Source organism: Rhizophagus irregularis, chromosome 6 (assembly GCF_026210795.1).
Source record: "Rhizophagus irregularis chromosome 6, complete sequence".
Classification (NCBI taxonomy): domain Eukaryota; kingdom Fungi; phylum Glomeromycota; class Glomeromycetes; order Glomerales; family Glomeraceae; genus Rhizophagus; species Rhizophagus irregularis.
Genome location: NC_089434.1, coordinates 5296696 through 5440874, shown reverse-complemented (window position 1 = coordinate 5440874; position 144179 = coordinate 5296696). Strand labels below are relative to the sequence as shown.

At 26.7% G+C, this 144179-nt stretch overlaps 19 protein-coding genes across 19 annotated transcripts; 5 read left to right on the top strand and 14 right to left on the bottom strand.

Annotated features, from left to right (window-relative positions):
- Nucleotides 1-4586: 4586 nt before the first annotated feature.
- Nucleotides 4587-6873, bottom strand: OCT59_026805 (uncharacterized protein; the record flags this gene model as incomplete). The annotated part of the gene is made up of 10 exons (XM_025318797.2): nt 4587-4874; nt 4940-5029; nt 5107-5309; nt 5587-5596; nt 6013-6018; nt 6102-6196; nt 6266-6281; nt 6375-6467; nt 6691-6774; nt 6865-6873. The coding sequence occupies 10 exons, from the start codon at nt 6871-6873 to the stop codon at nt 4587-4589; spliced, it is 894 nt and encodes a 297-aa protein (XP_025175274.2).
- Nucleotides 6874-22851: 15978 nt separating this feature from the next.
- On the bottom strand, nt 22852-25079 carry OCT59_026804 (uncharacterized protein; the record flags this gene model as incomplete). The annotated part of the gene is made up of 8 exons (XM_025326620.2): nt 22852-23567; nt 23644-24051; nt 24141-24293; nt 24388-24408; nt 24500-24625; nt 24702-24773; nt 24865-24957; nt 25047-25079. 8 exons carry the CDS (start codon nt 25077-25079, stop codon nt 22944-22946), a joined length of 1530 nt encoding a protein of 509 aa, XP_025175276.1. The 3' UTR covers nt 22852-22943.
- A 16744-nt stretch (nt 25080-41823) lies between these two features.
- OCT59_026803 (uncharacterized protein) lies at nt 41824-42105 on the bottom strand (the record flags this gene model as incomplete). The annotated part of the gene is made up of 1 exon (XM_025326621.2): nt 41824-42105. One exon carries the CDS (start codon nt 42103-42105, stop codon nt 41824-41826), a length of 282 nt encoding a protein of 93 aa, XP_025175277.2.
- Nucleotides 42106-50436: 8331 nt separating this feature from the next.
- OCT59_026802 (uncharacterized protein) lies at nt 50437-50742 on the bottom strand (the record flags this gene model as incomplete). Its single annotated transcript, XM_025318798.2, has 1 exon — nt 50437-50742. One exon carries the CDS (start codon nt 50740-50742, stop codon nt 50437-50439), a length of 306 nt encoding a protein of 101 aa, XP_025175278.2.
- A 2008-nt stretch (nt 50743-52750) lies between these two features.
- On the bottom strand, nt 52751-53261 carry OCT59_026801 (uncharacterized protein; the record flags this gene model as incomplete). Its single annotated transcript, XM_066143459.1, has 4 exons — nt 52751-52843; nt 52921-52990; nt 53058-53100; nt 53222-53261. The coding sequence occupies 4 exons, from the start codon at nt 53259-53261 to the stop codon at nt 52751-52753; spliced, it is 246 nt and encodes an 81-aa protein (XP_065992977.1).
- A 6386-nt stretch (nt 53262-59647) lies between these two features.
- OCT59_026800 (uncharacterized protein) lies at nt 59648-60723 on the bottom strand (the record flags this gene model as incomplete). Its single annotated transcript, XM_066143458.1, has 6 exons — nt 59648-59655; nt 59743-59781; nt 59882-59933; nt 60016-60045; nt 60442-60630; nt 60703-60723. 6 exons carry the CDS (start codon nt 60721-60723, stop codon nt 59648-59650), a joined length of 339 nt encoding a protein of 112 aa, XP_065992976.1.
- An 11938-nt stretch (nt 60724-72661) lies between these two features.
- OCT59_026799 (uncharacterized protein) lies at nt 72662-75432 on the top strand. Its single transcript, XM_025326622.2, has 8 exons — nt 72662-72852; nt 72937-73217; nt 73299-73442; nt 73532-73611; nt 73686-73818; nt 73900-74196; nt 74273-74901; nt 75014-75432. The coding sequence occupies exons 1-7, from the start codon at nt 72744-72746 to the stop codon at nt 74552-74554; spliced, it is 1326 nt and encodes a 441-aa protein (XP_025175280.1). The 5' UTR covers nt 72662-72743; the 3' UTR covers nt 74555-74901; nt 75014-75432.
- A 206-nt stretch (nt 75433-75638) lies between these two features.
- Nucleotides 75639-77284, top strand: OCT59_026798 (uncharacterized protein; the record flags this gene model as incomplete). The annotated part of the gene is made up of 9 exons (XM_066143457.1): nt 75639-75642; nt 75789-75799; nt 75882-75940; nt 76009-76146; nt 76221-76238; nt 76326-76337; nt 76432-76554; nt 76635-76655; nt 76908-77284. 9 exons carry the CDS (start codon nt 75639-75641, stop codon nt 77029-77031), a joined length of 510 nt encoding a protein of 169 aa, XP_065992975.1. The 3' UTR covers nt 77032-77284.
- Nucleotides 77285-79152: 1868 nt separating this feature from the next.
- OCT59_026797 (uncharacterized protein) lies at nt 79153-80318 on the bottom strand. The gene is made up of 2 exons (XM_025318801.2): nt 80218-80318; nt 79153-80114 (listed from the first exon to the last, which is right to left on the bottom strand). Exon 2 carries the CDS (start codon nt 80104-80106, stop codon nt 79768-79770), a length of 339 nt encoding a protein of 112 aa, XP_025175282.1. The 5' UTR covers nt 80107-80114; nt 80218-80318; the 3' UTR covers nt 79153-79767.
- Nucleotides 80319-81001: 683 nt separating this feature from the next.
- OCT59_026796 (uncharacterized protein) lies at nt 81002-81642 on the bottom strand (the record flags this gene model as incomplete). Its single annotated transcript, XM_066143456.1, has 2 exons — nt 81002-81389; nt 81614-81642. The coding sequence occupies 2 exons, from the start codon at nt 81640-81642 to the stop codon at nt 81002-81004; spliced, it is 417 nt and encodes a 138-aa protein (XP_065992974.1).
- A 578-nt stretch (nt 81643-82220) lies between these two features.
- On the bottom strand, nt 82221-83196 carry OCT59_026795 (uncharacterized protein; the record flags this gene model as incomplete). The annotated part of the gene is made up of 3 exons (XM_066143455.1): nt 82221-82247; nt 82322-82345; nt 82984-83196. 3 exons carry the CDS (start codon nt 83194-83196, stop codon nt 82221-82223), a joined length of 264 nt encoding a protein of 87 aa, XP_065992973.1.
- A 12777-nt stretch (nt 83197-95973) lies between these two features.
- On the bottom strand, nt 95974-96908 carry OCT59_026794 (uncharacterized protein). The gene is made up of 4 exons (XM_025326624.2): nt 96866-96908; nt 96644-96770; nt 96414-96527; nt 95974-96340 (listed from the first exon to the last, which is right to left on the bottom strand). Exons 2-4 carry the CDS (start codon nt 96728-96730, stop codon nt 96314-96316), a joined length of 228 nt encoding a protein of 75 aa, XP_025175286.1. The 5' UTR covers nt 96731-96770; nt 96866-96908; the 3' UTR covers nt 95974-96313.
- Nucleotides 96909-97731: 823 nt separating this feature from the next.
- Nucleotides 97732-98532, bottom strand: OCT59_026793 (uncharacterized protein; the record flags this gene model as incomplete). Its single annotated transcript, XM_066143453.1, has 3 exons — nt 97732-98129; nt 98262-98284; nt 98517-98532. The coding sequence occupies 3 exons, from the start codon at nt 98530-98532 to the stop codon at nt 97911-97913; spliced, it is 258 nt and encodes an 85-aa protein (XP_065992972.1). The 3' UTR covers nt 97732-97910.
- A 3608-nt stretch (nt 98533-102140) lies between these two features.
- OCT59_026792 (uncharacterized protein) lies at nt 102141-103002 on the top strand (the record flags this gene model as incomplete). Its single annotated transcript, XM_066143452.1, has 5 exons — nt 102141-102191; nt 102267-102358; nt 102722-102766; nt 102840-102882; nt 102970-103002. 5 exons carry the CDS (start codon nt 102141-102143, stop codon nt 103000-103002), a joined length of 264 nt encoding a protein of 87 aa, XP_065992971.1.
- A 10483-nt stretch (nt 103003-113485) lies between these two features.
- OCT59_026791 (uncharacterized protein) lies at nt 113486-114077 on the top strand (the record flags this gene model as incomplete). Its single annotated transcript, XM_066143451.1, has 3 exons — nt 113486-113546; nt 113840-113964; nt 114057-114077. The coding sequence occupies 3 exons, from the start codon at nt 113486-113488 to the stop codon at nt 114075-114077; spliced, it is 207 nt and encodes a 68-aa protein (XP_065992970.1).
- Nucleotides 114078-120396: 6319 nt separating this feature from the next.
- Nucleotides 120397-121540, top strand: OCT59_026790 (uncharacterized protein; the record flags this gene model as incomplete). The annotated part of the gene is made up of 7 exons (XM_066143450.1): nt 120397-120399; nt 120507-120641; nt 120963-120994; nt 121062-121109; nt 121193-121247; nt 121384-121426; nt 121512-121540. The coding sequence occupies 7 exons, from the start codon at nt 120397-120399 to the stop codon at nt 121538-121540; spliced, it is 345 nt and encodes a 114-aa protein (XP_065992969.1).
- Nucleotides 121541-123084: 1544 nt separating this feature from the next.
- Nucleotides 123085-124046, bottom strand: OCT59_026789 (uncharacterized protein; the record flags this gene model as incomplete). Its single annotated transcript, XM_066143449.1, has 6 exons — nt 123085-123188; nt 123310-123383; nt 123449-123516; nt 123603-123724; nt 123822-123876; nt 123948-124046. The coding sequence occupies 6 exons, from the start codon at nt 124044-124046 to the stop codon at nt 123085-123087; spliced, it is 522 nt and encodes a 173-aa protein (XP_065992968.1).
- Nucleotides 124047-134198: 10152 nt separating this feature from the next.
- On the bottom strand, nt 134199-137128 carry OCT59_026788 (uncharacterized protein; the record flags this gene model as incomplete). Its single annotated transcript, XM_066143448.1, has 13 exons — nt 134199-134486; nt 134568-134710; nt 134777-135117; nt 135191-135261; nt 135320-135434; nt 135509-135618; nt 135681-135872; nt 135942-135968; nt 136068-136166; nt 136249-136413; nt 136474-136578; nt 136862-137059; nt 137126-137128. 13 exons carry the CDS (start codon nt 137126-137128, stop codon nt 134358-134360), a joined length of 1698 nt encoding a protein of 565 aa, XP_065992967.1. The 3' UTR covers nt 134199-134357.
- A 4307-nt stretch (nt 137129-141435) lies between these two features.
- OCT59_026787 (uncharacterized protein) lies at nt 141436-143102 on the bottom strand (the record flags this gene model as incomplete). Its single annotated transcript, XM_066143447.1, has 5 exons — nt 141436-141548; nt 141635-141998; nt 142082-142255; nt 142366-142538; nt 142613-143102. The coding sequence occupies 5 exons, from the start codon at nt 143100-143102 to the stop codon at nt 141436-141438; spliced, it is 1314 nt and encodes a 437-aa protein (XP_065992966.1).
- Between the last annotated feature and the right edge of the window lie 1077 nt (nt 143103-144179).

The window sequence follows — 144179 nt, the reverse complement described above, 5'->3', positions numbered from 1 at the left end:
TATACTAAATCAAAATTTTAAAAATTTTAATTTTGGGAACCCTATAAAAAATTTTTATCCAAATATTTCCATTATTTCTCCGTGTCTTCCGTAAAAATTCCGTGAAAATGATACATTCACGGAAAAAGCATGGAAAGATAAAACACGGATCAGATTTTTTACAGGGGAATGTTTCAATAAGTTTATTTACTTAATATTATTTGATATTATGTATATATTTTTATTTTTTTTTAACTATACTATTCAAATATTATATAAAATTATTTGAACGCTATTGAAAAGGATTGTATCATTTATTAAAAAAAGTGATAAAAATATTTTGAATTTATATTAGAATCTTTAAGCAGATAGTTAATAGTATTTTTTAATACTCTTTTTTATTTTATCTCAATCTAAAGTTTCCTCAAAAATCTTGATGATAATGATATTGAAATGATCAATAGCGATCACGATCGAAATTTTTTCTACAAAGCTGGTTAGTTTCAGAAAAAAGTGGATTCTTTATATACAATTAACTTGTGGTTTAATACAGTTTAACTAAATAGTAGATTCCATGACTTCGGCTATTGTATCTATGCTGAAAAAAAAATAATGCAGCTCGTTAGCCTTACGTGATCGTCTATCATTTGAGAGTTGGCAATAATTAGCTGATGATAATTAGGGATGGGGATCGGTTCGTCGGCTTTATTTCGGTTCTTCGTCGGTTCCCGCTTCGGTTCTCATTAAGTAAAATATGAGCTACATGCGTCAAATTTAAGACGCAGGTAGACCATGCAATGAAGATCGATTAGGAAAATTTTGATTGGTCATCAAACGATGGTTGGTCCGTGATCGTCATAATTTTGATGACAACCCGATTTGGAGCGGTTCCTTCGAACCGGTTCGGAGCCGATTCCGGTTCGATTTTTAGAACAGTTCCCAGAGTGTTTCAAGTTCAGAATCTGCTAAAATTAGAATCAGTTCCAGAACCGGTTCGGAACCGCTCTGTTTGGAACTTCCCCATCTCTAATGATAATTCGTTAAGATATGTCAAGTTTCCAATATAATTTTGAATTTTGATTCCCTGTAAAATTTTCCGTGAATGTATCATTTTAATGGAATTTATAGTATGGTCAGGTCGGCGTGATGAGGTATGGCGATATTTAGCGGTGAGTGCGTAACATAAATGGTGACCACGAATAGCATTTCGGCGACTTAGCTCATTCTGAATCACGTGTTTGGCCAATCGTGTTATTTATCACTTGAGTAAACTGTCACATAGGGTCCATACTCTACTTAGTACTTATCACGCTGACCCGACCATACTCCTTTCCGTAGCACTCCAGTTACATATATTGTTCGAAACTTTTCTAAAGAGTGAATTATAAAATAAAGAACATCTTCGAATGAAATTCTGTAAAGATGACTAATTGGGTGCGCAATTGGATCGAATTCATATTTACAAATTTACAAAAATTGATTTGAGTTGGATTGATCAACAAAATCCATTTGGATTGGATTCGCCAATCCATTTAGATTGAATCCATGTCCAATAATTGTAAATAGTGTAGTAGTACAGTATAGGCATACTGGACTAATTGACCCGGTTGGTCAATTTTGTATTCTTTGAATATGAATGGGATTTGGCGTTAATAGAGACACAATAAACGCATACACTAATGTACTACGTTACAATCCGATTACGATCTCCACAATTGTAGATGATGTAGTACAGTGTATACCCTGAATTGGATACAAGTGGATCCCGTTGATCAATTTTGTAATTTGTGAATGCAATCCTGCAATCCAATCCAATTGAATTTGGATATGCCGATCCTATTAGATTTAGATTAGATTCTCACATAAGTGAATTGACAAGTGATAGTAGTGGTAAATGGACTAAACCATGACCAAATGGATGCTCATTTTGTAATTTGTATCATAGGATTGAGGGCGTCAACTCAATCCAATCCAATTGAATTTGCACCCTAAGACTATGAGGAACCAATCCAATCCAAATAGTTTTGGCGTTTTTTAATGGTTACTGTGAAATATAATAATAATAAAAAAAAAATAAAGAATAAATTTTTTTCTATCCAAACTGATTTCTACTGTAGTGTTACACAACACAATGTACACAATGTACACCTGTAGTGTTACACAACACAATGTATACAATTGTACACAATGTACGTTGTAAATCTTTTCATTAACGTATGCGGTATGCGATCTGCACAATTTAAAATAATTAGATCAAGTGATTATTTACATTTTACGGTAACACAGATTAAAAAGAATTTATTTAATAAGGCCCGGCATGGAGATAACTAATCAACACAAAATTTAAACACTATAAATTTTAGTTAAATGAAAATATAAATATAAAAAATTTTTTGTAAATCAGAATGTTTCCGAAGTAATGATTGTGTAGTTTCATCACAACGTAATGTTGAATCAATTGACATTGTAACTTCGTCTTCGATTAGAGTATATACATTTCCATGATAAAATGATTCTGAAATGGTGTTTTGCATAAAAGTATTACTGAAGGTATTAAAGATAGTTTTGTAAAGTCATGATCACTCTCTGCAAAAACTGTACTATCAGGTATTAATGGTTTCCTATTACGAATACCAGTTGAAGTGGCAACTTCTTCACCAATTGCTAATTTATGTTTATCATCAGCACAGATAAACCGTATACTTCCGATACTTAATAGCAAATTCACGTAAATTACGAAAAATGATTATCTGGATGATCTTTTCTTAACCAACGTGCTTGAAGCCTTTAACTTTGTATTTAATATTAAATTTTCTGGTATAATTAATTGCTGAATACGCTAAAGTATTTTTTGTTGTAAACTGAACACAAATCCATTCATCACTAGGAAATTAATTTCCGAAGGAAAAGGATTCCCAATTCTATTTTGCAATCGGGATAATATTAACTCTCGTAAATCTTTAATTGACACTTTATCACGTGTACATGTATAAATAAATGTCGATCCTATTCTATATGCACTAACATGTGATCGTTTTACAATTGTGTTACATTAGAAAGTGTGTTTGAATGCGGCATACAAAGAGTAGAACCACAGTCCACAGGTGTATTCTACATATTAAAATATTAGAAAAATTAAATTAATATATTGAATAAATATTTAAATGGTTTTATTGGTTATCTCATTAAAGTAAGATTAGTAAGATTCAACTTCTTCCCAAAAATTCAAAATGATGCCCTTGAATCCATTATTAATTCGTAAATCTACTGTGATATTAGGATCCTAGAGTGATAACCCAATTCTTTTGTGATGTTATTTGATGCTATAGTTGCATCTCCAGTTAAATCATAATATAAGTTACGCAATAAAGCTGGAGTAAACTTTAGCAATCAACGAATACTTAAATGAAAAAAAAATTTATTTAAATTTAATTAAAAAAATGAAATATAGTAAAAATTTTAAATAAAACCTACTTTTTAAAGCATACTTTTTGCATTTGGCGTGTAAAAAAAAATGAGGTACAAGAGTTTGTGCATTTTATGTTTCTGAACGGTCATCAATTCTAAATTTTTAATAAAACAATATCTTTACATTCCTGATTTTGGAAGATAAAATATACCCATGAAGCCATGATCATTCAAATCCAAAATTGCATTGTTTAATTCATTATAGATAGAATCCAATCGATTACAAGCTTCAATAATTTTAACAATAATATTATTAATTCCATTCCGTGCAGGTTCTAATGATTTACGTATTTTATTCATTGAATTATTGACGTGTTTAAAATATATTATATATTTGTAACCATTTCTATTAGCTTATAGAAATATTCTATCTAGGCTGTACCAGTTTTTCATATGTAACTTCTTTGTGTAACAGAATAGTGCGAGATGTGGATCAATTATATCACCTATTGATAAATGTAATCCACCAATTATATAGCAGATCTTTACGTGTAACTTCTGACACATCCCTTCTAGATAAAATAGGTAATTTATTGCTAAATTAATCACGAACTTCAATTCCGATTTACTTGAGTCCATGATTTACCCGAGCATAATTCCTTTGTCTATATGCGTCAAGTGCAACATTATGTTTCAACACTGTAAAAAAATTTCATATCAATAGAGCTGTTGTTAATAGATGGATTTTTTTTCTAAATTTGAAAGGGGTTATGTTAAACACGTAGTTAAATTGGATTGGCCCAAGTTAATATACAGCGGTATATTCAGTTAAATATTAGGTATATACAAATAAAATTTTTTAATATACATCAAACATCTTTAGACCGGCCAGCATTACAGCCTGCGAGGCAACAAGTTACAACTAGTACAAATATAATATTAATATAATATTATGGTTTCCATTCCAGACGTATTCTTTATTTGTATTAATTTTAATTAAATTTTAATTAAATGTTTAAATTTTCGTTTTCAAATACAAATAATAAAAAAATCAATCAAAAATGTATAATTGTCTTTGAATATATATCGTACCAATCCTACTGTAAACTGTATAAATAAATTTCACGTGATAGTATAAAACCGCGCCCTGCGAATTATATAGTAAAATTTGTCAGAAAAAATTTTAAACTACAGTAATTCTAATTTATATCTTCGCCTTTTCCTTTAAAGGAAACCGGACGAGGGAAGGTACTAGAAGTACTAGAAGAAGACCATAAATCTATCTTATAATCATTGTCTTTTCCTTCGGAGGAAACCGGATATGGAATGGTACCAGAAGATCGTAATTTTAATTTATTATCTTTGCCTTTTCCTTTGTGGGGAACCGGATAGGGAAAGGTATCAAAGGACCGTAAATATACTTTATTCTCCTTGCTTTTTCTCTCTGATTTATTATCCTCGGGCTCTTGAAATTCTTCTAAAATTTTCTATTTAGATAAAATCATTATATTAGAGTAAATAATTAAAGTGTTCGGTTCCCAATTTGACTCACCAGTAAAGCTTCTTTCCTTTCAGCTGCTTTTTTTTTGTCTACTTTTACGTATACTGGTTTTGGATGAAAGAACTTGCGGTGAAGATAAACCTAATTCAATTTGAAGAAAGATAAACTAATAAAGATAAGGCGATAAATTGGCTTAAAAAAGGAAAAAATACACGTACTAATACTTCATTCTTTCTGGCACTTATTTTTTTTCTTTTATTTTTGTTAGATTGACTAGATTGGCCAGATTGGCCCGATTGATTAGATTCTTCATCAGATTGGCCGGGATTAACGAGCTTTCTAAGTGCATTGCGTTGACGAAGAGTAGACATAATTGTATTTCTTTCGTAGCGGTAAAAAGGAAAAACTGCCGAGAGAATTTCTTTTTGATTGGTAAAAAGAGAAAAATAACTGTTAAAGGCAAGTTGTGAATTTCTTTTTGAGTGGTAAAAAAGAAAAATAACCGCCAAAAACAAGTTGCGAATTTCTTTTGGAACATGTATATATATAATATATATGATAAAAGGAGAAAAATAACTACCGGAAACAAATTATGAATTTCTTTTGTAGTAGTAAAAAGATATGAAACAAGTTGCGAGACTGCCAAAAAAGTGGTGGGGGAAAAGGGGTAAAAAAGAAAAAACGAATTGTTTAAATACCTGATAAAGGCTTGATCACGCGCCAATAAACGCGTAAAAACGCATCAACGCGTCATGACACGACAAACATGACTATAGTAAATAATAATAAGTTGTCAAAATAACAACTTAATATAGTATCTCAATTTTTACCACTGATAACTAGTATGAGCAGCTATAATTACACTAATTATAAAAAAAAATAATTAAAAAATTTATGTTCTTTTTATTTACTACTTGCTATTTCAAAGGTTGTTACTATCAATAATACTCTAAAACGTTAATAAGTCTTATTAAAGGGAGATCAAACTAAAAACTAAAAAAAAAATTTGAACCATTAAAACCAATTAAGGCGCTAAAATTACGCTATAAAATTTGTGTTGAAAAAATTTTGCCACCTAAATCATCGTTGCATATTTGTGATTCGTGAAGAATTCTTCACCCAACATAATACTGAAATAAATCAATTATTACTTTAGTGATGTTTTTAAAATACCTATATGTTTTTCTTTGGAAAAAAAAAGAATTTTACTTACACAGATACAGTTCAATTCTTTGAATCTTGTATTTAAATAATGAATTGATGTTTTTTTCGTGTGTGATCGAATATTATAATTCAAATATTCATCAACTTTAAATCAGAATTTCGATGAACACGTAATTTCAAACCTATCGGTTATAATACTTCTCGCCCATCAACCCCTCTTGATTTCGTACTGATATTATGTAAATGATGATATTATGTAAATGATGCAAGTGATAATGTCAATTCGATTGTAAAACATCAAGAAAAAGAACAAATACTCTACCGTTATTACCGAATAAGATAATGATGATGATAGAAATGTAATGAATGGGTAATTGTAATAAATAGTTAATTTTATCGATGAATGGAAATTCTGCTATGTTGATTGACCATCATAATCACTGTTAAGCCTGAGTTTCTATTTTATGAAAAATTATTAATAAAATTCAACAAATAAAAATAAATTATTCACCTAATAATTAACATTTACATGATAGTTCAGACAATCTCAGCAGCTCTATTTAACACGGACAAGACACTCATCCGCGTCTTATGCAGCGATATCCATTATATCATGGCAATAATCATACAAATATTACTTTAGCGGGAGTGATCTTAAAAGTACGAATCCAGAATTTAAAATTTCGGATTGATCTCCAACTCCTTCTAATAGAATTCAGTATCTGAACAAATTTTTTTTTAATTATCTTTCATTAATTATACTCTAAAAGTAAATATTGAAATTCAATGAATAATATTCTATAAAAAATTACCTGTGTCATATTATATTTTTGCACTGCATTATATCTTTATGGTTACCTTCTGATAACTTTGTCGTAACTTTTAAAGATGGTATAAACAAATCACCGAAATTTAACATAATTAAAGTTCGAAGATCAATGTACATATTTTCTGAGAGTGAATGTTCCGATCCCTCGATCTCTTCTTTTAACATTAATACTTTAGTACTTTGTTCATTGAAAACAGCGATAATAAAAGCATAACCGATACTGACAAAAATAGTGGTAATTTTTAATGCTTGTAGTAAGTTGTATGAAGCATGAAATTTCATATCTTTACGAATAGACAATCTACCAACATACCTGCTGTCAAAATCACGTGATTATAATTTAATTGGCCGACAATGTCGTCATAATGACATCATATGGTCTGTGAAATTTTTTTACAAACAAAAAATGTAAAATGGAATAACAGTTTGGATTTTTGGATTTTTGGAACGGACTTTTAGGTAAATAGGGGAGGAGATATATTTAAGAATGACAATACTGATTAATATATTTTTTTTTGCTTTTAGAAACTGGAGGCATTAGTTTTGTTAATATTTAGTGAAATATTTGATAATCTGATATTGTGAGGAGAACGATAATATAAAATGACCATATGCGCACGAAAGACCCTTACATAAGGGTCATTACCAACTTCAATAGTGAATAATACGTGTTATCTGTATTACCGTTCTATACATGAAAATATGGATACAAAAATATCCGTCAGTTTTTTCTTTAAACAGACTTAATTTTTGCATGGATTGCGGATATTGAATTTAGATTATGGATACATGTCTATGGATAACTCATACGGATCTAAACTCTACTATTTTAAGACATTCATCTTAGAGAATGGTGGCATATTGGGGACTTCCGCAAATGACTAAGAAAAAAGAACAATCCTTTATTTCAGATGTAGAGATATATGATAACAGGTTTCTGGTAGACATCAACAATCGAGATCGAAACTGGTAAGGGCTGTAGAAAAGGGGGGGAGGGAAATAATTCACAACATAATCATAGAAAATGCAAACCCTCAAGAACGCTCAATTATGACGCGTACTTTCTCAACATCAAAAGAGACAATAGAGAATATGAAGAGCTAAAACACAGGCTTTAGATACACAACATGGAGTATAGGAGAAACCGACGCGCAATTGTTAAGTTGAGTTGAGTTTATGTCGAGAATTCAAGACGTGAAATTTTTTTTCAAAAAAAAAAAAAACGGATGAAATATTTTGAAGTCAGCCACCGCATCGCTCAGTGAGAAATGGAACTAACATTTAAAAATGATGTATATTATTTTTATTTAATTAATTTATTTATTTACTTAAAAAGTACATTATTAATAAACATGTTTTTGTTCTTTTTCTTGTAGACTGATGTAATTATTTTTAATCCAATGAACCGCCAGATCGTAACAATTGAGTACTTGAGTATTCGACCTTCAGAAAGATGGTCATGGCGCTTAAGGAGGATAAAGCCAACGAAGCTATTGAACTGATCTGCAATTATGGGATTTTTCGATTTACGACATCAAAAAAAAAAGAACTAGTAGGATTTTTAACAGCAGAGTGTGCTAAACGACACGATCTAACAGAATATGCTTTAACTTGAAAATTTTCTACAAAAGACCAATATTGTTTATGTAGAATTTGTTTAATTGCATGCAGCGTAATCACTTGCGTAATAATAATGTAAAGTACAGGAATATCAAGGGTACGCAATTAAATAAAAGAAATAAATCCTAGAAGCAAATGTTTATACGCGCTGAGAAAGGAAGCAGTTCTCTCGGGAACAGTAATTAAGATACTCTTAAATAATAGATGAATTATCGATTCAAGAATACTTCGAATCTAAAGTCATGAAACAAACAATGCCATCAGAGCAACTGGATAATTGTCAACCGATCAATTAAGTAAATGAATTAGAAAACATATGGTGCAACAGCATTCTAAAGAAAAGGATAAAGATATAACAACGGGGATGATCTCAGATTTATGCAAAAAAAAGGCATCCTACTCAATGTTGAGAGTACTTGCCTTTTGAAAAAAAATACGGATTTTTTTTTGATTAATTAATAGGACTAATAGAATTATTTTAGAACTGATATTTCGAGAAATTTTTTACTAAAGTAGTCAAAAATAATATTAATGTACAGCCCGTTTATATAAAATTTTTTTAAACTCGGTGGGGAATTAATACGGGAGTTGAAGAAAGTTCTTTAATTATATAAAGGACCGTGTAAGAAGAGGACGAGTGTTAAAAGTAATCAGATATGGAAAAAGAAGAGAAGAATGACAAAGACTTATCTTAAGATTACTTTTGAACAGGATAGATCGCATGGCACTGCTAATAAAGGGAAAGTTGAAGAAGTTCCCTAAAATAACAACCGCATGTTATGTCAAGTTTGCATTAAGTAGTAGATATAGGAATAGCACTAGATGAAATAATTCAAGAAAGGGTAAATATCCAAGACAAGAATACCAATGTTTGACTACATGAATTTTTTTACTCATATCACCAGTTTGGACTAAAAGATATGGCACAACTTTTAATCGAAAGAAAAGTTATGAATTCTAGGCACAAGGGGGAAAATATTGGAAAAAGAAATTAACAATTTAATTTTTAGTAAATATAAGAATGTAAAATCATAGATGTGAAAAAAAGAATAATCCCTGTTTGCGAAAAAATTATATAGACTAGATTCTCAAAAAAATTGAATTTTACACTTTATCATTCTACATTTTTGTATACATTTTATTTAGAATATTTTTATAGAGTTCTTTTTTATTAATGTGAAACCAATTTCATTTAACAATTTATGTAATAATAAATGTATGATCGTCTCTGAATGGTTTAAACATAACTTTTATGTTGGTATTATTATATAGTTACTAGAAAAATAGACATATTGAAAATTGCAATAACTTAATGACCGTGCAACTACAGCTATTTGAGTATCTGCTAAATTGTAAAAGAGGAAATATATCGAATAGTCTATAAATGATTTCCTAATTTATGTCTTTTTTTGTGCCGTTCATTTTAGATTTAGTACTAAGTAACATTTATTGACATTCATAGATCGATGTTTCTATTATAATACACATCAATGATATAATAAAGTGGAGTAAAAAAATATGATGTAAATGAAAATTTTATAGGAAAAGTTTAAATAAAGCGTAGATAAAACTAAAAGTTGAAATTCGTTGGATGACGTTCATGTGAGAAATTCACGTGGACGTTCAATTTTCATAATATTGCGTACACTCGGTCACAGGGCCCTTTATTGATTGGTGAAAATGGCCACTACGTAAGCCCATTTTCATCCAATCATTTGAACGATATAGCTAACTTTAGAATAGTGAAAATACTAAGATTCAAGATACTCAATATACTCAATATAACACTTTATAGATGATACGTTATTATCTAATTATGATTTCTAAAGTATTAGATGGAGGTAAATTCCATTTTGTTTAAATCAAAATATTTTAATCAGAATAGTAAATAAAGGTATTAGATAAAAGTGAATTTGTTAGCTATGATCTAGTAAATATAATATACTAGATATTATATAGATAAATTTTTGTTTATAGTTAGGTATCATCATTCATAAAAAATAAAACTAATGGTATCATCATTTCATAAAAAATAAAAGTATCATCATTTCATAAAAAATAAAAGTATCATCATTTCATAAAAAATAAAACTAATAGTATCATCATTTCATAAAAAATAAATATATTTTAAATATTTGTTCAAATGTTATTCTATAAAAGCATGAGACAGACTGTTCCCATTCGTATAGGTCATACTTTTTGCTTCTCTTTCCTACATCTGTAATAAAGATTTAAAATCTTCTCATGGTTATCTTTTATTACAAATGAGCGATCTTTGCAATATAGCAAGCATAAAGGAGTTAAGAGGTCTGTTTGTTCTAGAAATTCATCAAGAGAAAATTTAATGATTTCTTCGATCATTTTATTTAAATTTTCGTCGATAGAACTCTTTTAATTCTACAGATTGAGACATCTGTAAATCAATAAAGATTTTTATAAGGGTATTTATTTAAGAATCAATATAAATAATAATGGTATATTTATTTGAGAAAAATTAATCAATGTAAATAATTAATAGAAAGGATATTTTGATATTTAATCATCTAGTAGAAATAAATTCAAGAAAAAAGCTCCAAATCATAGTCATTTTATAGATGTTTTCGAATTAGTCGACCTAAACTGGAAAAAGTAAAGTCTCGACGTTAAGTATTTTAAAATTAGAAATTTAATCTACAATTTTTTTGTAACGCATTGATTTGATGTTTCAATTGTACATCCGAATCCGATTTTCGTTAGATCCATTTGGATGGCGGTAGAACAATATTTGCTTATAAATTTTCAATTATTCAGCTTTGAAAAGAATGGTTAGAGCGATGAAACACCATTTGAACTTTTTTTTTAAAAACAATAAACTTCTTCGGTTACGGTATAATTGATCCAAGTTTCTTTTGATTTTCGTTTATATTGAATTATCATTGTGATTTGATTGGACCAGATTTTCTATAAACATTAATAAAATTAAATCCATAACAGGTCAAAATGGAATAATTTGAAACAATTGGAATAAATGATTTACAAATTTAGATACAATGATGTGTAACATGATCATAATTAGGAACGCGTTACGACTTTAAAACTAAGATATATTTGAGCAAATATATTGTGACTAATAAATAGGTAAGAACAATATTAAATAGTTATAGATTATTTGAATATGACTGGATTGGTGTTAAATCCGTTACAAATGATTAAAGTTCATTTAAGCTAAAAAGGATTATATTGGATTAGGTTCTTATGCGCCATTGCCCATTGTCATCTCAGTGGGACGCATTTAGTGTTTCATGATAAAAATAAAATTTTTAATCAATCCATTTTGTTAAAATTCTTATCTTTTGTTTTACTTTTTCAGACACAATTTATAAAATTCATTATATTTTCTGAGCGCCAATATTATTATAGTGTACACGTTCAATGTATCTTTAGTTGGAGGTTTAACATTTGTGATACATTGGTGATACAGTAATAAACCTAAAGAACTTTAAACGTTTTTGGATACAATTAAAAAATTTTTCTAGGAATCAATTAATATGTAATGTATCAGTATCACAAAGTCAATCATACGTAAATCATAAGATAAACGAAGAAAAATTTTAAATAGCATTTACGTAAATATTGAAATAAAAATTAAAATTATAAATATCTTTAATTTCATTTAATTGCCGATCTGCCTATAATGGGAAGTAAAAGGTGAAGATCAATGAAATCTGACATAGGCAAGTTTATAAATTTTTCAAATTTCTTGAAGAAACTTTAACATTGGTTCTATTTATCTATATATTTAATATATTAATATAATATTACAAAGCTTAAAATTTTACAAATTTGCTTATAACTCAAAAAATATGGAAAATTATATAAAATTTGTCATTTTTTAAAATTAACTTGAAATGTTTATTAAAAAAATTTTGACATTAGGTCAAATATTTAATATGATTCTTATAAGATTTAAAATATGGAAAATTATATAAAATCTGTCATCTTTTTTATAAATAAGTTTATTAATTTTTAGTCAAATTAGCTTAAAATTTTTATTAAAAAAACTTTAACTTTTATTTAAATATTTAATATGCTTCTTATAAAATTTAAAATATGGAAAATTAAAATTTATTTATATGATTTATATAAAAATCATATATAAAATTCTTTACAGATCTTACTATAAAAAGAAATTTTATATTATATTATGATCTTTCCTTTTTAATTAATTAACCTATAGAATTTAAAAAAAAAGTAAGATAAAAATTATTAATATTTAAATTTTACAATTTTTTTTATTAAACTGTATTAAATCATCATTTTATGATCATTTAGTTTGTATAAAGATTATTATAATTAAAAATTGAAAAGTAAAAAATTAGTATTGATATATATAGAATTAGAAATTAAAAAATTAGCAATTAATAAAATTGATAACTGAAGTAATTAGAATAATAATATTTTTAATGACAAAATAAAGTATTTATTTCATTAATTTTAATGATAGAATTAAAGAAATTTTTATTTTTTAACTGTAAAAAGTAATAAAATTAATTTTTACTAATAATTTTAATACATTTTGTATTTTTAATTTATATTAAAATTTGTTTAATATAAATATATAATATTAAGTTTTTTAAAAATATAAATCAAATCATTAAAAAAAACATTAAAAATTATAAAATTAATTTTTACTAATAATTTTAATATATTTTATATTTTTAATTTATACTAAAATTTATTAAATTTTTTAAGAATATAAATCAAAACATTAAAAAAATATTAAGAAATTTTTATTTTTTAAAATTTTTAACTAATAATTTTATTTTAAAATTTATTCAATATAAAGTAATATAATATTAAAACATTGGTTCAAAAAATTTATAAAAAAATTTTGTTAATATTAATAATTGGAATATATTTTTTTCCACAACTGCGATATGTTATATTTCATTTTTTTATTAGTACTAATTTTTATATATTAATTATATCAATCATTTTAATTATATGACTTTGTTAAGATTTTTTATTTTTTAAAAAATACTGGCATGAGACTTTATTATGCATTTACTACACAGTCAACCCTTGTTATAACGAACCTTAGGATCCAGATCTCAACTTCACTATAAGACTATAGTAAAGATTTTAAGAGATTTGATTGGTTAATTCGTTATAGCAAAGGGAAATTTATTATAGTTGTCTGAAAAATTCACTATATCAAGGGTTAGGTTTGACTGTATATTATAAAAAATCTTATATTATATATATTTTTGACTGTTTATAAGTTTCTTAATATACCAAAAAGGATTTAGAATATCATTTTTGACTCTTATATGTAACATATTATAGAAGTGCAATATAATGCAAGTGTAATAAAAAACAAACCCCTTAATAATTAACTGATTATTTAAAAAAAAAAAATTTCAAAAATTGGAATTACTATTTTACTTTACAAATATATAAAATTATTAAATAAAAATACTGGCTATTAATTCTAAAATTTTAAATTTATGAAACAAACAAAAATCAATTTTAAATTTTTTAAGAATATAAATGAGTATTTGCAATAAAACTTTTTTGTGTTCAAGAAATTATTATTTTTTAAATAAATTTTTCTGTAAAAGTTATAAAGATAATTTTTCACTAATAATTTTAATATATAAATATGGATTTTGAAATAATGTTATTGTGAAAGTTGTTTATATTGTAAAGGTATTTTTAGATATTATATTCAATATTAAAAAAATTATCTAATAAGATGTTTTATTGTAAAAAACAAATAAAATCCTTGTTAACTTGTTAATAATAAGTTTATTTTTCCATTTTTATTGATAAGGTTTATTAACTACTTAGGAGAAATATATTTTGGAAGAAAATAAAAATTAATAAAATAAAAAGTTAATTAAAGAAAATTAATAAAATAAAGAAGTTTATTAAAAGAAAAAATAAAATATTTTTCAAAAAAGTTTTTGGATATGAATAAAGAAAGTTCTTTTTTTTTTAGAAATAATTACAATTAAATAGTCACATAAAAGATAATTGGATTATGTAATTGTACATGACTGGCACGTGATAAATTCATTACTCCAATTAGAATTAGATGATTGGGTATATATCACGTGACAAACGGAGTTTCTGACGTTTTAATTTCAAAATTTTAATAGAAAATCCTTTCGGCCATTTTTTAAAAAATTTATATATTGAAAATATTGACAATTTGATATATCAATTATCAAACTTAGCCAAATTATACCAAAAAAAGTATTAAATTGACCATTCTTTTACGACATTATATGAATTTACGCTATTGGTTGATTTAAAATTTTTAAATGCCCTTTAGAACCACCTTGGGACGGAGGCCGTGATAATATCAATTTAATTAAATATTATTATTAATAAATTATACTTGGATACAATAGACAAAAAAAATTATCGTTATTACATAATTAACGTAAAGATTATATTTAGTACAACAACGATTAAGGTTGTTAAATTTTTTTAGTGTCGATGCAAAAATTTACAAGCTGCAACATTCTTGAATTAAGCATATAACATTGCAAACATTTATGAAAAAAGAATTCCGGGAAATGTCCCTGAAAATACAATTTTTTCCTAAAAAAAAATGTTTATGTTAGTATATTAGGTACTTTTCACGTGAAACTGGAAGATGTACGTAGCCCAATAAAAAATTTATTTAATACGATGGAATAGATGATGGATGAAAATAATAAATAAAAAAGAAAAAGTTAAAATTTGGAAATAACAAAATATGAAAATAGAAGGAAAGAAAGAAATAAAAAAAAAAAGGATCGGTTAATAAAGGGAAAAAAAACATAAAGATTTAGATTATCCATTAATTAAAAACAAATAAACGGGGAACATTATAACGAAAAGGAAGGTGAGTGTAGTAGTTGTATAACAAGAAAAAATTAATAGATTAAGAAAAAAAAAATAATTAAGATCGCGAGAATGTCTTCAAGTAAGCTTTTCGAACAATCATATTCGTTTTCGACGAAATTTCTATTTTGCACAAAAAAATAAAATAAAATAAAATAAAATAAAATAAAAAAGATTAATATGTGATATTTTTTATTTTCATGAGTTATAAATTTAAAAACTAACCGATTTCAAATAAGTTTTTTTTTTTTGGTTTTTATTTATCATTTCATGTTTTTCACTTCAATTCATTCAAATAATTTTTTTTTTTTTTTTTGTATTTTTTTTTAAATAAAGAAGGGAAAAAGCATATTATATCATAAATATATGTAACAATCTTAAACGAATGACGAATTTAATGAATTTTCGTTTTTTTAGTGAAATCTCATAATAATAAAGAATTTCTCGAGACTTAAATGACAGCTTTTTATAATAACTGAAATTTGCGCAGTAACAAAAAAGTTGTATGAAACGAATAAGGAGATAAGGAGATAAGGAGATACATACATATAACAAAGTCAAGGGATAAAGAAGAACAAACGCGTGCATGAGTTCATTGAAGATGCGGTAATACCTACAAACTTTTTTTAAAAAAAGGTAAAGTAAATACGAAAATAAAATTTCTACTTAAACAAATAGAGAAATCGCGCACTGGTGGCGTTAATTATGATATAAAACAACATGACGGCGTAATATATTATGAATAATACAGGTTTGGTACAGAAGAAGACTTTTATTATTAAATGAAAATTAATAAAGAGGTAATTATTAAATACTGTATATGCATGAAACATTCGCGAAAGTAAAACAAGTTGAAAACTAGATATCTAAGTACCCATTCAAAAATCAAAAGAAAATAAGGTTGTTCACATATGCGAGTATCATATGAACTTTTATGTTAATAAATTTTTAATAAATACCGTAAACACAACAACTCATTATAGATACTGTGCCACGGAATACAATGAATGATATTATCTTACGATTTTAAGATTTTAAAAAGAAAATCAAATATTAGTGGCTGATAAATTCTTTTTTTCTTTTTACAAAGAATTTACTAAACCATATCAAGATCCTTTGCAGATCATAGTAAATCATAATAAAATTTTCCGATTTTAAGATTTCAAGTTGCAGGGGAACCAATATAGTATCTTATATTCCTGATATCTTGTGTAATGTCACTCTGTGACAAAACCCTGTATCAATCTATCATATTTGGTTATTCAATGAATGTCTATAATTCAAATTTAAATAAACACCACATGAACAATATGCATGTGTTGAGAGAATTTTCTTTATCGAATAAGTCAGCCAGCAACAAGGTAAGTTAGCCAACGCCAAGGTAAGTATTAACAAATTAACAAATACATCTTATTATTAATAAATTTATTCTTTTCGCTAAATATCGGCCGACCATCGTATCATGATCTTGATCCTTTGGTAAATATTTCACCAAATTGTATTTACTAATAATAATTATTAAATGGATAAATTAAAAATTACAAAAATAAACAAATAAATAAATAATTTAAATAATTTTACAAAGAATTACTCGTACAAGTCAATTGTAATTATAGAGCGAACATATTTGCTTAACAAAGAAAAAAAACAAAAAAAAAATTAAATTAATTTATTAAATGCAGTATTAATAATAAATAATTAATATTGTTTTCTTTTTCAACAAAAAAAATCAAACTTAACGCCAGAATCGGTTAAATTTAAAAAAAATTATAGTTTTATTATAAATAATATTTTATTAAATTTAAAAATAAAATAGACTTTTTTTTAAAAAAAAAATAAAAAATAAATTTGGGGTCATTGCGAAAAATTTATTATTATTTTTTTTTTAAAAAAAAAATTCTTGAAATCATTCTTGTTTTTATTTTTCTCTGATTGTTAAAAAAAAAATTATTTTTTTTTTAGTACTTCGTTACAAGATGCACCAAAATCGTAATACAGTATAATTAAAGTTTAAGTTTCTTTATAGTTTCGGGTTATGTGATACACTGGCTAAATTACAGGTTTATTAAATAAATAAATTGTGTAATAATCGAAACAATTGATATACAATTTTTTTGGTTTGAATGTTATAAAAAAAGATGTAGCATTAAAAGGTGATTAGTTATAATTAATAACTCTTCTTTGGTTTCAAAAAAGTCCATTGTCAACTTTTATTGCATCCCTCTGCATTAGGGTTAGTTTATCGTCTATTATGGGAGAAGTTTTTTTTTTTCAAAAAAATATTGGAAAAAAAAATTGTCATTAGGGTTAGTTTATCGTCTTTCAAAAAAATATTGGAAAAAAAAAATATTGGAAATTTTTATCTAGTTTGATAAGAGAATACGTATAAATTAATCATCTGTTAAAAACTCATTTTCTTTAAGAGTTTCCGAAGCAATAAAATGGTACTGTACAACCTTCCTGTATATATGTATGATAATATGTATGCTATAGTATTATATACTTTTTCTTTAATGCGGTACTTTTATCCATGTCCATGTAGTATCACATTTTTTCGGTAATACAGTTTGGCTTTCCGAAATGCTTTCCGAAATATACAGGTATATAGCTTAAAATTCCCATCACAGTCGATCAATTTATTAATGCAAAGTTGCTTTTTACGGCTTAATTCGCTTTAACTCAGTCCGTTGATTGATAAAAATAAAATTATTGATTTAATATCAAGTATTAACAAGACCAAACAAGATTTAATAGCATATACATATGCCAAGCATGATTGACCCGGCAAAATTGTTATCGATCATTATCAAAATTACTAAATGTAGAAATATTAAAGGTTCCTAGTCACCTAGTACGGATAAAACCATATGGTCATTACAGCCATATTCACGTTTAATATGTTCCTTTTAAATTTTTTAAATTTCGCGACAAAATCTGTTTACTTTTTTAAATATGCCCATTTAAATGCCCACTTTTCACTTTTTTCAAATTTCAAAAATTACTCTATACCTCAAAATCAGAATCACCGTTTTAAAATGCGAAGGAAAAATGCTTTTAAAACAAATTGGTTTTAAAACATCGTTATTTTATAAACTTCAAATCAATCAAGTACCACAAATCAATTCTTTTGGTTTAAATTATAACCAAATTTGGTTTGTTAAAAAATCAAAATGTCAAAATGATTACACCATCTCACTGCAAGACTACAAATATAAGTGGGCTTTCGGAAACCCCGCGAGCCACTGCAAGACTACAAATATATTAGGTGGACGTTCGAAAACTCGCGAGTCACGAAAGATACCTAATGGATAACTCGCGAGTTACGTTATACCGTAAAACTCGCGTCCCGAGCCTTATAGGGTCACAACGAGGGATGGTTGTTGAACACAACACAACAAGATTGTCTTCAAGATATTGCCGGGAGGTTTATTGATCTTGAAGGCGATAGTATTTAATATGAATAACATGATAGGATTTATTCTATTTCTTTTTTATATTATTTTTTTCTTTTCTTTTCCTTTCTTTTATTAGAGCAAGAAATTTCTTATTATTAGATTAATTGATATATATATTCATGCATTTTGGAAAAGTCATGAATTCTGATCAAATCATGGTTGTTTTATCTCTCGTGTGTCCATTAAAATCATAGTTGTTTTATCTTTTGTGTATTCATTTATTTTGACAGAATCATGAATTTTTAATATATTGTTATTTCATTTTATTTCGTGTATTCATTTATTTTATAGATTTCTTTTTTTTTTTAATAAAAATTTGTTTAATCTTCAAATATCGTACGAACTGAAAATTCTTAATTACGCTGGTATTGTCCCGTCCAAATTTTACGTGATAATGTAAAAAATGTAATAAAATATGCCGTTAGAAAATGTAGTTACATACAGGTTTTAGTTTCAAAATTCGTTATGGTGTTAATAAAACTATTTTATTTATTTATTTATTTATTATGTAAGGAGAATTACAATGAAAATCACATAACGAATAAAAGTATCGGAAACCATTATAAAACTTCGTCCAAACCAACAATATAAAATCCCTGGAGCGGACCTTTAAAGGAAATAAAAAGAAAATCATCCTTGGACTCCGACCAAGCCAGGACAGACGATTTAATAAAAATTAATTTTCTAATTTTTTTTTCCTTAGTATAAAAATTATCACATGATATTTAATTGAACATGAAAAATTAGACGAGATTTTTTTAAAATTAAAAAAAAAAAATTATCGCATGATGTTCGTGATATTAAACATGAAAAATTATTGTCCAAAAATAGATGCACGGGATAAGTCAGATACATACACCTCTAAAAAAAAATTACGTTTTATTTTTTTAATTAAATTCCTTTTCCTGTTGACGATCGCTTAATAATCTAATAAACATGAAAAAATTCGTTTATATAAATTATTTGTCTCAAGGATAAATTTATTTTTAATTTCTTTAAATAAATAGACAATAAATAAATTAAATGAATTGGTTGGTGCTTTTCAGCCTTTCAAACTTCAAACTGTAAATCCATAAATAATATTATTTAATAAGCCGGCCCTATTATTGTGCCTTTTTGCCTTTTTGCCTTTTTGCTTTTTTACTTTTTTAATAAATAAAAAATAAATAAAATAAATAAAAAATAAATAAAATAAATAAAAAATAAATAAAATAAATAAAAAATAAATAAAATAAATAAAAAATAAATAAAATAAATAAAAAATAAATAAAATAAATAAAAAATAAATAAAATAAATAATAAATAAATAAATAAATATAAATAAATATAAATAAATATAAATAAATATAAATAATTATTAATAAAAAATTATTAATTGTAATCAAATTTAATTGTAATCAAATTTTTTTAAAAAAAATGTAATAAAATTCAGCCTAAATTCTTAATTTTGTCTCAAATTTTTTTATCGATTAAACGTTATTTTGAGACTTTACAACATTAAATTAACTTTTTATATGGAACTAATATTAAAAAAATCAAGAAAAAGTCATCTTTAAGTTAAAGATAAAAAATCGTAGAGAACTAATTCTCATATATTAAAATAATATTTACAATGCGCAAAAATTGTTTGTTTATTTTACTAATTTTTATTTGTTTGTTTACACGTGCGAAAAAAAGAATAATATATAAGAAAAAAAAATATTTTTTTTGAAAAAAAAACAAAGAAAAGTAAAATTGGATAAATGAAATGACGATTTTGGTTTAGTGTCACTACGCAATGCATTTTTTTCAATAGTTTAGACTTTATAAGTATTAAATTTTTTTTCATCTACATTTTTCTCAAAAACTCTATTCAAAAAAAAAAAAAATTACTCTCAATTATTTTATCTACTTTTCTCTCAAAACTCTCGAAAATTTATTCAAAAAAATTATTCTCAATTATTTCATTTACATTTTTCTTAAACTCTTTCGAAAAAAATAACTATTTAAATTATTATTTAAATTATTTCTTGACTCTACAAAGTACAAACCTTCATTAATTAACCTTTACAATCCTTAACAACTCTTTCAATTATCTCATAACCATAACAAAACCTCCCGAAATTCATAAGAACAAACTCTCGAACTTCACGAACCTCTCAAAATCCTCGCAACTCTCGCAAAACCTCACAATCCTCAATCCTTGCAACTCTCGCAACCTTGTCGCAACCTTGCAAACCTCACAATCCTCACAACAAATTCATGAACATCCAAAACTTCCTTAAACTTAACCTCATATCAATCTCACAAAATCTCGTCCTATTAAATCGCCAACCAACTTATCCGCAGTCATTAACCCATTATTGTCTTACGTTCATTATTTTATTTGTTTCATACATAATAGTTCAACTTCAGATCCTTGACCAATGTTCATTGGGCAAAAGATCTTGTAGATCCTTGACCAACTTTCCCAATAACATGAAAACTGTCTATTCCCCATTAGTAATTCGTATTATTCGCATTAATGCTGAATTAATGCAATAGGGGATACTTTTAAAAAGTATGATAACAAACTTAAAATGTATATAGAAGTTGAAGAATTTTACAGTATCAACAACTTCAACAAGCTCCTTTACGGTTGTAGCTGAGAGCAATTCTCATAACTACAATATTTTTCCTTCTTTCTTTAGCCGTCGTCAACAGGCTATTGAAATACCTTATCTTACACATTGACTAATATTAACCCTTCTCAATCTACTGAGACATTCCTGGGTTTAAAATTATTATTTTAACTTTAAACAGTAATAGGTTTAAATTCTATTCATTTATTTCTTTTATTTCTTTTATTTCTTTTATTTCTTTTATTTCTTTTATTTCTTTTTATTTCTTTATTTATGTATTTTTTTTTTTTTATCGTATTGCAATTCTTCAATAATTTACCTTTACCCCTTTAATTTTCAATAATAATTATTCTCGTCTACATTTTAAACTATAATTGCACTAAATATAAAATAAATCATACCTTCACAATCAAAAGAAACATATTTTTTACTTATATTTTATGAATTGAAAGAATTTTATGAATTGGAAGATAAATTTCATAATTTATTCACGTCTTTTGGTTAACATATCATAATGTAAAATAACTGTTACAAAGTTCACTATTCTCACCTTTGATGTTTTGATATCGTAAGTTAAACCGTTCTAGGGATATTGTATTTTCTTTGATATGCTATGACTTATTCCCTCTCTTTTCGCTCTGATAAATTTATTGGAAAAGCGTCGATGATAGCTGACATGCACCATCTATGCATAGTGTTGTGTCCAAAATAAAGGATTGCTTTTTGTTCTTAATGTTATCTAAGGAAACCTCCAGCGATCCTCTAAGACGAATGGGACTAAAAATTGAGAACTGCCAATCAGATCTTTATGTATCCATTATCTAAATTCAATTTCTCGTGTACATGTAAAAATTAAGTCTGGTTAAAAAATTTGAACGGATAGTCTCCATCATGTTATCCAGTTCTTATAAGCAAAAAAAAATTATTATTAAATAAATATGAAAATTACTAAACATCGTCTGGGAGATTATCACCTTTACCAGCATTAGGATGGAACTAGGGGCAGAATTAAGAATATGAATATAACTCCACCCAAAATGCCATCCTAATGCTGGTAAAGGCGATGTTTAGCAATACCCCGGTATTCATATCAAAATTGAGAGTAAATAAATTATGTTGCACTATCTGTTATGCAAACCTCGTTTTAGTCCAAATACTATTAAATTCTGTACTAACATAACAACATAACAAGTAGTTTATGATTATACTCGGTAGATTCAGATTATCGTCGGTATATCGGCAGACTTTATACAAATAAATTGACATTATATAGAGAACAGACGAGTGTGATTGAGTGAGTATAAAGCAAATGTTTACAAAATCAAAAAAATGCTTAATTTAGTTAAAGAACATTTCTGAATAATCTGATATGTTTTTATTATTTATAAAGGAAAGTTTATGGTTTTTATAAAAATACTCTTTAATAATAGATGATAAAGATGATTTATTTTTTTTTTTATACTTTTAAATGAACAACTAACTATAATACAGGATTTAAATTTACATGCTAATTTTCAAACACGCAATTTTTCAAACATGCTAAGGTTTTCTTCAAGTTTAATGGCTGTTTGTTGAATTGTGCTATTATCATGAGTTACGCTATTATCATGAATTACGCTATTATCATTAATTACGCTACTACCAACACCTTTACTACCAGCTTTCCAACACCAAAAGGAACCATTGTCACAAACCGCTGCAATCCATTGTTTATCCCTTGAAAAATTAACTTGTCGAATTGTGCTGTCACATGCTGAACTAAGGATAATAGGTTCCTTGCGTAAACCACTTCCATTTGCTGATACATAACTACTTGCCCTATCATCATTAGTTTTATCATTATTCTTATTATTAATCTTATTATTGGCTTTTTTATTCGTCTTCTTATTAGTCTTTTTGTTACTTTTTTTATTTTTTACAGAAGCTTTTTCCTTTTTTATCACTTGATTTTCTAATCTTTTCTTTTCGACATAGTAGTCACTGTAATCGAAGACATCCTTCATATCCCATAAATAAATTTTTCCTGCTTGATTCCCTGTTGCAAGCGTTTGACAGTCATACGACATTCCAAAGCGAAGGAACCAAAGATCACAATGAATAAATTCGAATTCACAAATTATTTTGAAATTTGATTGTCTCTAGAAAGTTGAATCCAAAGAAAGAAATATTATTAATTTTATTAGATAAAATTAAAGTTATATCACTTATTCTTACCTTACTAACGGCAGCTGGTCCACCTACGACCACTGTTGTGACATTAGAATTATCGGAAGGCTCTAATTTTACATCAGGCTTCCAAAGCAGAATCTTCGCATCATTGGCACATCTCGTCAGTAAGAGATCGCCGTACCATCTTATACAATCCACAAAGTTGCCGTGTACTCCGGCTGTTGAAAATATGGGATAGTGCACGGTCACTGCCTTTAACAGCGCGCTGTTCGACGAACAACATGAGGAGGCACGAGACGACGTAGACGACGTAGACGCCGATGAAAGTCTTGAATTTGTAGTTGAAGGTGAAGAATTTATTGCGTTCTTCATTATTGGTGTACACAACGACCAGATTTTTATCGTGTGATCCATTCCGGAAGACGCAAAAAAGTCTCCCGATAGATGCATATCCTAAAGAATTAAGATTTTAAAAATAGTTTAGTAAAGAATACATCTAAAAAGAAATGATCTTGATGATAAAGAAACGTTACAATGCTTACGATACTTAGCGGCGCCTCACGGTGGCCGCCCTCACCGGCGAAATTAGCGACGGCCTGCATAGTGCGAAGATTCCACAAACGTATAGATAGATCTTTACTAACCGAGAAAAGTAAAGATGGGTCCCTGGGGTGGACCTTCATTTCATGTATCTCCTATATTATATTATTAAACAATTTAAAAAATTTAAACTTTATAAAGATTCATTATAATGTTTAATCAGATAAAGTCAAATTATATTGAACTTACGCCTCCATGCCCTTGAAGGGTCTATGAGTATAAAAAATTTAACGAAATATTTGGTTATACAAGCAGTTTATCTTTAATTAAATCAATTCGTAATATAAAAATTTTATTATACCTTCGTGACGGACCCAACCGACGTATTTATAATTTTAATAACGGCAGTGAATCCTGCCACGGCGAGAAGCGGTGCACCAAATATTGGGTCGATAGTCCATGCACAGCAATATAAATCTTCCTTTTCCTGCATTATAAATGAAAAGTTATACTAAAAACCACAAAAAAAAAAAAAATTACACAAGGAAGTTTAAACAATTTACATTTTCGTCAAAGTATTTTTGTGTAACGTTTAAAGCTACCGACTTTTCGCTATCGAGGCGAGCAACTAAAACCTAAAAAATAAAAAAATTATAATATAGAAAGCTATTAAGATTAATAAGGACAAAATACACGTTACAATTTTTATCAAAATGATATACTTACATAACGACCTCCGACAACGGCAAAAGCTGTATTGACAGTATCATAATTATTGAAACAAACACTATAAAAACGGGTGGCTTGTTTTGTGGGTAACTTTAGTGAAATGAAATACACGTTTCAATAGTGTGAAAATAACGCGAATAAAATATAATTTCATAAACGATAAAATATTTTGTCCATACCGATACGACGTGCTTGAGAGTGTATGCAGACATTTTTTCTTGACGGATACGTGGTAGAGTTGAAAAAACTTGAAAAAGACAAAAGACAACAACGAGAAATTGGCAAAAATCAATTACGAGGTTACAATCAGTGAGAATCAATTCCCATCAGAAAATCGCGAAAATCATTATTTAAATAAAAACATGTTCCACAAGATTATCGCGTGTCGAAACTCGAAAGTGATGGAGGTAAAACGTGTGAAAAGTATTGATACGACTAGTCTTCTTAGATGCATACCCCAAACCTATCAAGGTCGATATTTTTGCTAGTGTGAGAATATTTGAATATTTGTGTAATCCTAAAAAAAATTTGAATTTCTTTTTTTAGAAATTTAGCGAGTGAAATTGTATTGCCAGTCGCGTATCGTAATATCTACAATATATTTTTTGTTTTGTTTAATTACTAGAATCAGAAATGAAGATTTCCATTGGGCAAATAAGAAAGAGAGACATTATTTTTGATGGGAAACTATGCTTAGACGGTTAAACGATATTAAATATGATATATACCTCCAATGCAGGGACGATAATTTTATGATGTGATAAAACACAAATTATTTATGTGCTAAAACAAAATTATGCGATTTAATTTTTTTCAAAAAAACTTCACATTATGTGATATTATTTGACGAAATGTGCATATTATTCGAAAAAATGCTTCATCCGTTCATAAAAATGTGAATTTATTTTTGTAATCACGTGGAAATTACAACCATGACATCACAAAATAATTCTGATAACGGCGGAAGAAAAAACTGGTATTTTACTGCGGAATATGCGTTTTTAATATAGGAGGTATAAATTATGCGATATTATGCTGTGATAAAACTAAATTATGCATTATCGCATATATTATTCGTTTTATGTGAAATTATGCAATCACATAAAATCATCGTCCCTGCTCCAATGTTGTATTATTTTTTATCATACAGTTTTGAGCGGATCTAACATCAAACTAGCAACTGGCTGCAGATAGTATCCGTATGATAGAGGTAAGAGTAGTTGTGATTGGTAATGGTTGTGGTAATGATGATGGTGATAAAAGAAATTGCATTTAAACCGACGATTTTCCTCAATTGCTAAGATTTTGTTTGTTTTATTTCACCAAACTCATTGCTCAAATCGAGCATAACAGATAAGGATTATTATTATAAATATTTAGTAGATCTCTCATAGATAATATGTAACTTTCATTATTTTTTAAAAAATAAAAAATTAAAATAGGGTTGCTTTTTCCAACTATTGTTTTAATACTACAGTATAATTATATGTAATTGCAAGATATACTGTACGTATCTAAATTTTGGTTGGTTTATTTTTAAAAACCAATTATTTTAGGAGCACGAGAGCATGGGAGTACGGGGACTAGGTAACATATTGCAAGATAATCACTTCAAAATATTAATAAAGTAATTTCAGTCTTTTCTATCATCTCCTTCCTGACATCTCCTTCCCGATTAAAATAAATTATATAAAAATATATACATTTATCTTCATCGATAATATAAATTACAGTGTACATAACTGCGGATTTGCTCACATGTCATAAATTTATTATAGAAATGGTTCTCTAATTAATTTACTATGTTCGGTTGACATGCGCCGATATGACAAAAAAAGAGATATCCCAGTCCAGGATAATCTTTCTTTCTTATCATAATTTGACCAATTGACCAAAACATATGCGCTATCTAATAAATCTGCGTATAAAAAAAAATTTTCATAAACAACATATTTACGGTTGAGTATGATATATTTGTATAGTTGACGAAAATCTATACAGTATAATTTTTTACTATACAGTACAATTTTTTATCTATACAGTATAATTTTTATCTATACAATACAATATAGTTTTTTTATACAGTATAGCATTTATCCATACAGTATAGCATTTATCTATACAATATAGTTTTTATTTATACAATTATACAGTATAGCATTTATCTATACAGAATGGTTTTTTTACACTATACTATACAACATCGGAGGTATATAAAGAAATATATAGTACTGTATATATAGTATTTTAAAAACAATATATGCCGGAAATCTTTTTATATTGATTTTATAAAAAGATAATTCTTTTAATTCTTTTATTAGAATAAATGGAATAAAATATTTTTTTACAGTTAAGCCTCCTTTTTGATCTTGAAAATCCGCTGTAATGCTTCAATAAATCGTGATCAATAAAAATAATTTTCTTTTTAGAAAGTCAAATGGATACATTGAGTAATTTGAAATATAATAAAATAACAATACTATTAATCATGTATTATCTTCAATGAGAAGAGTATTTTCGGAATCCGGATTTCGGAAAAACGAAAATAGAATAAATATTATTAATTAGGAATACTGTATGCGGGATTTTAATGACCAATATATTTATGAGACATCCAATTATTAGTAACATTAATTCCTAATGGTCAATGCAGTATTCCTAATGACTGAACTATAACTCAGTTATTGGATGGTCGAAGACCGATATCTCTTATTCTCTTTTCCCATCCAATAATTATTTATTATTTTTTTTTTTCATAAACCAAACAAATCGTTAATATACGGGGTAATGATAAATAGCAATTACGTTTACAGTAATTAATTGAGATCCTGAATGATAAACCAAACTTGGAATTTTCCGGAATTCCGGAGGAAAAAAGAACTATAAAATTTTATAATTTGCCGTATATTGTGCATAATCAATCATAATCAATATAATCAATAAACTCATATTTGTTAAATTTAAAGTAGTTCCTGATCTAAATCAATAACATCCTTTCCTTTTAGATTATACAAATAGGGATCGCGTAGAGTCCATATTAAAAAGTTTGATCATCAATCAACCAATCACGTACAACTAATTATGCACTATCATCAATCAACCAATCACGTATTACTAATTATGCACTGCGCAAAAATAATGAAAGCGTAGAGTCTCAATTTGAAATCAATAAATATCCATTCTTGGATTGTTTTTCATTGCATTCTCCCATTTTTGAATTATAGATTCACCAAATTCGTTTGATTCATTAGCCTCAATCCTTTAATCAGTGAATAGCCTTTCTAGTTTAGCTAAAATTATACAAGTTTTCAATTACTTTGCGAGTTTATTATAATAACTTTAGGAATAATGGACACGTACGTACATATCAAATACAAAGACAAAGAAATATTTTCTTTTTTTGGATTCATCTGGTCCCCTTTTTCGTTTTTTTGATTAAGAATTCGGAATATAAGCTCCGATAATCAAAAAAAGAAAACAAGAAAAAATTCACCAAAAATGTTTTTTATATTAATCATATAGATAAAAATCAAAATAAATAGGTGGATTTTTTATGAAATTTTTTTTAAAAAAAAATAACGAATCAAATATTTTATTAAAAAAAAAAAGATATTAACATAACGATATACAATACCTTTTATTTATCAATTTCTTTTCAAAAAAAAATAAATTATTAAAAAACATGTTTTGGTTTTTCTCTTGTAAATTGATGCAATTATTGTTAATTTCGATAAAGAAATCATGACACCAGTCTGAACTGTTTTGACATACTTCCAATAAGATAAATGATCGGTAAGTTTAATTTAATAAATAAAGTCGTTAAAAAAAAGGCAATTTAACTTTAATACTCTTTTTAATTTAGCTGGAGGAATGTTCTCGATCCACGTCGTAAGTAAATTACATCTTTTAGTATATATTTAAAAAGAGAGAGGAAAATAATTATGTTTCTTCATTTTTACTAATGTGTCGCGAACAGTTAAGTCTACGAGAGAGATGTTGGGAAGAGAGCTCGGAAAACATCACGGCGATCGTACCTACTGGCATAAAGTGCAGCAAGAAATCACCGAGATCGCCAAGGAACCTCCATTTGTTCCAACCTTTAACATATGCATCCGATCTAATAAGGGCAGTGGGGTGGGTAGGAGGGCTTACAGTACTTGAACATTGCTGTACTGTATATCACTGTCCTTTCGAAATACATCAAATTTTTATTTTTATATTCGATTTTCGTATTTTTTTTTCGATTACCCGTTTACGTAAAAGATTATCGTTATGTGTTAAGTAATAATTCTATTTTTATTATGTATTTATCGAATGTCTATAATTATACATTTATTTTTTCTTTTTTGAATTCGTGATTTCTTAAGAATTTCGACTTAGTTTTTTATGCTTTAATCTTTTCTTTCATATGATTTTTTCTTTATACTTATTTTTTTTTTATGTGTTTGTGAAATAAAATTTGCGTAATAATTAAAAAATTATTGTTTGATATAAAGCATTTTAAAATGTTTATTACAGATAATGTGTGATGTAAAAACTTACTATTCCTGTACCCGTGCGACAGCCTGACAGATCTGTTGTATATACAAAACTTCAAAATTATTAATTGCATTTAATTTTGACAAGTATTTATAATTTTGTCAATTGCTTTGGTCGCTAGAAAGTCGAGTCCTCAGATGAAATATAAACAGTGATGAATAAAATGTATGTCGATTTCACCAACAAAATTTTGCACTCACGTGATCCATTAAGAGTGGCAAGCAGGCTACACCATTTTTGGAAATGATATCGCAATATGCTCCAGACATTTTCTACAAAAAATGTTTTCCCGTTCTACAAGTATTTGATAAATGCTATTTTTGCAAAAATGTACTACAGACATTAACTCATTTCATGCTGAAACTGTAATAAGTGAAACTATTTTATAATTGTTAAATAATAATAATAATAAAGAAATTGTAAATATAATAAAATCAAATAAAATAAACCTTGTAAAAGAAGAAATAATTTTACAACCAAAAATATTTACTTTTAAAAGTATTTAGTATTATTAAATAAAGTATTGTTTTCTTAATAATTTACTTATTATATAAAACTCAATATCAGAAATTTATTGTTCTTTTTGATAAAAATAGTAGAATTTAATAGAAAATACCAGCAAACCAACATATTGCATATGAACGGATTCCAACTCAGTAAGTAGAAGGTGATACATATGATTTAAAGGGAAGGAGAATTCTCAAACATAATGAACAATGGTCAATTGCTTTTGAAAAAACAAGGCAATATGTAAATCAGTTTATTAGAGAAGGAAACAGGGTAATTTGGAAGGTATATAATAATATCAAGATGTACAAATACAGATATAATCCTTTTTCTTTTGTTTAGAGGGTAGTGAAAGCACATACTGAAGCCATATGATAATAATAATCCTATATAATCTAATAGCTACTATAGGAGAATATAGGTGAATTTCATATTGGTGATGGTAGGGCACAGGAGCAATCTATAGGATGGGAAACTGGTTCAGAGTTTTAATAGATTAGTTATGTATATATCAGAAATTTCTGTACTACTATTATGTAACTAATAAACTCATGAATTGCACTACCTTGCAAAAAAAAAAAAATAGTAGAATTTAATTAATTTTAAGTATTTAATAAATTATATATATAGTATATATAACAAATGGATATAATAGAATCCCAAATAATACTTAAAAAAATTTAAGTTATATTTTATATAAATCTTATAATTAATTTTAGTTTTATAAATACAAAGTTATATTAATTTTTTGCAATAAAGATTAAAATTAATTTCAAAAATTTAGGCACAATACTTAACTAATTTAAAAAATTTTTCCTTTGAATTTTTAAGATATCTTAAGATCTAGTAATTATAGAAAGATAAAATTAGATTTACTAAATTCATTCTTTTTATTATTAAAATATATTTATTAATGGTAATAAAATCATATCTCTAAAATTGATAAATAGAAAGTTATATTAATTTATAAATTTTTAGATTTTATAAAATATTCTATCATATAATATTTGTAAAAGAACAATTTTTATTTTATCAGATTTTTCTTATTATTAAGGTGTAATCCACCTAAAACTACAGAAAATTACTATATAAATTCAGAAAAAAAAAAATTAAAACCAAAAAAAAGCATTATCTTATGATCCAGTAATTGGATTTTGATAATTTTTTTTTGAGTTTATAACTTTTAATGTACTCTTTAAAACAAAAAAAAAAATAATTAAATTGGATTAGTATATCACAATATAATTATAAAAAAGGATTTTTTCCAGGTAAATTTTCTGAAGTTTCAGATAAATCTTTTACTATTCAAAAAAATTATGAGTTGCAATTATCTTGTGATATATCAGTCCAATTTTAAATATCTTTTTTTTTATTTTGAAGAGGGTATTGCTAGTTACTAATTAGTAGAAGAATTATTAAAATCTAATCACTAGATTATGAAATAATACCTTTTTTTGATTTTATTTTTTTTCTCTGAATTACGTCTTAAGATGCATCAAATAGCAGTAATTTTATATTTCTAAAATTAATAAATAAAAAAACATTTTAAATTAAAAAATTAAGTTACTATTTGTTATAATTATCAATTATTTACTTTTAAAAAATTATTAATCAAATTGAATTTATTTAATCACTGAATCACATTTGCAAATATCACATTCCCATATAAAAGTCAAAAATGGTATTTTAAATCCTTTTCGATATACTAAATAAAATTGTAAAGCAAGTAAAAATACACATATTATATAATTTTTAAAGTTTTACAATAGGTATATAAAGAAAAATTAAAAATTAAAAAATTTAGTAAAGATCAGAAAATTATATATAAAATAAAGGAATTTAAGTACATTTTCTTAAAATTAAATATTAATATGTACTTATAGTAAAACAATCATACCAATTATAAGACTAAATAATTAGATTTTATTTTTTTTGTATAATGCTTAAATTTAATAAAAAAAAAATATATATATATACTTTTCAAAAATTGTATAATATGTGTATTTTTGTCTACTTAAAATAAATGTTGAGAAAAGAGATTAAATCGACAAAAAATTTTTTCAAAAATAATAAATATTCTGAATCAGATGATTAAATCTACATTTATTTTACTTATAACCTTTTTTTTGAAAAAAATTTCAATTTTGGTCTTTTTTTTCCAGCACTCACTTTACTTTATAAGTTTATTGAATTATGTAATATATTTGATCTTAATTAGAATTAACTGAAATAATCATCAGTATAAATAAATTTTTTTTTTTAGAATAAAAGTGAGATTTAAACAGGACCCCGAACATTACTAAAACGTTAAAATTATACTTAAAAAGACGAATTACATATAAAAATGTTCGTTTTGATGAGACGAATTTAACAAGCTAAAGATTATTAAAATCCAATCACTGGATTCTGAGATAGCAAAATTTAAGGCTAAAATCTACATATAACTTTATACATTTGAAACAGAAATTAATTATAAGGTTTATACAAATTCAGATCTGAGTTTTTTTAGTAATGTTCAGAATCCTATTTAAACATTATATATAATGCTAATAATATTTATTATATAATATTTAGAATTTAGAGTAAAGAAAAATTTTAATATATTTGGTATAATATAAAATTTTATATATTATATAAAAGTAAAAAGTTAAGACTTATAATAAATGAATATTACATAATAAATATTACTATAGAGCTCTACAGAATTCTGCTTACTTTTAATAGAAGTTACTGTAAAATTTTTAAGATTTATATATAAATTTACTTTACTTTAAATTTTCTTTTTACTAATTAATTTTATTACCTTTCCAGTTACATTTTTAAATCATATACTGTATATTTATACTTTACAAATTCAGTAATATTTATAATCAATCAGAACTTATAAATTATATATAAAACATAATTTATTTTATATATTTGGTATTTTTTATTTCTGCCTAATTTTTAGATATAATTATTTTAAAAAAAAGTAAAAAAGTTCCTATTTAAAATAAGTTTAAAATTGATCAATAGTTACAAATATATATATTATTTTTTGACAAAAAAAAATACTAATTTTTTCTACCTTCCACCTCCAATCATTTATTCTTTCGATCTTTATTTTATTTTATAATTTTTTATATTATATAGATATTCTTAAAAAATTCTTTTTTACATATTTACAGTCTACCTTTGATATAACAAAGTAGCCATTTTGCACCTTAAATTCGTTATAGCAAATTAACAAAGAATTTGAAAAATTTGATTGATTACTTCATTATAGTGAAAGAAAATTGACATACTAAGCATTATATGATTTATTATATCAAAATTTGCTATAGAAAGGGTAAATTGTATTAAAAATGTTAACTGTAATTCAAAAAAGTGGCATAACACAAAATTTTTATTTTTCATAATTAATTAAGGCTATAAAAATCTTATATTTGTAATTCAAAATTTTTTAAAAAATAATTAAGGCTAACATCTTTAAATTATATACCTGAATTTATTTTATTATAAAATTTATAAACAAAAAAAAGTAGATTAAATTATAAGAAAATAAATTTTATTAAAAAAAAAAAATTACCGTAACTTGAAAATTTTTTTTTTTAAAAAAAAATACTTTTACATTTGCCCCTAAAAATTGATCAACTCTACGCATCTATACTCCTAGTCTGAATTAGTATAAATCTATGCAAATCCAAATTAAAATTTTATGTAAATTATTTATATTATATAAAATAATAAGTGTTATTCAAAAAATTAAAAATTTATTTATATATTATTAAAATATTTTATTTAAACACACTTTTAAATATGATTTATAATGAACAATATGTTGTAAGGATAAACTAATAACATTCAATTAATAAAAAAAAGTTAGTAAACAAAAAAAGAAAAATTCGAAAGTTAATACTATTATAAAAAATATGACGTTCTCCACAAGTACTATACTTACACTTATGAAAATTAATATGTAAGTAGTTTTGACCTTGCTGAACAATTTTCAATTAATTTAGAAAGTCGATTTCATTTGACTAAAGTGGTGTAATTACGCTCTAAAGTTATAAACGGAAAAATAAAAAATTCGGAAGTTAGTACCATTGTGAAAAACGTAACGTTCTCCATAAGTATTATACTTATACTTATGAAAATTAATATGTAAGTAGTTTCGACCTTGCTGAACAATTTTCAATTAATTTAGAAAGTCGATTTCATTTGACTAAAGTAGTATAATTACGCTCTAAAGTTATAAACGGAAAAATAAAAAATTCGGAAGTTAGTACTATTGTGAAAAATGTGACGTTCTTTATAAGTATTATATTTACTCTTATGAAAATTAATATATAGGTAGTTTCGACCTTGCTGAACAATTTTTAATTAATTTAGAAAGTCGATTTCATTTGACCAAAGTGGTGCAATTACGCTCTAAAGTTAGAAAACAAAAAAACGAAAAATTTATAAGTTAGTACTGATAAAATGTACTTTTCTTTACATGTAATATACCTACATCATAGAAATTGAAATACAGGTAGGTTCAATTTGCTAAACACTTTGCTTAAATATAAAAAGTAATTTTATATGACCAAAATATAAAATAAACATAAATTTTTAATAAAACTTTTAATAAAATTTTTTTTATAAATATAACTTAGTGAAATGAACAATTTTTGCTAAGCTTAAAATGGTAATTATTAAGTCAGATTTTTTGTTATTTTAAATTTTTTTAATTAAATACTAATAAAAAAAATTTCTTTTTTATTAGAATATATAATATTATTAAATCTGTTTGAATGTTATAAACTTAAAAATTTTTAAAAAAAGAAAATTAAAAAAGTTTTCTTAATACTTTATTAGTTTATTATATTAAAATAATTATATAATTAACAATTTTTTTTTGCTTAATTGCTAATTCGGTTAAGATCAGCAGTGTCCTACTATATAAAATTGGGGAAATTGGTGCAAATAATAAAAATAATTATCATATGATCTAATAATCCAATTTTGATGAACTTTTTTTTGTTCTGTAAGTCTGGATTACCTTTATAAAATAAAAATAATTTCATTGAAATTGGACCATTAGGTTGTGAGATAATCACAAAAACATATTTTACTGACAACGATCAGATTCCATTAATAACAAAGCAGACAATTATCTTCTGATTCAGTGATCCAATTTCGATAAACTTTTTTTTGTTATTTAGATCTCAATAATCTCTACATAATAAAAAAATTTTGTCAAAATTGGGCCTCTAGATCGTGAGATAATTGCGAAAACATATTTTGCCAACGATTTTTAGATTCAGCGATATGGCAAAATATATCTTGTGATTATCTTCCGATCTAGCAGTCCAATATTAACAAACTTTTTTTTATTGTGAAGAAGAGGTTAAGACCTAAAAGACAAAAAAAAATTATTGAAATTGGATCACTGAATTAGGAATCAATTCTTTTTTTATGATTTACTAAAATTTAGTTATAATAATAATATGAAATACTTTTTCACGATTTTCTTATAATTTAGTATTTCAATTTCAATAAATTTTTTATTTTATTGAGGAAATCAAGATCTATAAAACAAAAAAAAGTTCATTGAAATTGGATCATTGGATGCAGATAATTATTTTCTTTTTTTGCCCCGATTTTACATAGTAAGACACTGCTGATCTTAACCGAATTAGCAATTAATGTAACTGAATAAATGAAGTTTTTAATTTTTAAAGTTTATAAAAATATTTTTGAAAACTAGATGAATATAATTTATAATTGTTAAAAATAATATTACATTGCATTAATGTAATATTACATATAATTTGAAATTTTGATTTTAAAATTTAATCAGAATTTAAAAAATTTTAGCCAGAATTATGATATGAAAATTGTTAATTTTAACTATTTATATCAATTTTAACCAACTTTAAGTTTACATATATATTATATATTATAAAAATCTATATTATATATTATACTAACAATTTATATTGTAATATTATAATATAAAAAATCTTTTTCTAATTTTTGTAATATTTTCACTAACTAATATATAGTAATTAATTTATTAATAAATCAATATAATATTATAAAAAATATTAAAAATAATATTTATAAACCTTTTTTACAAGTTGGATACCTTTATAAAGAAATACATATGTGAGGATTGGATTCCAATAAAGAAGAAGTTTAATAAGGTTACATTATACATAAGCAAAAAATTATTGGAGTAAGACTTTTTTTTTAAAAAAAAAAAATAATAATAATGATAATAATTTTACTTTTTATTTTTAATTTTATTTTATTTTACTTTTATTTCTCTTTTTAGTTTAATTTTGGTTTATAGTATAGTATTTTGGTTTAATTATTTGGTTTACTTTTACTATTTAATTTTGTTCTTAATTTATTAGTGATATAATAGTTAATGTTTGATCGGACTGGCCAGGAGCTGGAAGTATTATTTACAGAATAGTTGTGATTATTATGTAATCCAAATATATTCTAATAAAATGATACATGATTCAACATTTAAAAAAAAAAAAAAAAAAATCTTTTTTACAAGTATTAAATAAATTTGTAAAACAAGCAAAATTATTTATAAATTAAAATTTTAAAGGTTATTATATAAAGTTTATATTAAATTTTATTTTAAAATTTTTTTTCAAAAAAAATTATATTATTCTTTTTTTGGAAATAATCGGCAAAATGATCATCATGACGTCATTTTATAGTTTTTATTAAAGAGTATTATAATAAAAATTATTTATAAAACAATTTTTTATTTATCAAAATTACATTATTCCTTTTTTGGAAATGATCAGCAAAATGATCATCATGGTGTTATTTTTAATCATTTAATAGTTTTATAAATAAAATATATATTAATTTATTAAGTAAATATTAATAATTCTTTTAATGTATTAAATAAACTTGTAAAGTGGGTAAAATTACCTATAAATTATAACTTTTGAAAGTTATATAAAATTAATATTAAATTTTATTTTAAAAAACACTTTTTTTTGTGTTAAAAATTACATTATTTTTTTTTTTTAGAAATAATTAACAAAATAATTATCATAGCGTCATTGATAAAATTATTTTTTAAAAAAAAAATTCTTGTAAAATATAAATATTATAAATATTATATATAATTTGAATTATAAATAAAATATATATTAATTTATTAAATAAATATTAATAATTCTTTTATATTTTTAAATAATTAATATAAAAATAATTGTATTTAACTATTCCTTTTGACTATAATAATATTAATAATAAAAAAAGATAATTGTATTTAAAAAAATATGAATTATTTAACTTTTAATTTATATTTAAAATAAAAATTTTTATTTAATAAATTTTTTTATAATAGTATATTAATTGAAATATAAATATTTAAAAATATTATATATAATTAAAGAATGGATATATTTCAGGTAAAATTTAATATTCTTTATCTTTATAAAATTATATTATTTCTTTTTTGAAAATAATTAGCAAATGGTTAACACGACTATAAGGAGAATAAGAAATCATTTAGGTGAAAAATAAGTCTTTTTATAATTAAAATATTTAAATAAATAGTAATAATAAAATAATTTTAATTAAAAAAACAATATATATTAATAATATTAGATTTAAATTGCATAAACTGATGTATTGTAAATTTTATAATAATCTGATTTATTATAATTTACTTTTAATATTAAAATTGTAAATAGTTTTTAAAATTGATCAGATTATATAAAATTTAATAGGACTATTAAAATCTAAAATATTTGTAAATTATTTTTTTTTAAATTTATTTAATTTTAACTTTTTTTTCAAATTGAAAGTATAAAAGTATAATAAATTTCATTATAATTAATTAAAAATTAATAATTCAAATTTTATTATTTGTTTAAATAATTACTTAAATCAATTAAATTTATAATTTTTATAAAGTAATTCTTAATATAATAGAATATTAGGATAATTAATTTGATTAGATAGAAAAAGAATTAAATTTATAAAAATAAATTTATAATTAGTATATTAATATTGGTTGTAATTTCTTAAATTTATCTTATTATATTATTATATTACTATAGATTATATGAATTATTTACAAAAGATAATTCAAGAAAGCAAGTAAAAACCAAAGAAAATTTTATAAAATTACATAATTATATAACATTCTTATATTACTTATTTTAGCATAAATATAAATTGGATTGATATAAATATAAATTAGATCGACATAAATATAAATTATTCGGTAACGTAATTTTATTGGTCAAATTTTTTTGTACAACATTTATCTTTTTGAAAAATTTTCGCGTTTAATAAAATATATATACAAAGAAGCGTTTATTTAAATAATTCTTATGATCCTTTTGACTTTATAAAATCTATGTTGATTTTTTTAACTGAACAAATTATTGTTATTTTAGAAATTTAAAAAAACGCAGTTTTTTATTTTTTACAATCGAAATAAATAGAATAAATAATTATGAATAAAAATATTTTAAGATAAAATTACAAGAAAAAACCATTGATATGAAACATTGACGCATAATTTTTTTTTTAAAAAAAGATATTTTCATATCTTTTTTTTATTTAATTTTATTAACAAACGATCTTAAAATTTTACATAATGATTTCCCTATAAAATCTTTTGAATCTTAATTGAAAGAAAGAAATATTTTAAGAAAAATAAATAAAATAAGAAAAAATAAAAAAGAAAATTTATAAATAAAACAAATACAAATTCTCAAATAAAAATAAAAATAAAAATAAAAATAAAATAAAAAAATAAAATCAAACAAATAAAAATATTCATTTTTAATCAAAAAACGGAATACAGTAAAGTTTCTTTGATATGATTTTTACATTATATATATTATATATAAAAAAAATGTAAAAAAAAAAAATAAAAAAATAAAATTTAAAAAAATAATACAGATTTTTCCATTACCGAGCTTTAAATAGCCGGATTCCCAAACAGTGTCGGGACATGGATATTCTGAATTTATAAAAAGCTGAATTCGACAATCCCAATAATTGCCTAATTTTATATTAAAAAAAAGATAAAAGGTTAATTGTTGATATTTTTCACGAGTTATAATTTAACTGATTTGTTTAAACTTTTGTTTTACTAACCGATTTCCTTTTTATTAAGGACAAAAGGGCAAAAGAAGGACAGAGTGGGTGGGGCGGATTTTTGGGAGTGTTTTTTTGTTTCCACGGGATTTTTTCTTGGGAGAGACTTTGGTGATACTTTAAGAAAAGGGGAGTACCGGTTTTTTTTTTTGTTTTTTTTTGTTTTTGGTTTTTTTTTGGTTTTTTTTTCTTTTTTTTCAGAACTAACTTATAAAAATCATATTTTAAGTATCTTATATTTTCATAATTTCTTAAATTGTAAAGAACGATCTCGACACTGAATTATGGATGCTTTTATAATTAATATCTGAGTCTTGCGCAGCGCCATGTGTATCATATTTGAAACGTAAAGGGGGGTAAGTACATTGTACGAAATCATTATAATAAACTTTAATTACCAACAACGCGTTTATTTCAATATCTTGGCGTAGATATCATTGACCTAAATGAAATGATGCATTTGAGTGTATTACATGTTGATAACACCTTTTTGAGAAATCTTTTCTTTCAAAAAAAGCTAAATAATCGCGGAAATAAGTTTTTACCTTAGACAAATAGTCAACTTGGCGTAAATTATGAGATGAAAGAATCATTAACCTGTGATCTAAACAATAACACCAATAACGCAATCATTTATTAATAAAGGAAAGAATAGAAAGAGATGGAAAAAAATTAAAAATAGATACGGATTAAAAGATTTGATAACGCGTCAGCATAACGCAATCATTTATTATTAATAAAGGAATGAATAGAATGAGATGGAAGCAATTGCTCTTTAAATCAAAAGGATTTGTGTTCAGCATATATTAATAAAAAAGGGATGAATAGAATAAAATAAAAATAGATATGGATTAATAAAAGGAAGCAATTGCTCCTCAAATCGATGACGCGTGCGTTCGGTATAACGCAATCATTTATTAATAAAGGGATGAATGAATAGAATGAGATGGAAAAAAAAGTAAAAAATAGAAATGAATTAATAAAAGAAGCAATTGCTCTTCAAATCAACAAGATTTGATAAAGTATGACTCAATCTTTTATTAATAAAGGGATGAATAGATGAGATGGAAAAAAGTAAATAAAGATAAATATGGAATAATAAAAGAAACTCTTACTCTTTAAATCAAAAAGATTTGATAACGCGTGTGTTCCGAAGTATTTTGTTGCATAATAAATAATGTTCATATGATATAGTAATGTTCATATGATATAATTAATGTAAGAAACAATTATAATTCTTATATAATAAATATAATAATATTTTTATTTTTATTAAAATAATTTAATATAATGTAGCATATATATATATATATATATATGCACATATATATTGTATATTGTATATATTGTATGAAACCTTTTTATATCAACAAATACGTGTATAAAACAAATATACTAAATATATTGAACAAGAATTGTTTTTAAGATAAAATAATAATATATCGGTCCAAATAATATATCCGGTCCGGAATAAGTATTTCGTGTAAAAAAATCTTTTTAGAGAAAGGGTTAGAAGGTCAAAATTATATTTAGGTATATTGACGGATAGATATTTTAGATTATAACGTAATTTATGATTGATTTGGAATAAAATGAAAATAAATAAAATACCAAATTAGATAATTTGTGGACGTTCAAAAGAATCTTTTTAAGAAGAAAAAAAATCTATTAGAACTTCCCTTGTAAAAAATAAAAAAAAAGGATTTATTAGAGTTTATCCGCGTAAAAATATATATAAAAAAAGTATTGGGGTTTCATTATACAAAAATCAACTAATCATATTTAGATAAATTGGCATGGGATGAACATTTTTGATTATGGTGATTAAGTGATTAGGTATATAAAATAAAATACATAAATTATTTGTGAGAAGAATTTTTCGCTTAAAGGAATCTTCTTTTTTTGTGTTAATTTGAGTTTTTATTAAAAAAAAAATAAAAAAAAAAAATAAATATTAATAAATAATATATATAATAATATATATTTATATTAACTTATTAAAAAAATAAAATAATACAGTATTATTAATAATATATCAGATATATATGTATTATCTAATAAAAATAATTATGCAATATAAAAATAAAATTAAATGTATTTTGATACTTATAATCATTTTTCAAGTGTTCTTAATCAATGCTGTCCAAAAATATATAATAAAAATTATAAAAATTACGTTTTAAGTTAATTTGAAAACAATTAAAAAAAGTTTCAATGATTGATATCATATAGATCCTTTGCAGATCTTGCATCAAATTACAAAAAATTCTCCGATTGAGCTTTTGACTTGCAGAAAAATTTTTTCACTTTTCTGCGCATCAAATGTCGAAAAACAAATAAGTAAAAGAGGTCGATCAGCGATCATTTTGGCCATCTCAAAGAATTTCTTAATTAAAATTAAATAACATTTTGAACAAAGGACACGAATAAAAGCCATTCAAGAGAAATGCATCATATGCATGTATTATGAGTTTTAAACATATGAAAAAATTTGTTAACCAATAATAAATAAAGTATTGTCAATTTTTTTTTTTCTTTCTGCGGTCCCGTCAGCAGAGTGTACATGAATGGTATGAATGGTACATGCATATTATTGAAATGTAGAAAAGTAGAAAAGTTAGCACATTTTTTTTTGTATTACGTATAAGATGATGTTTAATTATATTATAATTATAATTATTATATTATTTATTTATTATTTGTATAAAATATAAAATACAAATTATTTTTATAAATTATGTTTACTTAATATCAAATACCATATTAAATGAAATCAAATGAAATAAAACCATATTATACAGATATCTCGATATTATCGATATTATTATCATTATCATTATCTTCGATTCTTGCAATTATTTTAACAATTTTTTTGTCATTTGTTATTAAAAGGGAGAATAAAATATTATTAAGAGTTTGAAAAATTCTGATCGTTAAAATACTACCAAATTTTAACGAAGGAATTATCTCTACAATCGCTAAACTATTGAATATTAAAGTTGATCCCAATTGTAGATAACCCCAGTAATTAGCCGCCTTAAATAAATTATTCATATTTGGTGACCTTTCGGTCATTTGATTTAAGTCTTTCGAATTTCTGATACCTTTTGTTAAAATTTGGATCAACCTAATCGTTACGAAAATATTGATAATTAAATCAATGCCGATGTACCCCCACTTTGCGAATTTCGCTTTATCTTCAAAATCACACGTACTACCAACGTCAAGTCTGAATAATACAATATGAGTTATCTATTTGAAAATATGAACGAATCAATTAATTAAGATTTTAAATTTTATTCAACAGTAATACCGTAATATAAAATAAAAAATAATTACTTGGAGTAAAGTCCTGATCGTAAAAAATGAAATGCAAAAGATTTTGTCCCATTTACAATTCGATACGCCAATTAACCTCTTTAATAAAAAGAGAATAATCGATTGCCTATATATAAAATCCGCGGTTTCACATATGTAGCTTATTGTTTGGCATGATAGTTGGTAGACTAGAAAGACGGAGAGAATAGACACGACCGCTCCACTTAAATTTATCGTTATTTTCCATATTGAAAAATTGGAAATGTCATATCGGTAATTAAATGCCGATACAATGAAATTATGAACGTAAATCTAACAAAGTAAAAAACAAATTATAAATATTATTATACAAATATACTATTAAATTAGGATAAGTAAATAAATAATCGATTACTAACTGTAAAAGTGCAGCCAAAGAGAAAAGAAAAAATTACGGAATCCATTTTTTTACGTTAAAATTGCGCGTTAAATGAGAATATTAGAGTTTAATTTTTTTTTTTATTGAAAGCATTCACTCACCATATATATAATATTTTATGATATTAACAACCTTTGAAAAAACCTGGCGTTGAAAATTTTGTAAAATTATCTCATTAATCACGTTTTAACCAATTATAATTCTTTTAAGTTGTTACTAACAAATTAATTATGATGATCTGTAGCACAATTTTTTTTAGCTTAATAGCTGTAATGCTTTTACATTTACATCCTGCAAAAACTGCAAAAAAAAAAATAATAATTAAAATAAAAAAAAAAGGATAAACAGGTTCGATTCGAGAATTAAAGCGCGTGATGTAAAGAAAAGAAACTTTTCGGAATCAACTCCGTAAAAAATTAAATATATTTTTTGACAAATACATGGAAACACAGTTAACTGTTAACATAAATATTTATTTTTTTTTTTATTTATTTATTTATTTATTTATAATAAAATTAGGTTATCGCAAAAATCTTTTGTAATTCTTGTTTATAATTTCATTTAAAATTAAATAAACCTGTAAAATTTGGAATAATCTAAAACCGGATTTAAGGTTTTTTCATCACATCACACGGTATTGTTTTTTTTTTAAATGACCCTTACCTTATATAGATGTGATAGTCCCTTGAATAAATTATAAGTAATTGGTATATTGAAGTTCGATCAACAAGTTGTTGGCACAGCAACTTTATTAAAAGGTGATTGGTTATTTTTAATACAAACTATTCACGTCGCTTGTGATATATTTTTTGGGAATAAGCTTTAAATTTAAAGAAATAATTTTCTTCAATTTTTAATAATCTATTATAAAAAATCTTTTCGTAATTTTATAATTCGAATATTAAGGTTGCGTACATACATTTTCTTTTTTCCCTACAATGTTTCGATATTAATTTCCCTAGAGTCTTAAAAATAGTAACACAAATAGTCCACCCAGTCACGTGACAGTTTACAATGTGATCGTTAGATGTAAATTTGTTAATTGCTATTATTAATATAAGGGCTCCGCGCTCGACGGTTCGGTTTCCGAAGGATTAGTAGAAAATATATTTCTCCCTTGAATTGTGTATTTTGTAAATACTAATATATTTGATAGATCAAACTAACCAATATATTTGATGGATCAAACTACTAAATTGCTGATTCAATGAAGAAGATTCATGATGAAGAGCAATCTAATTCGATGGAAATCTAATGATAGTTTATATTTCATTTTAGGTTGTATAAAAACACATGCCAATACTTTTGGGTGGGCTTTTGAAATGTTTTAGTCTGGGCGTCAATCATAGTCAATAGTGTCATTATATGCGGATCAAATAATCATATATTTTGTAAAAACTCATAATGAAAGATATAAGGAAACAGAAGGTAGATTTCCTGTTGAAATACAAAGTATTTCGGTTATTGATTAAGTTCTAAAGATTAAGTAGATTAAGTTAATAATATAAATTGTCACAAATATCTTAAGGTAATAAAGAGATTTATCTGCTTCAGCAATTGATCCATTATCCTCACGCGCTTGTTTTGGCTGAATAAATTGACCAAATAATTTCTTAATGAATAAATTACTTCCAGGTAAAGTTTTGTTGGATTAACAAAAGAAGATTTGCAATAGAAGTTGAAAATGACACAACCAGAAGATACCAAAATTTATTGGAAAACAAAAAAAAAGAGAAATTAACAAGTCGAAAAGAAAATTAAAGAGATAAATAAACACAGCTAGGAATAATGAAACTATCAATAATTATTTAGAAATTATCAAGATCAAACGAAATGTTACGAACAGGAATTAATAGAAGTAATCGAATAAAACAAGAAAAAAGAATAAAAGGGATTATAATTCAAAGGGAATTACGTTTAAGATCACAATTGATTCCATCCTAACTAATAAAATTTCATTTGAATTCATACACATTATCTCCAAAGAAATTTCCCCTTTTGCAACTTCCTAAATTCTACTATTGTTTTTACATTCTTTTGCTTTATCGAAAATCCCTAATTATTGTGAACAGACTAGAATTATAATACACCACCCTTCAATCATACCTTTATCTCCCTCGCCTACACAAAATAAGAAAAAAATAATAAAATAATAATTCTAAACACTCCTGATCAACTTCAATAAAGAATTTAACGTTCACCTTCCTCATCTCCTTTAATTACAAATACAAATAATAATTCTCGTGTCACACCAAACTTAACTTCATCAATAAAGAATTTCACATTCCATCCATATTACACATATTACGTGATCAAGAAATAACTGATATCCTTGAATAGTTAAAATCAGAATAAAAAAAACAATAATCCATTTAACATAACACCTATTCATACAAGTTTCCTTCACTTCTTCAAAATGCCAATCGTTTTCTCCTTAAGAATTTTATGATTTTGGCAGGCATTTGGATTATTTCAGCGAAATCGTAATCTGGATTTATTTGTCCAGTCATTCCAAAAGTGTTCACGACATCCTTTCCAAGGAAATAAAGAATAATATTCACAATAGGCTTTTCAATGACAATACTATCAACTCTTCCTGCGAGAAAATATCAATAAAATCAGAATAATTTCTGGCTAATGTTGATATGAAATCATCATAAATGCAAAAAAAGTATTCATTACCATACGAATCCATTAAGCTGGGATAATATATATATAGTTTTACTAAATAATTATCATCATTTGCCTATTAAATCAATTATAATATTATTATAAATTAAACCTATTTGGTCTAGATCAAATAATTAAATGATATCTAAAAAAAATGGATATAAAAATTACCTTAAATTTGATGTAAAAAGTTCTATATGATGCAGCATAATTTTAATGATCCATCATTGCGAGTAATTTCTTTTAGAAAATTACCAGATTGAACTGATGTCGTGCCAAATGTTAAGAAATGAGCGATAGTCACTGCAATGTTTAGGATCCCGAACAAGTACCATTGAACAAAGATTGATTATAGATCGTTTAAAAGTATTTGTTGCTAAAGTTGGAATTCAATAATAGTACTATCTGATTCTGTAGTTCGAACTGTGAAGTAACTTTCTACAAAGATTGTGAGATTTTTGATATAAATAATTTAAATTATTTGAATCAATTATCAATAAATTTAGGAATATTCTTACTTATCGATGCTTCATACTCTCGTCCAACTAAATAATAGTTTTCACAATAGGATTTGTGACAACGTATAGAATTTATAGGAGAAGTTAAATAAAAAAAAAGTCCCATTCTGGCAATGGATTCCGACTTAGAGGCGTTCAGCCACTATTCAAATCGAAGATGAAGAAGTTGAGACTTGAGAACATATACTAGATCGAGTAGTACAGGTGATGTGGTGATGTTTATGTTACTTGGTCTCGTGATGGTTGAGTTCGCGCTGTTTATATATATTTCAGGGACCCTGATCTCCCTGATCTCTATTTGTCATCTGCATATATGCAGTTGTGCTACCCGAAGTGGTGCTCTAATGTAATTAGAATCCCAAAGCATCTTAACAATCTTTAAAGTCTAAAATTTAAAGGATTTAAGAAAATGATATACATTATGTACGTAACAAAAGTTTTAAATACATAATTAATTATATATTGCAATAAATAAGTTCTTAGTTGTAATAGTTAATCCTAAATCAGCCGGTATTCAGATGAGAGAACTCGCTGATTACAATGCTCCAAAGTTTCTACTTTACAGAAATCTCTGCTTCAAAGATCTACTCTATATCGCTCTCTTAATCGAAGAAAACCACCTAATTTGAATACGAACCAATGTTAACAACCAATGTTAACAACTAAGGAAAGAACACAAGCGCTCTAATACAACAAGATCTACTACTAGGCATTTGAGAAATGCTACAGAAACAACTCCAAAAGCAATAACCGAGAAGCTCTAAAACAAAGATTGATGATGATGGTTGATTTTGAGATGAAGATTCAAAGCCACTTTACCTCTCAAGAAAACGAAACGTGAACAAAAAGCAGCATTAGATAATCTTCTAATAATCGTGCTATTAAATCAATCTCGATCAAAAAAGCACAGATGATGATGGCGTATCAGAAGAGGACAAACGAATATTACTTATAATTTAAGTTCAGGATAATTCGGTGGGGATCAATGCTGTTTCTATAAAAGTTGAAGTTACTCGAAAGAAATATCTTAAAATGTAGAAATGTGCTTACTCGGCAAACCACTTCCTATCGTAAAAGGCTAAACCAAACAAGAAAGTAATCGATTAAAGACTACGTCGGCATCTGCTAATTCAACAAAACCTAGGACTATGGACCAGTGTTTTGTAAGAAATGTAATGGTGATTTGGTTGAGACAAGAACGAGATACGCGCATGAAACTGAGGGCCTTCTACTGGCGATCTATCTATGGATCACAACGGTAGCGGAATCTTATGTAATCTTATGCCAATCACAGATTCCTTTCTATTTGTGCACCTGCATAATTTACGTTCATGGGAGGTCAATTGGACATATAAATAAATATAGGTCAAAACAAAAAGCTTTTGGTTGACCAAAAATCGATGATGTGAGCGATGCCATCAAGATCAACACATGGTAATCAAAAAACCACTCGACGCTATCATAGAATTTGAAGACGAGTAAATCCGCTATAAACCTACTAAAATTAAAGTCTACTTCTACAAGGAAATATAAGCCAGTTCATACTTCCTCCTCCTTAAACGTGATAACAACTACTAAGTCTATTATAACTGCTGATAAAGATGATTCTACTTAGGAGATTCTCGATGAGGAAGATGCAATCGTTGATGGTGGTGATTTTGCGATTGCCTCACCATCCAAGATGATTTGTTAGCAATTTCATCAAGTAAAGAATATTGTTTCTGTAACAGGAGTGTCAAATGAAACGACATAACAATCATCTTCGCCACAGAAGAAGCCAATATAGGTCAAATTGATGAAACTATCCAGCTTAACGGTGGTGTCGATGCAGAATAGTACTGTATCTGTGTATCATTAGGCGAGTAGTTCTTCCCAGTATGATAAATGAATTAGATAGATCTTGAGGATTGATGAAATGAGACGCTCTTTTGATTATTCGTAGGTATTATATTGCATTCATCGGTATATATTTTATATTGTATTAGATATTCACATATATATATATATTCTTACGTATACTCATCCGTGCTTTGTTTTTTTAGCGTACCCCCTTGTGAATAGAGTTTCGATCCGTAGCGGTTTTATCCGGTTTTTATCCGGATACCGGCTCGGTTAATTTAGGCTGGGACCACCAAAATTAATAAAAATTTATGGAATAATATTATTTTAATTCTGGCCGAAATTATAGTCCACTCAAAGCCGAAATTTGTAACCTTTTTTAATCATAATCCCACGTTAAAATATTTGAGGTTTTATCCGGATCGAAACACTACTTGTGAATCATGAATTTTGAGAGGTTCCGGATTTGTTAATTTCTCCCTTAAGGAGACGATGACGCGTTCTGTAAAAACAATTCCGTTTTAATTGCTGGGGGATTTGAAAATAGGGACTGCAACGAGCGTAATTCCATTAGGTATATTTAGGGAATTGTATCACCCTTTGTTTCTTTAATCTTTAGATGATGTATTCTAACAAATACTTACACAAATCTACTAGACAATGAGAGATTCCGGCATTTGTTAACAAAGTAATCGATTTTTTATATATCCGTGAGCTATTATTCATTTATTATATTAAGTAATGGATCTTTTAAAATAATCCCCTTCATCCCCTTTACTATTATTATTATTTGTACTTTTTATAATTCTGTTTATTCTAATAAATCATAATTTTGTTTTAAAAACATTTGATGTATTTGATGTCTATTTGGAAGTTAGAGGAACTTGAACGAATAATAGGTTCAACCCATATTGTAAATTTGTAACGTAAATTCTTAAGAATTAAATCTATTTCATGTATACAATGGATTAAAAACTGGCATTAAATTATTATAATTTTTTCGTTTTTTTCATTTAACGAATTAAAAAATTTCATATGCACGTGATATATGTGATAAGTGTGATAAGTCATTTCCTAATTCAAAATTTCGGAATCTCCATGAACATTCCACATCATATCATATTGTATGACAATAAAAACACAATACAGTTTCCATTGTTAAAAAAATATTTATGTATATGCAATCTAATAGTTAAACTACATACATTATCGTATCACATCAATTTAAAAAATTCACACGATAATTGTACCAACTAAAACATGTATAATACCATTTAAATTATGTATAAACAATTCTTGTACCAACCAAACAACTTTTTTTGTACCAGCCAAAACATGTATCATGTATAAATTTTTTGTACCAACTAAACAACATTTTTGTACTCATTAGGTTCGACAGAAACCCGTGGGCGTAAAAAATTTTCTTTTGATAAATGGGTTCTAAAGGCGTCTACGCAAGTAATGCATAAAGAAAACGAAAGCATGCCTTTGAAAGGAGCAGATAAAAGAGACTAAAAAAAATTAAATGGCGTAAAAGATGTAATTTCATAAGTTTTATTATTTTTTTTTTTTTGAATTTATATAAGCATACATATTAGAAGCTTCAATACATATAGACGTTTCAGAATTAACCATAAAAAAAAAGGGTTTAAAATAAAGAATAAAACTAAATGAAGTATCATGTCAAAGGAAATACAAATTCGTTAATTTGTCACACCTTTATAAACAAAATTTAAAAATAAGAGAAATATGACAACTTTCAACTAAGACGCAGTTAGTACATTATTATATGTGGTATAACCACGTGAGCCATTTGTCACTTTCCTTCTAATAATACAAGAAGTGATGAATATAAATTATAGTTAGCCTCTATCAAATTTAGATATTAATGTCTTTATTAGTATAAATTATCATTAAAAAGGCTTTTTTTTTACGGAATTTAATCCCCGTAATTTTAGGCTTTAACAAAAATGGACAAGTTAATTAACTTTAAAGAAATGATCTTATTATGCAACACTATTTATAAAATATAATTTTTGAAAGAAAAAAAAAGGGTACCTACAATTAAAGTAAGTTATTTAGAAAAAATAAGATACTTAACCAAATCAAAATTTGGTGAAACAAATTCAAATTACCAATTTGGGAGACAATTACAATATGTCAACCTATCAGTGTATATAATGATAAAACGTGTTAAAAACTTTTGACTTTTTTTATTTTATTTTTTTCCTGAAGGGTGATTTACAACTTTAACGTATTGAAATTTTTTTAGAATTTTTGTTCTTTTTTTCCTTATATAAAAAAAATTAGTTGTTTATGTACAATTTTCTTTATAGTTATTTTATAAGATAATTTTACGTAATACTTTATATATATGAATATCATTAATAAAAATATGCAAATGATTTTTCATTATAAAATATTTCTTTCTTTCAATTTTATTTATTTATTCTATATTCTATATACATATATAAATTTACATAATATTAATAATTTATATATTATTTACATATATTAAAAAACGTATTAAAATCTTAAAGCATAATTTACATAAGCCCAATTATTTTAAAACTTAAAGCCCTTTTATCTTAAAATTACTGTGTGGAAAAAGGAAGGGGAGGGGATTGTCGAAATGGCAGCTTTTTACATATTCAAAATATCCATGTAACTGTATTGGGGACTAGTAGATGCCTGGAATGACTTCTCGAGGTCGTATTTTTTGATCTCATATTCGCGACGGTATAAGGACTTTCTTTTCTCCGGAAGTCTCCTCCATTCGTGGGAAGAGCGTCTTATGAAATCGAGGGCGGGCATCGACACGTATTTAGGCTTTGATCGCCTAAGATTGGAGTTAAATATGAGAAAACAATTGGCTACTTTAGGTATCTTTCCCATTTGAGCTCGAGGTCTGAAATTATATCGAGTTTCACGGATATTTGTATCTGCCATTTTATGTTTTTAGGAAAATAAGGAGAGAGTGTATTATTTTGAATTTTATTATTTATTATTTTTTTTTTTGATTAACAAGCAAGAACAGGAGCCCATTTTATATTCTTGAAATTTACTAATAGAATATATTCACAAACTTGGAACGGAATTCCTTTTATTAAAAAGGTAAGTTTTTAATGTCATTTCATTTTATCAATGAAATTTGAAATAAACATTACTCAATCATTCCACATCATTCCGCGTAAATTTCCTTGTTTTAAAAACATTAAAAGATAATCCTGAAAGTTTTATTATGTTACAATGAAATTTGTTTTTATAACTTTCTATTGCACAAAGGATTTTGTATTAATAATGTTCTTTTGAAAGACATTACAATCACATTGCATTAACAAATGATCAATTTGTAATTCGTACCCTCTATCTATTTCTCCCTAATCGGGTTATTAAATGGTGAAGTTATTATTTCTATTTAGGAACTGATTAAAGATATTTCTATTTAAGAACTGATTAAAGATTCTAGATCATTATTAGTTGTATTAAATATATCCTTTAAGGTACTCGTTTAAATCTTTCATGAATTTCTAATTATGTATTTATATATTATAAAAAATTTTCTCATGCTTTTTAAAATGAAATTACAAATTAGTTACGATAATCTGAAAAAAAATTTTTGTAGTATTTGAAAAAAAAAAAAAATTTATACGCGTTATTTTAAACGGTATAAATTAATTTAATTAATTTTTTATGATTTTTCCCTCCGGAATATTTCGGACTAATATAACCTCGATCTTAAAATATAAATACCTGTTTAATACCTGAATCTGATGTATTTATCAGTTATATAAAATAAATAAAAAAAATATTATTCGTTGTTGTTGTTATCTCATTATGATATTCAATGTGCAGGCAGAATTATCTGCCTGCTATTATAATGTATATTTTTGTATTGATGTGATATTTAAGTATTTTAACACACTCAGATCCACCTAAAAACGAGGCGAATATTGTAACCAAACATTTACAAGTATAGTTTCATTCATTTATTAAGAAATTACTTATTAAAGAGACAAAACGGATATATAAACAACAGATAAGCCAATATTGGACTATTAAACGGTCTATCATTCGGAAACACAATAAAACAATCCTGTGGGAAATTTTAGTGATAAAAATGATAAAAAAAAAAGATCTTCATTAAACATCATTAAACATTAAATTTTTGGGGAAAAACTCAAAAAAAAATTTTTTTTTTTTTTATAGTCATAATCAATGTAATTTGAGTTAGTTCGGAAAAGTCTAAGGAAAATATACGTTTTCTAATTTGTTGGTGAAGTCTTTTACGCGACGCATGCAGTTGTCCTTTTTTCAACACAAAAGCAAAATTATCATTAAACAAGATAATGAACGCCAAAATTTTTTTAATAAATTGATTTTAGGTTAAAATAATGTAATATTGCATTTCGTGTCTCAATTTTTTCAATTCGTCGTTCAATTTTAATAAAAGATTTTTTTCAATAGCACCAAAAAAGAGGGGGAGGGCTTTTTCATTGCACGGTATAGTGTTCCAACCTCCGATTGTTTTTATTATTCAATTTTAGTATTCAGAAATTGCTAAATGTTAACATTAAAATGGCTGAAATTAACTGTTAATCCATGAGATCACAAAAAAAAATGCATTTAACCGTATGATTTAATAATTTATTAATTATTAGTTAACCTTTGATACATAAAATAAAAATAAAATGGGTTTTTTTTCGCCATTCATCTTTTTGATTTTTCCTTCTCTGGCAATGATTCCAATTTTTGCTAATACTAATTCTTTTGTTTCAACAAAACCTATAGTATTGATCTATTACGCCATATTATAATATTATAAATAATAACGAATAAAATTAATCAATTAATATATATAATGTATAACAATAAAATATTTCAGTCTTTCCATACGAGAAAATAACATCATCACTTTGATCTAATCGTGTAATATGTATGAATCTAATGGTAAAATTTACTGTATTCTTTCAAAGATGATGTTGAAGACTCTGTCTTCAATCCAAATTGGTGTACAATGCCCATTATACATCATGCGAATAAATATATCCTTTACGAAGAAAAAAAGATTGTTTAGAAATGTAATTCGAAATCATCGGGGAAAGAGCGAGATAGCTTATGACATACCCAAAAATCTAGAATTTCCTTCCTACAACCTGAAGAAATATAAAAAGATCCGACCCAAGATATATCGATCCTAAAAGACGATTATTATCTTTTTTTTTTAATAATATATATATACACAAGTAATGTATAATACTTACCAAAATAGACATTGAATCTCGCCATTATCATCAGCTTCTTCATCTTATCCTTCTTCCCACCAACTTTTTTAATTTACTTGTTGGTTTTGTACTGATGATGCGACTAATCTCACTATAATAGGGCCGACAGGTGCATCACCCTTATTTTATTCAATGGTCACTACTCGCCCACACCCAATTTCGACCGAAAAAGGTAGACTTCATTAGCCCCTCATATTTGGACCTGACGTTTTGCTAATCAGTTCTTTCGGGCCTGATTGGCCTGATTGACCATCAGTTTTTTTTGCTCTTTTTCTTCTGATTGGCCTGACTGGCATCAGTTTTAGTCGTCTAATAAAGGTTTTCCGTACGTTTGTTAAAGCTGACCAAAGAATATTTTATAATCAAAAATATTATCAGTTTAATTATGCAACAATTACCCGTTTTGCAATTGTTGGTCATGCTACTTCTCGCGTTTAAAAATTGAAACAGTTCCTCCATAACAATATCTTTGCCAACCCTAAAATTCTTACTAAATTTAAAACTCACAGAGTTATAGGATCACAGCTATGACCGATAACACAATCTCTTTTTAAAGATTACCTGTAATCAAAAAAAAAGGAAAAAAAAGAATATTAATTTATAATTTAATTAAAATTAAAATAAAAATAATGAATTGATTTGATGATATAATAAAAAATCTTACTACTAAAATAACACTATAACACAATGTTATAGAATCGCCGACTCATCGTACTCAACCTTTTTTTTCTTTTTATATACTATTATAAACTTGATTGAGCAATATAATTCTCATCTCTATATAATATATTATATGCACGTCAAGTATGCTCGATTCGTTCGTATGTATATTCGGAAATTGTGATGAGGAGGCCCTTTTGTCGTGCACCACGATGTTGTGTCCTTTCTCCCCATTGATCATATTTTTGCATCTCAGAATCCATACGAGTTCTTTAAATAATTCAATAAGTGTGACTAGAAGTGCGTCAAATACGCTAGCGCCTTAGATCTTGATATCCTGAGTTTACTCATCGTCAGCTTTGATATGACGCGGAAGTCTCGTTTTGATGTCTTGTTTGAAAAAAGGTTCGAATTTTTCCGAGAAATTATTTGGACTTATTTGGCTGACTCCGGAGCAATAATCGCAGCATTAACCGCAATTCATAAGTGCAGCGGTGTATTTCATGATTTTGATTACTATAAATCAGGCAATTGCTGTCGTTTCAACTGTGGCTGAATTGCATGATGGACACGTTAGATCTTCGTAAAGCGCGTCTTTCCTTCTTTTTAACATATATGCAGTAGGAAGAAGGTTGTAAAATAGTTTAGTAACAAATATGAAAATTTTGTGTTTAGTCATCGAATCACATTTGAAGCTTTTGATTTGTTCGAAGATGCTCCAAGTTATATCCCATTCGAGATCATTCGAGATCGTTTCCAGTTAGTTCATGTGTACACTCGTTAACTTTTAACGATGAGTGTTCTGCTGCATTTCGTGTTTGGAAGTCCGTGCGTTAACTGATTGATTAGTTTCTTGAACAATGAAAGCCGCGCCCATTGATATTTATGTTTCTAAATCTATGTCGCCCATTTGTGATGCTATTTCTTTATACGCCAATTAATTAAAATTAAAATTAATTGAAAATCTATGTCTAACTTGTTTCGTACTGTTAATAGCTCCTGTTTAGGTTGAGGATTGTCTATCTATCTATCTACCTCTCTATCCAAATACAAGTGTCAGTTGCCACATGACTTTAACTCTTGATGAGTAGGCATGTAATCGAGTGCGTCGCCCTGATCTATTTCATCGTTGACTACAAACTGTGGACTTGTTCCATATAAGTAAGGACACTCATTTTTCTATACATAAAAAGATGAATAATTCAATAGAAGACATCTTGGATAGCTTCTCGAATTCGAGTTTCAAATTTTGTGTCTTCTTCCACTCTTTGGAAGAGTGTTTGATAAAAGCAAGTTCGGACATCGCGGAGGAACGTCAATTCTATCGAAGTGCTAAGGACAATCCTTCTATCCTATAGAATCATAAGCTTTCTTCAATGGTTATATGTGAATGATGTGCCATCTGGTAGTAAAACATTAATTGAACCTTGTTTCGAAAAACAAGTAGAAATAATCGTCTACGACTCTGAGTGACCCCATGATGTCCAGCCTGTTGAACACTAAACCTTGTCGGGACCTTATTACTTTTTTTTATCTCGCGCCGCTATCCATAATTCTTTTTATTTCTCTGGAGTCTTTTGATACTGGTAAGAATTGATAGTACTTTCAACTTTAATCCACAGAAATTAAGTCCTTTTAGGGCATTGTTATCTGCTAAGCCTATTCGTAACCAAGTTGGCGATCGCTTTTCTGATACAATCAAAGAAGCGTAATAGGGCGTGTATTATTAATATTATAATTAAAGTTTTGTGGTTTGATATCGGTAAAATTAAGGACGTCTTCCAAGATGACGGCACTAAACCACGCATTAAGTAATATAAGAAGTCAACTCCTGAAGGGCTGCGAATTTAAAAATTTCGAATGTGTCTTTAAGAGATTATCTTTATCATATGTTAATCAAAATTTATTTGTTAATAAAATACTATAAAAGGTAAAGTTGGCTCTAGGAATTTTTTTTTTAAATCAAAAATATTTATTAATATTCTTTTTTACTTTTTTTTTGATAAAAATCAATTTAAACTTTAGAAATTTTTATAATTTTCATCAAATTGATGAATTACAGTAAATTTTATAATAAATAGTGAATTAATCCATTTTCCAAAATATGAAAATATGCAAAAAAGTAATTAAGAAATTAAGAATATTTACTAATATTTTTTTTTGCTTTTATTAATAAAGATGAATTTTAAGATATTAAAACTATTTACTACTATTTTTTATTTTTATTTTTTTTTTGAAAATTAATCCAAACTTCTAAATAGTAATAAATAATGAAATTTAATATATATCAAAAATATTTATTAATATTTTAATTTTTAAAAAATTGGATTAAATTTTCAAATAACTGTATCTAATAATATATTAATATAATTATATAGGTTTTTTATAATTTAATATTAAAATTAAAATTACCAATTTAGATTTAGTTTAACTTGAGTTAAATAAAACTTTGAAATAATTTTTAAATCAAATATATTCAAATATCATTTAAATTTATAAAGTATATTTGAATAATATTTAATTTCTTTTTAATATATAGTAATAATTTGTGTAAATTTGGCATAATTTATAATTTTAATTCAGTTAAATTTCATCCAATTAAATTTTTAATTATATTATATTTGGCTAAACAAATAACTATTAAAAGCTTATTTAAATACTTAAATATACTTAAGTTATTGAATAACTGTTATATAATTTTTAAATATTACTTTAAATATATATAAAACAAGTTATAATTTGATTTTATTAATAAAAAAAAAGCAAGTTCAATTAAATTTAAATTTAAAAATCAGTTTTTTGCAATTATTTTATTATCTAAAATAATTGTAAAAACTAAAAAAGCAAAAAAAAAATAAAATTTAAAATATATATTAGATAAGTACAGTAAACTTTTTAATTTTTGAATAATTATATAATGATAATTTTACTTTTGTATTTTATAGATATTTGTGAAAGGATAATTGTATAATAATTAATATTTTTAATGCAATTGGTAATTTTAAAAAGTAAAAAAATATTATTGTTTTATTACTTATTATTTATATTTATATAACAATATATTCTTTTTCTTTAATACACATGTTAATAAATAATTGGATTATCTGTTAAACTATTGATTAATTTAAATTTCTTTATAAAAAACATTTTTTTTTTATCAAAATATTTTAAATGTTTTAATTTACAATCATTTTTTATTTGATTTTTTTTAAAAAAAACCAAAAATTGGTATTTTCTATATTAAAAAACTAACAATTAGTTTTTTATATTATTAAAAAAAAAAACTGGAAATTGTTTTTTTATTTTAGTTAATTAAAAAGATGGGTTAGAATTTCTTTGATAAGAAAAACTTTTCATTAAAAATTTCTTTATTAAAAAAATGTATTTTTTGTTTCTTTTTTTTAATAAATTGAAAATTTTAATTTTTTAAATTATCTATTTTTTATTTATAAAAAAAAAACTAGCAGCTAACTTTGAAATTCCTATAAAAATTGTTTTTAAGAAAAAACAATATAAAATTCAGTTTAACATATTCTTGATTTTTAAATCCTTAATTCTTTTTTGATCAATTTCAAATATACAACATAAATACACTATTTTTCTAGACTTTTAATTAGTATAATCAGATGATTTGTCATATAATAATGTCATTTTCTTTATTTTCTTTATTAAGCTGCATAACCAAAATACTTAAATTTTATTTTCATTAAGATATAAGACTAGTTTTAACCCAAGGTGATTTAATCAGAATAATTTAACCTATTAGTAAATTTTTATACAATCAGTTATATAATTTTGCCCGAATTTTCAAAAAAAAATGTAAATTATGATTACAATAAAAAATGAGACATTGTCAAAATGTAAGAAAACTTGATCATTATACTCTATCTATAATATTCAAATAAATAAAATCTATATAAAGTGAAATGAATAATAACAAATAAATTTTTTTTAAAAAAAAATTATTGATAAATTTTAGGGGGTGATTTAACCCAAGTTATTTAACCCAGAAGGCAAGTTAGCAAAACTCTTCATTAAGTATTTTATTTTAAAATTTTCTTTTGAATATTAACTGATTCATTATATAAAACCATATCATCATATAGAACATAATAGTTTTTAAAAGGTAAAAACAAGTTTGAGTTTCCTATTTTCAATTCCCAAACAATACTAATACATTAATTATATTAATTATGTTAATTACATCAAAGGAATATCATTAAAAGATTACATGATAAGAAACAGCAGGTATAGGTATAGTAAAGTAAAAAATGAAGGACCACCATTATGAATATATGCTCCTAAACTTCAAAGCCGCTGTACTGCTGAACGATGCTAAATATTCTACGAGAAAACATAAAGTCTTTCAGGACACAATCTGTGACGCTGTCAACCTCATTGGACTTCGCAAAATTCCTAATCTTCCATCACATTTTTGGTCGAACACCTCCTGTCATTCCACTCCAAGATGCTCTTCCACGCCTGGTTTTTTTTGGATTAAATTTAGTAAACTTAAAATTTTTAATATTATAGTAATTATTAAAAATATTCAATCTACAACAGTCATTTGAGAAGATTTTTAGAAAAAATAATTTTTGAAAATTTTTTTGGATTAAAGCTTTGTCAAGGTATTAAAGATTTGGAAAATGGATGAAACTAACTGATGAGAGGTAGAAAATTTTCCTTGTAACGACGCAAGGATAGATTAAACGCTCATTTGTAAGTGTTTAAGAAATATGCCGCTAAATGATTTCCCCTTCCCTATTCATTTCATTTTTCCCCATTCTCTTTCGTTCTCCCCTTCCCTTTTCACTCTCCTTTCCTTTTTTTTAGACGAGTATGGACGTGAATTTGGTAGGAAATCAAATATTTTTCTTGGTAAGAAATCGGAAATCCATATTTTTTTTTTATTAATTTTAATGAATCTAATATTTCATCTTTTTCATTTTTAGTCGGAACTGAGATGTGAAAATTCAGCCCGCCTAAATCGATGGTATTATTCTTTCTTTTGAATATAGGGGTGAGGATAGTTGTAGTTGGTAATATTCATATGTTTGTGGTAGTTTGCATTTACGAATTTAACAATTGTTGATATCTCAATTAAACCGACGATTCCCTCAATTGCTAAAATTCTTTTAGTATTCAATGCAGAAGTATCCAACCATTGAGAACATAAAAAACCATTTAACACTATTAAGAAATTTACTAATTAAATCCCTGGATTAAAAAAAAAAATATATTAACATTCTAAGATAAATACTCTTCTTAACTCAAAAAAAAGTTTAAATTTACCTTATATTAAAGTAAAATCAATTAAAAGTTTTTACTGTGTATATACAAAAATATATATATATATTTTTTTTTTTCAAGATCTCTGCTTTCATTTTCTTTACAGCCTTTTTAGTTTAATTAGTGTTGATTTAACAATTGCTGGAGTTGAGTTATCTTGGAGTTAAAAAAGAATTTAATAACAACAATATTGATTGGTGATTTTCTTATAATTTTCTTTCATTCAGATTAAATCATTAATTTAGATGACGGATTTCACCCGGATCGAAGCATTACCTGAGAAGTCATCAAGTCCTAGCTCGAATGTTGTTACTTGTTAATTCAAAATTTTCGTACCAATTAGATCTTTCATCGTAAACTTAGTCAAATTTACAATGCTCCCTTATAAAATGTCCCGTTGTACAGATCGGCGGAAATATTCTGATATGATACGACTTTAGAATTGACTTCAGGGGTTTAATAGCCTCTTGTAACCTTACTTTCTTTTTTGACATTGACGTTTTTGCTAACAAAGCGCACGCGGCGCTCTCGTCCTTTCCCGTTTCCCGTTTCTACGTCCATACGCCCCAGCTTATATATGTCTCAATTTTTTCTAACATAATGGAACATGTGATTTACCCTCACGTTTCTAATCATTTAATAGGCAAAAACAACGGAGTTAATCACTTGATCGAAAGTAACAATTTTTTTTTATCTAAAAATTTAAATAACATACCACGTGTTACAAAAAATGTGAGAAATATAGATATTTTTCCTTAGATGACGCAAGTATCATTGCTAAATTTTAATTGGCAATGCTTAGATTTTCTACTACGTTATGTACGTTAATCAAACGAGTATAATTAAAAAAATACTCGAGAGGGGATGCCTGGCGGATTTTGGCAGGTGCGTCAGGTATAAATATTTCTTTAATGAAAGAAAAAATTAATAATTAGAAATGTAAAGATCATTTTTTTTTAAAAAAAAAAGAAACATTTTAAAAATTTACCTCAATTTTTAATGTGAGAAGAAAAAAGTTCTTGTGATATTTTCAGGTTTATATCGATCTTGGCCCAAACTACCAAGCAAATTAAGAATTATAATTTGCTGACAAATTCCTTTCGGTTGCGCTTACAGGACATTTTTCCCGACAGCGTGTTTAGTGTAATAACTCTGCATAACTCTTAAATCATCCGTCGGAAATCGGGTCGTAACCGGACTTCAAATAAAAAGTTGATATACTATAACTCATTTCTTTTCAATAAATAAATTTTCATTTCCTCTCGTACTCTTGGACAAAAAAAATAAGTGTAATTATAAAAAAGTCATATGATATATGACTATACTTATAAAGGGGAATTTTATAAAGGTAACTATAGAAGGGTTTGACTAATAAATAATAATTGTGTAATTACAGTATTTACGTTAATTATACCCTTGTTAAAAGGAATATAATTGAACATGTATGAGAAAGATAGCCAGGTACACCAGGTACAGATATTTCTATATTGAAAAAAAATAAATATAAAGATATTATTTCATTAAAACAAAGACATTTAAATACACCAGGAACTGGACGTACGTAACTTTCTTGGTTGTACTCACTGGACGACTTTAGAATTGACTTTAGGCGTTTATTTTCTTTTTTAATAGATTGCTAACAAAGGGCAGGCAAAATACATCATCGCAAATTTACCTCTTGTTGATCGTTAAACATGAAAGACAAAAAGAAGAAAGGCAAAAGCACCAGAATTTTGCTGGTCTAGATCGATTTTTTCACTCGGTCCAAACTACCAAGCGATTATCGTCCAAAGCTTTTAAATACCGTATTTTGCAGCATAGCGGACATCCCTATTTATCACAATACTGATGATCATTTGTCGATCATTTATTCAATTATATTACATAATATAAATACCGTTGCTAAAAAAATTTATATGCTCGAATTTCACAAATAACTTAAATTTGGTTTTAATTTATTATATATTAAATTTCATTAAAAACTTTTTTTTATTATTATTTGGCATATATTTATTCATTTTATGAAATTATTCACTAAATATTACTAATAAAAAACCTGCATTATGAATCAGATCACTGCATTATTTTTTTTATAGATTCTACATAATATAAGCAAAGTTTTGAGTTTTGCCCATGCATATTCATTTCTGCCCATCAAATTTTGTCTGATGATTGGCAAAAAATTATGAATTATCATATATTGCAATAAATTTTAAATCATGAATTATGTGATCGGCAAATGATTGGTAAGGTGATATAAGCATGTCCGCCATGCTGTTAGTAAGCACCCCCAAAAATAAGCACCCCCACAAATAAGTCAAATTTGCTTTGACTAAAATTCTTAATTAGCACCCCCAAAAATAAGTCAATTGCTTTGAGCCTTTGACTAATATGCACCCCCAAAAATAAACACCCCCACAAATAAGTCAATTTTCTTTGACTAAAATGCACCCCCAAAAATAAGTCAATTTGCTTTGACTAAAATACACCCCCAAAAATAAGTCAATTTGTTTTGACTAAAATGCACCCCCAAAAATAAGTCAATTTGTTTTGACTAAAATGCACCCCCAAAAATAAGTCAATTTGTTTTGACTAAAATGCACCCCCAAAATTAAGTACCCCCACATATAAGTCAATTTGCTTTGACTAAAATGCACCCCCAAAATTAAGTACCCCCAAAAATAAGTCAATTTGCTTGACTAAAATACACCCCCAAAAACAAGTCAATTTGCTTTGCATTGACTAAAATGCACCCCCAAAATTAAGCACCCCCAAAAATAATCACTCCTGGCTATTTTGGCCAGAATTATGAGGATCTTGGCCGGCATTAAGTGCAAAAACGTGTGCTTATATACTGCAAAATTCGGTAAATAAAAAATATATATACATATATATATTTTTTTTGAAAGCCTCAACAGAATTTAGTCCAATATGTTGACCAAATCAATTGCTTGTTGTCAAATAAAAAATAAAAATTCTTGGGTTGATTTTACGTTATAGTGGTTCTATTCTTTCGTCCATCTTCAATAAATTACGTTATTTACGTCCCTTGTTAAACGGGAAATGTTTCGGCGGGTACGCCAGGTATAAATATTTCTCTATGGAAAAAAAAAATTATTAAATAATTAAAATAATTAGGAATATAAAGATCCTATTTCTTTAAAAATGTAAAGAAACATGTAAAAATTTTAAATAACACTATGTTAATTGTTAAAGGAGAAATTTACCAAAAATGAGAGAGCCCTTGTGATATTTTTGTGCTTGTAACATTGCCTAACTGATTCATTATTGTAGTTACCAAGCGATTGTTGTTAATTGTTTTTGTTATACCGGAATTACGTCGCAGACTTCAAGAGGAAGGAAAATGTTTCTTCTTACAATAACGCATCGCATATTGTGCGCGGTTTGGAAATAGGTTCTTACATCGATGGTATTACCATTAGACGTAAAAGTACGTCAATATGTTCATTGTTTAATGAATAATTAATTATCAAATTTCATCAATTATAACAAAACTTGTGTAGTCTTAATAAAGATTAAAGATGATATAAAGAAATATAAGATGAATATAAAAATGTGTATTTTAAAAGTATTAAGAGTTAAAATTTTTTCTTCTGGATATTAGATTTCTTTCCCATTCGACAAACGTATAATATATTTATACGTTATTCATGTTAATTATGTCATTGTTAAAAGGAATATTACTATACTACCAAAAAGTGTCTAAAGTTAATGAATAAATAAAACTATTGAACTCGTTATAATAAAGTAAGGGTAGGTCTGGGGACAACAAGTAAAGAACCTAATTTAGTTAAACCAAACTACCAAAGCGCAAAAGACATTTTTGTACTGAAAAAAAAAGACCATTAAAACAGTTAGAAAATAAATACATATATATAATTTTTTTTAAAAAAAAGACCATCTGGAAGTAACATTAAGTAACATTTAAAATTTTTAAACAACATACCTCATGTCGATTGTTAAAAGTGAACTTTCAAATAATAAGAAAAAAGACGACTTGACCCTCCTTCTTGAACCGTAAGAGGGCCAAGTCATGTATGGTCAAAAAGGAGAAGTAAGAAAAAAATAAAACAAAAGCACTGATAAGCGTAATATGCGTAGATATTCAGCAAACACTGGTTTCCACAATCACGTGATTTTCGCTACATAAAATTAAAATTAAAATGTAATAAAAAAAAACGGGCGTGGAAATTTTTTAAAAAAAAATTCAGGAAGAATGATTTTTGAAAAAAAACGATTATAAGTTATAATGGATAATTTGTGCGGTTTGCTATTTTGCTATTTGAAAATTTTGCTTTTCTAGTATAAAACAGAAAATCCAACATGAAGAAGAGCTTCGGCTCTGTGTGCAGATCATATACCAAAGAATCGGTATATCAAGTACCAAATACGGTCAACAAGAGTAGATTATCGATATTACAAGAATAGATTATCGATATTACAAGAGTAGATTATCGATATTCACGTTGTTTCCGTAAAAAGTATCATTCAAGATTAGTACTTTTTATTATTAGTAAAGGCAAGATTTTTAGTATGCCAAGTATGTCATATTTTTCATATCGATTGTTGTCTATTGAGCCCTAAATTAACTAAGTTTTGAAACGCAATAAAAGGACATAAAAAACCTTTTTTTTTATAATCAAAGTTTTTTGTATGCATTTGTTACGAAATTTTTAGTTTAGTTTTTTTTTTAGGTTTAATTTAGGTTATTTTATAATATAGTATAGTTTATTTTTATATATAATTTATTTTGGGTTATTTGTCTAATGACGGGAATCGGATGATTAGTTAATGAGTGGCTGGGAAAGTTCCGGTTGAGGCTTATTAGGCCAAAATTGGCTGATCGACAAAATTGGCCGGAGGGCAACATTGTCCGAGGACAAAATTGTTCTTTGAACATAATTGTCCCAGGTTTTGAGATGTTATAAGATTTAGAACGCGATGAATGTGTGTGATTTTGGTATTAACATAGAGATAGGCGCCGAAGGAGGCAGTGATATTGTATTTCTTTTATTTGTTAATAAAGACACCCGCTGATCATTTTCGATTTCTTAATAAACTTTGTTATCGTGTAAAAGTCATATTGCGATTGTTATCAATTTATAAAACCACATATCGTTTTTATCATTGCTTACTAATTTTCTCATATATATCACTTGTTTATTTTATTATTATTTGTTTATTATCTTTTATATATACATTTTAATTACATCCTTGATCATTTATCGATTGTTCCCTATTGACCTTAATTTACCTACCGCTTTTAACGTTATTTGTCTATCGTCCGATCCTTATTTATTTTCTGCTACTACCTGACGTCTTACATCAAATCGGTGTAACACTATCATGAGCGTTGACTTGTTAAATGGAGTTTTGGATGATCAAAGTTCCAAGTTTGTAAGTTGGTGGGAATACCGTGATGCATCATTTGATAACCTGCATATTTTTTTATAATCGCGACATTGGTATAAATATTACTATATTTAAATTATTGATTAAAAATTACGTACATGAAGTACGAGAATCGGTTGACTTTCAGTATGAAAATTGTTTGTTTCATACTGTAAATGAATAATATATTTTTTATTAACACAAATTTAAGGGATTATGAAGCGGATATTTAAAGTTAGACGGAATTATGTTGTAATTACCTGAAGAAATTAAATTATTTAAAGAATATTAGAGATCAAATATTTGGTATTATTTTTACTAATTTTAAAACTTTATTTGTATTTAAACAGTTTAATTGTACGACCCACATAAATTAGAAAAAAATAACCATGATTTCAAAAGATCTAAAAAAGGTACAAAATTGAAAGGAAAGTTTGGCTTTTACTTTGTTTCATAACAAATTTGAAACAATGAATAAAAAGAAATTCTTTTAGTTTTTCTATTTTTCTTGTAATTAAATTTTATTGGCCTCAATAAAACATAATCAAAACCTTTTACAAATAATATATTTTATAAATCACATTTTTTTGATTGTTGGATTACTTATAAAAGAGATGCCTTCTCACCTTCAACCATTTTTAATTATATTAAACATAGTAAACATTTAAATAAATCCATCACTTTCAATAATTCAAAATTTTGTTATTAAATTTAAAATATATTAATAATTATTTATTGCAAGAAAATAGTCATCTATAATTTCTTCACACTATTACACCTAATGCATCTAATCATTCTCTTAATCTTCTTATCTAATCTACCTTTAATTTCCTATTTCTCTTTTAATGTGTCCAATTGGAGCATTACAAACTTTAATCTCAATTGGCCTAAATGCCGTAAAAAGAATTCAGGAGTCATATTCAAACTCAAGACTCCTGATATAATCGTTTGTGATTTTCTAATATTATTATAAGGAGAAAATTCAGGTGCTTTGCGACTAGACAACTCTTGTTAGAAAAAGTCAGTTCATCAAATGACTCATCTAATGCTTGGGAAATCCTGTCAAACAACAAGATGAAAAAAAAATTCTTTCTTGATTATTGAGTTCTTGAAAATTCTATTTCCAATTCCAAGAATTTAGCCTCTATTTTTAATAGTTTTCATAAGAGGTATATTATAATGATATTTTTGTTATAGAAAATTTGATTCATTTTTAAATTCAAGAATCAAAAAATAATCATTGTTATTTGATGATAGAATATGCTGATAGTAGCATTCTTTAAAATTTAAAGAAATGACAATTTCTATTCAAACATTTGATAAATTTAGATCAAGAATTGGAAAATGATTGTTGTTATTTAGTGATGGAATATGCTAATAATGATACCTTTCGCCAATATTTAAAAGCAAAATTTAAAGAAAGTAACTGGAAAAAATTCTGACATTTGACAAATTTTTGATTTATATTAGATCAAGAATTAGAAAATCACTGTTGTTTCTTACTTATTTTAATGTGTCTAAATTAATGTTAATGAAAAAATTATATTTCTATTTATTAGCTAGCAGTAGTACTTTTTGACAATATTTAAAAGTAAAATTTGAAGAAAATGATTAGAATAATTATTATAAGTATTAGAAATAGTATTTAAGATAAAACAAGTTAAATAATTTGGCTTTTTGAAATTTTATATATTATATTTGAATTATAGTTTTCCACTTGATATTTCCCATAACAAAACATCAATATTTTCTATTTTAGTTTAAATTTTGATTTATTTTTAGATTCAAGTAAATATAATTACAATATTTTTTATTATTAAAAAAATCTAATAAATGATCATTTTTCTAGTTTTTAATTCTAATTCTAAATTTAAATTTTTTATTAAGTAATGTAAATTAAATAATAAATTAAAAAAAGTCACTGTAAAATATGTGTCAGTATGATTTATATCATATGAAATTGCATAAATTGGCTTGCCAATCAGAATTTTCTTTAAATTAATAAATTGGCAATTTTTATCTCTAATTTCAGTTTAAAATCAGATATCTGATTTCTAGTTGATTAGAGAAGTTAAAAATTGAATTGTACAGAAAATAATTAAAGTTCTTCCAGATTGGTCTTTCCAATCTCTGGACTTTAATCCTATTGAATATTTATAACATAAACTTGAACAATGACTTTATTTGAAAATGATTTGCACATCCAAAGAATTTTTATAAACTTAAAAAAGTATTGCAAGAAGAGTAGGAAGTATTTCCATCCAAAACTTATATTAATTGAATTAAAAGTATACCATTCCAAATTGAAGCATACATTAAAAATAATGATGGCTAACTAAATACTAGTTATATTTATTGGTTAACCTGATACTTTTGGAAGGGTAGACTGGGTAGTATACCTAAACAAATTATTGATTAAATTTTTTATTTTAATATAAAAAACTTTTTTTTTAGAAATTTATATCAATTGATTATTATTATACATAAGTAATTTAAGTATATAAATTCTGTACTATATCTGTTAATTAAATATTTAATATATTAAAATTATTAAATTGATATTTTAGTTTTTTGTAATTATTTTAAATCTAGTAATCAGTTTTGAATAAACTTTTTTTTTATTTTGTATAGTTCATTTTTATTAATAGCTATTAGCTACAATTTAAAAGAAAAATTGGCCAAATTGGATCATTGGATAATAAAATAATTACAAAAAACTGATTTTTAAATTTTTAAATTTGGCCAAATTTGCTTCTTTTCTATCAGTAAAGTCAAATTATGATATACAATATCTGTATCCTTTTTTTTGTGTTATAATTATTATTTACATTTTGCAGATTGGTGGATATGTATAAAAGTTTATATAATTTGGCTATTTCAGCCAAAAATATATCACGTGATACCGGATAAAAGTTTAACCGCCAAGCAAAATTTGACAATCGAGAAGAGAAGTATGATGCTATAATTGTAACCAGTTAGGACATATTGCAACATGATGCAACTAAAATAATAGGAGAGATGACAGTAGGAGAATTAACGAAAGAAGGATCAATCACAGTATGTAAAATTTGACGATGATTACGATGATTACGATGATAGGGAACAACTCGAAGTGGTAAAAGGTATATTAAAGTCATAATATAACTTCCTTTTATAATAAAATTTTTGCATCTAGCTCGAATCTCATAATTAGTATAAATGTATAATCAAAGAAATTACAATAGTCGAAAGTTATTTAGATAACAGAGTCAACACGAATTTCGAACTTGAAGCAAAATGGAAGATAAAAAATTGTTGTACGACAGATTCGAAATTGGAAACTTTTGTTTTTGTATATTAAGATTGGAAGTTTGGAACGTGAAATATGAAATTGCGTAATATGCAAATAATTCACTCGGAATTATTAACCACTAATCATGTGCTTTAATACAAATCCAATTTTAAGGGAGAGAAGTTTGATTTCCGACAAAATTTTTCCTATCGGGACTTTAAACCTGATAAAAAAAAGTACATGATAATTAAAAATGGAGCGAGGTAATCAAACGTAATTCGTGAGGAATAAGTAATGAAAAGAAAGATTCCACATCCTCTAATGTTACAGACTTGAGCTTTATTTGGAAGTATGAAATATAATTGACTTAAACTTTGTATGTCGGAATGATTAAATTAATCGAGCGACAAAATAATAAGACGACAAATAGGATTTTACATAGCAAATATTATTCACACATCACAACACACTTTAAAATAATGACACTGGCAAATCTGAATTATTTTCAACATATTTTATTTCGGGTAAATTAATCTAAATAGCTTAGTACAAATCGCGAGGAAAATACGAAAAAAAAAACGAAAAAAATAATTTTTTACGAAGAAAAGGAAGGCGAAGAATAAAAATAAAAAACGAGAAATAGAATTTTTTTTTACATAGCAATTGACCTTAATGACCTTAATTATTTGAGTAGTCATTTAAAATTTGTTGCTGAATGCCGAATATTTTTTTTTTTTCATTCTAAAAATCCGAGTGGACAGCTTTTTTTTTGTCCAAATTAAAAATTTATCAAACATCTTTTAGACGTTCAATTAATAAAACACGATAATCCGGGTTGATTGATTGGGTTGTTTTGTCCAGTGAAAAAAAAAAATCCAGTTTCTCTTTTCAACTGCATTCGGTTTCGTTGGTGACCCATTTTCTGCGGTGATATATGAGGTAAGGTTAAGTGGGGAAAAAGGTTGGTTTGTCTAGTATAATAATGTAATAGAATATTAAAACAGAATTGTGAGCAAGTTAAAAGAGAAAAGATGCTTGTTTAAAAAAATAGAAGGTAAAGGTTTACGATTGATAGTACATGATTATTTAGTGAATTGAATAAGTAGGTCGATTCTTATAGATAAAACTCCGACTCTGAGCCTGTAAATATAAAAATAATAAAAAAAATACGTATTAAAATGATTAGAAATCTCAATTATAATCACCAATAACATCCTTATACATTTACAGATTTCCTTACCAGAGGAAACTCACGAATGAAGAGCTTGCGAAAGAATTGAAGGATTAGGTGCTTATTATATAGGGTAAGGCCAACGCTTGGTAACACATAAACTAATTTTTGAAAAGGAGGTAAAAACATGTTTTATAAAATAATATTTAGGAAAACCTTGTGAAGAGGAGGCTGTATTGTTAAGAAAAGATCCAATGAAAATTGAAGTGAATGAAAAAAAGCCCTTCAAAAGCCCAGCATAGCCAGTGTATAGCCGCCCGGTTTTCACAAATTTTACTGTTTCTTCGACTTTGCGAATGAATTTGTTCATTCAACAGGAGAACAAATATCCTTGGGCAGTGCCAGACGGCAACCAAGACACAGTCTAAGGCCAAACAATAAGCCATAACAGATAAAACAGGTTACATAGAAGATTTGATCCAAGTTACTAACCGGTCTAAAATGAATTGGTTAGTTTTTAATTCCAGACTTACCAACCATTCGATTAACTCTGGGCAATTTAGATCTCAAAATTCTATTTTTTTTAATTACGATTACTGATCGGGTATAAACTACTGTGCCACATTTTTCACACGATCTTTTTAATCGCCACTAAACATTAAATTCCACGTGAACCATAAATGTACTGTTAATCCAATAATATGTTTATTCGAATATCAAAAATATATATATATTTTTATATACATATACACACATATATATAGAAATCTAAGGATAAAAATAAAAAATAATACATATAATATGTATATATATATAGAAATACAAAGAAAAAACAAAAAATAATAAAAATAAAGAAAAAAAAATGAAAAATATAAAATCTATTTACATTTTACTAGGAAATAAAAATAAATGGAACAAATAACTAATAATGAATCGTAGTGCTTAAATCAATGAATAATAAATCGATATTTTTTTTTTAAAAAAAAAATAATAATAATAACGAATTTAACGATTCTGTAAATATACGGTAAAGCGATTGGAACGCATGAAATTTACGAATGTATTCCCAGCATGTTTGGCATGTACGAATGCCTCTAGAAGTGTAATAAGGGTTGCAAAAAAAAAAAGGATTAATAATTGACATTTTTACGAGTTACAAATTTAATAAATTCGTATCACTAACCACTTTATGAAAATATAATATTTATAGGTAGAATCCTTCATTCCTCATAATATAAGTATTATTAATTGTGTCTTAAGTTTATAAAGCTTAATTTAATATCATAATTTTTTTTCATACTAATTTTCTCAAGATTAAATCATAGCCGCTTTTATATTTGATTTGAACCTTACGCAGCAATCGCAGCATCAAAGACGTATGAAACACAATAAGGGGGGATACGCGGACGCGTTCATTTCAATATCTTGGCATAAATAATATACACCCTATTTTCTTTTGTTCATATGCATGGAACAGTCGAACATACGCTTCAATCAAAATAGTTAGTCCAAAAAGATTTTACATTTGCGAACGTATGATAGTAATAAAATATACAATGATTTTATTGAATAAAAGTAAATAAAATAATGTGACACGGAATAAAGTTTCCGTGAAATATATACTGTATGTATATAAATTTATAAGAAGGACTGGAAGCTTAGATTAGATTGATCAATTTAGACATATGACTAATTGAATGAAATAAAGAAAAATAGAAATAATTTGCGACTTATTAGACATAAGTGGATGTTAAAATATCATTAATTATTGAAAAAAAAAAAATTAGTGATGATGGAAATTCTTTCAAAAGTTCCGTAATTGTATATATACGCATATAGTGTACAACAAAAAGAAAGTTTTTAGTGGCTCTCATTAATTTACTAAACTATATTGCATTGAGAACTTTTGCAAATCATAATAAATTTTCCGATTTGAACTCACTTAAAGATTTATGGGGCGTTCTGGCCGTTCTGTGTATCTGCATCTGTAAAAAAAAGATTTATTGATATAAACCTATTTGAATATGAAAAATGTCGATCAGCGATCCTCTATCAAATTTGGTTTATCAACAATTACACTTTAAACAAAGGACATGAATAAATAAATACATCATATGCATATAGTAAGCATATGACATGATTAAAAAAAACTCTAATATTTTATTAGACGTAGGGTTCAAACAGTTTATTTTGCATAAATAAAAACCAAAATGTGTTTACAATTAACATGTATTATATCATCATCACAATATTTTAGTGTTACGTGAAAATGTTAGAAATAAGAATATTAAAAATGGCATAATTAAAAATTTATTACTAGAATAAGAAACGGGGTCCGTTGTGGGGCCTGAAGTGTCGCTACATTCGCACCAATAATTTTAGTGATATATTTCTTTATGAACTTCTTTTAATCTAATTTTACGCATTTTAATCGCACTTGTACTTTGTACTTGGAGGTTTGTTAATTTATTAGAATTTCACTTAGATTTTATTTACTGGAGTTTTTTCTTGTAATTACAATTAAATCACAATGTAAAAAATGTAATAGAATGATATTTATTACTATAATAATGTGTATACGGAGACGGGTCTTCACTATAAATGCTGTCTTATACTATTTATAGTCTAATCTGATCCCTAAACCTTATTTTATTTTATTTTATTTTTGGAGAACAAAAAAATCACATCTGCGCAGTGATATGTGGCACAAATTTTTATTGGCTGTAAGAACTGATCTTTTATCTATTAGTCCTCCGCTTACGCTTCGGAATTCCCGTAAATCAATTTATTAGATACATGTAATAATAATTAAGGGGTTCTTAATTTTAATTTTGGAAATTTTATTTTTATTTTTTTATTTTTATTTCACAAAGTGAACGAGGTTACAGTACAAATTACAAAGAAATTAATAACTAAAATCAAAAGTAAGGCGATGTTATCTTGGTGGTAAAAATGAGAGAGAACGGGAGCTCCGCCGGATAACACAATGTAAAAAAAAGGGTACTTCTAATTACATCTGTATTTTTCTTTATCAAGCAATACTATACGTAAATACTGTCAGGTATAGAATGCTGTTGTTAGATAAAGATCCTTCGTATAAAAATTATTTCATTTTCATTCAATCGAAAATGAAAGTCACGATACAAATTATTTATACGTAAGCCAAAAAAATGAAATGGCCTAGTAGTCTAGTACGTTCTAAGTGATATTCGTAAGATTTGTCACGAGATCGGCGATCGTGTATTTCTGGAAGGTTCTTCCGATAGGAATTTGTGTAATCATTGTATATTTCTGAAAACGGTATTTTGACACGACGAGCCTGTGATTGGGCGAAGGAACAGTCGCTTTGTCGAAGCTCTAAGATATTAGTAATGAATGTTGTAGGTTTGTAAAGACGCAGAACAGCCTGAGAAACAGGTGTGGTGGTAAAACGGTCATAATGTATTTTGGGAAGAACTTCGTGGGTTTGTTGGAAGAAGTAAAGTAACGATTGTTCCTAACTTTTACTCTTTTAGCACGAAAATATAAATAACCGAAAAAAAATGAAAAGGTAGTTGGTAGCGGTAAAGTATGTTTGGAATATGTTAAGTAGTATAAAATTCTAACTTAATGAACTGGAAACGTTGGGTCAGTCGACCCCTATATAGTCACACCCTTCGGGCGGTTGGGCCAACGTAGAGGTCTGCTACTGCACCATGTGACCATGCAGATCATTTACAAATAAAGCATGTGACGCAAATTCGCGATAAATATTCATAATATTCTATTCGCGTCTTTCTTGTAAACACTGCGCATAAGTAAACACTACAACTTATTTTCGTATTTTCTTGTATTTTCTTTATTTTTGTTAAAAAAAATAATAATGTCCAAGAATTTAGAAATTGAAACACCGAATTCTTTTTCTTTCCTCGCTCCACGTTACAGAAACTTGAATAATAGTGCAACTTTTAGTCAAGGAGATTCTTTTTTTGGTACATTGAACGAATTTTTTTTCGAAGCATTTAATATGGTTTTGTTATTAATTTTATTAACTACACGTTTCCTAAATCCCATAGGTTCCTCAACAAGTTCCGCAACAAGGAGACTAACCCTTCTTACACCGTCAAGGGATTATGCTAAATTTATAATTGAGAAACTTACTACTAAGAGTCCTTTGAGAGAACCAAAAAGAATAAAATTTCTTGATAATCTCGACGTAAAAGCCAGTGATGATAAAAATAATGAACTGCCAGTTGTAAACTTTTTAGAAAAACCTGTAAACGAGGTTATTATCAAACCTACTAATATTGATAAACAAATAAAAAAATATCTTGGTCGTAAATCTCAAGGGATTCGGGTATGAATATTCGTATAATACCTAATCATATAATCATATTCTTATTCAAATAGTCAATACCTTTGTTATTTATATTTTAAGAAACGACAACAACTTATCAAAAGATTTAACGCGAGAAAGTGTTCGGATGCGCGTAAATCGCCAATTATTTCATTGGCAGAGCGTATACAACAATTTATAGAAAAAACTCCAGACAAACTCAAACCAAAGCTTGTGACAATGAGAGTAAGGGAACATGTCATTTCTGATAGTTATAATTAAATTAAATTTAACTAAGCTAAATTTAACTAAGCTAAAAAATTTAAATTTTATAGTCTACATCGAATTATGTTAATCTTCCTACAAAAACGAAGTCTCCATTCTTGCGCACTAAATTAAGGGCTGAAAGAACCAGGTAAACTTAATTAAATAAAGAGTTTTTCTCCATTTTATATTTTATATATTAAATATTTATAATAATTTCTATAGATTGAAGAACAATGAAAATGGAATTAATAATAATAAAATACAATCAAAACCGGTTGATAACAATTCTGGGCGCGTCAAGAAAACTGAACCTTACAAATTTAAGGCTCAACCACTTCCTAGTGGTTTACATGGTGTAAGTTACTTGACAAAATATATTTATGGTAAAAAAAAAAAAAATTTCGTTCGTATTTTAATTAATTATTTCTTATTATAGGGTTTGCCTCCGTTACCTACTACTGCGACTAAGCCTTTTAAACTAAGGACTGACATTAGAGGAGAAAAATACCAACAATCTTTACGTGAAAAAATTACAAAGGAAGATTTACCATTTCGTGCAAGACCAGCGCCTAATGTGGTACCTTATCGTCCGAAAAAATCGGATAAACCTATAACGAAAACTGTTGAATTCAAACTTCATTCCGATGAACGTCTTGAAAAACGTAAGGTATATGATAAACAGAGAAACTTACGTGAGCAAGAAGAAAAGATACGAAAGCAAAACGAAGAGGAGGTACGATATAAAACATTTTTATTTGAGAAACGATGATCATAAATAAATTCGAAATGCATTTAAAAATTATAATCAGGAACGTAATAAACGAGAAATTCGAGAAATTCGTCAATTGAGAGCCGAATTAGTACACCGTGCTCAGCCAATCAAAAGGTATGCGCCCGTCAAAATAGAATTTAACAGAAAAGTAACCAAACCCGTTTCACCACTGATTGGGGAGAAAAGACGTATAAAATTACAAGCATTAAATGAACCTAATACGATGTCGGAGAACGTTTCAACAGCAAAAATAGTTCCCCAATCCAAAAATAATAATAGAAAGCTACTAAAAAAGAATGGAAAGGAAAATAATAACTAGTAGATGGTTGACAAATTTGAAAAAAACACTATACAATTAAATTAATCATTTGAAATAAAAAATCAATTTCAAATCTAACGGAAAATGATCGACAAAAAAATTAGTTGTTACTACAATGTCGTCATAAATTTTTTATTTTTATTTTTAATTCACAAAACGAACGGAGTTACAGTAAAAATTACCGAGTTCTACATACTAAGACTAAAAGTAATTCGATAAACTGATAACCAAAACACGACTGTACCTTACGGAAACAGGATGTTGCCACCTTGATTGGAAGAGAAAGAAAGAACAGAACCACCTTCTGAACCTACAATGTCTTCATAAATGATTCCGACTTTTTTCCAGTAAGATCACCTCCCGAATCTCATTATTCCTCTCGTTTTCAAATATGCTCTCATACAAACTTACCTCCGCTTTCCTCAACTCAGCTTACATATTATTGCACACTCCCACTAGAAATCTATCGTCACCTTATCGAAAAATTGTTATCTGAAGATGGTTTACTTATGTTAAGCCGTGGTTTGGCTTACGTAGTGCACTACTAAAAATTTATTCTGATAAAGAATCTTTAGTAATATTACTGAATGCTAATGGACACGAGTTAAACTTTATTAAAGAAGAACTTGCTGAATGTGGTTGTCAAGAATCCTGGACTTCGCGTTGTTAATAATGAAACTAATTCTAGAGAAAGGTTAATTCACGATAAGAGAATTGAGAAGGAGTAAATTTATAAAGATTAATAAAGATTAGAAATGAAAGATTAGTAAAATTAAAATTTTTAATAAGTAAAAGCTATGAAGAAAAGAAAATCGGAAATAAGGATGGATTTAATGGAACGCAAATTTAAATATATCTGATATTATTGTATCAAGGAAAAAAAAAAGAGAGAAAATAAAAATGATCAATGAATAAAGAATCATAATTTAAAAGTATTTATTTAATTTATTTATAGATCAGAATTATACGTTTCTGGTCTATAACTTCAAGAATACTTATAATTGATCTTTTACAAAAACTTATCTGATTACTAGAATTTTAGTTATGCACGCTGAAAGGTATTGCATATTTTTTTCTTTTACAAATGGGTGATACCTTTTTTGGTTATATCTTTGTTGGACAAGTTTTTTGTTTATGTATAAATTTAACATCGAATTGATTAACATATGTACTTCTTTTGCTTTAGGGTGAATGAAACTTCAACAGAAGTATTCATCTTGAGAATATTTAAAAGAAGAGAATAAGGTACATACCTTCATGCTTTTCTTATTACTCTAATATATAATTTGTTTTTTTAATATCGTTATGCTCCCTGTATTTATTGTAGGAGGGATTTATAAAGTCATTTATTTCATCAGGATTATCACCTTTACAAACTTCAATTACGTAAAGTTTTTTTATATCCGAGGTTTGTCTTGTATTTATGTTCACCAGATTTCATGTGATGTGATAAGGGATTGCTTAGAACAGCGTAAAGCGGATGTAGCAGGATTGTATCAACCTTTAAACCCATCAATGAACGAAATTCAACAGGCTATTACCAAATGTATTGAAGCTTGTTTAAGTGAACAAAAAAGGGGGATGGAAATTGGGTAAGTTATAAAATTTCCAGTATTTTTATTTTAACCGAAAGTTTGTGATTAATTCAACGTTGATGATTTATCAGTAGAAAATTCATTTCGATGTAATAATAAAACGACAATTTGGAACCTGTCTGGCATCGTGTCAGATCAAAAACTAAGTTGATAGTTAATGATTTAACTACTCTAAGAAAGTTACTTGGGTATGTATTTGATTAAGTTTTTTCGTTAATTTCTTTTTGGGTTCTTTTTTGAATTTAACTGAATCAACTTTTAATATTATTGTTACTTGGTTAGTTATGGTTGCGTATCATTTAATAGTTTTTTAGAAACCATTATTACAAGTCAAACTCCCACTTCTGCTTTATCACAACAACAAGAATCTCCTTGGTTATCTTTGGATGCTGTACGATTTTTAGTGTAATTATATTCATAGATATATTTTTACAAAGTTTACGTTTGACTGGTTATACAAATTTATCGGGGTTTACTTTATTTAGGTGGCGAAAAGATGTGTATTCGTTCGTACATCAACTACAAATCCTACAGATAATACTCAAAAAAATTCTTATTCAAACATATCCGACATCAAAATTACCTCCGGATATACAGCCTGTATTAGAAGAAGTTCCAAAATGGAATTTATTGGCAGAAATATTACAAGAGATTGAATAAGATATAACAAGTCACGCTACTGAAACTTCAAGAAATTCTTCCGAAGAAGATTTAGATCATTTAAACAATACTATATTGATAATGATGGAAAATGAAAGGGAATATTCACAACTAAGGGAGTATTTATCAACTATGCATATTGCTGAAAGACAAGGATTGGATAAAAGTAGTATTATGTTGGAAAGATTACTAAAAAATTATTTAAATGGAAAAGTGGAATGAGTAAAGTGAGTAAAAATTTGTTTAATGAAAATGGTAAAGAAAGATGTAAGGAAGTAAATAGTTTAAATTTAATTAAATTCCTTTAAGAAAAGCTCAAGAATAGCGAATTTGTGATTATTAAATTACATTATTATTTTTTTTTAAAAAAAAAAGTTCTTATTCTTACATATAGCACAAATTTTTTAAAAAAAATTTTTGCCTATTTGATAATCATAATCAAAATATTTTTTGTTTTTAAATATACAAACTTCCTAAAAAAACTTATTAGCTGTAATTTTTACCTATTATATGATTGTAAATTATGTGATCGTCATCTTCATTTTCTACAAGACATAGCCTGCACTTTACATCTCCATATAAATCATATCTCCTTTCTTTCATAATTTTCAGAGTTGGTAATAAATTGTTTATAAGTTTTAAGTGTTTAATGAAATTGTTATTTACTGATGTTGTTGTGCAGTTAAATTTTATATTCTTTTTAAATAATGCCCAAGTAACTTTTTTTTATATCATGTATATCATATCTTGGAAAATTCTTCTGTTGAAAGACCATGATGCTTCTACAAACTTACAGTATATAAATTATCTATAAATTTTCTGATATATCTGTTTACCTTTTTATCATCCCAATATAAATTATATTTTAAGTCCTTTTGTTATAAATCATTAATTATGATGCAGATTAATTTTCCTGTATCATTTTTGCTACTCTATCTGCTTTTTTATTACCTTTAACTTCTGAGTGGTTTTTGACCTTTATTAGTTTCACTTCTAAATGTTTGCTATCAATAAGATTAATTATACTAATCTACCCTTGATATAGCGAAGAAGCCATTCTGCACCTCAAATTTGTTATAGCAAGTTAACGAAAAATTTGAAGAATTTGATTGGTTACTTCATTATAGTGAGGGATATTTTATTGGCTAAGCGTCACATGATTTGTTATATCAAAATTCGCTATAGGAAGGGTAAACTGTACTAATTATGCTGTAATTGTTGTTTTTATACCATATTCATATTTTATTTTTTCTATTCATTAAATTTATTCTTATGTAATTGATGCTATCTATCGTGGCTTAAGAAACTGTAAAGATATTTGCTTTCTGACCCAGTATAGCTGATAGAATAGCTCTCAATTTTGCACATATAGATGATGGCCATTCTGTAATTAAGTTACTACATTTCAGTATTACCTTATTTTTATCATTTATTATTACCCAACCTGTACTCATGTATTTTGTGAAGGTATTTAATTTTGTATTAAAATGGTTTGTTAGCAAGCCATCTGTATATATAATATATATTAATCATATTAAATATATTGAATATTGATTTCAAGTGATGTAAAGTGACTTATTTTAATAGTAGGTAGAATTCTATTTATTTATACATATAATAAATGTCAAATTATATTAATATAATTGCTTTTTTTAAAAATATTAAATTTATACAAGTTTTACTATTATAAAATTATTTTTTATCTTATTAAGTTTATTATTATTTATAATAAATTAATTATTTAATATAACTATATAAAATAAATGGTCAAATAATTTTAATTGCTTTTTATAAAATAAAATTACTATATTTGTAATATTATAATTCTTTAAAATTTACAAAATTTGGGAATAAATTATGATTTTTTCAAAATATTTAAACTATTTAGAATAATAACAGATAATATTATTATATAAATATAATAAAAAAAAAAAAATTTTTTCTTTATAGATTTTGAATTAATATTTTTTTGAACTTTTTTTTTATTATAAAATTATATAAAATACTTTCTATCTTAATTTGAAGTTTTAAATTATTTATTATATTTGACAAATTTAAAGTTTTTCTTAATTCTTATTAATTCTTATTTTTAGCAAATAAAATATATACCTTAAAAAACATTAACATACTTTTAAATATCAACAAGATTTTATACTGCATTTTTCAATTTTTATCAAATTTAGGCCGGCATTATAAAGTTGACCGGAATTAAGCCAATTTGGCTAGAATGCATTTTTCAATTTTTATCAAATTTAGGCCGACATAATAAAGTTGGCCGGAATTAATCCAATTTGGCCAGAATTATGGATTCGAAAATCAAATTTAGCCAATAAACCCGATTTTAATAAGAAATAAATTTTATTATATGCGCGGTAATTGATATGTATGTATCATTTTTTTTTGCAAAACTATGAAAAGATGAAGGCAAACTTATTAATTCTAAGGTTGCAATAGTAGAAATTCTTAAAGAAGAAAGCAGATCACTTTATAAATTATCTGATAATATTTCTTTTATTTGTGATAAACCTCAAAAAATTCAAATTATTAATAAAAAAAATCAAACCTAGTGGTAAATTTCAATTTTATTGAGTATTGCTAAATATCACCGCTTTTGATTGTCATCTTACAAGAATTTCGGGCAGAATTAAAATAAATATGTCATGAAACTCCATTGATATTTGCTGATGCTGGTGCGGTGAAAATCACCTGTGGTGAGATTTAGCAATGCCCTTTTATTATTTCTATATAAATTTCTAAATAAATCTATTTTTCTTCTAATTTGAGATAATTATATAAATACCCCTCTTGACTTGAAAAGTATGAATAAATCCACGAAAATGAGAAAAATTGACTTTTGAGGTACAGGGAGAAGAAATTGTTCGACGTCCAGCCAAAGCTATGGTGTGATTTTTGCTTAATTTCTCATGAATATAATATACAAAAATTTCATGGAATTCTTTAATTGTTCGTGATGGTAATATGTTCTGTAGGTCTATTATATTCACAGATAGTGTCGCGATGCAGTAACAATCCACGTTCTGAATGAAATGAACGAAGGCACGCTTTACAAAGAAAATTTGGCGAAGAAGGTGTTTGGGAAGGAGAGTAAAGATTACTAGAACTTGAATTTGACGTAATATGTTCTGTAAGTCTATTACATTTACTGATAGCTTTGCGATGCAGTAACAATCCACGTTCTGAATGAAATGAACGAAGGCATACTTTACAAAGAAAATTTGGCGAAGCAGGTGTTTGGGAAGGAAAGAAAAGATTACTAGAACTTGAATTTGACGCCATTACGTTAACTAAAAAGTTATAAATACAAATTTATTAATAATAGCGCTTACGGAACAAATAAAGAATAAAATAACTTTTATAAAATATTATTATTATTATATTAACACTTACACAACTAAAATATTGTCTAATTGACCAATACCTTCTTAAAAAAAGCTTCGTATTTATCGTATTTATGAGTTTTGATTAAATACCTTAATGGATGGGTTAGACGCGGTTTATTTTTTGATGGGCCTTATTTATGATTTATCGATCACCTGTTATTTGTTACACCAGGATCGGATTTACGAAGTCTGCATAAATAAAACTTTCATGTGATATACAAACTAATAAAACTAATAACATGTTCCTAAAATGCAAAGTACACGCGCTAATCTTCCAAAAGGTGAACACGTTTAATTATGAAATCGTAGACGTCGCGTCGTAAAATCCTATAAAATCGTGACGTGATCTAGGAGTTAATTTTTTTTGCTTTCTCTTCCCAAAAAAATATTCGGTTCCGAAGGTTCAATTTTTTTCTTATAAAATAATTTTTACGAATATTTGATATTATGCGTCGGGTTTACTAACAAATATATACCTATTTATTTTTTTTAAAAATTAAAACAGGAAACTTCTGATTTAATAAACCTCACTCGAGAAAATAATTATATACTACTACAATCCAAAGTTGATAAACTCGAATAAGCGATTACGATCTCTCACAAACCAGCTTCACCTTACAAAACTTCAATATTATATATATAATTTTTTTAAAAGAAACATACAGCACAAAGCTGTATCGTAATTTCTGATATCGATTTACAAGACCGAAGTGTAATTTCTGGCAACGGATTAGGCCTTGTCCCGCGCAGTTGACGCAGCGTATAGATAAACTGAATTTACTGTACGCAGATTATTTTATACTCCATATCCCTTTCTGGATTAGTAGAGGTGTTGTTTCTTTGGGTGGATGTCCTTTTGGTGAACCTTCTTTTGGTGGAGGTGGAGGTGGTGGTGCTGGGGTTTTTGATGTTTTTTTTTGTGGGGGCCCTTTTGGCGGAGGAGGAGGTGGCGGTGCTGGTGCTTTTGGTGGCTCTTTGGGTAGAGGTGTTGATGCTGGTGCAGGTTTAGGTGGTTCTTTTGGTGGAGGTGGGGGGCGGTGGTGCTTTTGATGGTTCTTTTGGTGGGTTTCTTTTGGTGGTGGTTCTCTTTGTCCAAAAGCAAAGTTATCTGGACGAAAAAGTTGTCCAAAAGGAGGTGCTGAACTTGTAGATTCTGTATTATTAGACAAGAAGCAGTATCTTGTGACTGTTTACAAGGTTTCCAAATTACTCATTCCCTTTGTGGAGGTACTGGCTCAGTACGTTAGCCTCCGCCTCCACCAAAAGCAAGTGGCGCTGGAAACAATTTAGCAAAAGGCCATTACCTGAACTTGTGTTTATTAATACAGAATCTACAAGTTCAGCACCTCCTTTTGGCCAAAGGTTCGCCGGAAACAATTGGGCATTGGGCAAAAGGCCATTACATCGAAGGGTGCTGAACTTGTGGTTTCATAAGTGAGAAAGAAATATGTTATGAAATTTTGTTTTGTCATCATAAGAATGTCACTGTTTTATAATATTACGCTATTACATAAAGCTTTTTTATAACTATTTTGAACGTGACACGGGTTTCCCAAAAAGTAAATTGTCTATGCTGATCATTTAATAAATTTAACGAAAAACAAGAATTTTATTAAATAAATCAAAATTGACATTTAAAATCAACTTTGACGTTTTAAGTAAACTTGCAGAACAGACAAAAATACACATACTGTACTTTATGTTCCTTTTAAAATTATATTTATTAAAAAAATAAAATTATATATATTATATACTTTACATATAAAATCAGTAAATCAGTCAAATAAATCAAATAAATCTTTTATTTTGAAATTTTTATCTTTTAATCTAAATGCTAAATGTCTACAAAAAAATAAATTAACAGTCAGACCTCTGACTATCTAAAGGTAAAATTATTCTTAAATTATATTTTAGACTCATTAAGAATCTTTGCACAATTTATTACGAAAATTATAAATATACCACGTCATCCTTTTATAACCAAAACCAGCCTTTTCTTTATTACTTAAATTAAATCTCAAATTTTTTGGGCCGGTGCTTTAATTAGAAATGTTTAATTAATAACGAATAGTTATTCAATTAATATAGTAAATAATATATTGCATACTTACATTATTGAGTTTTATAAATAAAATCTGCAAATATACTATATCCAGTATAGTTCGTCGATAAAAAATATATCTAGCACAGTTCGTCGATAAGTGTTACAAAAAAAAAAATCTGCAAAAATATATCTAGCGCAATTCGTCGATGTAATAAATATTTTTTAATAAAGTCTTCCAAGCCTTATTATTTTCTTTTCTTTATAAAGGAATGAAAAATGATATTATAACATACAGAATTCAGTTAGAATCTTGTAAAAATATATATATATATATACAGTATATAATAATAATTAATAATAATAAATAATGTATTTAAATATTTAAATATTGATATAATAAAATAATAATTAATAATAAATGTTAATAATAAATAATAATAAATAATAATAATGTTTTTAAAATATTTAAATATTGATTTGATAGGAAGTAAATGTATTAAGAGGTAATTTCGAGAAAAAGTGATAAGGAATTTATAATACTGTAATAATGTAATTATAAAGGAATGTATATGAATTCAGTAAGTTTTAATACCAAAGTAGGAAAAAGAAGAAAAGATGAATAAAGTCATAAAAATTCAATCGCTGGACGGACAGCTTATTTATATAAAAAATTTTCGATTTTTTTTTTACAAAAACCAGTTAACGGTAAGACCGATTGTGTCAACTCACACATGAACTAGTTTGGTCTTTAGAGGCTTTTGGAGGCTTGCTGTTTTTTTTCGTTTTTTCTTTGTAGAAAACCGGCCAACAGTCAACGGCAAGGACGATGAAAAGGCGATTATAATTGACATCCTGTTTGATTAATTGAATTAGTTTATAATTCCTTGTGATCAAAACAACAATTTGTTTTATTAAGGCTTTAGGGGGCTTGGAAGCTTGCATTTTCTAATTTGGAATATGTTTTTAATGGGAACAAGCTGAAAAGATCGAAATCACGAAATGATCGAAAATTTTCAATAAAAGAATACATTAACATTTGAGGATAATCTGAGTCTTATGAAATTTTATTACCTTATTTATCAAAAAGGAAATTTAAAACTTTAATGATCGTCTATCGATATATTACCATATATGGGTTGGTATTAATTGATCCATCGTTTGATGGCTTTATGATGAATTTTCACACAAATAAGCCAAGCCATTTTAACGATAGGGGTGATACCCGATCCAAGTATGACAGTAGTAAATGACTTGGTAATAAATAAACAATGTTATTGTTTCCAATTTTGGCAATAGCATATGTAATAGTACGAAGTGTCAAAGTAAGTACATGTTCAAATATTTTAATTATTGAAGAGAAAAAAAACTCCAATTATTTGTAATAAGGTAATATACACTATTTATCGAAAGGTTCAATGTGAATATTCTTGCAGTTTGTCTTCGATACAAAAAAAAAAAAAGAATAAAAGATCAAAAATATTTTTTAAAATTACAAGTTATAAATTTCAAATATGATTTTCTCATCTTGTTTTACATTTATGGCAAATAGATTGATAAAAATTCTGGTTATGGATACAAATCGGACAATGGCCCTTTTAATTTATGGGTACGTATTAAAACGTAATATCCGATCGATAAACAATAGAATCTTCGAAAGCATACTTGAATGAAACTTTTCCAGTTTAAATGAAATTCTTTAAAAGGAACTACAAACATATGAAAAAAATGTATCGTATAATTTTACAAATTTTTGCGTTATGAATTTTCTATAAAAGATGCGGTAATTGTTTTTTATAATCGTTCCGATACCGGGAATTTTGCCACATATAACAAGAAATAACGCCACAAATTAACTGAATGTTCAAGAGCAATATCTCGTAGATCAACAAATTCGTTCACATTTTCACATTTGAACTTGTATGACTTGTATGTAACCTTGTTGTACGACATCAATTTTTCTGCTGAAAAATATTTTTATACATGAAAAATGATCTACAAATATATCTCTATCGATTTTGTAACTTATTGGTATAATCGTAACCTATTGGTATAATCAAGAAGAAAAAGGTATTTATTATGCGTAAAGAATTATTATAATTAAGATTAGTCATATTATTTTAGTGACGTACGTATTATACAAGTAACGTAACGCAAACATTCGACTTGATATTCCGATATGCTGATTGCTAGCATCTATTTTATCTCGTGATTACTATTCTGAATCAAAAAAAGTACGGCAATTTGTTACACAATTTGATGAATTAAAAAATCTGAGGAACAATTATTGTCAATATTTGTCAATATTTGTTTAACTTATGGAGCGAAGTTCACGATGGCGATCAACAATAATATATTTAAATTTATTAGGAAATGAGTCGGATCAGATTGTTCTTATTTGTATGCTATATTTCGTTTCGAATTTAAGGAATAAACTTGAGATTAAAAACAATAATCCGAATATACATAACAAGATGTTCCTGTAACTACCACAAAATTTAAAAAATTCTCTATTATACTCCTTAATATACGAATTTATCTCCCGAGTATGCCAATAAATCATTCCTAAATTTGAATTCTTTATCAAAACAAATACAGTTACACGCACGATCACTAATAAATTTAATAAATCGATTGATATTTCTTTGTATAAAAAAGGATAAATAAAAATAGAATTAATAATAATAATTCCGATTTCTTTCAATTTAATATTGTTGTATTAAATTATATTGTTTTCATCTAATATTGTTCTATTAAATTATATTCTACTAAATTATATTGTTTTCATCTTCAAAAAAAATTTGTCACCATAAATCAGTTAGTTATTTGATACACGAAATTAAATTTGATAGTATCACTATTTCAATTGGTGCTGGAGTCGTAAATGAAATTTTATTTGTGCTGAAGGTGTGGATTATAAATTCACACGGACGGACATTATTTATCATATTATTTAACTTGTAAATAAAATAATAATTAATATTACTAATTTTTAACAGTTAATACTTTTTTCAATTTGAGTTCCTCTCGTTCAGGAATGATAATTAATCGATCTTTGTGCGACATAATATGTTTCGGGAATTTGTTTACCCATCCTTATTATAGAATATCATTGAAACATCATTTGTATTATTCAGAAAACAATGAGCAAAAAATATAAGGAAATTAATTAATCCCTTAAATTAGTAAATAATTGTTGATTTGTACGATAAGGTCTTTCTTTCGAAGCTAAATCTCGTTTGTTCAAAATCTCATTTTCTTTAATTATATAAAACATTGAAATTTTTACTTTCATTATTTATATTTAATTTATAAAAGTATAAAATCTTGTACATAATCAGGTATTTATTTAGTAAATATTTTTTTCTGTTCTGTTTCGAAGTATTACTTCAATTAGTTCTAATAATTAAGTATTTTCTTTCAAAAAAATGTCCATTGTCCCAATTGTAATTTTAAGTACCGAATATATTGGTGACTCAGGGTCAACTCGGATAATTTAAGAATTTCTTTTCATTTCAGTCTGAATATTAAATTTTTATCTTTCCTTATCATTTCTAAATTTAGTTTCTTTTAATCCTTTAAACAAAGTTCTTTAATAAAGAAAAATAGACCTTTCGTTCTAACTAAGTAGGAGATCTGTAAATATTTATAAAATATATAATAATAAAATTTTAGTACGATTGATTCATTAATCGTTTACTTTATTACGAATTTTATTTTTATTGTTAAATTATATAGTATATTGTGTAATGCAAATAATGCAAAGCGGAATAACATATTGTGTTACAAAAATAATAAAAACTATAAATTTTCTTGCCTTGAATTATTCCGAGATTTTGACTGTTAGCTAACAATTACATTATGATTTATGAGTTTATTAAGCATTGAACTCCAATTTCACTTCAAATTTGTAATTACTATAAGGATATGTAAAGTTCAGATCATGATTTCTAATTATTTCCTTTTGCATTGCATTATGAATGATTGCAATTTTAAAATTTAGATCAATTATTTCAATGTCTCTTATTATTTATAAACACTTACAACAAAATAGTTTATTATAAAGATTTAGAGAATAAAAAGATTATTAATAAATTTTTTTTAATTGTAATATACTACTTTTATTTTACCAATTTAAATTCTAAAACTTCTGAATTGATTTATTTGATAATAATAATAATCTTGAAATTAACTTTACTTTTTAACACTTCTGCATATAATATCCTGAACTTTATACAAAATAATACACAGGGTATTTTATTTTACATCCCTTATATAATATCAAATATTTTATTAGAATTAACATTAAAGCTTAAGTTACCAGAATTAAGAAAAGGTATTAAACAAAAGTAAAAATTTTTATATTTAATTGTAGATCTTATAAAATGAAATACATTTAAAGAAAAATACTATATATAGTATTATATAATATTTTAAAAATATTAAAAAAAAACCAGAAAATTTAAAGAAAGTAAATACTAAAATAATTATAAATTAAAAGTTAAATTTTATTAATTTATTTTCAAATTTATTAAATAATAAGAATAATAATAAAAGTAACAATAAAAATGAGAAAAGTATAATGAATTTAAGTTTTAATATTAATAAAATTAATAGTTAAATTTGCATTAATTAATTAAATTTATATTTTTTATTTATTTATAAAATTTCAAAAATAAAAATATTTATATTATTAAATAAAATAAAAATATTTATATTATCAAATAAAAAATATTTATATAATATCAATAAAGCATATATATATAAATTATTAAAAAAAAAATATTTAATAAATATTACTAAAAAATTATCTTCATAGATTAAGAGCAGAATGAAGAATGTAAACATTGATAAGTAGATATTTATATTATCAAATAAAAATATTTATATTATTAAATAAAAATGTTTATATTATTAAATAAAAATGTTTATATTATTAAAAATATTTAAATATTTATATTATCAAATAAAAAATATCTATTATTAAATAAAATGGTTATATTATTATTAAATAAAATTATCTATATTATTATTTTAAATAAAAATATTTAAATGTTTATATATTAGTAAATAAAAATATTTATATTATTAAAATAAAAATAATAGGGTTAAACTAGGGGGATTTGAGATGCTACCTTACCTACCCACCCTTTATAGATATCTATTAACCTTTATGACTTTAAAAAAAGTCCTTTTAGGAGTATTAGAGATTCTTTCACTTTCTAAAGGTATCAAATAACTGATTGAATTTTCTATAGTTATTAAATGTTTTAGGATACTTGTATAATTAAAAGGATATCATATTATTGATTGCTTCTTATATAAAAAGTTCTTAGTAAAAATATCTTAAAGTATATCTATTAGTTTCTTAATCATTATATAGAGGTGATTGATTTCTTGAATATTATATAACTTTAAAAAAATATTGTATTTTATAAAATTTCTGAAAGTTAAAAAAATTAAAAATATTATAAAACATCTATAGTTAAAAATATATTCACAATACTTTAATTGTGGATTATTTGCAATTTGCAATATTGCAAACTGAAATATTGCAGATTTTAAAAAATAATTATTCGCAAATTTGCAATTACAAATAATCTGCAAATTTACAAATAATTCACAAATCTGCAAATAATCTGCAAAATTCATAAATATATATAATATTCTGTACAGATCGAATTAAATTAATTTAGTTAGATTTAAATTTGATTTGATTTAAATCAAATTTGAATTAAATTGAATTTAAACTTGATCAAATCTGATTTATAATTTAATTTGATTTGATTCAATTTGATTCAAATTTGATTTAAATCTAATTTGAATAATTAAAATCTGATTTAATTCAGTAATTTTATTTGATCTAATTCAAATTTAATTTGAATAATTTGAATTAATTTGATTTAATTCATAATTTTATTTGATTTAATTAAATTTGAATTTGATTTGATTTAGTGATTTGATTTAAATTTGATTCAGTTTTAATTTGGATTTGATTCAAATTTGATTTAAATTTAAATTTTGTCTACTTTTTTTACTTTTTTTTATCTGATTTTTAACGTGTTGTCTAAACCTCTTCAAAATCCTACGATTAGTTTCGTCAAAATTTTACTATAGATTTATTATAGTTTCGGCAGAGTTTCGGCAGTTTCGGCATTTATAATAAGTTTCGGCAGTTTCACCTTTCTCCAAAGTTTCGCCAGTTTTTTAATATAACTTTAATATAGTTTCGGCAGAATTTCGCTTTTCGGTGAAACGCCATCTTGCCTAAACCCCTAGGTTTCAGCAAGCAACCTTAATCTGGACTAGGAATGATTATAGTTCAGTAAATTACAGTTTGAATTAAGTCAACTCAACTTATGGTTCAGTTCATTTGTATTTTAAACTGAATCACTAAATCACAATTCAATTTATATTAATTTAGTTCAAACTGAACTAAATTGAACTGAATTAGAATTATAAGTAAAATATAAAATTTTTATCAAATAAATTTAAATCACTTATGTAATTTAAAACTTCCTTTATTTATAAATTTAATATTATTTTTAATTATTTCTTAAACTGTACTGTGAGCAAATTTGTTTATGATTTCTAAATTAGGATAAATGATGTTATACATATGACATATGTGTTAATCTTTACTCTAATCCTAAATATTATTTTACTGGATTATAACACCAGATAATAGAATTGCTGTTTCTGAAATTCAGAAATCTTATGAAGAATCATACAAATTAAACGTGCTAGTAAAGATCTTGCAAAAAAAGAACAAATATACTTCAAAAATTTAATTATGGCTTTTACAATTCCAAAGATTGAGTAGTTTAAAGGCTTTGGATTTACTGTAGAAAATAAAGAATATAGTGTAAACATTTGATGATGATAATGATTATATTAAAAAAAAAAAATTGCAATCAATCAATTGCATATATACAAGATGTAGAGAATATACCTCATGATGCATACCTACATCTTATAGCTGTAGAATTGATGTTATCACGAAAATATGCTATTTCTCAGACCCATCAAGAAGTTATTATGATCCGAAATCTACCATCATTTTATTTCATACACGTTTTTTATTATTAAAATAAATAAAACCCACCATCATTTTATCTCTGAAATATTATGTTTTTTTACAATATTCATGCCGTACAATACACTGTATAAGTTATCTTTATATTCAGAAAGTTTAATTTAGAAATAAGAAATATTTTATAGTAAAATAATTATAATTTTGCACTTTTTAGATGTATTTATAAATTTTTTAAATATTACTATGATTAGCATATCAATGATTAAAGAATTGAAAACTTTAATGCTTTAACAGGTTAACTAGAGTTTAATTAATTAAAAGAGTTTTATGTTAATTTTAATTAATTACATAAAAAAAAATAAGTTTTTATTAAAATAATGTAAAATCTTATATATGATAACTAACTAAATTCTTTATATCAATCATATAACTATATAAAAATATAAATGATAAAATACATTATTTCATTATTTTCTTAAAAAAAAATGATATGTTACAAAAATAACCATTAACTTCATTGTTTCACTTAAAATGTTTTAGACTTTTTGAACTTCTGTTAAGCTGATTGACACATTTTTTGGCCATTAGTATTTTCCATATATAAATCATCTATATCTTTCTATTAATAATAAATTGATATTCAATGTCTTTATTTTCAGCTCTGTAGCATGAACGGATAGAATCTGACGAGTGAAAGTCATCATCATCTTGTCTACTTGTCTTTTATTCAATTTCTTCATAATAAATTGACTATAACAGGATCATTATAAACATTTTTTTTAAAAACTTATTCCCATTTGTCCATATTCAATATATATCAATATATATATAAAGGGTACGTGAAATAATTTCTACTCTTGCTGGAGAATCACTTTCACTAGCTAATAACTTTTTAGCTTTTGGTGTGTCGATACATTTGCTTTACAGGTTATTAGTTTGATAGTGATCAAACTGTTAAGAGTATCATGATTTATGGGTATAAGATTCGGGATGGTTGTTGCCAGTATAGGTTCCAAATTGATTCGACCGCTTGATTCATTCTAATTAATACTTGACCTATTCGTATAAGATATATTTGTCATTATATCAGGTTCATTAACAATAGTTTTACTAAGTGCAATTGTACACATAAAATAATATCAATAATTTTTGATGCTTACCTATCTCCTTCCCTTACTCCTCCCTTTAGAAATATTAACAATATAATGTTTTGTTTTTTTCATTTTCAGACATCCGATTCTATCTAGCGTAGCAATTCGGTTGCTGCTTCTGTTCCGTTTCATGATTAGGGTCACAGCGAATAAATCGCATTCGTTCCATCCTTTAGATTAAAATGCACACATTAGATCTTGAATCGTAAGCATGCATTACTAATCCCACTTCATGTTCAAACGTCTTTCTCATCCAAGCTTCCAATAATTTTTTTGTTACTCTGCAAAAATATTAATATGTAAACCTACAAATTTCTCTTATATCTAAACTATGATCCACGCATTTTGTCAACGTTGGCTTAGGGCTTTTTTACTCTATTGCTTTTGGCAAACCTCATTATAACAAATACGATTTTTGCAAATCGTCAACTTTTGTACCTGAAACATTCAGTAGGTAATATTAGTAGAAATATATTCTACCTTTTTGATATCGTAACACTATACAATATTTATTTATATCAAATTATTTGATGCAAAGGATCTTTCCAAATTATGGAAATAACAACTCTACAATAATATCAACTTTTTGAAGATGCGGGAGTTTGTGTTAATCTTTCAATCTTGGAACTGGTTCGAGCTTCGGCTCTATGGTTAACTCTTATTTTGAGGTTTCTTATTATTCTCTTAACTATTTGATGTTCCCTTTCAGAAAGACCCTCACGTAGATCATCAGGAAATCTAAATTCCAATTATTTTTCAACAATTTGGACAAGTGAACGACCACCTTTATATAAAGCAGTTGCACTTAAGTCAATGTTTATCATTATTTTGTCCCTAATGAGATGGCAGATTGATAATACTCTTGCCATACTTCAGCTCCTCCAGAAATAGAACGGGCTCTTCCAGGGTAGCAGGTGAGTGCAGAGAATTTGTAATTAAGAAGAATGAACTCTTACATTCATCGGAGAATAAGACGTCAAGGAAAAATTCGTAACCCATCCTGATATCAACTAATAACCATTAGTCCAATTTTCTGCTTAGAAGTTACAGCTGAATGTGCAACGGCATTAACGGCATTTCAATCAAGCACTAATCAAGTACGAAAAAAAATTAACTTTGAATACATATAACTAAAAGTGTTAAGATTAAATAAAAATAAGATCATCAACTCATCACACATTGTTTGGTGATTATTATGATCACATGCAGTATCGAAACTGGTATCTATGCAAATCTAGAATGACGATATGTTGTAACCAAAAAGTCGTTTTTTTGATATGTTCTTGCTCAGTTGAACGAATTCACTTTGTTCAAAGATTAATATTGGTGATCATGGAAATGACAACTATTTGATTTACAGTTTTACCGTTCTACTGGTACGCATTATAACTACCGGTCACTTTTTCAATTCAATTTTTATTGATTTTATAAAATAGTTTGTTGAACAATAGATCCCATTTGATATTCATCTTTGGATCCTAAAAGACTTATATTGCCTGAAATTTCATAAAGGAGCTTGGCAAAATCACCTGGAGTCGAATTTAAAAACACTCCTTCTTTGGATCTTTGATTTAATAATTAAAGACGCAACTCAATATATTTACAACAGGATTTGGGATCCTATATTTCCTAATGGAGAAGAATTGCTAAAAGAAATCTTAACAAGGATTAAATCACACCAATTTCACGCAATTTGCCTTACAGTCTGGATCTGTAAATCAAATCCGTTTGCAGTAAAGAAGAAATGTTTTACTATAAGCATATCCTTAATTTCCAAAATTCCAGAAAGGGTGACTTAGGCAGGCCTCGCCTCGATGATGACAAATATCTGGTTCTGAGATGACAATCGACAATCGTTAATCCTGTAGACGAAGCTGCTTACATTTACCGCAAAATCATTACACGTTTGATGGATTTGACAACGGTTGAACAGCGTTCACCTTCAGAATTTCGTGTTCTTGCTAATATTAACCAGGAAAGAAATATAATTTGATATCACGAGTTTTTTAAATCGAGTTTTAAGAATCGAGGACCCGAACCAGAGCCAAAACAGATCCGCAAACTGATTATGCCAGACCAAAATGAATCTCCTGTTTTAATAAGAATATAGTATATACAGTATGTTATTATTAATGTGAAAATTCTCTAAAATAATTTATCACATTAATTACATTAATTACATTAATTCCATCTATGTCGATATATTTTTATCAAACTGAAAAGAAAACCTTCCTACCACATTGCTATCTCTAGTGTATCTTCTAATAGAGCTGCCGATTATAATTCAAATTCCTAATGCAGAAATTCTTTGTTCAATACGTTCCTTTCTGCAATCAAGCTTTCTTCTCGATTGTAGTTTTTTTGGACTAAGTACCAATAGAAGTTAAAAAAAATCTAATCAAATTACTCACCTTGCTTTTGGATCAAAGTCGGTATCATCATTGGTAGAGAATCGATGGATTATATCAAAATGTTGCATAATGTAGCACAATATAATCTTTAAATATAATGTGTGAATTTTTGGCCAACAAGATTGCGGAGGGAAATCTTTTGACACTATTACTATCGCTCTAGACTTATGATATGATATGTTAATTTAGGAGATAATACTTCAATATTTATTAGCTTCTAAAAATAGATTTCACATCTCAATATATGATCACGTGAAACAACACTGTGGTTAGTAAATCATATAAAAAGCTTTTCCATCGTGGATGACAGATTCTAAGATTAAATATTTTATCGAACATTGTAAAAAACATGATGGATATTATTTAGTTTATTTCATTAATTCTTTATGCAATATACAGTATATTAGCACAAAGACTTTTATTGCAATAAATTTATTGTTTAACTTAGACATTGCGCTCTAGATTTTAGAATACAGATCACACAATTTTCTAGAAATGAACGCCGTGAATACTAATAAAATGTGTTTCTTAAACCTATTAAGAGACGATGAAATGAAATTTTAAGGTAGTATAATGTATAAAAATTTTTTATTATATAGAATTTTTTCTTTATACTAAAATAATCAAAATTTTTAAAAATATTAGAAATAAAACAAAGATATGTCTCTATGATATTAGTTTAGAATGTTCAATAATAAGTTTATTTATTTAATATTATATAATATTTATGTTTAACTATGTATACGATTCAAATATTACGTAGAATTATGTTGAACGTTACTGAAAAGGATTATAACATTTATTTTAAAAGGATTTCGTGTTAAAAAAAAGAGAATCTTTAACAGTTAAGCAAATAGTATTTTTTAATACTTATTTCAATCTAATGTTTTCTCAAAATCTTTGATGATAATGATATTATAGCGATCACGATCGAAGTTTTTGTTACAAAGATGGTTAGTTTCAGAAAAAAGAGAAAATATGCCCGATTCTTTCTTTATACGCAATTAATTAATGATTACAATTTTAATTAAATAGTAGATTCCATGACTTAGGCTATTGTATCTATGCCTGAAAAAAAAGAATGTGGCTCATTAACCTAACATGATTGTCTATCTAATGATATCATCTTTTAATCATAATAAAGTGGCCTTTATATTCGTTAAGATATGTCAAGTTTTCAGCAGAATTGGTGAAAATAATCCAATAAATTCTTTAAACAAGATAATATTCATTATAATATTCATCATAAAATTTTTCCTTGTTCTCAAAATCAATTTCCCTTTTTTTGGAGGATCGCGTCATCATTATAGTGATTCATTTCCAAAGTACTGTACAAAGATCGATTTCATTATACATACTACACAAATTATTTCGCAATGGTGGTGTTATGGGTGCGAATGAACGTAAAAAAGAAAAAAATACGGAAAGGCTGCCAGCCAATATTGCATTATTATAAACCCAATTTTTATTTATTTACAATTTGCATTAAACATTTAGGCGTTTTATTGTTTTTTAGAGTGATTACATAAGTTACATAAATGAATTTCATGCAATAACCCCAAAATTGGATCTTAACGGATCATAATCCAATATTTTTATTTGTCTTATCCGTGAATTAATTATAATTGTCGACTAATGACTAACTGCACTAGTGTAGTGTGTGTTGTCCTTTCAGGGCTGAGAATTGAATAATTACATATAAGATCCTAATTGTTGTTAAATAAATAACAAATTTCAGTTTATTCTTTGAATAAAATTCTGTAAAGATTTTTTGCGTTAATTACTATCAAAATATATAAAAATATAAATAATTTTTTTTGTCATTATGGATACTGATTCTTGTATTTATCAAATTGGATCATCTTTAGTATCGCTTTTTTTCCTCCAATAATTGATAGGCTTTATTGACTTAAAACAACTCACGCCACCAATGAATGCGAAAGTCCGTGGTAGGTTCAAATGAATTAATTATAATGGAATAGTCGGAATATGACAAATAATGCATTAGATTCGAAGATACAAAAAACATATTTTTTTTATTAAGAAAAAAATGAGGTATACCATTTACACTTAATTAATTCATAACATTTCATTTTTTTTAAAAAAAAACACCACAAAAAAAGGCGCAAAAAATCTCAATTTTTATTATTGTTAATTTCACGTATTCTGGATTGTTTTCACATATCTAGAAGAAAATATTATAAAAGCATTTGCAGCCTTTGCTCTCTTCGTCTTCTCCCCATTCACGTACTCGCCCATTGTAATATTTTATTCAAAGATCGTTATGGGCAAGGCTTCCTTTGGCAAAACTCTGCAACTCATTATATGCGGGAATCCTCTTAGAGCCCCTGATCCGGATTTTCTTTGAAGTTGAATCCAAGGAATTGGACAATCCTCAGGAAACTGCATTGACGAAGCAGTAATTGTCGACACTATGAAAAATTTGTGGTCACGGGCGTTTCTCTCTGATCACTCACGTGATCGTCAGTCATTTATGGGTTTAGATTGAGGGCTTATTATTGAATACTGAATCCAAAATTGTTCCCACCTAAAAAAAATATTGGGCTTTTATTAATATAATCGAAAACCTCACATCAGGCATTTCTTCAATTCCTCTGGTAAGAAAGGACTCCCTCCATAAAGTAACTATAGCTATTCTATTCCTTATCATGAGAATAGTAATCGGCTTCGCATTATGTAGGATGTTTGCAAGATATGTTGGATGCTCACAATCCATATATCCAGAATTTTCGCCAAATAAGAGATATACTTCTGACAAATGATGTTGCCGATATATGATATATCTATGCGAATTTATTGTGATCCTGCCATTATAACACTCCTACTGCTTCTGATGTCGCGGCAATTATGATATCTATCATCAAATCGGGATATAGTTTTTACAGTAAACTGCGTGATGATAGTTTACAAAGAATATTGCATCTTTCATATGACCCGCTTCAATATGCACTGCTGTTTCCAAAATGGATCTACTGTTAAAGTTAGAGGCAGAATTCACTTAGATAACCGATGGGTCTCCTTTTTTCGTTCTTCGGAAGCCCTAAATAAGAAAACCTGTTGGTTAGGAGAATGCTATGAATGTTATCAAAAACGAAGTATAATTGAATGTCTTCATAGATTTTAATCGAACTTCAAAATAGACTTGTTGAAAATAATTAAACAATCAGTCATAAGTACGTGAAAAAGAATGTGAAAACGGCTTATCAGACTTTTCGATAATATCGAAATAAAGAAAAAATACATTTTTAAGGCTGATTAAGCAAAAAATGCTACTTTGAGTACAAAATATTTAGAGAATATTTAATGATTCACAAAATGGTTAAAGAGAATTCATAGGGCGACATGAGAAAAAAATATAATTATTTGAAAAAAACTTCTCGCTAAATCTTTACAGCTATAATTTCAAAATTAGTAAATAATAATTTTCTTTTCTAGCATTATAGTTATCCTTGGAACTCATGTAAAACTTTCTATTTAGATAAAATCATTATATTAGAGTAAAATAATTGAAATTGAGATGTTTGGTTCACAATTTTGACTAACCTCCAGAGCGACTTTAACGTGTTTTTCTTCAACTACATTTGTATTATCGGTTTCTGCTTCATTATTAGCTTCTTGTGCCAATGTTTGAAGAAATAACTTGCAATGATTGTAAATCTAAAACAATTTAAAATAATAAAGATAAACACGTAAAAAACAATAAGAACAAATCGATAAATTTGCCTAAAAGAACGACAACCAAAAAAAACGGTAGTTTATAAAAAAACCCGCACTAAGTTGTCAGTATTCATGTTAGTTTGGCGTGATTTAACGAGTCTTCTAAGTATTCTGCGTCGACTCTGAGAAGGAGTTGAAGGCATTTTTGTTGATAAACTTCTTTACGGCGTTGATTTAAAAAAACTGAATTGATAAAAAAATTTGATTTCGTTTAAATAGCTGACCTAAACTTAACCAACCAAAATAAAACTTTTTGTTAGCCGCTTCTAAAATTATACCTGGTAGGTGAATCCAAACAGAAAAGCAACGAGCAAGTAACTTGAAAGGAAATACACGAAGAAGTAGAGGAAGTAGTTAAATACTTATTTTAATGTCATGTGCAACAAAACACGTCATACGCGCTTTTACACAGAAAATCAGGGGCTCATTAAACTTCTATTAAATAAATCCCGTGAAAAGATGGTTAATTTTCTTTTTTAGAAATTGAATGAGTGAAAACTAATATAATTCGACTTCGTGAGACATGACATTTGGACACCGGACGTTGGTTTTTCCAATTATAGTTTCATAACATCCAGAAGAGAATGACAATTATAAAAATGAAGACAAAAATAGGAGGAATCGCTGCTCGTAAATTTATACGAAGTACAAGAACAAAGATGAGAACTAGATCATGATTTAAAAAGTTGAACATAATATTTAGACGATGAAATTGAGTTTTTGTGGATGGCAATGATCGTTAATTGATGGGTCGATGGATGTTAATGGTAAACCTACTTATTGGAAAATTGAAAATATCAACGTACTTGTTGGTCGAACATAAAGTTCTATTTCAGGACCAAAACTTTTAAAAATATTTATGATAAATTTTAGATTATATTAGGTTCGTAGGGCTTTTTATGTGCAAAATAAAAGGAGTAGCCAATTAAGAGCTTTTAAGTGGAATTATTGGAGGAGTCCGTTAGGGGAGAATCAAGAAATCTACTCCGGATGTAACCACAGTCCACAACGTCGACTACTAAGAGCAAGTATAGCAAGTACATCTAAAGATGGAAGAATTCAAGAAGTTATCACTATATCAGGAGCAATAGAAGCTGTAATTGAATTTGATGACGGTAGTGAAGAAAGAATAGATTTATATTTTGAGTATTTTGATTTAATGAGTAATACATCAAATCAATATTTATTCACTATTCAGTTCTATGATAACATGTTTGTAAATTTATGGTTTTTAACAATTAAATCCATATTACTCTTTTTTTTAGATTAAAACTTGTAGTATAAACAATATATATTATTTAGTTGATATCAAAATTTCAAAGGTTAATTTTCACCAAAAAAAGGCGTTTCAGTCGGATAATTTGGCGAATTATCCACGCCCACAAGTTTAATAGAATCTTTTAACAACTTCTTAACCATATTTGCCAAATCGGCGATGATTTCGGTACGTCCTCTTTGGATTCTGATCGATGCAACATAACGGGATGCTTTAGCGTCCACAGAGGCAGTAACTGCTGGTCGTTTAATGCATATTGCCAATAACTGAATGGTAATGGAAAATTTTAAAAATAGTTGATTAAAGATTAGGTTTTGTAATAAGTTTGCTAGTAACTTGGGTTAATGTAATTGTGCTTATGAAAAGGATTTAAGTTACTATAGAGAAGGTCAACTTACTGTATATGTTCTTGTGGTGGTCCCTGTATGATTTTTCGTGTTTTAAATTAGTTGTCTCGTTATAAATTTCAATATATTGAACGTGAATCTCAAAATTTTATCCAAGTTTTTGAAATCTTTATCAAAAACTTCATCAATGCCTGAGAATGTTCTCTGGACTGTTCACATCACGTGAGTTTTCCAAACCGTATGCAAATATATAAACATTGTAAGAGAAATTTCTTTTTGATCCAAACTTTCATCGAATATGATCACATTCGTATGTTGACATCTTGTCTCGCGTTTGCCAAAGTCCTAATCTCTCAGCGCTCTAAGTTAGTCGGTTCGATATGTTCTCTTTCTTTTTATCAGTTTCGATACATTCAATGTTCAGTTGAATATAATGAATTAAACTTGAATGTTAAGTCTGACCATCTCCACTTTAACCACCAATAGTGATACCATAACGCAAAGTATAATAAACTCTATGATGTAAAGCAAAGGTTAGGAGTATCATTAATATCACCATTAGGTGAACAACTAACTTTACTCAAAGCCTCATCTACAAATTGGACACGTAAAAAAAGATCTTTTTTATCATGAAAATGACAGATCAGTCCATCTATCACTATGGAAAGTTTAAAAATACAGATCCTTGTAATTCCTCTAAATCTAAGAGCTGGCTGTACAATCCTTTCGAATAGTTTCTTCCACATTCAAGTTATCATGATTTTCTCATATTTACTTGGGTTTTACATCTTATCTGAATTCTAATGTTCTCTATTTATTACGTCGGGCTATTCATTAAGCATCTTAAAGCTTTTCAGTATAGATGACTGATGGATTAAATATATAATAGATCTTATGGAAAATTTTTTTAAATACAATAAATTATTTATTTCGTTCAATATTCTCGTGGTCGTGTTTGACTTGTGCTATAATTCCAAGAATTTAGCCTTTATTGCTCTGCTATGTTTTTTACATTCAGCAATTAATCTCGGCCAATTTTTGTTACGCCGTAATTTTCTGCTAATATTAGAATTGGTTATTGGTAGTAAGTCTTAAAGTATAAAAAAGAGAGCAGGAAAAATGCATACACGCTAAAACTATAACTGAGGTAGAAAATGATCCTTGTTGCTAACAAAATTCCGCCAAAATATGCAAATAAGGGTGTCGTGTAATCCTTCATGGATCTTCAAGAATGAAGAAATGCAATAATACCCATGAGCACTCAAACAATCTCATAACATATCCAATCCATTTATTACGAACTAATTTAAACTAACAAAATTCTTTATTTAAAAAATCATTTGATGGTTCTTTCTTCTTGCTCCGTATCTTCGTCTTCTTCTATCGCGTTTCTCCTTCCATTCCCTCTTTTAATAACTACTTCTAAATCATTATTCAATCCTTGGATTATTTTATCATGTCCATCTGCTATCCAATTTGCTAATTCATTAATCCCTTTTCTAAGTTTTTTATTTTGTTGTTCTTGTTGTTCTTTAAATTCTTTAATAAATTTTTAAAAACTTTTATCAACGATTTACATTCTACCTCCATCCTTATTGGTTCTTGCTGTACATAAAAATATGAAATTTCTTGATCTGTATTGAATATTTCTAATAATTCTTGATCTTTATCACTTAATTATTAATATAGGAACTTATTATACCATGAGTATATACACTACTCTACAAAATTGATGATTTTTGGATTGCATAAAGTTTATGAATTTTTAATAAAATTCAGTCAGAATTTTTTTTTAAATAAAGCCAATCGATTATAATTTTTTAATATTAAAATAAAGAATTTTTCTAATTGTCGCCGCCGGTGATCATCACCGCTAAGTTCTACCTTCAACGCAATAATATTCCTATCAACTAACCCTAACCTAACCCTAAGGTTAATAATTTCTTCTTGCGGGAGATTCAAATATCATTATTATTGTTTTTAATTTTTTCCTTTTTTATATTTGAAATTTTCTTCCCTTTTTATATCTTCTGGCATTCTTATTCTTGATAGACAATCAGCAAATTGATTATCTTTCTCACTAATATGTTTCTTTTCCCATCATCATCATTCTAAGCTTACATCATTTATTATTCCCATCAAACTCATGATTACTTTTCTTGTTAGTCCATTCAACATTTCAACTATTGGTTTACAATCTGTATAAATAATTATGGGATGGGGTTCCCATCCCATTTATTTGGGCGGCAAGTATACTTCGGGATGGTTGTTGCTAGTGGATCAGATTTGTTGATATTATAATAACTATATTTGTGATATTTGTTAATGGGTTCCGACCGCTTGATTCATCCTATTAATACTTGACCTATTTGTATAAGATATATTTGTTATTATATCAGGTTTCATTAACAATAGTTTTACTAAGTGCAATTGTGCACATAAAATAATATCAATGATTATTGGTGCTTACCCATCCTCTTCCCTTTAGAAATATTAACAATATAATGTTTGTTTTTTTTTTCATTTTCAGACAGCCGATTCTGTCTAGCGTCGCGTGGCGTAGCAATTCGGTTTACGTTCACGATTAGGATCGCAACGAATAATTCGCGTTCTTTCCATCCTTTAAATTAAAATGCACACATTGGATCTTGAATCGTAAGCATGCATTACTGATCCCACTTCATGTTCAAACATCTTTCTCATCAAGCTTCACGCATGTGAAACTTCAATTTCATTCAAGCTAAAAAAAAAAAATGTTAATAAAAATACTTATATGGAAAATTTTAATTTCAATGCAAAAATGTATACTTCGAGATTGGCCGTTTAAGGAGATTTTGAAAAATGATTCATATCTTTCTTATCCAAGTTTGAGCGAAATCAAATAACCAATATTGAAAAAATGTCATTTTTTCATTTATTTAATGATCTATTTAACTTTTTTTTTTAGAAGAAAAGTTTTATACATGAAAAAAAACATGAAAAAAAAAAGAATTTACGAAATTAAACCTACATCAACATTCAACAAAATTGGATTCCTTGCATTAATACTTATGCATCTAAAGTAAAAAATTAACGCAGCCTTCAAACTTCTTGTAGAAAATCTAAAATTATTATTTGAAAAATGTTTTTAACTTAAAGTGGCCATTAACTTTGGACAATTTTTTGATATTGCTCTAATCAATTGTTTCAAAGTGCATTTTCTTATGAATGTTTTGTGCCAATATTTCAAATTGGAATAAATTCTCTATATAATAAAATAAAAAAGGACACGTTGAGATGACAACCCAACCGGGGCAAATAATTCAAATTGAAAAATAATTTTTTTCAACATTATAATTTAAAAAAAAAAGCCCAAATTGTTCCTAACACCTGAATTACCGTATTTAAGGAGGATAATCTTTAAATCATTTCTAAAAAAGGATATACCCGATGCTGAATTGTATCTTTCATGTGAAGATATTATGGCAAGCCGCCGAGGCGGCTTGCCATAATCGTTATTTATTTCTTTGAACTAAATTATTAAATATATACATATATCGAATTTTTTTTATTATAACGAAGATATTTTGCGAGCGATTTACAATCTTAATCATTCACTTGATATTCAATTACGAAATTATTCCGGTGGACGCGTAGTTATTAAAAACACTATCTTTAATTATTAATTGATCTCATACAAATAATGAAAATTATGTTAAACAATTCACATCAAATGATAAACAACGATACTAGCTTCGCTTTGGCTAATAATACCTTTTGCCCTTAATATAATATATCCAAAAAAAACTCGGCATATGATATATGAGATTAGAGACGACGATCACAAATATGACAATATATTTCTCATATATGATCCACGCAGACCACGCATTTTTGTCGACGTCGACTTGGGCTTTTTACTCTATTGCTTGGCGAACCTCATTACACCAAATGCGATTTTATTTTTCATTGAGATTTTGCAAATCGTACCAGAAACATTCAGTAGGTAATGTTGGTAAAACCATATTCTACCTTCTGATAACGTAATATTATACAAATGTCAAATTATTTGATTAGAACGTGGACTCGTGTACTCTAATTTTGTCGCAAAGGATCTCTCCAAATTATGGGAATAACAACTCTACAATAATATTTATTAGCAACTGCAGGTGAGAATTGTAATTAAGAATGAACTCTTACATTCATCGGAGAATAAGACATCAAGGAAAAAGCCGTAACCCATCCTGATAACGGTTAATAACTATTAGTCCAATTTTCCGCTTAGAAGTTGCAGCTGAATGCGCAACGGCATTTTATACTCTTTGAACACATACAACTAAAAGTGTTTAATACTAAGAATAAGATCATCAAGTCATCACACATTGTTTGGGTTATTATGATTCGAAGCTGTTATCTAGATGACGATATGTTGTAACCAAAGCCATGAGAAAAGTTTTTTTTGAGATATATCCTTCCTTAATAGACATTGAAATATTATCCTAAATTAACCATCCATCATATCATAAATCTAGAGCGATACCCAGCAATAGTGTCAAAAGATTTCCCTCTACAGACTTGTTGGCCAAAAATTATATATTTAAAGATTTACAATTTGATATAATTCAAATGCTTTTTGCTTATCAATATAAGAACAGAGATCGATTATAATACCGACTTTGATCCCAACGTTAAGGTGAGTAATTCGACAGAATTTCTTCGAAAAACTTCCATTGGTACTTAGTCCAGAAAAATTACAAGCGAGAAGAAAACTTGATTATAGAAAGGAACGTATCGAATAGAGAATTTTTACTGAGAATTTGAATTATAATCGGTGAAGATACGCCATGTGGTAGGAAGGTTTTCTTTTCAATTTGATAAAAATATATCGACATAAGTGGAATTAATGTGATAAGTTGTATTTCTATAATTTGAAAATTTTTGATTAAAAATCCCGTAGAGAATTAACATACGACATAATCAGTTTACGGATCCGATTGCCGATTGTCATCTCAGAACCAGATATTTGTCATCGTCTCATCGAGGCCTGTCCCAAGTCACCCTTTCTCGAATTTTGGAGATTAAGGATATTCATTTTCTATGATTATAGTAAAACATTACTTCTTTACTGTAAACGGATCTGATTTACAGATCCAGACTGTAAGGCAAATTGCGTGAAATTTGGTGTGATTTGTTTTTTGTTAAGATTTCTTTTGGCAATTCATATCTCTATTGGGTAATATAAGTGCGTTTTCAAATTCGACTCCGGGTGATTTTGCCATCCTTTACGAATTTTCAGGCAACATAAGTCTTTTAGGTTCCAAAGACGAATATCAAATAGGATATATAGTTCTGTAAACCATTTATAAAATATTATTAAGTATGGTCAATCAATAGAAATTTGAATCGAAAAAAGTAATTCACCAAAATCGAAATACCTTATATCTGGAATCCCTTTGTCAAGGTTAAAGAAACCTCTCCTTTCTTGCTTACTAGCAATATCGCGTGTTGCTCAAAATTTGGTTCCATTTCTTTATATGGGCAGAATTATATCCCCCGAACAACGCGCAAAGGCCAAAAAGTTACCAGACGACGTCTTTCCAACCTTTATCCCACAGTAATAATGCAATAAATGATAAAACTGTAAATCAAATAGCTGTTATTTCTATGGTCACTAATATTCATGTGGGTAATCTTTGATCAAAGTGAATTCGTTCAACTGACTTACTTGCACAAGCAAAAAAGGCGGAGAATGTACCCGCCTTCTTTAAGCAATCGTGTAAAGAGAAGTCAGAAATCGAAAAATATTGATAAGTCCCAACGCCCGCATATCTTTCCCTCTTGCGCGATGTGCGAAACGGGAGGAATTTCAGAAAATTAAAATGCCTCAAATGAGGAAAGGAGTAGATGCTGGCAAAAGGAGATGCCACGAAACGTTTAAATAAATAAGAGAGCTGACGGTAATCATTGATTTCTAAACCACCGAACACAATACAGTCAACTCTGAAGTCGTCAACTTCGTTACTGATAATCAGTTTTATAACGAAGAATCTAAAGACTTTAATTGGTTGGTTTTGACGAATTCTATTGGCTTTACATCACGTGATTCGTTATAATAATGATAGTCTTGCAAGCTTTTCAGCCTTAGCAATTATGTAATTCTGGCCGGTGTTATCAAAAAAAGGGAAATTTTTATGTTGATTTTATTCAATAAATTCTTTTTATTATATTATAAAAAAAAATAGCATTCTGTTTTACCGATATTCTGTTATTATGTTTATTAGCTTTATTACAACAAATTTATTGTTTAACTTAGACATCCCGCTTTAGATTTTAGAATACAGATCACACAATTTCCGAAAATAATATAGAAATAACGAAAAATCTTTTTATTATAATAAAATTTTTTCTTGTATACTAAATAATCAAAAATTTTAAAAATTATAACTCTATTAGTTTGAAATGTTCAATAAATTTATTTACTTAATATTATTTAATATTTATGTAGTTTTTTTTAAATATATGATTCAAATATTGAATAGAATTATTTTGAACGTTACTGAAAAGGATTATATCATTGATTTTAAGAGGATTTCATGTTAAAAAAAGTTGATAAAATACTTTTATATTTATATTGAAATGATCAATCGATCGAAGTATTTGTTATAAAGCTGGTTAGTTTCAGGAAAAAGAGAAATATGACTGATTTCTTTATATACAATTAATTAATAGTAGATTTCATGCTATTGTGTTTATGCTGGATAAGAAAAAAGAATGTGGCTCGTTAACCTTACGTGATTGGATGTGATTGGTAATAATTAGCTGATATCTTCTTTCAATCCTAGTAAAGTGGTTTTTAAATTCGTTAAATTATGTCTATAATTTTGAATTTTTGATTCATTTGATTATGCAATGAACTATATATATTACAATATCAGCAGAATTTGTAAATAAAAAAATTCTTTAAACAATTCATTATAATACTCATCATAAGATTTTTCTTATTCTCAATTTCAAAAATCAATTTCGCGTCATCATTATAGTGATACTATAGTGATTCGTTTCCAAATTACAAAGATCGATTTACAAATTATTTCGCGATTGTGATGTTATAGCGCAAAAAAAAATATGAAAGAGACACCAGACAATACTGCATTATTATAAACTCAATTTTTATTTATTCACGTTTAAACATTTAGGCAGTTTATTGTTTTTTAGAGTAATTACATGAGTTGCACCATAATAAATTTGAATGAATTTCATGATTTCGAAGCAATAACTTCAAAAATTGGATCTTACCGAATCATAATCCAATATTTATCATTTAATTGTCATATCTATGAATTAATTATAATTGTCAACTAATTGGCTGACTGTACTAGTGTAATGTGTGTTGTCCTTACAGGACTGAGAATTGGATAATTGCCCCACCAGTTACAAAAGGACAAAATTGTTTCTTCTTTGAATGAAATTCTGTAAAGATGAAAGTTTTAATGACTATCAAAATATATGAATAATTAATTAATTGGGTGCTGCAATTGCACAAATGATTTGTTATCTGGATTTAAACAATTATGGATTTGCCAATCTTGGATTCCATCAATTCCATGTCCATAATTGTAGGTATACTGGTATATTGACCAATCTAAATCAATTTTGTAATCCGTGGGACTTTCCGATCCTATTGTATTCACAAATAAGTGGATTGAACTATAGTGGTAAACGCACGACAATCGTGGGTACCCTGGATTGGAAATTTAATAGTCAATTCAATACAATTCAATCCAATGTTGTAATCTGTGAACGTGGGTTGATTGAGGCGTACTCAATCCAATCCGATTGAATTTGTGAATGCACCCATACTATATGCAAAAATATGAATCTTTGGCCCACGTACGACGTTGTCGATCACATCTTCACCATGAATAGGTGGGTCAAGTTTCACGTACATGCCACCCATACACTGGTGTACTACATCGTCTCCTTACCCCAAAGGAAACCATAAGTAGATGATGTAATACAGTGTAGTCAATCGTAGAAGCTGAAAATGTAACAACTCATCTAATAAACCGCTTTTATGTTAGAAGATCATTAATCACAAAATCAATTATTGATAAATATAAATCATTTTTATTATGTCATTTTCTTGGATACTGATACTATACTGATTCTTGTGTTTTTATCAAATTGGATCATTTTTAATATCGCTTTTTTTCTTTCAATAATTAATAGGATTTATTGACTTAAATAAGGTTGGTTGCCGTAAGTAACAATTATTATATATCGAATTACAACTTTTAGCGGTTGTAATATTATAAACGTAATCTGTAAATTGGCTGTAAATACTACACGATTGTGGTTAGCTAAAAGATGGTAATTTTGATTTACAACCATTATATTTACTTGACTTTTGGACTTACAACTATTTACGGAGAACAACACTAACTTAAAACAACATGCTACTAATGAACAGTTATATTAGCTCTTATATTCTTTTTGAAACGGTAAATCAACGTTAAATGCGAAAGTTCATAACAGGTTCAAATGAATTAATTATAATGGAATAGTCGGAATATAACAAATAATGCATTATATTCAAAGATATAAAAAAAAAAATATTATTTTTATTAAGAAAAATTATATTTAATTAATTCATAACATTTCATTTTTTTAAAAAAAGCATTACACAAAAAAAAGGCGTAAAAAATCTCAATTCATTTATTATTTGTTAATTTCACGTATTCTGGATTGTTTCACCGTATCTAGAAGAAAATATTATAAAAGCATTTGTGGCCTTTACTCTCTTCGTCTTCTCCCCATTCACGCACTCGCCCATTGTAATATTTTATTCAAAGATCGGTATGGACAAGGTCACAATGCTTCCTTTGGCAAAACTTCTGCAACTCATTATATGTGTAACTCATTATATGCGGGAATCCCCTGATCCAGATTTTCCTTGAAGTTGGGACTAGAGGTTAGAAGTTAGAACCAGAATCGGTTATCGGATTTATAACCGGGTTTAACCAATTCGAAATTTAACCGGTTTACGATTCAGTTAACCGGTTATATTCAAACCGGTTTAAACCGATTAATCAAACCGATCAAAACCGATTTTTAATTTTTGTGAATGATGACATACCTCCACCTGATCTATTTATTCCCAATCAACTAATACAATTTCAGTTAATGAAATTTTAGAATTTTTTTTTTTGATTAATAATTTTAAATTTTTCGTTTTTTTTTTAAACTGAAAAAAAAATTTTCTTCCTTTCTTCTTTCAGTTTAGTTTTTTTTCAAACCAAAAAATTTGTTTTTTCTCATTCTTTTCCCGTTTAGGTTTAATTTTTTTTCTCAAACTGAAAAATATATTTTTTTTTTTGAATTATTGTCCTTTTTTTTCAGAATTTTTTTCGGTACTTATTTTTTTTCAGATTCCTTTTTTTTTTGGAAATTTCCCTTTTTTTTGAACCAATTCCTTTCTTTATCCTTTTTCTTTCCCCCAAATTTATTTTTAATTTTTTTTTCTTTCAATTTTTTTTATAACAACATGTAGAAAGATGATTAAGATTTTCAAGTTTGATTTTCAAATTCATAAAAATCAAAAAAAATTGATATTTTTACAATATTTTACAATTAATTAATTAAAGAAATTATTGATTTAATAATAGACTATTATAACCAAATCCATATTCGAAATTCTCTAAATAATCACCAGATTTTTGAATAAAAATTTTAATTCAAATGGTTTAGTTAAATTGATAATTTATCGAATAAAATGAGTGTCAAAAAAATAATAATAAATGAAATGAACAGATTTCTAATATATTTAATTGTTCAAATATTTTTCCTAAGTTGATTATAAGTTTAAAATTGACGTAATATAAAATAATAAGAAATAATTATAAAATTTATATTTGAAACTTTATAGTGCTGGCCCGAATTACGAAATTTAAATCACGTGACTACGGCTAAATAGTTTAGCCACTGGGTAAGTTATGTTACACAAAATTTTATTATAGATATTTGTGTCCCACAAAATTTCGAACTGTGTTACACAAGGGATGTAATTCCGGCTGGAATTATAACTTGGCAGGATTTATGCCGATCACATTTAATTCTGGCCAGAATCATCAAATATATACGAATCGGTTATTCAGGTTTTGCAAAATCGGTTTGAAACGGATTGAACCGGTTGCGCCCGTTTTAAATTCGGTTTTCGAAAATAGAACCGGTTCTAAACTCTAGTTGGGACAATCCAAGGAATTGAGGAATCCTTATATTCGTTTAAAATTCGTTTTATTATATTTGTTTAACATCCTCATGATCATGGGTTTAGATGTTAATGCCAAATGTGTTAGACTAATTGTTCCAAGATACTGAAAGTGGGTAGATAAGTCCCGTTCTAATAATATTCCATAAAGTACTATTCCTTCCCATCTAAAATCATTATATCGTGTTTTCGTCATCTTAATTTTTTAATGTTTAGACAAAAAATTTTAGCATAATTTAGTGACGATAGTAAAAGAACTAAATTTTAAAAGATTTTTCTAGATTTCCTGGAAAATTCATCAAAAAATAAGATTTGGTATTAATCATATTTTGTAATACATTTTGCTAAATGTGATATATGATACCGACACTTTGGTATTATTTTATTTTTATTTTTATTTTTAAATCCACGTGAACTAGATTACAGAAAGATAGACAAAAACAAAAGATAAAACAAAAGTCAAACGCTATCTAATACTATGCTATAATCAAACCGTCCGAGGACGGCGTCACTCTGGTACAAAAAACGAAACAAGGGTGGGTCCCAATTGCAACACCAATCCCAAAGAAACCAAAGAACAGATTGGTAGCCCAGGATAGGATTACTCCCCCTGGGTGTCGACTTCTGAGGTAGTCTACCATTGGTTGATACCACGATTGTGACCGAAGTCAGTGTGATACCATGATCTATGCACTTTCCCACCACTAGGGCTACGATCTACACCTTCTAGGCCTATGGTATAGGCCCACGCAGTATAATTCATAGAGCATCCGTTGGCTGGACAGATCGAACCTGCGTCCTCCATTCCTGTCTTAGACAATCATAGGAGGGGTACACCATGCCAGTGCACTAGGTCAGCCACGACCCCTGACACTTTGGTATTATCATTTCCATATTTATTATATTGATAGATAATCATAATCACGTGACTACAACTAAAAGTTGTTTCTAAAAATATGTCGTTAGACTGATGAGGTACTTATTATTTATATTAATTGTATCAAATAATTATTATTGCAAACGATACACTGGTCAAAAACCAATATATCGGGTAGCAGATATGTATCAGATATGTACCCAATATGTGTAGTATTAATGCAGAAAATCGGGTACCCGATATGTATAAGATATGTGTAAATATATATATCGTCTACATATCATTTACATATCATATACATATCGGTACCCGATATGTATATGATATATATATTTACATATATCTTACACATATCAGGTACCCGATTTTCTGCATTAATACTACACATATCGGGTACATATCTGATACATATCTGCTACCCGATATATTGGTTTTTGACCAGTGATATCACATGTAATCAAAGATAACTTCAATTTCTATAACTTGAGTTGGAATTCAATCAAGTTTAAAGATGAGTATAATTTCTTTACATGCGACCATATCTCGCTCTAGTAAATTTACTTGGAATTTTAAAGAAATTTTTTTTTGAAAAAAATAGAGACGCCGATTTTTTACTTTTTTTTTATTCATCAATGTTAAAGTTCTACAGTCATTTCTCCAGGTTTATCCTAATCCTATTTCCATATTTAGCTTCACACAAGCTTGTTTTCTAAAAAGATAAAAAGATTATACCGGATATAAGTCCCCCCTTTCACAAAGAGATTCTAAAAATAGTTTATCGCAGTCAATTCATTTGTTATATAAACAGGTTGGGTTTTATCTACTGTCATTAAAAAAACCTATACTAAAATAAAACCTATCTATAATTTTATATCAAACTTATTACACATTATACACATTTTTCTAATCTTTTTCATATACTTTTTTTACAAGTTCTTCCTGGTAAGAAAATGGATAAAATTATATTTATCATTATAAGTTATAACTAATTTTGATTTTTAACTAACGTATTTTTTAAATTTTTTGATAACAGGTTTAAAAATAAAATTGTAATATACATTAAGTATTAACGAAATTATTATAGAATTATTATATAGGTATATATTTAATCATTAAACCTGTTATGAATTAATCATTTTCAAATTTCAATTTATGCTAATTTTTTTTTTTAATTATTTTACAGTTGAAATTCCATCATCATTTGACATCAAAAGTTCTGCAAAAAATTCGCTGATCGACAATTCCTTTTGCTTTTATGCAAATCCTTTGTCAGAACAACTTATTTTTAATGATGATCCAATATGGAATTTCATATTATGAATATATATCATGTGATGATTATATGTCATATGATATATATCAAACTTCACAATATAAGGATATCTATCTAGATTTCCTTATGATATGTTTGAACCGGTTCAAGAAACGGTTTCAAACAATACCTACCAATAAACTCTAGTAAAACAGGTAAAAAACCATTCGGCCTTGATTTGGTACCGTAAAGCAAAACAAAAGGTTATTTAGATTTATTTATTTAGAATTTTGCTTTACGGTACTGAACAGTGGAGGTAGGTGAGACGAGCAAAGAACTGCTCGCCCACCAAATTCATTCATTTTGTACCGTAGGGAAAAACAAAATGATATTCTCGTAGAAAATAAAATAGTTTGCTTTACGATACAGAATGATTGATATTATTATAATTTTAAATATTTTTATTAGATTTTATTAGATTTTAGATTTAGATTAGAATAGATGATATTAGAACTTTGTAACATATTCAATTATTCATTTTTTTTTATAAAAAATAAACCTTGTATCATACATATTCAATTATTCATTTTTTTTTTATAAGAAAATAAAACTTTCGTACATATTCAATTTATATTCATTTTTTTTTATAAAAAATAAAACTAATATGGTTAATTCACTTTGCTTTATTCTGTTTATATTATTAAAAAGATCCTTTTTTCAATTTAATTATTAAATTTTTCATTTCTTTTTGTTGAATATATCGATATTTGATTACATTTTCAATGTTATCTGATGCAACTATTGTAGAAATTTCATAGTCATTTACAGATAAAGGATCTGTGAACTCTAACTCATCAATCAATATCAATCAATAATTGTAATTCATGTCTAATATCTTCTTCACAGTCAGAATTATTTGAAGAACATTTAGAATCTTCCATGACATTTATTATCCAAAGTTTTTTCTCCAGACGACTATGAAATTTAATTCTTTTAAGATTTTTTAATTCACGAAGTGAAGTTTCTACCGAGATGACAGGGATTTTCGCACATACATATGTCGCTCATATATGATAATAATATACGACAATCTAAATGTCTTATAAGTATTTGAAAATTTTAATATCGCGGAAAAAAGTCTTTCCGGGGAATGTTATTATTGGGAAGGATTCCAATTTTAGCCAACTGTTAAAAATCGTTTTTTTTATATACTATTTTCCAATTGGAGGTGGAATTGGATCACCTTCTTCATAAGGATCATAGCCTTAATTACATAGCAATTTTTGATATTGTGTTTTTAACCTATAAATAATACTTTAATCTAATGGTTGAAGAAGTGATATTATATTAGGTGGAAACATCCAAGCTTTTGAATTCTAATAGTATCAGACAGAAAGAGATTTTTTTTCAATCCCTTTAACCAGAAGTATTACAAGTTGCCAGAATGCTAACACGTTCTTTAGGACGTTTTTTACAAAGTAAAGGATCATGTGCTATTGTTTTACATGATCCTAAACGCAGTTTCATCACAATTCCAAATGTCTCTAAACTCATAGTCGAAAAATTTCTTGTAATTCAGTTCTCGTTCGTAGAAATTCATCAATTGGAAACCAGCCAGATTCTCCTCTAAATTTAAATGTATGTAAATTATTTCTCTGTTTAAAGTTATATAATCATCATGCAAATGCTGAAAAGTTATTGATGTCAAGTAAATTAGCACACTCTGTTGGATAATGGGTCCATTAATAGTTAAATTTCCTGAAATTTTCTGATCAACCCAAATGCTCGTTACTTCTGGATAAATACTCGAAAATTATTTGCATTTGGTAAGGTAGTATCAATGGAAAGCCAATGTTCTGATCTTTTTAAAATATCAGAAACTATACTAGTAAAAATTCCATATTGTGTCGCTTTTTCACAAAGTTCTTTCTTTTGAGTTAATTTAGATTTCTTTTTATGTTTTTTCTCATGCTAAAGTAGTTTAAACGGAGAAAAAAAAAATGTCTAAATGATTGTCGAAATAATATGATCAAGATTTTTTTAATATAGTATAGATTTTGGTTCCAGAAGAAAAATCCGAAATAGTGCCAAATCCGGTTTATCAAAGATCGATGAGATTGCCTGTAGATGAATTCCAAACAAGTTTCTAATTTGGGCGAACTTGGTCGTACAACTTTTTTATCAATTACGATTTTAATATTTGCCGTAAGTTCTTCTGGTAAAGTAGCTGTACCTAAATACTTCTAATAATTTCGACTAGTATAAATAATGTTTATTTATTATGATTATAAGACTCTAATCAGAACGTTTGTATGTAGAAATACATTATGTGTGTAGAAATATATTATTATAAAAGTAGGAAAACTGTGGGAGATCTACTTAATTGAATTTTCTGTCTAAAATAATACAACTTTTTGTATTGGAAGATAAAAAAAAAAATGCAAAATTATGAAAACATATTTGGTTTAAAGGTATAGTAATCATTATATCTTTTTTTTTTTATTGTCGCTTTCAATTAATGTACCATTTCGAGCTCATTCTCTTAGTATTTTTGGTTAGAAAAACCTTTGAGTATCATTGAGTCTCGTTTAGCTGGATAACTCTAGGTGTTAATTATGCTCCGGTTGATCATTGTGCTCTACGATACGCTTTCTAAGAGTCAAGTTGTTTGGGATTGCAGCTTAAAATGGGCGGTAAATTTCTCCTAAGGCTAAGCACTTTTATCTTTTGATGTAGTCCTTCCTTCTTAACAATTGCTGAAAAAAAAATCACTTTTGTTTAATAATTCAACACGTTAGTGGCTATTTTCGTATACTTTTTATATTTTCTTGTAAATTTCTTGCAATCTATGTATTAACATTAAGGTTCCTTAATGGCCTTTTCTTTTTGTGGTATTAGATATGTTGAATCAACAACCAACAATGATATTCGAGTATTTACCAATCCAACCCTTATTATCTTGTAAAAAATTAAATTAACATCAGTAACATATAGAAGGCATTTATATATCGAGATACGAGAAGACAAAGAACGTCTTATTGAGAATTGGCCGTGAAGACGAAAATTAAATCTTGTAATTATACCGTACAGTTTAATTATTTTATCATTTCACCAAGCTGTTTTCATCGATATTAATAATCAATTGTCCAATTTTATAAAAATTCACCACTGCAGATTAAAAACAAAATAAGTCTTTAACAATACTTTCGTCAAGTTAGCCGTAGACGGTTGAACTGGTTTTTGAAGCGTATAAGGTTCTGTCGTAACCTTGGCTTTCTTTGGTTGTCGTCTCCCACCAGAAGATTGGTTGGAAGAGTTTTTAGTGTTATCGATCATAACAACAGGCTCAAAATTTCATACATATTTTGATAATAATAATGTAAGAGAAGTTGTGTTAGATCTTTTTTTTCTTCAAGTTTTTTTTAATGTACTTAATATTATGTGTCCTAATATTATGTTCTATGGAAACAGGATTTGAAGTTTAAGTTATGATCGAATTATATAGTTTTAATTATTGTTGAATATGCCATACAGCACATCATCATCGAAATTCTAACTATGGGCATGTTCTCTTAGTCTCTTACGCCACAACCTTTGATATCAACAATCACGACTCGTGCGTCAACTGTCAACTCAAATTTTGTACATTTTTCTTCCTATTTTTTTAAAAAAAATCATGTCTTTACTCACTGAATGTTCTAGCAACATACTCTATTTTCTTGATAAGAGAGAAAACCAATTTTATTCCCAGGACAAGCATATGATCATTAATTCCCTCTACAATAAGATTTTAGGAAATAGTTTTATTACTCTCATAAAAGCTGTTCATTAATAAATACATTACTTTCATGAAGAGGATGATTGTTTTGTAGAACATGTCAGAACCTTGCTTGACTTTAACTGGTACAGTTGTTCAAGAATATTCGAATAAGAAAGTATTGCTTTTTTCTTCGAAATTAGAGGTAAATATGAAGTTATTGTGTTATTGTTTTAATTGAAGCGTTAGAAGAATTTATAAAACGCGTAAATTGTTCATATTGTGCATTTTTTATAGTAAGAATTTTCTATTAAAATTTATTTATTTATTTATTTTATTTATTTGTTTTTTAATAGGTGCTATTCTTGCTTTAAAAGAAGGATTATAAGATCGTTATAAGGTTTATTATTAAAATTTTCTTGTTCATCATCAAGTTAAATCATTATATTATATCCTTTTCTGACTATGAATTCCTCGTCCAACTTTAGCTATACAGAAACTTTTATTTGTAATTATATAGCGCCAAAATCAATAAGAACGGAAAAAAAGATCGGAAGATAATGATAGATCAGAAAGATTATTATAGAAGGACAGGACTAGGTATAAAAATCCTAAAGTTAAAATAAAAAAGAAATCACAAAAAAACCTCTTTGGTAAGAATTAAATTTTACATGCTATATTTTTTCAGCATTTATTATTGAAGATAGGAATCGGGTTTATCATCTTTTTTTTTAGGTATTGTCGTTACAAGATTTTAAGGAAACTCAATGATTAGATTTAAAATTTTAAATCATCTAAGAAAGGAGCAATTATTTAAGGCCGCACAACAGGCCTTTTTAATTTTATTACTTGGTTAAACCATGGATAAAAGGAAGTAATGTTAAAGTTTAATATTATTTAAAATTTAATTAGATGGATTTGGGAATAAGAAAATACAGGACATTTGCACACCAAGTTGGATTAATTTTTAGATGGAACCATATTATACGATTAGATCAAATATTATTTCTCGTATGATAAGATCATTACTAAGCTTTAAATGTTGTTTTATTTGTTTATTAATGTTATACATTGGCTTTTTTAAAATTATACTTTATTAATTATAATGAATGGATATTACGTAATAAATGGCATAGCCATAACATGGCGTAACAGACAAATCTTTTAATTTATTTTTACTATGTTGAAACAAAAAAAGAGATTAATAGAAAGATAGCTTGAATTTAGTGAATTAGTGTCAGATAAAATAGATAAAATGGAAGACATTGTTAGAGAATAAAAAGATGAAATAAATCTAAATCACCTTTATTTATTTTTAAGAATCGCTTGTTTTTTGTGCTGTACCTAAATTAAAATTGCTAGAAATAGTTTAGTGATGTGATCATAATTCCGTTTGGCATTAATATAATTGGCCAGAGTTTTGTTCTATATGATTAAACAAAACGGGATATAGTACAGCGATTAGCGTTATTGTTAGTTTATCACTTATGTATCTGATCGACTAACAAATAAACAAATAATCGCACCAATTTGTGGTGGCTAAATTAACAGTTGATGCGTCAATGTACTACTATTTATGGCTATTGTTGTTTATTGTTTTTGAACCCGTCTTTGATTATCTTGAACTTTCTTTTATTCGCCAATATACGTCCTGCAGCCTCAATGATTTATTTCTTTCAAGTTAATATCAGAATTTCCATTACTACCTCTATATTTACAAATTGAGAGATAAAAAACTTCACACGAGCTCATTTACTACAATATAATTGAATTTCCCTTAGACGCGGATAAGCAAACATAAGCATTACATGAGCCATCCTTTTTCACAATGAAATATTATAAAATGGCTTATTATTTTGCTGATTTATATGTCATATAAACAGGTTTGGGGCTTAATTGAAAGATTCGAAAATTAAAAAAAAAAAATTCATTTTTCCATTTAAATCACACGAATTCCTTTAATATTTCCGTAAAATTCGCCTTCACCAGTTTTTCTTGAAAAACATGGTGAGAAAATACACAATTTTTGCTGATTATAACTAATTTTGTTTTTTTGACTAACGTATTTTTTATCTTGAATACAGGTTGAAACCCTAAAATATTAATTACAAAAATTAATAGAGGTAAAGTGATCACTATTCTTGTTTTGAATTGAATAATCACTTTTCGAATTTCATATTGGATCATTTCAAGTTTTTTTTAATTAAAATTTAAAATATTATACAGCATACCGTATGGGAAAATTTTAGAAAAAAACATTACCAACTCATGCGGAACTATAACCTCATGATCTATTATCACTACTCGTCCTGAGAGACGGAATGAGCGAAACTGGCTCGTAGAAGTACGTGATCCATTATCACTACTGGTGTGGATCCCAATTTTCTGAAAGACAGAGTGTAGAACTGTCTTACAGAGAACCCGGCTCATAGTACCTTGTGATCAATTATCACCACTGGTGTGTATCACAATTTTTTGAAAGACGGAGTGTATAACTGTCTTACAGAAATTCTTGAATTCCATTCCTTACGAAAGAATGGATTCAAGTATTGTTCATTTTTGGTCGAAGTGTCGAACCGAACTTATAATGGGCGGTTTTCAAATTTGAATGATAATTACTTCTTTAATTATAACTAATGATGCTCATTAGTTATAATTTATTATTTAAATTATCATTTAAAATATTGTTAATGATCAAAATCAGTTATTATGGTTATTATGGTTTTTAGTGTTTATATTCACTATATTGTATCTATTCTATTAAAACATTTGTATTCACTATATTGTATCTATTCTATTAAATCATTTGTATTCACTATATTGTATCTATTCTATTAAAACATTTGTATTCACTATATTGTATCTATTCTATTAAATCATTTGTATTCATTATATTGTATCTATTCTATTAAATCATTTGTATTCACTATATTGTATCTATTTTATTAAAACATTTGTATTCACTATATTGTATCTATTTTATTAAAACATCAATATTGTAAAACATTTGTGTTCACTATATTATAATAAAGAATTTTATTCATTTTATTTGTTAAATATTACGTGAAAAAAATGTGAATCGTTTATTATAATAAAAATCAGAGTTATTAGTGATCTGTAGTTGCAAAATAAATATTACAATGAAATTCAGTATATAATGGAGTAATCGATTATTATTATCCATGAATAATTTTGTTCCGAAGCAAAAAATTATTTTCAATTTTATTGGTTTAATATCACGGGAATGTACAGTACATGTGACTACAAAATCTTCATAGTGTATTGTCCGGTCTCCGGAGTGACTTAATTATTTCATTTTAAAAAAAGTAAAAATTGTTATTTGTAATAATAACTTTGGCCGGTAATCTGATTATTTCGTTAATTATTCATATAGTATCACTAACCACTAACCAGCATTCAGTATTGACTAATACTCGTATAACCAAAAATAATGTATAAAAAAAAATTTTTATTAAAAAAAAAAAGTGAATTTATAGATTTTATTTTCCAATATCAATTTGAGTTAATAAATAATACAAAGGTAATAAATAATACAATAGTAATAATAAAAGAAATAAAAAGTTAAAAGTGTTGAAAATAAGTATACAAGTAAAATTAGGCCCGTATGCCGTAAATAACTTCTCCGAAGTATATAAGTGTGGAAGTAAATTCAGGCGCGTACGCCGTATATACCTCGGAGAAGCTTGCCTCTCCAATTTTTATAGCATTGTTAAGGCAACTTAAAAAGAGAAATAAATAAAATAAGTCTAAATAAGTTGTGGATCAGTTTAAGTCAGTTTAAGTAAACAATCAAATACCGAATCTATTTCTCCTTGATATTTGCACTTTCGGCATAACTAATATAATAACAATTATTACGTAGAGTAATAATTGTTATTATATTATTTATGCCGCTCATCAATCTGGCTACTGTATATCGAGGCAGCCAGATTGATGTCTCCTTCTTCTTGAGCATGACTTTAGATTAAAAAAATTAATAAAAGGAATGAGTTCAAAATAAACTTGAAATTTTGAAATTGATGACTATTCAGAATAAGATTAACGATTACTGTACCTAGTTTACTTGTATAATTTGTTTGAAATGTATCTAAGAAATAAAAATACGTTAGTCAAAATTTAAATTTGTTATAATCAGCATAACTATCTCATCCTTTTTCTTACTTGTGAAAGAAGAGGAGTTGTTGAAAGATTAGAAGAATTTATAATGTGCATTAATTTAATGTTAAAATATTTTTTTTGCTAGAAGTTCAAAATTATTTTGAGTGAATAAGCCCTAACCTGTTTATATAGCATATACAGTAAATCACCGTAATGATGATAAGCCTTTTTTTGTGAAAAAGGGGCCCATGGTAAATGCTTATGTTCCGCTCATCCTCTTTTTAGTGAAATCCAATTATATTGCAGTATATGAGCTCGTGTGAAATTTTTTATCTCTTAATTTGGTAAATATGAAGATGGAGATAGGAATAGAACTCCGATATTGAAAGTTTGAAACATAATTGACATTCTTCAAAAAAATCTCTAGCATATATTTGGAAACAATAACAACTAATCCAACCGTAAATAGCACTGCGTTTACATAATAAGCTTTTGGCGTCATCATATGTTGATATGATTAGTGAATTCAATCATATTATCATATATAATATGGAAATGATTGTTTAGTGTATATCGTCTCAAATAGTCTTAATTAATTAGTAAAAATAGAAACGTTTTATCGTACAATCTTTGTCAGATTCTTTAACATGAAAAATTAACGTTTTCCCGGTTATCTGAAATTTTATGTAATTATCACCTTTCGAACATAGAATATAAAAAAAACGAGAAAGAGTTTAATTCAAAGTCACAGCCTCATAGGATCTTGTTCTTTAGAACTTGCTGCATCTTCTTGTTTTAGTCCCTCAAAATCTTTTATTATCAAGTTGTTTTATTAAATGATTTTGATTTAAGCGTAGATTATTATTTTATTCACAAAACTGGAAAACAAAGAAAAAGATACAACTGGGGAAAGGAAATTCTATACTAAAGTCTAAAGGATACTATTAAACTCGCAGATATATCTTTCAAGCCCCGACCGTCTGTTAGAGTGTCGATCTCACCTGACCTATCAATTAAATTCATATGACTTGCCGAGATCTTCAGATTTTTTTCAAAAGGTTGGAAAAACAGGCGCCGAAACTCTTAAAATATTAGTGTTAGTTACGTCGTTTGTCAGCCAGCTTCTGCACTATATGAAAGGGTTCGACTTTCGTCATTAAGTCATATGATAGCCTTTTTAGGACGTGAGATAATTAATTAACTTCCGTAAACTATGAATACCAAACGCTGACTGGTTTGGCGTTGACTATTTCTATATGGAACCATTAATTTTTCTTGTTATGGGACCTATCAAACTTGCATCCGAAGGTTATAATGCCGAAAGATTAGCAAGTAGGGTTTCTAGTAGACCTTTGTGGAGGCCAGCTTTTTACATAAAAATTGAATTTAGTTCTTTGTTCTGTATCGTTAAGAGAAACTGATTTCGAGGGCATTGTCTCTGTCGATGTTGGATCTATTAGACTGAAAGGGGTTTGGCTTGTATAATTGAGCCGGTATATCCGATGAGCGATTAACAATCAACTTGAAACTGATGGGAATCTGTCTGTTGACCGATTAATTAAAAAAAGGTAGCACTTTTATTTCTGTTAAAGGGTGCTGTTACAATATGATTTCTTCCCGAAACTTGGATAGAACAAAATTTTGATTTTAATTTATCAAATGAGTTTTGAAAATGATTCATTTTTACATCCGATCAAGCGTGGGTAAACGGTGGAAATCTTAAAGTAGTCATCCAATATCTAGCACATCTAGCACAAGAAATGGGACTTGGTAAAATCAGCGGGAAAAGACTTTGTTAAACAATAATATTTTGAAAAAAAAAAATTAAAAAAAAATATGGAATCTGGTATAATATAACTGAAATCTGTATATCTTAAATTTTTATTTTCGCATATGGGTCTCAGCGGGTAACCTTTAAGGTTGATGCTGAATATAATGGTAATTCTATAGTTCTGTTTGTGATGTTATTTAGTAATAATATTTTTTTTGTTATATCATCAAATTGAATCGTTTTAATAATAATTTATTTATTTTTTTTATTGTAGATATTCATTAATAGAAGTTCGAGTTCTAAAGACCATAGTGGTGATTCTATAACTCTGCTAGTGATTTCCTGGGGGGCAAAACAAGATGTCTTTCAGAAATCTGTTGCAAAACGAGATGTCTCTCAAAAGTCTGTTGTGTGTTTATGTTACATTCGTCATTAAACTGAATTATTATAATTTTATTTAAAATAATTACCCAACAAACAATATATACTCATTTTTGGCATGTTTGAACTTTCATCAAAATCAAATTTCAAATTTTTATTCTCTAAAAATAAAAACTATATCTTTCGAAATAAAAACATTTGCCTTAGTATTCTCCACGTTTTTAAAAACTTTAATTTATTCAACTTATAAAATATATCAACTTATCGCCATAATCCTTTCACACTTTTTTTTTTTTAATTACAATTTACACCACAACCAACGAGAGAATTAAAAAAAAATTAATTGAAGAAAGGATCAGAAGATGGTGGTGATGGTTTAAGGTTGCTATCCTAGTATGGGTTTCAATAACGTCTGAACGACACACTGCTCACATCTAAATTATCCCAGAATATACGAGGATGTGGATCACAATGTCGAGGGATTTGGGGAACCGTTGTGCGAGATGGATCGATCGCTTTGTGGGGTTCGCTAATATTTGGTTATTGTAACTCTACTCCACGTATCACCTCGTTCCTAAGTCTAATAATAGAAAATGATGATGTTGTGGATCGAATAGTGACAAAAAAAAACATAGTATGTAAAGGACTTTAAACTTGCAAATCTATTTTAGCAGTTGATTTTTAGAAAAGTAACCTCGAAACTTTTTTGGTAAGAATTTTTGACAAGAATTAATTAATTAATTTATTTATTTTTTTAAAAAAAATTATAGACAATTTTGGAAATCAGATTCCTTCGGGTTTTTGCGCGAAAAAGTAAGGAATTCTAGCTCTTGAGTAGATTGCTCTTTTCTTGATGATTTCGAATTACATTTTAAAATTGGAATATTTCTTCATGTAGGATGTCTATCAATATATTTGTATATTTAAGCGCGTTATATAGGATATTGTACACAATTTTCGATCAATGAAGAGGTTGAGGATTACAAGTACAAAAAAAAAATTATTGAAGTATAAATTTTTTTAAAAAAAAGAATATTAAACCTTTACCACGAGTTCGTCAGCACTAAAGCTTTCGGATTTCTTCTTACAATAAAAAAACATCAAAATGAGGTGAGAGATAAGCGAATAATAATTTATTCTAATCATATATAACAATAAAATATTATTAATTAATTAATTACAAAAATTATAAATCACACCATTGGTGTTCAACACCACAGTTATATGTATTAATTATTTTTTTATTTATCATATAATTTTTTTATTCTATATTATTAATAGTCTAATTAAGATGTTTCCATTAATAAAATATTATAATCCATATTGCAATATTTAATGCTGTATCATAGATAGGGACAGAAAATTTTTTTAAAATTAGATCGATATCTATATTTATTATTTAAAATGTACTTGATTAATACTTTCATCAATGAGAATGGTAAATGAACATGGAATAATCTCTTAATGGGTGAAATTCTTTATTTTGATATTTTAACAATAATATTAATCACATTTGCATAACTGATCTTTAACCTGTTCCCTTGAATATACTAATAAAATTCGCGTTTATTAATTATGATTAAAAGAAAAAAAAATTTTTTTTTTTGATATTCTGGAGAAGAAATAATATCTACGTAATCACTAATATTGAAACTATCAGTGTCTTCCATAATTTATCTAATGATTTATTATACCCTTTATCCTGAGGAATGTTAGATGCAGTTGGGCGGATACCACCTATCTTAAACCATGCAGTGCGCACCATCCCTTCATGCTCATAATGGCTTCCCTAATCTTGATATATATATATATCCCCCTCCCCCCTTGAATATCATCACATTTGACACAAAAATCATTTCTTTTTATGATGTCTGGTCATTTTAGAACAAAAAATTCCAAACCCCTTGCAATAAAAATTTATCGACTTCTGAGCAAAAAAATAAATTTAAGGTATTAATGTTTAATATGAAACCTCCAAGTTAAAAAAAAAAATAAAAATGAATTAATTAAAAACCAAATTAAAGACTTACCCTTGGAATCTTCCTTAAATGATGCAATGAAACTTTTAGATTATAGTTGCTGATAATTAAAATTAACATATCCGTAAGCGAAAAAGACAATCATCAACATTTATCCGTATGGCAAGATACGCACTGCCACATGTAGAATTTTATAAATTGTAAGACACGTACTTTCATGTGATCAAATATTCAAAAATTTTAAATTTTTTAATTAAAGATTTTTATTTAAAAATAAAAAATAAAAGAGTAAATTCATTATTAAGTTTCTAATTTACTTAATTTGTTGAGCGACTTGTCCCGCATACACCTATAGATCCCTTTCATACATAAAAACGATATTGTATTGGGTTATAAAATTTTCCACTTCATTTCATCCTTGTAAGATCAACTAATCAACTATAACGCTTCATGGATATTGGACATGCTCAGAGCCCGCATTGTGAGTGAATTTCAATTGACATTTCTCCCAGGTTGTAGTTCAGGTATAGAATCGTTCGCGAGATATCTCCTTTCATCAACATTGTCCTTTGCAGTATAACAAGAATTTGTGGATTCTGTTCATAAATGATGACAAGAAGAGAGATATATATAAAAATAAATAAATATAAATATATGTGTGTGTGTAAGCATATTTATAATTTAAATAATTAGAGAATAAGATTATATTATATTTACCAGTATAAATTTTTACATAATCTTTAGGTATATTAGGAACAGTTGTCTCTACAATTCTCCAAGTAAATGCATTTCTTGGTTCAGGATGAAACGGGGAATGTCCACTAGATATTTCCCATAATAGTACACCAATGCATACTTATTGAGATGCAAACCAAGATTTGCTAATTTAATATTTTTTTGAATTAACATCATAATATTGAAACGCTGTTATCAGATGCAATAAATAACAAATATTAAAATTATAATATAATAACAATACAAAATAAGAAAAATAAGAATGTAAAATTTACCAAATCATGATGCGCAATTCCTTCATTATGTATGGACAATACAACATGAAATAATTGAATTGCCATATTGATTTTATCTTTCCAGATAAGTTCGGCACTAAGAGCACCGCAATCAGCGTATTCTACCGAAATTTTGAAAAAATTATTTTAGGTCTCACAAAAGGTAATTATATTTTATATATATATATATTTCAAAAATATTTAAAGCATTCATTATACCTCTTATATTGCCGTAAAAATGAATATTATTTTTACCAGAATTTACTTCAATCTTCTAAAACATGAATGGAGTTGTTTTAAAAATTTGATATACGTTAAAATAAAATTCACTTGTATAATAATTACCTCTTCAACAACTTTCTTTAGACGGCAAACTTTTGCCATGTTTCTGGAGCCAATTCTTTTAAATTCACGTTTGTTTAAATTGCTAGTATTAACTTGCATTTTTTTATTGTAAAATAAAACAACTGAGCGTGATTATATGCAAATTTTTATGTAGATTATCTTGTTACTGATTTGTTAGTTGATAATGCATAAAAATGGGCTGTGGAAAAGCGCCCTGGAACCTTACGTAATATTACATAATACTGTACATCTTATATTTGCGCAGCAAGAAATATAAGGTGCGAATGCTACTACTAAACTGCGTATTCCTTTATGCAAGCATATATCGTTGAATGATAAAACATATTATCGTTTTACGAATACCTTTTACGAATTTTATTAAAAGGATTTTATATTATTTTTATTTTATATGTTCTCTAGAGTTAAGATCCAAACACTTGCAACGTATATTCAATATTTCTTAGTTCTTAGAGTAAGATTCGGATTCAGATTCCTATTTCTTTTCAACTTCTATTTGGATTGGATCTTAAATTATATAGCATTATGTAGCGGATTGTAAGTTGTAACATTTTTCTTTACCCCTTTATATAATAAATTGTATCGTACTGATACTTTAGGTTACACTGATATTAATTCAGGCCAACACTATAAATTTAGCCAGAGTTAACATAAAGGTTCTATCCAAATCACATGACATAAGATTTAATTAGCTATCTGGAGTTTGTATAATGCTGGCAAAAGTTGGGTTTGGCCTGCATTATGATTCACTGATAACCCATATATAATGATAATTTGGTATATTGATATATTTTGTAAATGCCAAACACATACATACTAGCAAAAAATAATTGGAATTGCAAAAAATATGATAAATAAAAAATTAATAATTAAAATTTCTTCAAATTTTGTAAATTCTTACTAAATATTACTTATATATGCTGCCAAAATTATTTTAGGATGTTATAATTATAATTTAAAATACTATAATTCATTCAGTTTATATGTAATTTACTATGTAAAGTGCCAAAATAATTTGGGCAATATATATAATATTACTACTATATATTTATAAATTGTCAGCCTTTTATTTTATTTCTTTGTCTACAATTGATTTTTTAATTTAAAAAATAAATTGTAATAGTATATTTAATCTATAAAAAATCTGAAAATTTTAATATAACATTTAATTGCAATTTATTAAAGGTTAAATAGTTATATATTAAATTTTATATTAAACTAATTTTATTAAGAAATCAAAGTTTCTTTATTATATTAATCACAACTTAGTTCTAACCTTTAATTTTAATAAAATAAATTAAATTCAAAATTAAATAAAGGATTATAATAAAGTTTTTTAATATTACCATATATTATAGGCTATAGTATCCTGGGTATTTTGCAAAAATTGGAGGTTTGACTAAGTACTAAATAAAACTTAAAAATTCCATTTTTTGCAAATATCTCACAATCTACCAGTTCAATTTGAATGATCATTTTTTATTTTGACAAAAAAAGATAGTTCAAATCTGATCACTAGATTACGAGATAAATGTAAAATACCCATATAATTTTATGAAATTTTTCAAGAGAGGTACTATATATAGGAAGGTACTATAGCTCATAATATATAGTAGTTTAATAATATTTAAAATATTTGGAAAAATGTCAATTAAAACAAATGTAATATATCTAAAATTTATTTTATTTTAATGATTATTAATAATATTAATATTAATTTATAGAAAAACTAACTAATTAAATAACAACCAAATTTTTTTTAAAAGTATATTTTTATGTTTATAATTTTTTATTATAATTATATATGTTGATTGTTAATAATTAAAAGCAATATTAAATCTTTATTAAATTTTTACTTTACTTAAATTTTTAATGGTTTCTTTGGAAAAAAAATTATTGTAAGACAAGAAAAAGCTGAATTTTATACACTTAATGTTAACCTATTTGGCAATAAATCTGTAAAATTTGAAGCAATTTTAATCATTGGTTTCTTATTTATTACATTTTTTGCAATTTTGATTACTTTTTACCAGCACTGTAAGTATAATTTTGGTTTATTAAAATTAATTTATTTAACCTCTTAAAATAATTATTATTTTACAAATATAAAATATTTTGTATTTTATAGGTTAAATTTTATTTGAATAAATAATGGTCAATAATTTTTTAATATAAATTACTTTACTAATTAAACTATTATTAAGTCATTAAAAAGTTTTACAAAATCTAAAGTTAAACTAGTATTTAAAGAATTCACAATTTTAACTTAAAAGTTTACAACTTACTAATTTTATATAGTAGTTTTTTATCATAAACTTTATTTACATTATGTCTTTTTAAAGTTTATTTGAAGAACAGATAAAAATTCTGGCTCTCTAACAGATATTTTTAAACAAAGTTTGAAAAAAACATTGTCAAAAAAAAATTTTTATCATATATATAGAATGATATAAGAAGAAAGCTAGCCAATAGGAAAACAATCAGTAATGGTAAATATATAACATCAATTCAAGGTATCAAATCATTTCAAAATGGGCCAATTACTTAATTTGCCAAAATTTGAAATTAAATCAGGCCAGAGATAAAGTATAACAAAATTGAGAAGAAATCAAAGTACTTAATAATGAGGTTAGAATAATAAAATAAATTAATTTACTTACATTTACTATAACTTAATTATGCATTTACAATAACGTTAATTTTGATAACCATTTTTGTAAGACCTGGTTCAACTTTATTCGTAATGATGTGAAATCATATAAGATCTATGAAAAAATCTCAACTTGGTCACGATATGGTTTCGATTCACGTTCTAAAGACATCCTAACGTTATTATTATTATTATTATGAAACACAATTTTTCTCCTCAAGATTTTGCCCCAGATCCAATGAGTTTGTTTTCTCTTTGCATTACAACACAGTATACGTATGGGCCGATATGACTCATTGCATACATAGTAATGGGGAATCAAACACTATTAAATTATCACATGCAAACGAACATATCCGCCGATATGACTATATAATTTAATAGTAAAATAAATTCGGAATAAAGTAAACGATTAATGAATCAACCGTATTAAATTTATTATTATATATTTATAAATATTTATGGATCTCTTCTTATAATTAGAACGAACGGTCTATTTTTCTTTATTAAAAGAACTTTGTTTAAAGGAATAAAAGAAACTCAATTTAGAAATGATAAGGAAGATAAAAATTTAACATTCAGGCTGAACCCTAAATTATCTGAGTTGACCCTGAGTCACCAATATATTCGGTACTCCTCAAAATTACAATTGGGTCAATGGACATTTTTTGAAGGAAAATACTTAATTATTGGAACTGATTGTAAAGTGATATTTCGAAATAGAATTAAATAGAATAAATATTTTATATTTGTTTGTACAAGATTTTGTACTTTTATAAATTAAATATAAATAATAATGATTCAATGTTTTGATATTTTAAACGAAATTTAGCTTCGAAAGAAAGACCATGTATAAAACAAGAATTAAGGGCTGGCTGTCTACTATTCTAAGGATTAATTAATTTCCTTATTTGTTTGCTCATTGTTCTCCGACTCCAGTTTTTTGATTATAGTACAAATAATGATGTACGCGTACCAATTAATATGGATTATCAAAGAAATGCCGTAATAGGGACGGGTAAACAAATTCCCGAATCATATGTATTATACAAATATAGTGATTCTTCACAGCGATCAGGAATGGTTTAATATAATTATTGTAATAAACTTTTAAAAATTAGCATGGATAATCTAAATAATACGATTCATTAACAGTTAATGGATTCTTTAATCCGATTTCGAAACGTTGATTCGTGTTTTTTTTACTGAAATCCTTCCTAAATCAATAAACTCTTTTGTTTTTTGTTATTTACAGAATTTGTAATGTTTTCTTTCAGCACACATAAAATTTCAAACAAAGGATTTCAGATAGATGTATTACAGCAATTAGGAATGGTTTAATTATAATAATTGTAATAAACTTTTTAAAAATTAGCATGTGATAATCTAAATAATACGATTCATTAACAGTTAATGGATTCTTTAATCCGATTTCGAAACGTTGATTCGTGTTGTTTTTTTTTTACTGAAATCCTTTCTAAATCAATAAACCCTTGTTTTTTGTTATTTACAGAATTTGTAATGTTTTCTTTCAGCACACATAAAATTTCAAACAAAGGATTTCAGATAGATGTATTACAGCAATTAGGAATGGTTTAATTATAATAATTGTAATAAACTTTTTAAAAATTAACATGTGATAATCTAAATAATACGATTCATTAACAGTTAATGGATTCTTTAATTCGATTTCGAAACGTTGATTCGTGTTTTTTTTACTGAAACTCTTCCTAAATCAATAAACTCTTTTGTTTTTTGTTATTTACAGAATTTGTAATGTTTTCTTTCAGTACAAATAAATTTAAACATATAAAGTATTCCAAATTGGATCGTTTATGACTCCAGAACCAATTAAATAAATAGTAACATGTAACGTTCAAAGCGTTTTATGGAGACAGATTTATTTAATACAAACAATATCTAAGTTAAAAGAAAAATAAGTAATTGTAATTATGATTATTAATTTTATTTTTTTATTACAAAGAAATATCAATCGATTTACTAAAGTTTATTAGTGATCGTTCGTGTAACAATTAATTGTTTTGAGTACACTCGGGTGACAGAATTGTTGTGTACGTTGTGATTATTGAGTGATTATAATTACCCGGAAAAATTGTCCGATTTTGTTCGGTAATTTCCCGTAATCTAGTAATTTTATTTTATTAAGTAATTTGCATGGGGTAGCAGAACTCAGAGAAATTTTTTAGATTTTGTGGTAGCCACAGAAATATCTTCTTATGTGCATTCGAATTATTGTTTTTATTCTCAAGCTTGTAAGGAAAAGCAAACTAAATATGCCATACAGGCAATTATATTTTCTACATCACAAATTAGAAGAAAAGTGCAATAAAAATAAAATGAATTACCGCGACCTTAGGGCAGTGACATTTATCCATTTGTTATAAGTCTTAACCCCGCATATAATACATCATATTCTTTTACCCCTAAGATATTACGTAATAAATGTCATTGCCACACAGCCACAATGCCACATTAATAAACATTCCAATTTTTTGTACTACTGTATATGAACCGGGATTCTGGGATCCTGAATCTAATCTGGTTCATTTCCCAAGAAACTTATTGTTTTTCAATGTTGACAATAATAATTCCTCATCACCCCATCACAATATGCGACATTTAATCAGCAAGCACGATCAATTGTTGGAAATAGCGCCAAAGGGCCGAACCCAAACTAATTTCTTTGCATATTTTTTCATTAAGAACTACATGCAAAGTATCTATGTGCTATATTATTTTTGATTGTTATAATAATATGCACTTACAGTAATAACAGTATTCATTTACTAGAACTTTTTAAGATAAATGTTCCTTCACTTAATTTTTCTGATATAAAATGCTGTACAAGATAAATCTGACCAATAAAATTCGTCAAGTCACGTTACCGAAATTTTTTTTTGGAGTTTAGATAATTCTTAATTTTGGACAATAATCTCTTGATAATTTTGGCCAAGATTATTTATAAATGTAAATGAGGTTGATACAGATCAAGAAATATCATTAGGAGAGCCAAGTATGATGTACGAAAATAAATTCACCGGTTTTCTCTGTTTTTTGAATCATTTTTATGCCACTCTGCCACACGGCAAAATCTATATCAGGGAAACTAATCAGATTTACACAATAATATAACGAACGAATCAAAAAAATTGTTGATAATTATCTAGAATATCATAAATTATTGTTATCATTATTATCAATCAAAGCGAGAGCTCTAGATAATTACTCATCGATAAAATGAAAGATAGTGTCTCTATGTTTTATATTTGAAATCGATCAAAAAGAAATTACGTATCAGAAATCAAGAACGTGAACAAGTATTCTATATTTTATTAAACTGATTTTAGTGATTTACGTTTTTTTTATTACGTTTTTTTTTTAAGATAATTTCAAAACTAGCATTTTATAGTTTATACTTCATAAATATATAAATCTATAACAGTAAAATATGATGTTTATTGTATTATATGTAAAATTAATTCCTTGAATTGCTTCTTATTATAAAGAATTTTTCATATAGAAAATAATAATATATTATTATAACTGAATATAATTGTATAAAAATAAAACTCCACAAATGATAAATAACTGCACGTTAGAATTTTTAATTCCAATTCTAAATTTATAATATTATTTGAATATTTTCCACTACGGCTACTATAAAAAATTATGTGCGAGATATGCGGAAATATGTGGAGGTGTGCACATGAATTTTTAAAAACACTACGTTAAATAAAATTACTTATATAAGTAAAGATAATCTTGAAATTAATAATAACAGATAACGATAAAAAATAAAATAAGAAAACTTACACGTACTGTACAATATTCCCGAGCTAAGTTATCTATTTCTGGTGGTCACCCGGCCATACCAATCTAGAAAAATGAATAATGTTATGATGAGGGTAAGAATATGATAGAAAGACTCTAATTAATTACTACCTGAATGGCCGGTTCTATACTTCAGCATTACGTTGTTAATAGTCGATAAGCCAATGTTGTAGATGTTATAGAAACTGTTTATTGAAGTAGAATTTAACATCTTGATAGTATCAAATTTAGGATTAGGATTAGAGTTAAACATCTTAAAAAAAAAAATTTTTTTTTTTTAAAAAGAAAAAGATTCATGGGTGAAAGTGGTCATATTTAAAAGAAAAACCTCGACGCGAAAAACCATTTTGATAATGAAAAAACACGTTTTATTATAAATAAAATGTATAAAATGTGAAATTGGTTTTTTATCATACGGAGATATGGCTGAGACATGTAGCGATTAATTTTCATGTGAGATCAGTCAGTTCAATTTAATCAGATTGAAGAAAAAGTATAAATTAAGTGTCGATTTTGAGTTTATCTTTCAATCCGGATATTTACATTATCCGATGAATATCTAGTACATTCAGGATATCCAATTTTTAATTAATGCTTATATAATAATAATAAGTCATACTGGTGATACAAGAGTGAATTAATTAGTATAAATTTAATTACCAAATAATAATAATTAAAGCTTCTTTGGGTGATCCAATAATGTATTAAAGGTGAAAGAACGCGTTGTCGTATAGAACAGTTATAGAACAGTTAGGGATAAAATGGTTTGTACTTCTGATAATCTGTTATTATACAATAATTCGTGTGATTGTATCATGCAAATCATCCTTAAAATTTGGTTAGCGTGTCTATCTGTTATTAGTATCCGTTGATGTCTGTCAGATAATGCGGATATGCAGGTAATATCTGGATATTCGGCTATCTATCCAAATAAGATTTGAATTCACGGAAAATATAGGTAAAATAAAATTCTTAATAAATATAATAAATAAATATAATTAAATATAAGAACTTTGATAAAAGTAAATATAAGAATTTAAAGAAAAATTTAATAAGTACAGTATTATTAGAATTTATTTGAATTATGTATTTTTATTTATTATGCCTATTAGAATTATGTTAATATTAAAAACCATAACAAAAAGGATAAAATTAAAATACAGTCAACTTTCTCTAAATGCACCCCCCTTGGAATTCCTTGGAATTATAATGAAAATTTGAAAAAATATGAGGTGAGGGTGCATTTAGAAAATAAATATATATATAATGCATGCATTTAAAAAGAATGCATTTAAAAAGAGTTGACTGCATTATTAATTATAAAATATTTAAAATTAGGTATAATCTTAAGTATAATATAGTTATTGAATAATATTATCAGTCCTATGGAATAACCAATCTTTTTTTTATAAGAAATTTTACAAATATGAATTTTCAAAAAAGGTAATTGTTATGCTAATTTTTTAATATTACTTGGGTATATTTAACATTTTAAATAAATTTGCAAATTAGATAAAACTATATTTAATATATATTTTTTTCAAATATATAAAATTTTTCTAATTATATAATTTACAATTTATTTATAAAAGTTTTTTAAATAAAATAATGATAAAATTTGCTAAATAAATTATTTCAGTAAAATACTTGATTTAAAATTATATTTAATATAGTATTTTCAAATATAAAAATTTCTAATTAGTAATTTTACTGGTATAAATAAATCATATAATTATATTGCAGTAATCGCAGTATTGCAGTAAAATTTTATTTTTTATTAATAAATTACAATTGAACTAAAATTCTATTTAATTATAATATTAATTTTTTCACTAAAAATCTTACTTTTACAATTATATAAATTATGACCTAAATTCTGGCACCTTTTACATTTCCTTTATTTCTCATTATTTCCATTATTATTATTTTCTGAAATACATTTTAACTCCAAATCAGTAGTCATTTTTTGCTTTATATTTTTACTTGCAGTTTTTACTTTTACTCAAATATTAATTTAAAGGACGTTCACACCTTCTTGAAGCTACTGAATTAAAACAAACAATATTAGACTTTTTAAGATCTAGTAAAAAAAGTTTCAAACTAATTCAAATCCAAATTAAAATCAAAACCAATAGTATTTACAAAATGAAAAAAATAAATAAATATTTTTTAAATATTAAAAAAGTGATTTGAAATGAAATTTTTAAAATTTATTATTATCAATCTAAATAATTTAAATTCAAATTCAAAAATTAATGCTAATACCTATAAAATAAATAAAAAAAATTAAATATAAAATATAAATATAAAAAAAATATTCAAAAAAGTTTTTTTAAAACTTACTAATCCTATAAAAAATTTTTATCTGAATATTTCCATTATTTCTCTGTGTCTTCCGTAAAAATTCCGTGAAAATGATACATTCACAGATATCCGTGTTAGCGAGATGAAAATTTCCATGATTTAAAGCTATTAATTTCATGAAAATGATACATTCACGGATATCCGTGTTAGCAATATGAAAATTTCCATGATTTAAGGCTATTAATTCCATGAAAATGATACATTTACAGAAAAAACACGGAAAGATAAAATACGGATCAGATTTTTTACAGGGTAATTCAAATCCAAGTTTAAGATTAGAAATGATAGTAATCTAAAAAAAAAAAATTAAATATATTTTAAATATAATTTATATCCAACCAAATTTCTAATTACTAAATAAATCAGGTAATTGATTAAAAAAAGGTACCAATTGCCAATTGGGTAGGTACTTAATTGATTAGTATTTACTTATGTAAAGATATTTTCTTGCAAAAGCTAAAAGTGAAATCATTATAAAATTGGAAAAGATATAAGCTTTCCCAATCAGAAATAAAAGAGTTGGAAATAAAGTATCTTTTAATACAAAAAGACTTATCAGAAATGGATTCCCTTAAATGAGAATTAGACAAGGCAAAATGTTAAGCTAAAGAATATTGACTTAGATCTGAAGGAAGAAAAATTAAGAAAAAGGATGAATTAATGCGGATGAGAGATGATTTAACCTTAACATAAATGGAATTGATGGATAAAAAAAAGGATTAATGATTTAATGCAGATGAAAGATGTATTATTAGAGAAAGAAATCCTTTTTCAAGAGACTAATACTCATTTAGCTGAGTAGATTTCAAAAGTATTTAGTGAGTCTAAAAGATTGGAGGTATTAAAGAACTGGACAATGGACAATATCACTAGTCCTGAAACAACATCAGTATCACCTAATTCTTTCTTTTTCAGCTTTCTCATAATATTATTATTATTAATAATATAGTTCCCATGGTCCATTATCGATCAGCTATATTCTTTTATTTCATTTTTCAATGAAAAAAATCTTACAAATTATAAAATACCCTTTGATAGAAATCAAAGATATGATCACAAAGTATGAGTCATTCCAAACGTAGTAATGACATGGGCACATGGCGAGATCAACTCAAAAAAGAACTGTGCGAAGAGAACTGGATTGCACTAAAGTATGTTTAGTATTACGAAGACCCATATGTAGTTATTCCTAAGCATCATCGAGAATTGGGTCTCATTGAATAAACTTGAAACCTTAAATGCTTCATAGTCGTTACACTTGCATTATTTTTCATAATGGACTGTAAATTTTTTGTTATATAAGATATGCATATAGGTTATAACAGATATTGGGATGATGCGAAAACAATAAACTAGGAGACTGGATTATGTCACAATCATATACGCACTACAATGATTTATTTAAAACGCAAAAAGCGGTAAAGTATTTTACTATTTATAATTATTACATAGTGATCATGCATAAAGATTACATATTAAAATACTAAAAATAAACCGATTATTCCATTAGCCTAACCCACACTCAATCAACTATTAAGTATCTTTTTTATTTGCGGACTATTTGGTAAGTCTCTCATATATCGTATTTGTGGTAGAGTTGTTTCACTTTGGCAACCTCGGGAATTGTAATCCTCAGCAATTTTGCAGATGCGTTCCTACCAATCAGAATATAAACAAAATATGTTGTTAGCTGTTTCATTGCAAACTTGAAAATGAAATATGTAGTATATATGTACCTCTAATGCTTTAATGTGGCGGATATTCGACTCCATTAAAGGAATGGTCGTTTTATCCTTGGTTAATCGTGTAGTTAAAAACGGCCATGAACGATAAAGTCCATCGTACCTTAGATCCATTATATGTGATTCTACCAAATCTCCTGAAGGCATTGTTAATATATTTAATTGAAGTTGAATCAAGTTTTACCGATCACAAGCAAACATACCTTGATTTGTTAGCAAAACCGTTTCGTCTGGTCCACCTTTCGTTCTTAATAATTGATTGATTGACTTTCGCGCTCTCAACTGTACCTTCAACTTGTCCTTTTGTCCTTGGAGAGGTGTGAATCCGGATGGCTTTATCTCTGAATTCAAGATAGGAATATCGTTAACCAGGCACGAAAAATCAGGCCTTGTCGTCGAACCGCTAGTAGTACGATTCAGTCGAATAACGTATTCTTCGCGTGAATCGGTGAAAAACAATGGACGGATGATTGGATGTAGCAACTTAAAGCAGTGCTCGTCCTCTGAAGTTTTTGCTGGAGCAACTTTAGGAACACTGCTACATCTGTTATATATGAAATAAAAAGTTAAGGCAGATCCGATCTCAGTTTTAGATATGTTATGGGATAAAAACTTACATGTCATTAAATATTCGTGAGACCACCCGCCCGATTTCGGAATCTCCCAAGGATAAAAAAAGGGGCCTTGCCTTCCATGAATTCGGCCAAAGAATTCCGTAAAGAGAAACATACATCCGATGGCAGTACCGGTTCAGTTATAACATAGGGATTCTCACGTGTAATCGTCCGCCATTCCCGAATGGTGAAAATATGATCAGGGTAGGGGCAAGGCGAATTTAAGACAATTACGGAAGACAATGCCCTATCAAGCATAAATAGAAATCGTTAGCATGACACATTATCCAATATAATCATTACATGACCAAAAATACTTACAACACTTCATGAAAATCACACCATTTTATTCCATCAGTCTTCGCTTTCTCGAGGATTTCTATTTGATATTTTCTAAATCTTTGCGATACATTTATGGTACCGACTTCCCACTAAAAACGGATGTAAACTGTTGAGATATGCAGAATAAAAGCACCGGAATCTTGACATGTACCTCATTTGATTGTTCCCGTAACAATTCTTTTTCAATGCTTGTAAAATCAAGCTTTATTTCTTCGTCACCCTCGGGCCCTAAATCAGAAGAGGAAGACTGCTCAGAAGAATTATTATTCCGAGTACTTGTCTCCGAAGCATTTTTTGATTTCCTAGTATTTTCTTTTGAAGCAACTCTCGTAACTTTTTTCGCCTAAATATAGAAAAACACATAAGCTTTTACCTTTTTATGTGTTTCCAATTCAATTCCTTCATTTAATACTTTTTGTGAGTGTAAATAACTAATAAGCTGTCCATAAAAAAGTATTAGGCGAGTAAATATAAGCTTATATAAATCCCTGAGTTTGAAGCTATTAATGTCGATAATTAAACAATGTGAATACCATACCTCGCCTTCCTCGTTGAGAATGTTCTTTTCATCCAATTTCAGTCGTTTCATAATCGCACTTTGTTTAGTGGCGCTTTGAAAAAAACTATCGATCTCATCCTACAAAAATGCAAAAATTTAATGTAAAAATATAAACTATTGCGAAAACACTAATAGAATTCCTTTGAAGAGTGGCTGTTACCTTTTCTATGGGTGATGTTAATGCATCTGTATCGTCCTTACCTGTATCATCATTGGTAGCTTTTCTCTTGGAATTCTTCCTATCCGATAAAATACCCAACTTTATCTGGTTCAAGATAACTTGAGCCTCATTTCCGGCTAAAGTTTGATCCAAACCAAATTGTATCTGCAAATAGTAAGATACTGTTAGTATAGTTCATATGCACCGATATTCAAGTTAAAATACCTCGGCTTGATCCATTTTCCTATTCAATAACTGTTCGTCTTTCTCAACTTTCTCGAGCTCAACGTTGCTCCAGAAAGAATTAGTAGATTCCCATTGAGTCTGACACTTAAAAAGCAGAAATAAATTAAAATCTATTATAACTTGTTTCAATACAATTAAAGGTGAGACATTTAGGAACTGCGAATGAACGAGTTGTTCTTGACACCGAGACGAGTTGTCTCTGGCCTTCACGCAGATTTAAATGAAGCCCACCGGAGGAAGTTCATAACTAGTCTCCATAGCTAACCTAACGCGTTGTAAGGTTACTTAGGCGGTTGTTTTGACAGCGTCCAACTTCATTTCTATTCCCTCACCGCTTTGTGTCAATAAAGATCTTAAATATACTAACGCTTAGCGCTCTTTTGAGGATGAAGGCCGCCTCTTTCCAATTTTCATCTGCATTTTCTGCAACGTATGAAACGAACTTTGATACAAGAGTATGCTCGACCTTCTTATTGAACGAGAAATCATCTTTTGTCTTGCGGAATTTTAGGATGGAGAGAAGGGAGAAATCTTCGGGAACCAAATCATTTTCCCATCCTTTAAACTGTAACAGAAAAGATAAAAGACAATAAAACTTCCTAATGTAACCTTAACTTTATTGAAAACTTACCATTTTGTCGAGATTAACAGGCATATGGTGGTTTTATTCAGTTTTCTTTATATTGGTTCGGGTAGAAAATATAAAAAATAAAAAAGCAGTAACGCGACTATACAGTATGCTCAACTTGATAATTCGATCATGTGCCGATAAGAACCATCTGAGTTCGTTGTGTTACTTCTTGATTTACATCTCGCATAACCCGACGATTGTTTTCTTGCAATACATAATGCTGGGAAGGGCGTCCTTAACGTACAGTGGGGATGTACAATTTTAACGTACAAACTGGCCTGAATTTAGGAGTTATGCACTTGCACGTGATAGCGTTAACGTTAATTCCGGCCAGTTTGTACGTTACTCTCAATGTACATTAAGGAGGGCGTCCTTAACGTACAGTAGGGGTGTACAATATTAACGTACAAACTGGCCCGAGTTTAGGAGTTATGCACTTGCACGTGATAGCGTTAACGTTAACTCCGGCCAGTTCGTACATTAATATCATACACCCCCACTGTACATTAAGGAATCCCCATTAAGGAACCTCATACTGGGAATACATTACATTCCGGGGACACAATTTTTCCTGGGCCATATTTTTGCATTTCCTATCAGTTTAACAATTCTCATAAACTTATACAATTCAATCAGAATTCCCAGAAATCATTTCTAACGGAATAGGATTTTTAGAGTGATTCAAAAGGCTTTGATATGCTCTTTTAACCAGGCTTTCTGGAAGCTTATCAATAATATCTTTATACTTGAAATGGAATACTATAATGTAAATAGACTAGAGTGAAATAACGGTTCCTAACTTTTACTCTTTTAGCATGAAGAGTACTAACCAGAAATATAAATAATCAAAAAAAAATGGGTAGTGGTAAAATATGCTTTGAAATATGTTAAAGAATAAGGAGTAGATGAGTAGTATAAAATTCTAATTTAATAAACTGGAAACATTGGGAAATATCAAATATGGTATTCAGTCAACCACTTGACTCTTATATAATCACACCTTTTAGGACCAAAAAAAATTGGGGTGGTTATAAAAATTCTATATAATAGATTTTTTTTTAATAAGCTTATTAGTAACTTGGACTAATATAAATATGCTTATAATATAAAGACTTATATATCTGGGTGGGGCCATGCCACTGCACCATGTGACCATACAGCAATATGTAAAATCTGAATAAAAAGTAAGTGTGCACATTTTTGTGATATCATATGTGTACAAAAAATTTTGATGTGCACCAAATTTTTTAAAAATAATAAAATCAGCTCTCAATATAATGAAGTCAGTAGTTTGGCCAATCAGGCCTTCACTATAAAAAAAAATCATTAATATTATAACAAATTATTTGGTATAATATAATGAATATTCAGTATATCATATAACGAATTATCCATTATATATCTATAATAAATTATTTAAAAAGTCAAATTAAATTCACAGGTTAAAAAGTGAAAAATCAGGCATCAATCAATCACCAATCAGACTAAGGTTGCTGGAGAAACTAGGGGTTTTGGCAAGTTGGCAAAATGCTGAAATGGTGAAACTTTACCGAAACTATATGAAAATCTTATTAAAAAATTGGTGAAACTTTGGAGAAAAGTGAAACCTGACGAAACTTATTATAAATGCCAAAACTGCCAAAACCTTGCCAAAACTATAATAAAACTATAGTAAAATCTTGGAGAAACTAATTATAGAATTTTGGAGAGGTTTAGACAGGTAACCTTAAATCAGGCAGTTTGCTAACTTTTGATCCAGTAATCAGAAAAAAATAAAATATAGCTTATTGTAATCGTCTTAACGAGACAAATCTAATGGTAGTAAAATCGCATTTCTAGAATTAATACATGATGAGAAATTAAGTAAAATATAAAAATAAAAATGTATCATTTATATTTTATTTAATTTTTTATTAACTATTAATCCTAAAAATGTGATTTTACTACCATTAGATTCGTCTCGTTAAGACGATTCCAATGAGCTATATTTCATTTTTTTCTGATCACTGGATATATTTGCATTACAATTTATTATATTATAGAAATATTATATGTCACAATAATGTAAAAACCTTCTTAAATAAATCAAATTACATTTATAAAACTATTAAGATCAGTTTGCCTTGCAGAAAAAAAACATTGTTTTAAAGCTTCTTTTTTTAGCTTTTTAACATATTTCAGTTTCTCATTTTTTGAACTGAAAATTTTTTTTTGTTGTTTTAAATAGAGAATTACTTTATCATAATAATCGATAGCTTTATTATGAGTAATAGGATCTGAATTTTCTACTTCCTTTTTTCTGATTATTATCATTATTGGAAAGAACCACCTTTAAAATCTCTTCATTAGATATTATATCTGTTATAATTTCAGAATTATCATATTGAATGTATTCTTTTGCTATAAAAGGATTTTCAATATTAAGTTTATTAATTAATTCTTGAATTTCGTCCAATTACTCTAATGTAACTATGAAAAGTGCATTTTTACGTGATTATCCATTTATTGGAGATGAATCACTTTCTGAACCTATAATATGAAAAAAAAAGCAAAAATCTGCAAAATCGCAGATTTCTGCAAAAATTTACATAAAAAAAAAGCAGAAATCTGCAAAATCGCAGACTTTTACATAAATTCACATAAAAAAAAGCAGAAATCTGCAAAATCGCAGATTATTGCAAAATTTTGTAAAAATTAAAAAGTGTAGATCTGCAAAATCATAGACTTTCACATAAATTCATATAAAAAATGTGGAAATCTGCTAATTTTACAGATCTCCACAGTTCTGCATCTTAAAAAATTTTCTGATAAATTAGTTTCATTATTAACAACACAAAATCCAGATTTCTTGATACCACATTCAGCAAGTTCTTCTTTAATAAAATTTAACTTGTATTTATTAACATTTAATAATTTAATAGTGCATATATAAGCCTAAACCATGGCTTAATATAAGTAAACCATTTTCAGATAATAATTTTTTAATAAGATGATAATGGATTTCTAGTAGGAGTATACAATAATATGTAAAGCTAAATTGAGAAAATCAAAGATAAATTTAAAGGCTATTTTATTATAATTTTACTGATCATTTACCGATCATTTGTCAATCATTTATTCAATCTTGTGCTCAGTATTTAAATTCAAATAAAAGTTGATTAGATCAATATTTATTTGTATAAATTATAGACTAGTATATTTTGTAATTCTTCTATAAACCTAATAAAATAAAATTTATTAAATTATATTATAATACTATTATAATCTAAGTATCTAACGATATTTGATATAATATTTCAAACTGATTATCTATACTGCTTTCTAAAATATTTTCAATACTTTTATCATTATTATTTTCATCAAAGTTTTTAAAGTTTTTATTATTTTCATCTTCAACTAAAGGTTTTTATATCTTTTAATAATGGTATTTATCTATTGAATTTTATGACATTGGTATTATTTATTATTAAAATTTATCAGTTTCTTTATAAGTAAAAAATCTGAATTATGGACTGGAACATTGAATTATTTTTGTTATAAATTACATATTATATAAAGAGTGTCTGTACAAAGTTTTGAATTCTGGTTTTGCATATTTGGCTCTAATATCAAATTTTTGTCTAAACCTTCAAATTATCACATATTAACAATTTATCATATAAAAAATTAAAAAACTATATTAAAATTTATGATTTAAAGTATAGAATAATATGATAGTTTAAACATTTACTTTGCAATATACTTTTTTATGAAAAAAGTGATCGGTAAAGACGTAAAGTGATATAAGCATATTAGGTGATCCTACTGGAGAAAAATTAGAATTATTTATGAAGACATTATAACTGAAACTAGTACATCGGGAATTTTTTTTTATATAATAAATATATATTATTTTATATAGCCATACATAAAAATCTTTATAGTCCATAAGGACCATGAACAATATAAATTTATGTAAAATATTGTGCAAAATTTAAGAATATTGTATATATTTATATATATTAAAATAACATAAATTTACACTTTTAATTATAAATATTTTACTTCAAAATACACAAAATTACACTTTTAATCACTAAAAATTTCATTTTAAAATACGTAAGATTACACTTTCAATTATAAATATTTTTATTTAAAAATATATAAAATCGCAAATAATTTTATTTAAAATTTCATTTTAAAATACGTAAAATTACACTTTCAATTATAAATATTTTTATTTAAAAATATATAATATCGCAAATAATTTTATTTAAAAATTTCTTTAAAAATATATAAAATCGCAAATAATTTTATTTAAAAATACAAATTTAACTAGCACTACTATATATTTCTCTATATGTTCTTATATAATAATTTTCTACGCAACGAGATGGATAAAATAATTGAAGTCTTATACCTAATCTTTCTGCATAGTACCATTCTATGATAATATAACAATAATGAAATAAGTTAATAATTAAGCGCGAATTCAAAATACAATATTTATTAAAATATTAAATAAGATACCTGAAGTTAATTCATTAGTCTTAAAATGGACTTCTTTTCTATTTTGATTCCATCTTGAATTTTCATCCAGAATATAGCATACGACTGCAATAGCAAATAGACGGTCATTTTTAGTTGCTGTTTTTGTTTGAAAACTTCTTTTAATAATTTCATCCATATACGTGGTATTTGACTCGTCTGGCATTATTGTACCCAAGTTTTCAAAACACCATTTAGTATTGTCTGATTCTTTCCAAGAAGTAATGGCCCTAGAACTTGCATCAGAATCAATATGTTCAAGTGAATGGCCAAACACTTCAAACATCTTTTGTTTAATTTTTGAAACAATTCCACCACGTAATGAAGTTAGCTTAGTAGTAATTACCTATTAATAAAACAATATACAGTATATAGTAGTAATTATAATGTATAATATTAATCAACTTAACTTATAAATAAATAACTTACTGCTGAAAGTATACCATTCTCAAATAATAAATCCCACTCGTTAGATGCCATTATTAGTTTTATTTTTTCGGATTGAAATTTTGTTAATATACGCAAAGAAGCCTCTTTAACTTGTTCTTTTGTTGGATATTTGTAATCTAATATCAAGTCTTCAGCAATATATGAAATATAAACCTAACAAATAAAATGTTTATTAATGAGAAAACGTAATATGCGTTATGAAAATCATTTAGTATTACTTACGTCAATCCAATTAGTCAGTTTTTGCTTTTGTTTGATGATACTGCTTTTAAACTTTCATCACTTGACCCAATAGCATCTTTAATCTCACTTAATTCATTATGGAAATTTTTGTTATCACTTTCTAATCCCATTACCTTGGTTGATAGAAATTTAAGATCTTTTTGGTTCTGCATCACAACTTCAAGAATTTTCGTTAATATGCGAGAATCTGATGCTAAAAAATTAATTTTCTATTATAATACATATACATAAATATAAAAAAAAATAAAGAGTTGTAAATAAAAATACTTTGTAATAAGGTTGAATCATGTTCATTTGCAGAAACGTGAGAAGATTTGTTGGAGTCATCAGTTTGGTTACCATCATTCTCTTCAAACTTATCATTAGAACGTAATGAATTAAGGTTATTTTTAGTAGTATTTTTACATTGAATTGATGAAAAAAGTGACTTTGGGATAGAAGTTGATGTTGGAGTGGAAATTAATGTATTTTTTTGTAAAGTAGGAGTAGAAAGTGACAAATGAAAAGGTCCAGTATTACTTCTCTCTAAAAGTGGTAATTGTGATGATGTTTCTTTTTGGTTTTTCTCATCATCACTACTATCATCTGAACTTGATGCTATTGACCTTTTACGTTTATCATTCAAAGTCTCATCATTTATAGTTTTATCTACTACCTCTATTAAATCAGTATTTTTACTTTTACTACGACCTTTATTGGAATTTTTATTCCGACTTTGGCCTCTACCTCTGCCTCGACCTCGATTTCGACTAGCCATGTAAAAATTTATTATATGTTATGATATAAATTAAAAAATTTTATTGAAAAATATTAATATAAAAGTAATAAAAAGCAATAAAACTTTTATGAAATAAAAAAAAGAAAATATAAACGCGATCAGTTTAATAATGGTCGTATTTAAAGTCTATAAAGTTACACTAAAGTCTAAATTAAGCTTTAAAAGTTTAATAATTAGTTTCCGGATAATTTAGTGTGTTGCAGATCATCCATTAAATTATCCGTCAGACTCTTAAATATTTTACGTCATTAACAGTTAATATCTACATTGTTATCTAAACAACAATTTTTGTCCTAAAAAATATTCTCAACTGGACCACTTGTAAATTCCTTATAAAATTCATAAATCCAAAATTAACTTTTCATTGTGAATTCTTAACTTCTTAAATTCCGATGTCATTATCATCACAATGATCATCATTAAACAATTCCGAAGTTCATTGTATTATCTAATCTACAATTCCTTTATCACAATCACTTTCCTTTGTAATAATTACGTCAATCAATTTACCTCCTATTACCTCTCCTAATAAATAATAAATAAATAAACAAAGACAGATCAGAATGTGACTCTTTCCAACGATCATCTTGTCCACAAATTTTTAGGAAAAAGATGAAACAAAAAACAGAAGAGTTGTTATATTAAAATGTTTTTTGGAGCCAGATAAACGTCACCAACTGAATATTCTCTCTTTTACGGACGTTCAAGACGAGTTTCAAGCAAGGACAAGAAGTACGAAGTCCAAAAGGGGACTTGAGTCATGTTCGCAACCTGGGAGGCATATTACAACAAAACGGTTTGGGCCTAACAATTTTTAGGAACAACCGTATTTTGCATGATGATTGATAACATTCTGCGGACGGGTCAGGAGTCTAATACCTCTACTTCAGGCTTAAGACTTGTGAGTGCTCTTTTCTAAAGGTCCTTCAAATTTTTTTCTGTCTTGCGGCGCAGCATGTGGCGCAATAGAAATTTCTTTGACTTTCTGAGAACCAATTATATGTTTAGGAAATTGCATCATAAGATCAACGGTTGCAGCACATTACAAATAAAATT

Excerpts from the sequence above, each read along its gene's own strand:
- OCT59_026799 (XM_025326622.2), top strand. The coding sequence starts at position 72,744 with ATGTCCAAGAATTTAGAAATTGAAACACCGAATTCTTTTTCTTTCCTC. Across the intron at positions 73,443-73,531 it reads CAAAGCTTGTGACAATGAGA|TCTACATCGAATTATGTTAA; the intron begins GTAAGGGAACAT and ends TAAATTTTATAG. Across the intron at positions 73,612-73,685 it reads TTAAGGGCTGAAAGAACCAG|ATTGAAGAACAATGAAAATG; the intron begins GTAAACTTAATT and ends TAATTTCTATAG.
- OCT59_026797 (XM_025318801.2), bottom strand. The coding sequence starts at position 80,106 with ATGGCGTCAAATTCAAGTTCTAGTAATCTTTTCTTTCCTTCCCAAACA.
- OCT59_026794 (XM_025326624.2), bottom strand. The coding sequence starts at position 96,730 with ATGCCTTCAACTCCTTCTCAGAGTCGACGCAGAATACTTAGAAGACTC. Across the intron at positions 96,528-96,643 it reads ACATGAATACTGACAACTTA|ATTTACAATCATTGCAAGTT; the intron begins GTGCGGGTTTTT and ends AAATTGTTTTAG. Across the intron at positions 96,341-96,413 it reads ACGTTAAAGTCGCTCTGGAG|AAAGTTTTACATGAGTTCCA; the intron begins GTTAGTCAAAAT and ends TTATCTAAATAG.